Source organism: Mesocricetus auratus, unplaced genomic scaffold (genome assembly GCF_017639785.1).
Source record: "Mesocricetus auratus isolate SY011 unplaced genomic scaffold, BCM_Maur_2.0 Super-Scaffold_100676, whole genome shotgun sequence".
Taxonomy (NCBI): Eukaryota; Metazoa; Chordata; class Mammalia; order Rodentia; family Cricetidae; genus Mesocricetus; species Mesocricetus auratus.
The window spans coordinates 96,526,618-96,670,796 of NW_024429266.1; the positions used below are offsets into that span (position 1 = coordinate 96,526,618).

Sequence of the window (144,179 nt, forward strand, 5' to 3'; positions counted from 1 at the left end):
GAAGAATTGGTATAAGCTGTTCTTTGAATGTCTGGTAGAATTCTGCACTGAGGCCATCTGGACCTGGGCTCTTTTTGGTTGGGAGACTTTTGATGACTGCTTCTATTTCCAAATGGGTTATAAGGTCTATTTAAATTGCTTATCTCTTCTTTATTTAATTTTGGCAAGTGATAGCTATCCAGGAAGTCGTCCATTTCCTTTAAATTTTAGAATTTTGTGGAGGATAGCTTTTCAAAGTATGACCTGATGATTCTCTGGATTTCCTCAGAGTCTGTTGTTATGTCCCCCTTCTCATTTCTGATTTTGTTAATTTGCATGTTCACTCTCTGCTGTTTGGTAAGTTTGGACAAAGGTTTGTCTATCTTGTTGATTTTCTCAAAGAACCAACTCTTAGTTGTATTAATTTCTTTGTATTGTTTTCCTAGTTTCTACTTTATTGATTTCAGCTCTCAATTTGATCATTTCCTGGCATCTACTCCTCCTGTGGGAGTTTGCTTCTTTGTGTTCTAGAGCTTTTAGCTGTGCTGTTAATTCTGTAGTGTAACTATTCTCCAGTTTCTTCATGTGGGCACTTAGTGCTATGAACTTCCCTCATAACACTGCTTCCAAAGTGTCCCATTGTTTTGGGTATGTTGTGTCTTCATCCTCATTGAATTCTAGGAAGTCTTTAATTTCTTTTTTTATTTCTTCTTTGACCCAGGAATGATGCAATAGTGTATTATTCAATTTCCATGAGTTTGCAGGTTTCCTGTGGTTTGTGTTATTGTTGAATTCTAACTTTAAGGCGTGATAGTTTTGTAAGATACACAGAGTTTATTCCAACTTTTTTATGACTGTCGAGGTTTGCTGTGTTGCCAAGTATGTGGTTGATTTTTGAGAAGGTTCCGTGTGGTGCCGAGAAGAATCTATAGTGTTTTGTGTTTGGATGGAGTGTTCTATAGATGTCTGTTAAACCCAACTGTGTCATAACATTTATTAGGTCCTTTGTATCCTTGTTAAGTTTCTGTCTTGTGGTCCTGTCTAGTGGTGAGAGTGGGGTGTTGTAGTCTCCCACTACAAGTGTGTGAGGCATTGTATGTGCTTTTAGTTTTAGTAATGTTTCTTTTATGAATGTGGATGGCTTTGTATTTGGGGCATAGATGTTCAGAATTGAGACTTCATCTTGGTTGATTTCTCCTGTGATGATTTTGAAGTGACCTCCTTCATCTCTTTTGATTGATTTTAGTTTAAAGTCTAATTTGTTAGATATTAGGATTGCTCCCCCCACTTGTTTCTTGGGTCCATTTGATTGGAATATCTTTTCCCAACCCTTCACTCTGAAATAAAGTCTGTCTTTGAAGCTGAAGTGTGTTTCTTGCATGCAGCAGAAGGATGGATTCTGCCTTTGAATCCATTCTGTTAACCTGTGGCTTTTTATGGGCGAGTTAAGACCATTAATATTGAGGGAAATTAATGACCATTGATAGCTCATTCTTGTTTGTTTTGGAATGGCTAACTCTAACCCTAATGTCACATCTGCTGCGCGGCCTGTGTCCAAGAACGTGCGGCGGGTGTCGGGAATTGACAACACAGAGACTCATTCAACGATGTAAAGAAAACTTTAAACAGGCTCCAAAAAGGTTCAAGAAAACTTCCTAAGAAAGGCTCCCACCAGAGAAGCTTCTGCTCTCTCATCTCCCCTGGCTGGTTCTGCTCTGACACCAGAGGTGGATGTGTGTAGGTTTTGAAGGTGCGGTTAGTCTTTGGACAAGGTCGAGGTCAGGGTGGTTTCCGTGGGAAGGCCTTTTCCAGGAACTTATTGCCCCGGGCATTGTATCGTTTTTAGTAAACATGTTTTTACTAAACATTGTCTTACAGCTGCCTACTCCCAGGCAGAAGGGGAAGTGGGTCTCTGCTCAAGGTCTGGTGTTCCCACAATTCACCCCTTTTTATTTTCAAATGAGGCACTCCTGGCTTAGGTCAAGTAGGGTCACCCTCCCTTTCCTGTCTTTGGGGGACCTTGAACCGTTGTCTTAGGTGGGAGGGGTCTTCCCCACAGGTTGCCCGTCGTCGGAGACACCCCAACCTTAAATCATCTGTAACCAACCTTCATGGCTATCGGGATTGCCATGGGCTAAGCTAAGCAATACTTGGTTACGGATCTTTTGCCTCTGGAACAAGGCACGTTTGAGCTCGGCATAGAGCCAGAATGCCTACTGCCACTGCCACCATTTCCAGGACCCCCATTGACATAGCACCTCTCCATCACCATACCCATCACCAGGTCTGGGCCATAACATTCTACCAGCCTTCATCTGTTACAAGGGTAACATGCACGTGATTTACATTCTGTTACAACGGTAACCCGCATGTGATTTACATTTACAATTTGATAAAGTTTACAATCGTTTCAAGATCTGCTCAGGAAAGCATTTAGAAAGTGCACTTGCACAGATACATTGGGCACAATCATTGATGTTACACATGTAGCATTATGAAAAATATGAACAATAGGCTTGTTGCACTATCCACAGAGCACCAATTTGTTCCTGTGGTGATGCAGTTTGTTGATTTAACGTCAGCTGATTATGCGACTTGAGTCAACGTCTCCTTTTTGTCGCATTAGGACAAGTTGCATTTCTCCAGAAAAATACACTGGCCTAGGCGCGATTCCAGAAACAGGAACCACCAAGTCTGATATTTCAAGTGACCATGTCCTGTTCAATTACTGAAAAGAGGCTTTTGTCACTCATCATAGTCCATACCAATGTCCAAATATTTTAAATGGGTCCTTTTGTTCCCCTAAAGGGAAAACTGGCAAAATGAATTCTGTTGTTTCAAGGTGTGTCAAGGGCAGACAGTTAGTCTTTCCAGTTCTCTGTTGGCTTCGGGATGAAAACTCACGGGTCCGGAAGGTTGATGCAGCAGGTCTGTTGAGAAACTGGAAATCTCGTACTGACTGTTTTCTTTCTTTCTTGGGCTGTAGATTAGATGACATCAAGGGTCAGGAACACTGATTTAGGAGATCACTCAAACTGGCTTAGGTAGGCTCCCATGGTCTCAGGTCCATGGGAGTTTTTCTCTGCTCCATGCATCTCACTAAATGGTCTGACAGCTGCCGAAGCTTTATTCTTTTCCTGCAAGAAAACACAAACATGCCCTCGACCCCAAATTAGGGTCTTCTCCACTGTCTAGTGCATGGATGTCTCCATTTGACCTGAGCAATGGTTGCTCAAGTTCCATCATGCCAGAATCTGTCTGAAGCTCACTGGCATTCACATTATAAAATTTTTAAATGAGGAGTGTATTATTTGATGAGTCATGTGGGGACTGGGGACATTATTCCCCCTTTTTTATTTTCTAAAAAAAGTTTTTTTTTGAACTGTTGAAGCTGGACCATAACAGTAGAAGGATTTGTCTACCCTCCTTGGTTAACTATCTAGGTAAATTGGGCTTACTACTTAGATTATTTGTAGATGCCCATTAAAAAGGACATATCCATTAAATATTTCCCAAAAAACTTCCAAAAATCACTCAAAGATTGTAAACTATACTGTGTCCAAATAACTTTTGAAAATTATTTGAAGTCTGTGAGCAGTCTTTCCCAATCTAACCTGTAGAGCTCTCACTAGCTGACAAGGCCTCATTTGCATCTTAAATTTTTCTGTTAAAACATTAACAGGGGGAGTCCAGGGAAGCGGCGGTTCTTCCAGCAGCATCAGGTAAACAGGCCAGCTTCCCGGCCTGTGCTCCAGTGCCTGCAGATCGCCTGGGACCTGCACAGAGCTCCCAATCCCGGCGGGAGCCAAGCACCCCAGACTCCGGATCTTTGCTCACACCAACGAGACCAGGAAAGGAGAGGAGGCTGGGAGTCCAGCGAAGCGGCAGTTCTTCCAGCAGCATCAGGTAAACAGGCCGGCTTCCCGGCCTGTGATCCAGTGCCTGCAGATCGCCTGGGACCTGCACAGAGCTCCCAATCCCGGCGGGAGCCAAGCACCCCAGACTCCGGATCTTTGCTCACACCAATGAGACCAGGAAAGGAGAGGAGGCTGGGAGTCCAGGGAAGCGGCAGTTCTTCCAGCAGCATCAGGTAAACAGGCCGGCTTCCCGGCCTGTGCTCCAGTGCCTGCAGATCGCCTGGGACCTGCACAGAGCTCCCAATCCCGGCGGGAGCTAAGCACCCAGACCCCAGGTCTTCTCTCCCACCAATGAGACCAGGAAACCAGAGGACCCAGGGAGACCAGGGGAGTAGCTGTTCTGGATCAAGTACAACAGGACCCAGCATAGGGTCCAGGGGACCAGGTAAGAGGATAAGCGCCCCAGATTCCTGTTCTTCTTCTCCACCCACGGGACCAGCATTCAGACAAGGAATAGAAGAACCACCAGATTATTGGACTTGCTAGCACCCACCAAAAGGGAACTCTGGTCCCCAGACCAGTAAGGGGCTCTTTCTGCACCCACTAGAAGAAGAGATGGGAAAGAGACAATACAAAAACACAGTCAGCAACAGAAAAACAAATATGACACTGCCAGATTCTAGAGACCCCACACCAGCAAGACCCCAACATTCCAATGCAGACAAAGCAGAAGAGAACGACCTTAAAAGCACTTTCATGAAAATGATAGAGGCCCTAAAAGAGGATATTGGAAAATCCCTCAAAGAAATGGAAGAAAAAACAAACCAAAAAATGCAAGAATTGGAAGAAAAAACAAACCAAAAAAGGCAGAAAATGGAAGAAGAAATGAAGCAAAAAATGCAAGAAATGGAAGAAAAAACAAAGCAAAAAATGCAAGAAATGGTAGAAAAAACAAAGCAAAAAATGAAAAAAATGGAAGAAGAAACAAACCAAAAAAGGCAGGAAATGGAAGAAGAAACAAAGCACAAAATGCGAGAAATGGAACAAAAAACAAACCAAAAAATGCAAGAAATGGAAGAAAGAACAAACCAAAAAATTCATAAAAGGCAACAAACGGACGAACAGATAAACAGAAAATTGCAAGAAGCAATGCAAACACTGCAAGGGTTGAAAACTGAAATAGAGTCATTAAAAAAAACACAATCTGAAGAAAGGCAGAAAATAGAAAAGCTGGACAAACAGTCAGGCACTACCAATACAAGCATTACCAACAGAATAGAAGAGATGGAAGAGAGAATCTCAAGTGTTGAAGATACGCTAGGAGAAATGGATTTATCAACCAAAGAAAACCTTAAATCCAACAAATCCTTAACACAAAACATCCAGGGAATATGGGACACCATGAAAAGACCAAACCTAAGAATAATAGGTATAGAAGAAGGAGAAGAAATCCAGCTCAAAGGGGCAGAAGGCATATTCAACAAAATCATAGAAGAAAACTTTCCCAACCTTAAGAAAGACATGCCAATGAAGGTACAAGAAGCCTACAGAACACCAAATAGAGTGGACCACAAAAAAATCCCCTCACCACATAATAATCAAGACCCCAAACATACAGAATAAAGAAAGAATATTAAGAGCAGCTAAGGAAAAAGGTCAAGTAACATATAAAGGCAGACCTACCAGAATTACACCTGATTTCTCCATGGAAACGCTGAAAGCCAGAAGGTCCTGGATAGATATTCTACCTACACTAAGAGACCACAGATGCCAGCCCAGACTACTATACCCGGCAAAGCTCTCAATCACTATAGACGGAGAAAACAAGATATTCCATGACAAAACTAGATTCAAGCAATATGTGTCCACTAACCCAGCCCTACAGAAAATTTTGGAAGGAAAACTCCAACCCAAGGAAGCTAACTACAACCAGAAAAACATAAGCATTAGAGAATCTCTCTCTACCAACAGCCAAAAGAACAAAGGGGTGAAATTCCACACATAATTCCACCAACAACAACCATCGCAAATCAAAGAAGGATGAGCAATCATTGGTCATTAATATCCCTCAATATTAATGGCCTTAACTCACCCATAAAAAGACAGAGACTAGCAGATTGGATTCGAAGACAGAACCCTTCCTTCTGCTGCATACAGGAAACACACCTCACCCTTAAAGACAGACAGACATTACCTGAGAATTAAAGGTTGGGAAAAAATTTTTCAATCGAATGGACCCAAGAAACAAGCCGGGGTAGCAATCCTAATATCTAACAAACTAGACTTTAAAATAAAATCAATCAAAAGAGATGAAGGAGGTCATTACATACTCATCACAGGTGAAACCCACCAAGAGGAAGTGTCTATTCTGAACATCTATGCCCCAAATACAAAGGCATCCACATTCGTTAAAAAAACATTATTAGACCTTAAATCTCATCTAAAGCCCCACACAGTTATAGTGGGAGATTTCAACACACCACTCTCACCACTAGACAGGAATACCAAACAGAAACTCAACAAAGAAGCAAAAGGGCTAATAGAAGTAATGACCCAACTGGGATTAACAGATATCTATAGAACATTTCATCCACATAAAAAAGAATATACCTTCTTCTCACCACCACATGGAACCTTCTCAAAAATCGACCACATACTTGGCAACATATCAAACCTCAGCAGCTACAAAAAAATTGGAATAACTCCATGCATCTTATCAGACCACCATGCTTTAAAATTAGAATTCAACAACAACACAAATTGCAGAAAACCTACAAACTCATGGAAATTGAATAATGCTCAACTGCACCATCCCTGGGTCAAAGAGGAAATAAAAAAAGAAATTAAAGACTTCCTCGAATTCAATGAGAATGAAGACACAACATACCCAAACCTATGGGACACTTTGAAAGCAGTGCTACGGGGAAGTTCATAGCGCTAAATGCTCACATGAAGAAACAGGAGAACAGTTATACCAGAGAATTAACATCACAGCTGAAAGCTCTAGAACACAAAGAAGCACACTCCCCCAGGAGGAGTAGACGCCAGGAAATAATCAAATTGAGGGCTGAAATCAATAAAGTAGAAACCAGGAAAACAATACAAAGAATCAATGCAACGAAGAGTTGGTTCTTTGAGAAAATCAACAAGATAGACAAACCTTTGTCCAAACTTACCAAACAGCAGAGAGTGAACACGCAAATTAACAAAATTAGAAATGAAAAGGGGGACATAACAACAGACTCTGAGGAAATCCAGAGAATCATTAGGTCATACTTTGAAAACCTGTACTCCACAAAATTCGAAAATTTAAAGGAAATGGATGACTTCCTGGACAGCTATCAATTGCCAAAACTAAATCAAGAACAGATAAGCAATTTAAATAGACCTATAACCCCTATGGAAATAGAAGCTGTCATCAAAAGTCTCCCAACCAAAAAAAGCCCAGGTCCAGATGGCCTCAGTGCAGAATTCTACCAGAAATTCAAAGAACAGCTTATACCAATTCTTCTCAAAGTGTTCCACACAATAGAAGCAGAAGGGTCTTTGCCAAACTCTTTCTATGAGGCTTCAATAACCTTGATCCCCAAGCCACACAAAGATACAACTAAGAAAGAGAACTTCAGACCAATATCCCTCATGAACATTGATGCAAAAATACTCAATAAAATACTGGCAAATCGGATCCAAGAACACATCAAAACAATCATTCACCACGATCAAGTAGGTTTCATCCCAGGAATGCAGGGATGGTTCAACATACGAAAATCCATCAACGTAATCAACCATATAAACAAGCTGAAAAACAAAAATCACATGATCATCTCACTAGATGCTGAAAAAGCCTTTGACAAAATCCAACACCCCTTCATGATAAAGGTCTTGGAGAGATCTGGGATAACAGGGACATACTTAAACATAATAAAAGCTATATACAGTAAACCAACAGCCAACATCAAACTAAATGGACAGAAACTCAACACAATTCCTCTAAAATCAGGAACAAAACAAGGCTGTCCACTCTCTCCATACCTTTTCAACATGGTACTTGAAGTTCTAGCTATTGCCATACGACAACAAAGGGGGATCAAGGGGATACAAATTGGGAAGGAAGAGGTCAAACTTTCACTGTTTGCAGACAATATGATAGTTTACATCAATGACCCAAAGAACTCTACCAGGGAACTCTTACAGCTGATTAACACCTTCAGCAAAGTGGTAGGCTACAAGATCAACTCAAGAAAATCAGTAGCCCTACTATATACAGATGATAAAAGGTCTGAAAGAGAAATCAGAGAAACATCACCCTTTACAATTGCCACAAACAACATAAAATACCTTGGGGTAACACTAACCAAACAAGTGAAAGACCTGTATCGTAAGAACTTTGAATCTTTAAAGAAAGAAATTAAAGAAGCCCTCAGAAAATGGAAAGATCTCCCATGCTCTTGGATAGGTAGGATTAATGTAGTAAAAATGTCAATCCTGCCAAAAGCAATCTACAGATTCAATGCAATCCCCATTAAAATCCCAGCACAGTTCTTCACAGACCTTGAAAGAACAATAATCAATTTTGTATGGAAAAACAAAAGACCCAGGATAGCCAAAACAACCCTGTTCAACAAGGCAACGTCCGGAGGCTTCACCATCCCTGACCTCAAGCTCTATTATAGAGCTATAGTCCTGAAAACAGCTTGGTATTGGCACAAAAATACACAGGTAGACCAATGGAATCGAATTGAAAACCTGGGTATTAACCCACACACGTACGAACATCTGATCTTTGACAAAGAAGCTAAAAATATACAATGGAATAAAGAAAGCATCTTCAACAAATGGTGCTGGCATATTTGGAGACTGGCATGTAGAAGAATGCGGCTCGATCCATGTTTATCGCCATGCACAAAACTTAAGTCCAAATGGATCAAAGACCTCAACATAAATCCAGCCACACTGAACCTCTTAGAAGAGAAAGTGGGTGGTACCCTTGAACGAATTGGTACAGGAGACAGCTTCCTGAACATAACACCAGTAGCACAGGCAGTAAGATAAACAATTAATAAATGGGACCTACTGAAACTGAGAAGCTTCTGTAAGGCAAAGGACACAGTCAGCAAGACAAAAAGGCAGCCCACAGAATGGGAAAAAATATTCACTAATCCCACATCTGACAGAGGGTTGATCTCCAAAATTTACAAAGAACTCAAGAAGCAAGTCTCCAAAACAGCAAAGGACCCTATTAAAAAGTGGGCTGCAGAACTAAATAGAGAGTTTTCAATAGAGGAGTCTAAAGTGGCTGAGAGGCACTTGAGAAAGTGCTCAACATCCTTAGCCATCCAGGAAATGCAAATCAAAACAACTCTCAGATACCATCTCACCCCTGTCAGAATGGCTAAAATCAAAAACACCAATGACAATTTATGCTGGAGAGGATGTGGTGAAAGGGGGACACTCCTCCATTGCTGGTGGGAGTGCCAACTGGTTCAGCCACTTTGGAAATCAGTGTGGAGATTCCTCAGAAAAATGGGAATAAACCTACCACAAGACCCAGCAACTCCACTCTTAGGCATATATCCAAAAGATGCCCATTCATACAACAAATATGTCTGTTCCACTATGTTCATAGCAGCTTTATTTGTAATTGCCAGAACGTGGAAGCAACCTAGATGTCCCTCACCTGAAGAGTGGATAGAGAAAATGTGGTACACCTACACAATGGAGTACTATTCAGCAGAAAAAAATAATGGAATCATGAGATTCGCAGGCAAATGGATGACACTAGAAGAAACCATCCTGAGTGAGGTAACCCAGTCACAAAAAGAGAAACATGGCATGTACTCTCTCATATATGGATTTTAGACATAGATCTGGGGATTGCCAGCCTACAATCCTATGGCCAGAGAGTCTGGGAAACAGAAACTTTATTTAGTGGTTGATCGAAGAAGAGGCAGACTCCCTTGGTTAAGTACTGAGCTGAACTCAAGAAAGCCAGTATCAGAGAGGGAGGACTGATGATCAAAGGGATTAAGACTGGGCTGGTTGAACCCCCAGAAACAGCTGACCAGACAAAGGTTAACTCTTGAATCCCAGGCATTAGCCTGGGAAGCCAGCATGGGACTGATCAAGACCCCCTGAATCTGGGTGTCAGTGAAGAGGCCTAGGGAATCTATTGAGCCTTGGGCAGCAGATCAGTACCCATCCCAAGTATACACACGGACTTTGGACTCCAATAGAACAATGTGAGGTGCACTCTCACCCTGAACTCTTGGGAAAGGGTCTAGGCCCTGCCCTATATGAAATGACACACTATGGACACCCCCATGGAGGGCCTCACCCTCCCTGGAGAAATGAGGGGATAACGGGGGTGGGGGGAGGGCACGGGAGGAAGGGAGGGAATGGGAGAGGGACGTGTAACTGACTTGTGAAGCAACCTTGATTCTTATCTAAATTTAAACTGGAAAATAAAATTTAAAAAAAAAACATTAACAGACTGGCTGGATGTTCCTTTTGGCTATATATAAAGCAATCTAGGTAGCTTCTGAACTATTTTTGAAGGGATTTAAGTATCCTTTTAATCATATAAGCAGTTCACACTCACGCATTCACAATCACATTTCATACATACTGGTGTGGCCACACCATACATTCAGAACATACATGCATCTTTCAGTCATCCTTTTTTCCTAGGTCATGATTAGTCTGTTGCAATGAAGGTCCCTTAATTGAAATCTATGTAAAAGAACAACTCCAGCCAATCCTTGAGCTAAAAGGGTTAAAAAGTCCTGTATGTTCTTTATCATTCCTCCATTTGAGCTATAGTCATGGGGTACAGCCGTACCTACTCCTTGTAATTCTGTAGATGCAAGGTGGAGAGGCCAGGCTTTTGGCCAAAAGTTTTTAGAGATGACTCACAAAATAGAACTTAAATGTAAACAAAATTTTCCATTCCATATACCTTTGTCTTTTTCTTTTTCTTTACTTAATACCAGTACCTGATTTACTGTTACCAATACCAATTTTTTTGTTTTTGATTCACCCATTTTTTTTTCAAGACATGGTTTCTCTGAATTATTTGAGGCTGTCGGTCCAGCCTGGCCTTGAACTCATGATCCTCCTGCCTCTGCCTCCTTCAGCAAATCCTACCGGCGTGTGCCATCACAACCAGCTATTCACCAATTTTTAATCCATTCTTCAACTGAGGGTGATCTCTCAGGTTCCCCTTTCTTTCCTGACCTTGGTGTCAGGCGAAGGCCTGGAGATTTAATCCAATCCACCCCCCATCTGAGGGCAATCTCTCAGGGTCCCCTTACTTTCCTGACCTTTGTCAGGTGAAGGCCTGGAGATTTAATCCGGTACCCCTAGCTTGGTACCCCTTTTTAACATATCCGCATAGCCTTACTGGCCAGCCTTTTAGATCTCTCAGTTCCCCTTTACTTTCCTGACCTCAGTGGATCAGGCGAAAGACTGGAGATTTTTTATTTTATTTCTTATTTTACCCTTTTTTATTTCTTTTATTTCTTTTTTTTGAGACTGGGTTTCTCTCTATCCTTTTGGAGGCTGTCCTGGAACTTGCTCTATAGACCAGGATGGCCTCCATCCTACCTACCTCTGCCTCCGGCATGTTGGGATTAAAGGCGTATGCCAGCAACACCCAGCTCTCTGAATATCATAGCAAACATCCTCCCAATCTGGGACATTTAAGCCTTCCCCAGTAATGAACCATGGGCTCCCTCGTTCAATCCATTTTAAAAAGCCTGCCATGGTTCTAGTCCCCTGTTCTTCAAGCAACTTTTTTACGTGATACTGTAATTTAAACTTCCAGGGAATATTTCCCATTGTTTCTTTTCCTATTTTCCTCCATCTGTCCCTGGCTGGCAAAAGGAACGACCCCGTCCACTTACCTCGCTTTCACGATCTCGGTAGGACCTCCAATTGTCACGTCTGCTGCGCGGCCTGTGTCCGAGAACGTGCGGAGGGTGTCGGGAATTGACAACACAGAGACTCATTCAATGATGTAAAGAAAACTTTAAACAGGCTCCAAAAAGGTTCAAGAAAACTTCCTAAGAAAGGCTCCCACCAGAGAAGCTTCTGCTCTCTCATCTCCCCTGGCTGGTTCTGCTCTGACACCAGAGGTGGATGTGTGTGGGTTTTGAAGGTGCGGTTAGTCTTTGGACAAGGTCAAGGTCAGGGTGGTTTCCGTGGGAAGGCCTTTTCCAGGAACTTATTGCCCCGGGCATTGTATCGTTTTTAGTAAACATGTTTTTACTAAACATTGTCTTACAGCTGCCTACTCCCAGGCAGAAGGGGAAGTGGGTCTCTGCTCAAGGTCTGGTGTTCCCACACCCTAACCCTAGCCCTAACCCCTATTTGGATTTCCATCATTTTTTCTTTCGCCTGTTGGTAGTGGTTAACTTTCTTGGGTTGGAGTTTTCCTTCCAGAATTTTCTGTAGGGCTGTGTTAGTGGATATGTATTGTTTAAATATGGTTTTGTCATGAAATATCTTGTTTTCTCCATCTATATTGATTGATAGCTTTGCTGGGTATAGCAGTCTTGTCTGGCATCTGTGGGCTCTTAATGTTGGTAGAATATCTATCCAGGACCTTCTGGCTTTCACAGTTTCCATGGAGAAGTCAGGTGTAATTCTGATAGGTTTCCCTTTATTTGTAACTTGGCCTTTTTCCCTAGCTGTAATATTCTTTCTTTATTCTGCATGTTTGAGGTCTTGATTATTATGTGTCAAGGAGATTTTTTTGGGACTACTTTATTTGGTATTCTGTAGGCTTCTTTTACTTTCATTGGCATGTATTTCCTTTAGGTTGGGAAAGTTTTCGTCTATGATTTTGTTGAATATGTTTTCTGGCCCTTTGAGGTGGGTTTCTTCACCTTCTTCTAAACCTATTATTCTTAAGTTTGGTCTTTTCATGGTATCCCATATTTCCTGGATATTTTGTGTAAGGGAGTTTTTGGATTTAAAATTTTCTTTGGTCGATGAATCTAATTCTCCTAGTGTATCTTCAACCCTGAGATTCTCTCTTCCATTTCTTGTGTTCTGTTGATTATGCTTGCGTTTGTAGTACCTGACCATTTTCCCAGCTTTTCTATTTTCAGCATTCCTCCAGACTGTGTTTTTTAATTGTTTCTATTTCAGATTTCAGCCCTTGCACTGTTTGAATTGTTTCTTGCAATTTTTTGTTTTGTCTTTTACTCCATTTCTTGCACTTTTTGGATTGTTTTTTCTTTAATCTCTTTAAGGAATTTTCTCATATCCTCTTTAAGGGCCTTTATCATTTCCATGAAGTTGTTTTTTATGTTATTCTCTTCTAGTTCATTTGTGTTGGGGTGTTCCAGTCTTGTTCGTGTAGGGTCTCTGTACTCTAGAGGTGTCATATTGGTTTTTCTGTTGCTCTTTGTGTTTATATATTGTCTCCTTCCCATCCGTTCTTGCAGTTGGTTCCAGAGGGTGCCTCTTCCTCCAATGATGGGTGTTGGACGTGGGTTCCCTTCTGTTGGGTGTCGGCAAGTTCACTGTTGTGGTAGCTCTCCTCTTCCTGGTCTCATGGGTGGAAAAATGGACTAGGATGCTGGTGTGCTTTGGATCCCACTGGGATGGATGGGAGCCCCAGGGGTATACCCCAGGCACAGGAGTGTAGTCTAGACACAGGCCCTGATAATCTTTGTCACATGGGTGGCACAGGAGATTAGGATGCTAGGGTAAGTTTGCTCCTGCCTCTGGGATGGAAGCCGCTGTGGCAGTCCCCGAGCTCAGGCAGCCAGTCTAGTCCTAGTTCCGTGGGTGGAGCAGGAAACTATGGTACCTTGGTTCCTGCCGCCTCTGCTGGGATGGAAGCCTCAGTGGCAGAGCCCAGGCCCAGGTAGGTGGTCCGGAAATGGGCCCTGGTTTACGTGGTCCTGTGGGTGGGGCAGTAGACTCTAGCTGTGTTTTTATATTGCCTTCTTCCCAATCTTTCTTTCAGTGGGAGCTCGTGGGGTCACTTCCTCTCTTGGTGGGTTTGGGTCTAAGGATCCTTTCCAGTGTGTTCAAGCAGGTCCAATACTTCAATGGGTGCAGGTGTGCCTGAGACACTCTCGAGCACAGGGCGGAGACCAGAGGATACTAAGCACCAGGAAGAAACTTAAGCACTTAGGAACTTAAGCACTGGGAAAGGACCTGTAGACACTGAATACTGAGGTGTGGGCAGATTCAGGGCGATCCTTCTGGGGAGGGCAGGTCCTCTCTAGGTGCAGAAAACTCCTAGGGAGACAGAGTTGGGGGATGTAGGGAGTTGGGGCTCAGAGCAGGGCCCCCACTCACCTTAAGCCCCAGCAAGGACCAGAAGACACTGAAGACTGAGGTGTGGGCACATTCAGGGTGGTCCTTCTGTGGGGGGGGCAGGTCCTCTCTAGGTGCAGAAAAGCCCAGGGAGACAGAGCTGGCGGATACAGGGAGTTGGGGCTCAGAGCAGGGCCCCTACTCACCGTAAGCATGGGGAAAGGACCAGAAGACACTGAAGACTGAGGTGTGGGCAGATTCAGGGTGATCCTTTGGGGGGTGGGGGCAGGTCCTCTTTAGGCACAGAATATGCCCAGGGAGACGGAGCCTGAGTAATTTTGATATTCCTCCACTGTAGTAAACTCAATAGATCCTCAGAAATGAACCCATATAACATCTATGAGTAGATTAAATATTAATTGAAATTTACATCAGAATACAATGATAAAAAACACAAAGAAAATGTTCCTCAACCCTATCTAGACAATAAGAATAATGTTTTCTGATAGACTTAATATTATGATTCAGATAAGTGTACCTGTTTGCCTAAAGTGTATTCAATATCTTAAGATAGCTTTCTTCACTGTCAAATGAAAGGAAAGAGCTATTCAATTCTTCAGAAAAGATAAGGAAGCACATTATTAACTGGTTTTGTGTCCTGTGACAATAGGGAATTTAAAGGACTCATGGTGGATTGAGGTTTAAAATTCAAATGGATACAGGACATGGTATCCAGTTGGAAATAGAAAATAAATGCTGATGTTCAGTCAACATTCTTCTGTTCATGCTATTAGAAACCCAGGCCTATTTTGAGCCATACATATACAAGACTTTCTCTGAGTCTCTGAAGAGAATATTAAGGATACATTGATTATGTGTGTTTGCCAAGGAGAAGACTTGGCAATGCCAATCAAGAGCGCAGTTTCCAAAGAGCCAACGTGTCTTTCTGTATAGGAACATGGTTGTCAGTTTCAAGAACACTGTGTGTTTGGTCGGTATTTTTCACGAGGCATCCTGTGTTCTCCTTGTACAGCATTGTTCACTTAGCGTGTCTTCACTTAGTTCCATTGTGTGATATGTTCTATAAACAGGGCGCCATTTGAAGATAGCATATAATATTACTTGACATAAGAAATAGAGTAGTCAATTTGTTATTTATTTCTGGTATATGGTAATGTAGGCACATGTTGGTCCTGGAGTCTTTTTATAGGTTTTTAGAACTTTTTTATGTAGACAGTCATTCTCTTTGAATAAAAGCACAAACTTTAAAAAAAAAGAAATAGAGTAGTCATGCCCCCTGAGACCACATGTTCTATTATTTTTAACTTTGATCTTCTGAACCTTCATTCTTAGGCAGCTGTACTGAAGAATGACCTTCTGGTCCTGGAATGGTGCCAGCAACATAATTAGATGAGTCACCTTTCCTGGTCAGATCCCTAATTTTTTATTAATTTTTATTTGGATTAAAAATCTTATTTTACATAATCCCTGATTTCTGTATCTTTTGCCTCAGTTCTGGAGATCTGTACAGACAGGAAATGATGTAGGGGAAGAAACTGTCACTTGCTAACCATAGAGGTCTGGAGGTTTGTATAGAGAGGCAGGAAGTGATGTAGCTGGGCAGGAAGAGGATACAAGTAGGGCAAACAAGAAATTGCTCTCTTCTCTGCGATGGGAGGTAAAGTATGCTGGGCTTGCTCTTTCTCTCTGATCTCTCAGCATTTCCCTCTATATCTGACTCCAGTCTTTTATTATCTAGACCAATTAAGAGCTTGTTTTACAATTAAGCATCAAGACAAAAAACAAATAAAGTACAATAAAATCCCTATGTTCCAAAAACAATATGGGTCTTATCTCTTATTCTATAGGAAACATTCAAATTGGGTTTCTGACCTACTTGTCTGTAATACTTTGAATATATTATATGAATCCAATCCAGAAGCACACATACAGGCCGTAGCATCCTGGATGGCTGTCCATAGGTCAGAATGGTGTTTCAAAGCTGCTGCATAGGATACTGCCATCAGAAAGTGTCTGCACAGCCATGGCACCAAGGACAGACAGCCTCTGAATGGGGGAAATTGTCTGTTCCCCATTCTTTTCATCTAGAATTAACATACATAATGCAGTAACAAAGAAAATATTAAACAACAAAATGCTAAATCCATCTAAGTCTGTAAAGGTATTTAGGAGACGATATTAAAAATGAGAAACATCATTCAAACAGTTTATGAGAAAAGATCAAAATTATACTGACAGAGAAAGCCTAAGTTAACTTCACAAGAGATTCCATCCCAACACATTGAAGACCTCAAACAGTCAACAAATAAATCCAGCAAAGCAGGTTAGGATGCAGGGAGAAAGGATCCTCTCCTCTGGACTGATAATGAAATCTGTCTACTGTGGAAATTAGTGTAAGGTTAGATCAAAAATTACAATTCACACCAAGTGATCCCTCTATAACATTCCTGGAAATGTAATCAACATGTGTAACTCAACATCCCATAGACACATGCACATTAATTGCCGGATAATCTAGGAGAGACAAGATAGGGAAGTCACACAAATAACATCATTAGAGGAATGAAAAACATATGGGACATATATTCTTCCATAAATAACAATGGAAGTCAGTGATTTGATATCCTATCTGAATATGATTTCTCTGTCATCCCTAATAACACATGAAAAAAAACCTAATCGATACTGATGCACAGACTCTTTATTAGGAAATGAGTTTTCTGCATTCCAACCAATGAAAGTTCTTTTTATTGGCAAAGTCTTAAAAGAAGAGACTGCATCTGGAAATTAGATATGATACCAAGCAATCAGAACAAGTCTGATGAAACCATAGTTCTGTATGTATAAATGCTTCCTCACAAGACACTAAACTTAGGAACTGAATAGCAGACAGGGAGATTGTGTTTTAGAACTTGGTTTGACTGTAGACATCTGCAATGGTATGAATATTGGACTGACTACGTCGGTGCGGAGTCACAATAATTCATAAATTTTCTATTTTTGGCATAATGACAGGTTCTCCAGAAGGCAGGAAACAAAGTTAGTTTCGTGAGATTCTGTACATGTGAAGGGCACACATTAGCGTATGAACAATACAGAAAGTGCTCTGCTCCTGGCTGAATGCTATATGCCCTTCCCTATCTATCATGGACAACAGTGGACATATTGGTCCTTGACTCAACTCAAGCTCTGAATGACATAGGTCTTTCATGACCATCTTACCTCTCACTACAATGAAAGTTCTGATGAAATCCACTGAAGTAATTCCCAATGGTATTCATGCACATGGGTGTTGAATGAGGATGGGGTCTAAGCTGTTTAGCTGGAGATTGTCCCTGGGGCATTTACACTATGGATGTGAATGAAATCACGGCACCTGAGGCTGGAGACCATGCTCCTCACAACATGTTTTCCTACTTGTGTTGATGAAAAGTTTGCAGACCTCAGAGGCAGATCCTTAGGCCAGAATTTTCCAGATGTGTCAAGGAAGCAGAGCACAGAGTGGCAAAAGATAATTAGTATATATGCACATACTCCCCAGTCAGCAACAGCAATAAAATAGGTACATAGACTGAAATACATGTGTGTTGTTTCTTGCATGAGAAATGGGATTCTTCTCTGCCCAATCTTAGACCTTGGAAGACATGAAGAAGCTGAGTGTTTTCATTATTTTCCTCTTGCTCCTGAAGTTTTCTCTCATCTTGTGCAGTTTGACAGAAGCCAGCTGCTTTTGGAGAACTAAGCACAATGAAGATTATGAGGGAGAGTTATGGACTGACTGTGGTTTTGTTCTTACCATGGATCCATCACCTATAGAGGATGATTTCTACAGTAGTATAATTGATTTCAGGTAAGTCATTAGCTTCTTTGTTTCCTGCAAAAATATCATGATTTAGAAGTCTGTGGCTGGATGAAAAAAACTCCATGAGTTTCTGTTCCATATTTCCCTCTGTAACATTAGAAAATAAAGAATATTTTCTCTGATATTGATCATTATTTTTGTATTTTCTAATGCATTTCATTTTAGTGTGGTTTTATTACATTAGATTTCAATTCACTAATCTGGAAGGTTAGAGAGACAGGTTTCTTTTTTTTGTCTCCTCATGGATCTCTGTGTGTTTAAAATTGTCATTGCAGAGTGTCTCCTGACCTGACATGAAAACACAGTGTATAGAACTGGCATAAGTTCAGTATGAAGAACCTATATTACAGTGTCTCTTCAAGTGTGTGTAAAGGATTCCTAAACAGCACGTATTTCAAAAGGCCTTCATGAAGTGGTTACTTAATTTTGGTCTTTAAAAATAAAGTACATTTTCATACATGGAAAGAGAGATGTGTGACTAGTATGATTACATGTCAAATATTGCAATGTATTTGTGAATACACATATACATTGCATTAAAAATAATTTCTATGCCTGTCCCTAATGACATTCAGGGTCTGGAAATGAGTATGGATAAAACAGAATTGCCAGCTGTCAGATTCTATATCAACACATTTTTGCTTCACTTGTGAATATACCCAACCACAGATTCGCAGCATGATCAGATAGGTGATGAATATTTTTTAATGAATGAGTAAATACAACATTAAGAGAATTATATGAGAACTAAAGTATTCTTTGAAAAGGACATGTGATTTGTCTACAGTTTGTTCTCAGATCCTGATTGTCATGTGTTAACACTGGTGACTGCAGAGCAGAGAGAGAATGGACACGGGATTGAAATTTCTCAAATTTGCTGCTATATAAATATGTCTGGACTCCTTTTTTATCTATGTAGTGAAGTTCTCTGTGCTTTCTGTTAGCTGACTGCCATTCCACATCTCCTTTTATGTGCGTTTTGTAGGAATTTTACAGAATTAAACTGTTAATTTTAATTAAACTGAGAATTTTACAGTATTACAACTGTTAGTCCCAGTGCACTGTGCACACATTTATTCTGATGGAGGCTTTACATTTTTATATTTCTGGTCAATAGGGTTTGCGTTTCTATTGTCTCATCTTTGCTATTCTACCTCAAATTAAAAATTCTCAGTAATGACACTTTTTAAAAGTTATGTCCTATACTTTTTTGTAAAATTTATTTAACTAAATATCTACATATTTATCATATGTATATATACTATATAGCATTTGGGGCTGGATTATCTCACAAATGGGACAAGTTCCATCCATTAGCCTGCACATTTCATGATTTCATTATTTCTAGTAACTGAGTAATAAATCATTGGATAAGCATACCACATTTCTCTAGCCATTCTTCTGGTGATGTCCATTTATGTTGTTTTCCATTTCTGGCTGCTATAAAAATGCCAGTATGAACATAGTTGGGTCAGTGTCTTTGTGTAAGATGGTGACTAAGACTGATATGGCTGAATCTTGAGGTAGATAGATTCCCAATTTTCTGAAAAAGAGCTGTACAGTTTTTCAATGTGGCTATAGAAGTTTTCATTTTATCAGCAATGTAAGAGTACTCCTCTTGCTCCATGTCCTTTCCAGCATTACCTGTCATTTGTGTTATTGATCTTACATTCTGACGGATGTAATATGGAATCAAAATAGGTTTGATTTGTATTTCACTGGTACCAATGAATGTTGAACATTTCTTTAAGTGTTTTATAGCCATTTGAGATTCATCTGATATGAATTCTATGTTTAGATCTCTACCATATTTTTAGTTGGATTGTTTGGTTTGTGTCTAGTGACTTGAATTCTTTATGCATTTTGCCTACAATCCTAAGTGGAACTGCGGAAAGTCTTTCCCATTCTTTAGGTTTCTGTTGTGTCCTACTGATGGTGTACTTTGCCCCTTGGCTTAAAACAATTTTTCAGTTTCATGAGGTCACATTAATTTTTTGTTTGTTTGTTTTGCCTTTTTATTACTTTAATTTTTAAAAAGCTTGCTTCACATGTCAATCCCAGTTCCTTCTCCCTTCTCTCCTCCCGCACCCTCCACCATCCCCCGCAGCCTCCCACCCTATCCCTGCTGCCTTCCATATAGGGGATATCCAGAGTCTGTCATTTCACTCAGGGCAGGGTCCAGGCACTCCACTAAGAGTCCAGGCTGAGAGAGCATCCCTCTTTGTGTTATGGACACACTAAGTCCATTTGTATGCCAGTGATAAACACTGATCTACTGCCCAGGGCCCCATAGGTTGCCCAGGCCTCCTCACTGACTCTCACACCCAGGGGTTATGGATCAGTCTCATGCTGGGGTCCAAGAGCTCCCCCTTGTTCAGATCAGCTGTCTCTGCTGGTTTTGCCTGCCCATTCTTTGCCACTTTGCTCATCGCTCCTCTTTCTGGGTCACTGGGTTCTGTGGGTTCAGCTCAGTGTTTAATTGTTTGCCTCTGCTTCCAGCAGTCACTGGATGAAGGTCCTAGGATGGCATATAATGTAGACGTCAAGTTCATTGTCAGGAACGGGCATTTAAGGTAGTCTCTCCACTATTGCTTAGCTTGCCAGTTGGTGTCATCCTTTTAGATTGCTAGAGGTCTCACTGGTGCCAGATCTCTCTTCAAACCTATGACTCCTTCTATTATAGTATTTTTCATCCTGCTCTCCCCTTATTCTACCGCCACTCAACCTTCCTGTTCCCCCATGACCTACTGTCTCCTCCTCTTCTCCCACTCTCTTCTTCCCAGCTCCCACTCCCCCTACACACACCTCCTGCCGTGTTCCTAATCTGTTCAGGAAATCTTGCCTCATTCCTCTTCTCTGGGGTACCATGCATATCTCTCTTAGGTTCTTTCCTGTTTCCCAGACTCTCTGTCAGTGGCATTGCAGACCAGAACTATCCTGATCCATGTCTAAAATCCATATATGAATGAGTACATACCATGTTTATCTTTTTGTGACTGGGTTACCTCACTCAGGATGGTTTCTTATAGTGTCATCCATTTGCCCACAAATTTCAAGATTCCACTGCTTTTTTCTACTGAGTAGTACTCCATTGTGTAAATGTACCACATTTTCTCTATCCACTCTTCAGTTGAGGGGCATCTAGGTTGCTTCCAGGTTCTGGCTATTACAAACAATGCTACTATGAACATAGTGGAACAGATGTCCTTGTTGTATGAATTTGCATCTTTTGGATATATGCCTAAGAGTGGAATTGCTGGGTCCTGTGGTAGGCTGATTCCCATTTTCATGAGGAATCTCCATACTGATCTCCAAAGTGGCTGTAGGAGTTATCACTCCCGCCAGCAGTGGAGGAATGTTCCCCTCTCACCACATCCTTTCCAGCATAAATTGTCTTCGGTGTTTTTGATTGTAGCCATTCTGACAGGAGTAAGATGGTATCTCAGAGTTGTTTTGATTTGCATTTCCCTAATGTCTAAGGATGTTGAGCACTTTCTTAAGTGTCTCTCAGCCATTTTAGACTTCCCTATTGAGAATTCTCTATTTAGTTCTGTACCCCATCTTTTAATTGGATCCTTTGGTGTTTTGGAGACTTGCTTCTTGAGTTCTTTGTAAATTTTGGAGATCAGCTCTCTGTCAGATGTAGAGTTAGTGAATATCTTTTCCCATTATGTGGGCTGCCTTTTTGTCTTGTTGACTGTGTCCTCTGCCTTACAGAAGCTTCTCAGTTTCAGGAGGTCCCATTTGTTAATTGTCAATCTCAGTGTCTGTGCTACTGGTGTTATATTGAGGAAGCAGTCTCCTGTACCAATTCATTGAAGAGTATCTCCCACTTTCTCTTCTAAGAATTTCTGTGTGGTTGGATTTATGTTGAGATCTTTGATCCATTTGGACTTAAGTTTTGTGCAAGGCGATAGACATGGATTTATCTGCAGTCTTCTACATGCCAATATCCAGTTATAACAGCACCATTTGTTGAAGATGCATTCTTTTTTCCTTTGTATAATTTTAGCTTCTTTGTCAAAAATCAAGTGTTCATAGGTGTGTGGGTTAAAATCAGGGTTTTCAATTCAGTTCCATTGGTCTACCTGTCTAATTTTGTGCCAATACCAAGCTGTTTTCAGGACTATAGCTCTGTAATAGAACTTGAAGTTAGGTATGGTGATGCTTCCTGAAGTTCCTTTATTGTATATTGTTGTTTTGGCTATCCTGGGTCTTTTGTTTTTCCATATAATGTTCTTTCCCGGTCCTTGAAGAATTGTGATGGAATTTTGATAGGGATTGCTTTAGGCAAGATTGCCATTTTTATTATGTTGATCCTACCAATCCAAGAGCATGGGAGATCTTTCCATTTTCTGGTATCCTTTTTGATTTCTTTCTTTATAGACTCAAAGTTCTTGATATACAGGTCTTTCACTTCTTTGGTTAATGTTATCCCCAAATATTTGATGCTGTTTATGGCTAATGTAAAGGGTGATGTTTCTCTGATTTCTTTCTCAGCCACTTTATCATATATATATATATAATAGGGCTACTGATTTTTTTGAGTTAACCTTGTATCCTGACACTTTGCAAAATGCGTTTATCAGCTCTATGAGTTCCCTTGCATTTTTTCGAATCACTTATGTAAACTATCATATCATCTGCAAGTAATGAAAGCTTAACTTCTTCTTTTCCTATTTGTATCCCCTTGATCTGCTTTTGTTGTCTTATTGCTGTAGCTAGAATTTCAAGTACAATATTGAAGAGATATGGAGAGAGTGGACAGCCTTGTCTTGTTTCTGATTTTAGAGGAATTGCGTTGAGTTTCTCTCCATGTAGTTTGATGTTAGATGTTGGTTTACTGTATATTGCTTTTATTATGTTCAGGTATGCTCCTGTTTTACCTGATCTCTCTAGGACCTTTATCATGAAGGGGTGCTGGATTTCGTCAAAGGCTTTTTCAGCATCTAGTAAGATGATCTTTGTAGTTTGTTTATATGGTGGATTACATTGATAGATTTTCTAATTTTGAATCATCCCTGCATTCCTGGGATGAAGCCTGCTTGATCATGGTGGATGATTTTTCTGATATGTTCTTGAATCTGATTTGCTAGTATTTTATTGAGTATTTTTGCATCGATGTTCATGAGGGAAATTGGTCTATAGTTCTCTTTCTTAATTGTGTCTTTGTGTGGCTTGCGTATCAAGGTAATTGTAGCCTCATAAAAAGAGGTTGGCAGTGAGCCTCTCACTTCTCTTGTGTAGAACACTTTGACAAACATTGGAATTAGCTCTTCTTTGAATTTCTGGTAGAATTCTGCACTGAAGCCATCTGGGCCTAGGCTTTTTTTGGCTGGGAGACTTTTGATGACTGCTATTTCATTAAGGGTTATAGGTCTGTTTTGATTGTTTATCTGTTCTTGATTTAGTTTTGGCAAGTGATATCTATCCAGGAAATTGTCCATTTCCTTTAAATTTTCGAATTTTGTGGAGTATAGGTTTTCAAAGTATGCCCTGATGATTCTCTGGATTTCCTCAGTGTCCGTTGTTATATCCCCCTTTTCATTTCTGATTTTGTTAATTAGCATGCTCTCTCTCTGTCTTTTGGTTAGTTTGGACAAAGGTTTGTCTATCTTGTTGACTTTCTCAAAGAACCAACTCTTTGAGACCATTGAACCAACCATTGATTCTTTGCAATGGTTTCCTGGTTTCTACTTGATTGATTTCAGCCCTCAATTTGATTATTTTCTGGCGTCTACTCATTCTGGGTGAGTTTGCTTCTTTTTGTTCTAGAGCTTTCAGTTTTGCTATTAATTCTCTAGTATGACTGTTCTCCAGTTTCTTCATGTGGGCACTTAGTGGTATGAACTTTTCTCTCTGCACTGCTTTCAGAGTGTTCCACAAGTTTGGATACATTGTGTCTTTATTCTCATTGAATTCCAGGAAGTCTTTAGTTTCTTTTTGTATTTCTTCCTTTACTCATGGATGGTGCAACTGTGCATTGTTTAATTTCCATGAGTTTGTATGGTTTCTGTGACTTGTGTTATTGTTGAATTCTAATTTTAATGCATGGTGGTCTCATAACATAAAGGGGGTTATTCCAATTATTTTGTATCTGTGGAGGTTTGCCATGTTTCCTATTATGTGGTCGATTTTAGAGAAGGTTCCACGTGGTACTGAGATGAAGGTATATCCCTTTGTGTTTGGGTGGGGTGTTCTATAAATGTCTGTTAAACCCAGTTGGGTCATAACTTCTTTTAGTTCTTTTGGTTCCAGGGGGATATTAGCTCACCTGAACCTGGAGACGCTGGAGGGTGGGGTCTGGAAGAACTGATGCCTTTCCTGTGTGGGCGGGTCCTTTGGATGCCAGGAGGTGGCCCCAGAAGATTGAGGGAATGGGTGATGGGCAGAGGAGTATTCCTAGAGGGACCCAAGCTCACCTGAAGCTGGGGACACCAGAGGGTGGGGTCTGGAAGGACTGATGCCTTTCCAGTGCGGCAGATCTTCTGAACTTTGGGACGCTTGAGGGTGGGTACTGGAAGGACTGATGCCTTTCCTTTGTGGTGAATCATCTGGATGCCAGTAGCCAGCCCTAGAAAATTGAGGGAGTGGGTGATGGGCGGCAGGGGAGTGATCCCAGGGGGACCCAAGCTCACCTGAACCCTGGGACGCTGGAGAGTGGGGTCTGGAAGGCCACATTAATTAATTTTTGATCTTAGTTCCTGGGCTTTAAGAGGTCTGTTTTGGAAATAGACTTTTGTGCCAATGCATTAAAGCTATTCCCCAATTTCTTCTTTTGCTCAATTAGTGTATATGATACTATGTTGATGTTTTCATCCCTGTGGACTTGCATTTTGTGTGGTATGATTAATACAGATCTATTTGCATACTTCATCATGCAGACACCCAGTTAGACTAGCATCATTTGTTGAAGATGCTTTCTATTTTTCCATTATACAATTCTGTATTCTTTATCAATATCCAGGTGTCCATTGGTGAGTAGATTTACACTTGAGACTTGGATTTTATTTCCTTGAAGAACATATCTGTTTTTATGCCAACATCATTGGGTTTTTCTTACTGTAGCTCAAGTACATCTGGTAATTGAGGATGGTTTTACTCCAGAGGTTATTTTATTGTTTTGGATAGTTTTAGCTATCCTGTGATTTTTGCTTTTCCATATTAAATTGAGTGTTGTAATTTCATGATCTTTAAAGTATTATGTTTGAATTTTGATAGGGCTGCATTGAGTCTGGTAGATTCCTTTTGGTAAGAGGGACATTATAATTCTATTGATGCTTGAACATGGCAGATCTTTTCATCTTCTGATAGCTTCTTCAATTTCTTTCTTCAGAACTTAAAGTTTTTGTCACACAAGCCTTTCACCGTCTTACTTATGCCAAGGTATTTTATATTGTTTTTGACTATTATGAAGAGTTTTGTTTTCCCTGACTGCTTTCTTAGACCATTTGTAATTTGTAGGAAGTACTACTTCTTTTTTAAAAGTTAGTATCATATCCAGGCACTTTGCTGAGACTGTCTTTTAGGAATATGTATTCCGTGATAATTTTTTTTTGGATTTGCTCATGTTTGGTATCATATCATTTGAAATTAGCAATACTGTGATTTTTACCTTTTTGATTTGCATTCCTTGATTTATTTCAGATGTCTTGTTGCTCTGCTAAAATTTGGAGTTCTGATCTGAATAGATATTTAGAGAGTGAGTGGACAGCCTTGTCTTATTCATGGTTTTAGCAGAATTGCTCTGAGTTTTTCTCCATTTAATTTGATGTTGGGTATAGGCTACTGCAAATTGCCTACATTATGTTTAGTTAGGTCTGTCCCTCATATCCCCGATGTCTCAAATCCTTACTATGAAGGGATGTTGGATTTTGTCAAAGGCTTTTTTCAGCATCTAATTGGATGATCATGTGGGTTTTTTGTCCTTCAATTTGTTTATGTGGTGCATTACCATGTTGACCTATCCCTGACCTATTTCTGGAGTGTAGCATACTTGATTGTGGTGAATCATCTCTTTGGTATGTATTGCATTTGGTCTGTGAGCACTTTATTGAGCATTTTCACATCTAAGTTCATGAGGGAAATGGGTCTATAATTCTTTCTTTGTGAAATCCTTGTGTATTTTGGGTATCAGAGTGATTATGTCTTCATAAAATGAGTTTGGCAATTATTGTTCTGTTTCTATTTTGTGAAATATTTGAGTAAACAATTTTTTCATTTTTTAAAATTTAAATTAGAAAGAATCTTGTTTTACATGTCAATCCCAGTTCCCTCTCCCTCTCCTACTCCCCTGGCAACCCCTATACAACCCTCTTTCAAGGACTGTCATATCATTTGGAGCAGGGCCTAGACCCTCCCCCATGTATAGGATGACAGAGTATCTCTCTATGTTGAGTGGGCTCCCGAAGTATTCATGTACTATGGATACATACTGATCCACTACTAGAGGCCCCATAGATTAATCAGACCTCCAAAATGACATTCATGTTCAGGGAGTTTGAGACAGTCCTATGCTGGTTTCCTAGCAATCAGTCTGGGGTCCATGGGCTCCCCCTTGTTCAGGTCAGATGTTTTTGTGGGTTTCTCCAGTCTGGTCTTGACCCTTTACTCATCACTCCTTTCTCTCTGCAACTGGATTCCAGAGTTCAGCTCAGTGTCTAGCTGTGCATTTCCGCTTCTGCTTCCATCAGCTACTGGATGAAGACTCTAGTATGGCATATCAGGTAGTCATCAATCTCATTATCAGAGAAGGGCAATTAAGGTAGCCACTCTGCTATTGCTTAGATTGTTAACTGGGGTCATCCTTGTGGATCTATGGACATTTCCCTAGTACCAGATTTCTCTTTAAACCTATAATGGCTCCATCTATTATGGTATCTCTTTTCTTTTTCTTCCTCCATAAATGTTTTTATTTAAATTAGAAACATGCATGCCTCAATTGTCAATCCCAGATCCCTCTCCCACCCCTCTTCCCTTGTCCCTCCACCAGTCCTCCCCAACCCCCAACCAATCCCCACATCATTCCCCAGGGAGGGTGAGGCCTTACTTGGGGGGATCTCCAGAGTCTGTCATTTCATCTAGGGCAGGACCTAGGCCCTTCTCCCTGTATCCAGGCTGAGGGAGCATCCATCCATGTAGAATGGATGAAAGTTCATTCGTACACCATGGTAAACACTGATCTACTATCCAAGGCCACAGAGATTTCTGAGGCCTCCTCACTGACATTACATTCATGCAGTCTGGATCAGTCCCCTGCTGGCCTCTCAGCCATCAGTCTGGGATTCAATAGCTCCCCCTTATCCGGTCAGCTGTCTTTGTGGGTTTTACCATCATGTTCTTGACCCCTTTGCTCATCACTCCTCCATCTCTGTCACTGGGTTCCAAGAGTTCAGTTCAGTGTTTAGCTGTGGGTATCTGTCTCTGCTTCCATCAGTCACTAGATGAAGGTTCTAGGATGTCATATAAGGTAGTCATCAACCTTATCATCAGGTAGGAGCTATTCATGTAGTGTCTCTGCTATTACTTAGATTTCCAGTTGGTATTATCCTTGTAGATCTCTGGAAATCTCACTAGTGTCAGCTCTCTCCTCAGAGCTATAATGACTCCAACTATTATGGTATCTCTCGTCCTGGTCTCCTCTGTTCTTACCTCGACTCAGCCTTCCTGCTCCCCCATGTCTTCTTCTACCCTCCTCTTATCCCCTTCTCTTTTTCCTGGTTCCCTCCCCCCCCCCCCATGTTCCCAGTCTGCTCAGGAGATCTTGCCTCATTCCACTTCTCTGGGGTATAATGTGTTTCTCTTGGGAACCTCCCTGTTTCCTAGAATCACTGGCCCTGGGATTGTAGGCTGACACTCCCCCTGATCCATGTCTAAAATCCATATATGAGTGAGTACATACCATGCTTGTTTTTTTGTGACTGGGTTACCTCACTCAGGATGGTTTCTTCTAGTGCTGTCCATTTGCCTGCAAATTTCAAGATTCCATTGATTTTTTTCCACTGAATAGTACTCCATTGTGTAAATGTACCACATTTTCTCTATTCACTCTTCAGTTGTGGGGCACCTAAGTTGCTTCCAGGATCTAGTATTACAAATAATGCTGCTATGAACATAGTGTAATAGACATCCTTGTTGTATGAATGGGCATCTTTTGGATATATAACTAAGAGTGGAATTGCTGGGTCTTGTGGTAGATTGATTCCCTTTTTCCTGAGGAATCTCCATACTGATATCCAAAGTGGCTGTACAAGTTGGCACTCCCACCAGCAATGGACAACTGTTCCCCTTTCTCCACATCCTCTCCAGCATAAACAGTCATTGCTATCTCTTTTCTTGATCTCCTCGATTATTCCCCTGACTTGAACTTCTTGTTCTCTCATGACCTCCTCTCCTGTCCTCTTCCCTCTTCTTTTTCTCCTAATTGCATCTTCCCTCTCCCATGCTCCCAATTAGCTCAGGAGATCATTTGCCTTTCTCCTTATCTGGGGGACAATGTTTGTCTCTCTTAGGGTCCTTCTTGTTTCCTAGCTTCTCTGGTGGTGTATTTGTAGGCTGGTATGCCTATGCTATATGTATAAAATCCACATATGAGTGATTGCATAGCATGTTTGTCTTTTTGTGACTAGGTTACCTCACTCAGGATGTTTTCTTCTAGTTCCATCCATTTGCCTGCAGATTTCAATATTCCATTGTTTTTATTTTCTGCTGAGTAGTACTGCATTGTATAAATGTACCACATTTTCTCCATCCATTCTTCAGTTGAGAGGCATCTAGGTTGCTTCCAGGCTCTGGCTATTACACATAATCTTTTTATGAACATGCTTGAACAGATGTCCATGTTGCATGAATGTACATGTTTTTAGTATATGCCTCAGTGGAATTGCTCTATCTATCTATCTATCTATCTATCTATCTATCTATCTATCTATCTATCTACTTTTCATATTAGAACCAAGCTTGCCTCACATGTCAATCCCAGCTCCTCCCCTGTACCCAAGAATCCCTCCCAACTCCCCATGCAATGCCCACTCAACTCTCCAGGGAGGTGAGGCCTTTCATCGGGGATCTCCAAAGTCTGTCATATCTTCTGGGGCATTGTATAGGCCCTCCCCGATGTTACCAGACTGAGAGAGCATCCCTTCATGTGGTATGGGCTCCCAAAGTTCATTAAGATGCCAGGAATAAATTCTGATCTAGTACCCAAGGCCTCAAAGCTTGATGAGGCCTCCTCACTGACACCCGCATTCAGGGGGTCTGGATCAGTCCCATTCTGTCCTCTCATCTATCAGTCTAGGGTCCATGAACATCTCCTTATTCAGATCAGCTGTTTCTGTGGGCTTCACCTGCCTGGTCATGACCAATTTGCTCATCACTCCTCCCTCACTGCAACTGGTTTCTAGGAGTTCAGTTCAGCATTTAGTTATGGGTATCTGCCTCTGCTTCCATCAGTCACTGGATAGAGACTCTAGGATGGCATACAAGGTAGTCGTCAATCTCATTATTGGGTAAGGACATTTAAAGTAGCCTCTCCACTTTTGGTTAGATTGCCAGTTGGTGTCATCCTTGTAGATCTCTGGAAATCTCATTTGTGCCAGATCTCTCTTCAAACCTATAATGACTCCCTCTATTATGGTATCTCTAATCCTGCTCTTCTCTCTTCTTCCCCTGAGTCAAATTTCCTGGTCCCCCATGTCCTCCTCTTCCCTACTCTTCTCCCCCTCACTTTACTCCTGCTCCCTGTCCCCTCCCCCTATGCTCCCAGTCCACTCAGAAGATCCTGTCCCATCCCCCTTCTCTGGGATACCATGCATATCTCTCTTGGGGTGCTCCCTGATTCTCAGACTGTCTGGCAACAGGACTGTAGGCTTGCACTCCACTGCTTCATGCCTAAAATCCATATATGAGTGAGTACATACCATGTTTGTCTTTTTGTGACTTGTGTTACCTCACTCAGGATGATTTATTGTAGTGTCATCCTTTTGCTTTCAAATTTCAAGATTCCATTGTTTTTTTTTTTCTGGTGAGTAGTACTCAGTTGTGTAAATGTACCACATTTTCTCTATCCACTCTTCAGTTGAGGGGCATCTAGGTTGCTTCCAGGTTCTGGATATTACAAATAATACTGCTGTGAAAATTGTGGAACAAATACCTTTGTTGTATGAATGAGCATCTTTTGGGCATATGCCTAAGAGTGGAACTGCTGGATCTTGAGGAAGACTGATTCCCATTTTCCTGAGGAACTTCCATACTGATTTTCAAAGTGGCTATACAAGTTGTCACTTCCATCAGCAGTGGAGGAGAGTTCCCCTTTCTCCACATCCTCTCCAGCATAAAATGTCCTTGGTGTTTTTGATTTTAGCCATTTTGACATGAGTGAGATGGTATCTCAGAGTTGTTTTGATTTGCATTTCCCTAATGTCTAAGGATGTTGAGCACTTTCTTAAGTGTCTCTCAGCCATTTGAGACAACTCTATTGAAAACTCTCTATTTAGAGCTGTACCCCACTTTTTAATTGGACCCTTTGGTGTTTTGGAGACTTGCTTCTTGAGTTCTTTGTAAATTTTGGAGATCAGCCCTCTGTCAGATGTGGGGTTAGTGAATATTTTTCCCATTCTGTGGGCTGCCTTTTGTCTTGCTGACTGTGTCCTTTGCCTTACAGAGCTTCTCAGTTTCAGGAGGTCCCATTTATTAATCGTTGATCTCACCGTCTGTGCTACTGGTGTTATGTTCAGGCAGTGGTCTCTTGTACCAATTCATTTAAGGGTACCTCCCACTTTCTCTTCTAAGAGGCTCAGTGTGGTTGGATTTATGTTGAGATCTTTGATCCATTTGGACTTATGTTTTGTACAAGGTGATAAACATGGATCTATCTGCAGACTTCTGCATACCAGTACCCAGTTAGGCCAGCACCATTTGTTGAAGATGCTTTCTTTTTCCATTGTATAATTTTAGCTTCTTTGTCAGAAATCAAGTGTTCATAGGTGTGTGGGTTAAAATTAGGGTTTTCATTCAGTTCCATTGGTCTAGCTGCCTATTTTTGTGCCAATACCAAGCTGTTTTCAGGACTATAGCTCTATAATATAGCTTGAAATCAGGTATGGTGATGCCACCCTCAGGTCCTTTATCGTATAGGGTTGTTTTGGCTATCCTGGGCCTTCTGTTTTTCCATATAAAGTTGATTAATGTTCTTTCCAGGTCCTTGAAGAATTGTGATGGAATTTTGATAGGGATTGCATTGAATCTGTAGACTGCTTTTGGCAAGATTGCCATTTTTATTATGCTAATCCTACCAATCCAAGAGCATGGGAGATCTTTCCATTTTCTGGTATCCTCTTTGATTTCTTTCTTTTTTTTATTATTTTTGGTTTTTCGAGACAGGGTTTCTCTGTGGCTTTGGAGGCTGTCCTGGAACTCACTCGGTAGACCAGGCTGGTCTCGAACTCACAGTGATCCGCCTGCCTCTGCCTCCCGAGTGCTGCGATTAAAGGCGTGTGCCACCAATGCCCGGTGATTTCTTTCTTTAAAGACACAAAGTTCTTGATATACAGGTCTTTCACTTCCTTGGTTAACATTATCCCCAGATATTTGATGCTGTTTTTGGCTATTGTAAAGGGTGATGTTTCTCTGATTTCTTTCTCAGTCACTTCATCATCTGTATATAATAGGGCCACTGATTTTTTTGAGTTTACCTTGTATCCTGCCACATTGCTGAAGGTGTTTATCACCTCTAGGAGTTCCCTTGCAGAGTTTTTCGGGTCACTTATGTAAACAATCATATCATCTGCAAATAGTGAAAGTTTGACTTCTTCTTTTCCTATTTGTATCCCCTTTATCTCCTTTTGTTGTCTTATTGCTGTAGCTAGAACTTCAAGTACAATATTGAAGAGATATGGAGAGAGTGGACAGCCTTGTCTTGTTCCTGATTTTAGAGGAATTGCTTTGAGTTTCTCTCCATTTAGTTTGATGTTAGCTGTTGGTTTGCTGTATATTGCTTTTATTATATTCAGGTACATTCCTGTTATCCATGATCTCTCTAGGACCTTTATCATGAAGGGGTGCTGGATTTCGTCAAAGGATTTTTCAGCATCTAGTGAGATGATCATGAGTTTTTTCTTTCACAATTGTTTATATGGCGGATTACTTTGATAGATTTTCTAATGTTGAACCATCCCTGCATTCCTGGGATGAAGCCTACTTGATCATGTTGGATGATTTTTCTGATGTGTTCTTGAATCCGGCTTGTGAGTATTTTATTGAGTATTTTTGCATCGATGTTCATGAGGGAAATTGGTCTATAGTTCTCTTTCTTAGTTGTGTCTTTGTGTGGCTTGGGTATCAAGGTAATTGTAGCCTCATAAAAAGAGTTTGGCAGTGAGCCTCCTGCTTCTATTGTGTGGAATACATTGAGGAGTATTGGAATTAGCTATTCTTTGAATTTCTGGTAGAATTCTGCACTGAAGCCATCTGGGCCTGGGCTTTTTTTATTTGGGAGACTTTTGATGACTGCTTCTATTTCATTAGGGGTTATAGGTCTGTTTAGATTGTTTATCTGCTCTTGATTTAGTTTTGGCAAGTGATATCTATCTAGGATATTGTACATTTCCTTTATATTTTCAAATTTTGTGGAGTACAGATTTTCAAAGTATGCCCTGATGATTCTCTGGATTTCCTCAGAGTCCGTTGTTATGTCCTCTTTTTCATTCCTGATTTTGTTAATTAGCATGCTCTCTCTCTGTCTTTTGGTTAGTTTGGACAGAGATTTGTCTATTTTGTTGATTTTCTCAAAGAACCAACTCTTTGTTTCATTGATTCTTTGTATTGTCTTCCTAGTTTCTACTTGATTGATTTCCTCCCTCAATTTGATTATTTCCTGGTGTCTGCTGCTCCTGGGTGAGTTTGCTTCTTTTTGTTCTAGAACATTCAGCTGTGCTATTAATTCTCTAGTATGGCTGTTCTCCAGTTTCTTCATGTGGGCACTTAGTGCTGTGAACTTTCCTCTCAGTACCGCTTTCAAAGTGTCCCATAAATTTGCGTATGCTGTGTCTTCATTCTCATTGAATTCCAGGAAGTCTTTAATTTCTTTTTATATTTCTTCTTTTACCCAGGGATGGTGCAATTGTGCATTGTCCAATTTCCATGAGTTTGTAGGGTTTCTGTGATTTGTGTTATTGTTGAATTCTTATTTTAATGCATGGTTGTCTGATAAGATACAGGGGGTTATTCCAATTTTTTTACCTGTGTAGATTTGCTATGGTTCCTATTATGTGGTCAGTTTTAGAGAAGCTTCCCTGTGGTGCTGAGAAGAAGGTATATCCTTTTGTGTTTTGGTGGAATGTTCTATAGATGTCTGTTAAACCCATTTGGGTCATAACTTCTATTATTTCGTTTGTTTCTTTGTTAAGTTTCTGTCTGGAGGTCCTGTCTAGTGGTGATAGGGGAGTGTTGAAGTCTCCTACTATTAGTATGTGAGATTTTATGTGCACTTTCAACTTTAGTAATGTTTCTTTCACAAATGTAGGTTTCTTTTTTATTTGGGGTGTAGATGTTCAAAATTGAGACTTCATCTTGATGGACTTTTCCTTTACTGAATATGTAGTGCCCTTCTTCATCTCTTTTGATTGATTTTAATTTGAAATCTAGTTTGTTAGATATTATGTTTGCTACACCTGCTTGTTTCTTGGGACCATTTGATTGGAAGATCTTTTTCCAACCCTTTACTCTGAGATAACATCTGTCTTTGATGTTGAAATGTGTTTCTTATATGCAGCAGAAGGAAGGGTTCTGTCTTCGTATCCATTCTGCTAGTCTGTGTCTTTTTATAGGCAAGTTGAGGCCGTTGACATTGAGGGATATTAATGACCATTGATTGATGATTCTTGTTTGTGCTTGATTTATTGTTAGTGAAGTTATTTTGTGTAGTTTCTCTTCCCTTTTTCTTTTGGTGTTTTGTAAAGTGAGATTATATATTGCCTGTATCTTTGTGAATGTAGTTATCTTCCTTGGATCTAGGTTTTCCTTCTAGCACTTTCTGTAGAGGTGGATTCATGGATACTTATTGTTTAAATCTGGCTTTGTCATGGAATATTTTGTTTTCTCCATCTATGGTAATTGAGAGCTTTGCTGGATATAGTAGTCTGGGCTGGCATCCTTGTTCCCTTAGCGTTTGTAGGACATCTGTCCAGGATCTTCTGGCTTTCATCGTTTCCATTGAGAAGTCAGGTGTAATTCGGATAGGTCTGCCTTTGTATTTTACTTGGCCTTTTTCTTTAGATGCTCTTAATATTTTCTCTTTACTCTGTAGGTTTGATGTTTTGATTATTATAGGGCGAGGTGACTTCTTTTTCTGGTCCAGCCTATTTGGTGTTCTGTAAGATTCTTGTATTTTCATAGACATATCCTTCTTTAGGTTAGGGAAGTTTTCTTCTATGATTTTGTTGAATATGGTTTCTGTACCTTTGAGTTGTATTTCTTTGCCTTCTTCTATACCTATTTTTCTCAGGTTTGGTTTCTTCACGGTGTCCCATATTTCCTGGATATTTTGTGTTAGGGATTTGTCGGTTTTGAGATTTTCTTGGTTGACGACTCTATGTACTCTAATGAGTCTTCAACACCTGGGATTCTCTCTTCTATCTCTTGTATTCTATTGGTGATACTTGCATCTGTAGTTCCTGATCGTTTATCCAGCTTTCCTATTTCCAGCATCCCCTCATTCTGTGTTTTCTTTATTGTTTCTATTTCAGCTTTCAATCCTTCAACTGTTTGAGTTGTTTCCTTCATTTTTTTGGTTGATTTTTCTTGCTGCTCTTTAGATTCTTTGAAAGATTTGTTAATTTTTTGAATTTTCCCCCATTTCATGGATTTTTTGTTTGTCTTTTCTTCTATTTCTTTAAGGGATTTCCTCATTTCTTCTTTGAGGGTCTCTATCATCTTCATGAAATAATTTTTAGGTCTGTCTCCTCTCCTTCATCTATGTAGTGCTTTTCAGGTCTTGCTGGTGTTGGTTCTCTAGATTCTGGTGGAGTCATGTTGTTCTTTCTATTGCTGAGTGAGCTCTTATTCTGTCCTCTTCCCATCTCTTCTTCCAGTGGGTGTTGGTGGAGTCTTTCCGTCTCCACTGGTTTCCTTCCTTCCTGAAACTGAAGCTGGGGACACTGAAACTGAAGCTTAAGCTGAAGCTGTTGTTGCCTGATGCTGGGGCCTGAAAGGGTTGATGTCTTTCCTGTGTGGGCGGGTCTTCTGGATGCCAGGAATGGCCCCCCGGAAGCTTGAGGTGATGAGTGTAAAGAGAAGCTTTTCCTTGCTAGCTGCTTTGGTTTAACCCCCGCCAGCCGCCTGGGCTCTGCCACATTGTAGTCCCCAAATAAACACACAGGAGGCTATATTAATTATGAAGCTGTTGGCCTTGCTTGTTTCTTACTGGCTAGCTCTGACTTAAGTAATTACCCCATAATTGTTAATCTAAGTATGTCTCTTACCGGAGAATTGTTCTGGGCTCCTACCCCATGGTGTTACATCTCGAACTCTCTTGTGTTTCTCCTTCCCAGAATCCTCCTGGACTCCTAGCCCCACCTATCTAGATTCCTATTGGCCAGCAGTAATTTATTGACATATACTCAGGACTTCCCCAGCAGATGAGTGTTGGGCAGGGGATGGGGAGTGTCCCTGCAGGAGACCCACGGTCTCCCAAAGCTGGGCTCGCCGGAGTTTGGGGCCTGGAAGGGCTGAAGTCTTTCCTGCGTGGGCGGGTCTTCTGGGTGCCAGGAGTGGCCCCCCGGAAGCTCAAGGGGATGCCTGTTGGGCAGGGGATGGGGAGTGTCCCTCTCCCCCCAGACCCAATCTCACCTGAAGCTGGGCTCCCTGGAGTTTGGGGCCTGGAAGGGCTGATGTCTTTCCTGTGTCGACTTTTATTGATTCTTTTGGCATTTCATATCACGCATCCCGATTCCACTTATCTCTTCATCACTTCTCATCTACTATTGGCCATGCACCCTACTCACTGAAAGAAAACAGAATTTTAACAAAGTCAAACAAGCACTCAAGAAGAGGAAGAAGAAGAAAAAGAAGAGGAGGAGAAGGAAGAAGAAAAGGAAAAAGAAGAAGAAGAAAAGGAGGGGGAGGAGGAAGAGGAAGAGGAAGAAGAGGAAGACAAAGCAGGTCATCATAGAAGCTGCAGTTTATTCTATTAGTTCAATGATATTTACTTTTTTTGTTGCTATGAATCAATAGTCTGGTTCTCAATAGTCTGGTTCAGCACCTATGACTTTTGCTACCCTATGGACAACATTCTTCGTTTTGTAACTTCTTGGATATTCTGTTGTTGTCCTGTGTGGTGGAGATCCTTCTATATTGGATGTGTAACTTCATCACATTTACTTGCTCCAATAGTTCATAGCAGCAGTAGATGTTGGGGTGGGGTTATTAATAGGTCTGGTCCTGGGAATGGGTTTTGTTTGGATTGGTTATTTCACCAGTTTTCCCTGATCTTCACTATTTGGGTGAGCTCACCAACAATGGACCAGGTAGGGCATATGATGAAGCATGCAGCAAGTGGGGCCAGCTCTCCTGCTCTTGGGTCCTCATATCAAGCTCACCAGCACTCACTCCACCAGGAACAGCTCTACCCTTTTCCCAGGTGACTTACAAGGCCACATCTCCCAGCTGCTACAGAGGGATGTTGGAGGGATCAGCTTTCCTGTTCTCACGTCCAGAAGCCTGGATCAACTGTGCCCATGAACACAGGATCATCTTTAGTGTGCTGACCAGATGGGGTGTAGAACTTTTACCTGTCTGTGCCGCAGTTGGTGGAGGACAGGGCTAGTTTCACACTCCCATGTCCCTGGAGCAATCTGTTTCACCATGCACAGATGGCAAGGATCACATCTTTCTCTCACATATGCTACACATGGTACTGATGGTGGATACAGTAAGCTAACCTACTGTTATAACATCAGAATCAGTTAAGCTGCATCCCAGACAATAGGGTCAGCTCTAATTGTTGTCCAGATACATTCCAATGGTGATCATTGGGGCCATCTTTCTCATGTGTGGGTGCCAGATCTTCACTGAGGAGTAGGGCCAGCTCTCCTGCTATAGCATCAAGAGAGGGGCAGGGCCTGATATCCTAGGGGGTAGGGAAAGGGGGGATTGTCTCAGTGCAACTCATGTATTTCCACACATGTGTTTACCATGACCCTCTGTGCTAACACTGGTCATGGACATTATCACAGACCCCAGTTGCAGAAGGATTATGATTGCAGATATGCCCTTCACAGAAGCTCAGTCCTGAATAACAGCATGGTCTCAGGTGCAGCACAGGTCACACAGGTAAGTTTGGCCATGGCACTGTCTTGGTCTGTGAACACCAATAAGGTCCCACTTGCCTGACCAGACTCTGTGTACCTTCAGGCTCCATGATGGCAACAGGAGGCATGAACCTGAGCCCAGACCTTGGCTACTTCTAGTCCATGGGCCCAGACATGGCCCTAGGCAGCATCCTAGGACCAGAGGTCTCCTTGGAGCCATGTGGCAGCATAGGCTTCCCAGATCACTATGGCCCCAGTTGCATCATGGGCCTTGTACATTGAGATGATCTCAGGTGGCAGACTATATCCTGGTCATCTGCATAGCCTTGGTAACAGGAACCCTGGACACCAACTCAGATTCTGGTTAATATAGGGCCACATATCCCCACATGTCAATCAGAAGCAGCCTTGCCCTAGAAGAAACAGTGGCCCTGGGTGAGAGCACAGGCCCCTCTGATTAGCATGGCCCTGCAAACTCCATGGCCTTGGGCACTCACCTGGCCACAGGTTGTCACAGAGACTATTGGCATCCATGTGTTCTCCGTGAGCAACATGGACTGGGTTTATCAATATAGACCCCATTTGTGGTAGGACAATAAACCCAGACATGATCCCATGCTACAGCCTAGGCACATTTGTCACCGAACTCATGGGTGACCTCATGGATGGCTAAAGATATTGAACATTTCTTAAGTTATCATCTTCCTATGCCCAGCCCACGCAAAATATTTTTATTCTATTTCTCTCTTCCAATGAGATCCAAGTGTTCCCTTTAGTCCTTTCTTTAATATATAGCCTTTCTGGGTCTGCAGATTGTAGCAGTGTTATTATTTACTTAGTAGATAATATCCTCATATACATGAGTAAAGACAATATTTATCTTTCTGGATCTGTGTTATCTTACTCAGAGTGATTTTTTTTAGTTCCATCCAATGGCCTGTAAATTTCAGGATGTCATTTTTAACATCTGCATGATATTCCATTGTATAAATGTACCACATATTTTCTTCATCAATTTTTCCATTGAGTTACTTGTAGGGTGTTTACACTTTCTGGCAAATAACAGAGCAACAATAATCATTGTTGAGCAAGTGCCCTTGTAGTAGGATGAAGCATCCTTTAGGTATATGTCCAAGAGTGTCATAGCTGGATATTGAATTAGAATGATTCTCATTTTCTCTGATTTCCATAGTAGCTGTATTTGCGTGTACTCCCATCAATAATGGATGAGTGTTTTTCTTATTCTGTGTCCTCACGAGGATGCACTGTCACTGTTGTTACTTATTTCAGACATTCTGACAGGTATTAAATGGAATCTGTGAAGTTTTGATTAGCATTTTCCTAATGGCTAAAGATATTGAACGTTTGTTTAAGAGCTTCTCAGCCATTTGAGATTCCTCTTTTGAGAATTTGGGATTTAGAACTGTACCCTATTTTTAAAATTGAATTATCTGGCTTGATGATGTCTAGTTTTTTGTGTTCTTTTTATATTTTGGAAATCATCCCTTTGTATATTTGCAATTTTTACTGTATTATTTTACTGAATAGGGGTTGTTGAAGACCTTTTCCTATTTTTAGGCCTCTGTTTTATCCTACAGATGGTGTCCTTTGCCTTAGAGAAGCTTTTCAGTTTCATGACGTCTCATGTATTAACTGTCTGTCTTACAGCTTGTGCTATTGGTATACTGTTGAGGAAGTTGTCACCTATCTCCGTGTGCTGAAGGCTCTCTCCATCTTACTTTTGTATCAGGTTCAACGTAAGTGGTTTTATGTTGAGGTCTTTGATCCATGTGGGCTTGATCTTTGTGCAGGGTGATAGACATGAATCTATTTTCATTCTTCTGCACCATGACATACAGTTATGTCGGCACCATTTGGGGACGATGCTTTCTTTTTTCCTTTGCATAATTTTGACTTCTTTGTCAAAAGTCAATAGTCTATAAGTTTTTGATTTTTGTCTGGATATTCAATTTTATCCCATTGATTAAACGCTGTGATTTTATACTAATACCCTGAATATACTTTCTTTTTTATACCCTAGCTTTGTATTAGAGCTTGAAATAGCTTTTTTGTTATTTTTGTTTTTGTGTTTTTTTGGATTTTTCCATATGTTGTTTTCCAGAAGTTTTTTTTATTAACCTCTGTAAAGAACTGTATTGGAATTTGATGGTGATTATATTGTATGTGTAGATGGCTTCTGGTAAGATTGACTTTTTTACTATGCTATTTCTACCAATCCTTGAGCATGGGAGATCTTTTCATCTTCTGACATCTCCTTCAATTTTTTCTTCAAAAACTTGATGATTTTGTCATATAGGACTTTCTGTTGATTGGTTAGAAATCCACCCAGATATTTTTTAATTTAAGGGTGTTGTTTTCCTGATTGATTTCTCTGCCTATAAATCATTCATAGTGAGAGGGCTACTGATGTTTTTGAGTAAATATTATAGCCAGCCAGTCCACTAAAGGTATTTATCAGATGTAAGAATTCCCTGTTAGAGTTTTGGGGCTCACCATATATAATATAATAAACTTGCAAATATTAATTGTTTAACTTCCGTCTTTTATATTTGTATTTGCTTTACCTTCTTTTTTATCATTTTTAATTTTAATTTTAAATAGCTTGTTTTACATGTCAATCCCAGTTCCCCCTCTTTCCCCTCCTCCCGCACTCCCCTTCCCCCCCCAGCCTCCCACCCTATTGCCAAATCCTTCCACATAGGGGATATCTAGAGTCTGTCATATCACTCTGGGTAGGGTCCAGGCATTCCCCTAAGAGTCCAGGCTGAGAGAGCATCCCTCTTTGTATTATGGACACACGATGATTGTTTGTATTCCAGGGATAGACACTGATTCACTGCTCAAGGCCCCATAGGTTGTCCAGGCCTTCTCACTGACACTCACATTTGGGGGGGGTCCAGATCAGTCTCATGTTAGCCTCCCAGCTGTCAGTCTGGGGTCCAAGAGCTCTTCCCTGTTCAGATCAGCTGTCTCTGCTGGTTTTGCCAGCCCATTCTTTGCCAATTTGCTCATCACTCCTCTCTCTCTGCCACTGGGTTCCTTGGGTTCAGTTCAGTGCTTAATTGTGTGTTTGCCTCTGCTTCCATCAGTCACTGGATGAAGGCTCCCAGATGGTTATAGACATCAACTTCATTATCAGGAATGGTCATTCGAGGTGGTCTCTCCACTATTGCTTAGCTTGCCAATTGGTGTTATCCCTTTATATCACTAGAGGTAACACTGGTGCCTGATCTGTCTTCTAACCTATGATTCCCTCTTCTCCCTATTCTACCCCCACCCACTCAACTTCCTGTTCCCCCATGACCTACTCTCTCTTTCTCTTCTCCCCCTCTCTTCTTCCCAGCTCCCACTTCCCCCCACCCCTCCCCATGTTCCCCATCCATTCAGAGGATCTTGTCTCAATCCTCTTCTCTTGGGTACTACGCATATATGCATATCTTTTAGGTTCTTTCCTGTTTCCCAGACTCTCTATCAGTGGAAACGCAGACTGGCACTATTCTGATCCATGACTAGAAACCATATATGAGTGAGTACATACCATGTTTGTCTTTTTGCGACTGGCTTACCTCACTCAGGATGGCTTCCTCCAGTGCCATCCATTTACCTGCGAATTTCAAGATTCCATTTTTTTTTCTGCTGAGTAATACTCCATTGTATAAATGTACCACATTTTCTCCACCCATTCTTCAGTTGAGAGACATCTAGGTTGCTTCCAGGTTCTGGCTATTACAAATACTGCTGCTATGAACATAGTGGAGCAGATGCCCTTGTTGAATGAATTTGCCTCATTTGGATATATGCCCAAGAGTGCAATTGCTGGGTCTTGTGGTAGATTAATTCGCATTTTCCTGAGGAATCTCCACACTGATTTCCAAAGAGGCTGTATGAGTTGGCACTCCCACCAGCAGTGGAGTAGAGTTCCCCTCTCTCCACATCCTCTCCAGCATGAATTGTCTTCGGTGTTTTTGATTTTAGCCATTCTGACAGGAGTGAGATGGTATCTCAGAGTTGTTTTGATTTGCATTTCCCTGATGGCTAAGGATGTTGAACATTTTCTTAAGTGTCTCTTGACCATTTTAGCCTTCTCTGTTGAGAATTCTCTATTTAGCTCTGTACCCCACCTTTTAATTGGATCCTTTGGTGTTTTGGAGACTTGTTTCTTGAGTTCTTTGTAAATTTTGGAGATTAGCCCTCTGTCAGATGTGGGGTTAGTGAATATCTTTTCCCATTCTGTGGCCTGCCTTTTGTCTTGCTGACTGTGTCCTTTGCCTTACAGAAGCTTTTTAGTTTCAGGAGGTCCCATTAGTAATTGTCGATCTCAGTGTCTGCGCCACTGGTGTTATGTTTAGGAAGTAGTCTCCTGTACCAACTCGTTGAAGAGTATCTCCCAATTTCTCTTCTAAAAGTTTCAGTGTGGCTGGATTTATGTTGAGATCTTTGATCCATTTGGACTTATGTTTTGTAAAAGGTGATAAACATGGATCTATCCGCAGTTTTCTGCATACCAGTACCCAGTTATGCCAGCACCATTTGTTGAAGATGCTTTCTTTTTTCCATTGTACAGTTTTAGCTTCTTTGTAAAAAATCAAGTGTTCATAGGTGTGTGGGTTAAAATTAGGGTTTTCAATTCAGCAATTCAGTTCCATTGGTCTAGCTGCCTATTTTTGTGCCAATACCAAGTTGTTTTCAGGACTATAGCTCTATAATAGAGCTTGAAGTCAGGTATGGTGATGCCTCCTGAAGTTCCTTTATTGTATAGGGTTGTTTTGGCTATCCTGGGCCTTCTGTTTTTCCATATAAAGTTGATTAATGTTCTTTCCAGGTCCTTGAAGAATTGTGATGGAATTTTGATAGGGATTGCATTGAATCTGTAGACTGCTTTTGGCAAGATTGCCATTTTTATTATGTTGATCCTACCAATCCAAGAGCATGGGAGATCTTTCCATTTTCTGGTATCCTCTTTGATTTCTTTCTTTTTTTATTTTTATTTTTTGGTTTTTCGAGACAGGGTTTCTCTGTGGCTTTGGAGGCTGTCCTGGAACTCACTCGGTAGACCAGGCTGGTCTCGAACTCACAGTGATCTGCCTGCCTCTGCCTCCCGAGTGCTGCGATTAAAGGCGTGTGCCACCAGTGCCTGGCGATTTCTTTCTTTAAAGACACAAAGTTCTTGATATACAGGTCTTTCACTTCCTTGGTTAACATTATCCCCAGATATTTGATGCTGTTTTTGGCTATTGTAAAGGGTGATGTTTCTCTGATTTCTTTCTCAGTCACTTCATCATCTGTATATAATAGGGCCACTGATTTTTTTGAGTTTACCTTGTATCCTGCCACATTGCTGAAGGTGTTTATCACCTCTAGGAGTTCCCTTGCAGAGTTTTTCGGGTCACTTATGTAAACAATCATATCATCTGCAAATAGTGAAAGTTTGACTTCTTCTTTTCCTATTTGTATCCCCTTTATCTCCTTTTGTTGTCTTATTGCTGTAGCTAGAACTTCAAGTACAATATTGAAGAGATATGGAGAGAGTGGACAGCCTTGTCTTGTTCCTGATTTTAGAGGAATTGCTTTGAGTTTCTCTCCATTTAGTTTGATGTTAGCTGTTGGTTTGCTGTATATTGCTTTTATTATATTCAGGTACATTCCTGTTATCCCTGATCTCTCTAGGACCTTTAGCATGAAGGGGTGCTGGATTTTGTCAAAGGCTTTTTCAGCATCTAGTGAGATGATCATGTGGTTTTTCTTTCGCAGATTGTTTATATGGTGGATTACATTGATAGATTTTCTAATGTTGAACCATCCCTGCATTCCTGGGATGAAGCCTTGATCATGTTGGATGATTTTTCTGATGTGTTCTTGAATCCGGCTTGTGAGTATTTTATTGAGTATTTTTGCATCGATGTTCATGAGGGAAATTGGTCTATAGTTCTCTTTCTTAGTTGTGTCTTTGTGAGGCTTGGGTATCAAGGTAATTGTAGCCTCGTAAAAAGAGTTTGGCAGTGAGCCTCCTGCTTCTATTGTGTGGAATACTTTGAGGAGTATTGGAATTAGCTATTCTTTGAATTTCTGGTAGAATTCTGCACTGAAGCCATCTGGGCCTGGGCTTTTTTTATTTGGGAGACTTTTGATGACTGCTTCTATTTCATTAGGGGATATAGGTCTGTTTAGATTGTTTATCTGCTCTTGATTTAGTTTTGGCAAGTGATATCTATCCAGGATATTGTCCATTTCCTTTATATTTTCAAATGTTGTGGAGTACAGATTTTCAACGTATGCCCTGATGATTCTCTGGATTTCCTCAGAGTCCGTTGTTATGTCCCCTTTTTCATTCCTGATTTTGTTAATCAGCATGCTTTCTCTCTGTCTTTTGGTTAGTTTGGATAGAGGTTTGTCTATTTTGTTGATTTTCTCAAAGAACCAACTCTTTGTTTCATTGATCCTTCTCAGTGTTTTCCTGGTTTCTACTTGATTGCTTTCCTCCCTCAATTTGATTATTTCCTGGTGTCTGCTCCTCCTGGGTGAGTTTGATTCTTTTTGTTCTAGAACATTCAGCTGTGCTATTAATTCTCTAGTATGACTGTTCTCCAGTTTTTTTCATGTGGGCACTTAGTGCTATAAACTTTCTTCTCAGCAGTGCTTTCAAAGTGTCCCATAAGTTTGTGTATGTTGTGTCTTCATTCTCATTGAAATCGAGGAAGTCTTTAATTTCTTTTTTTTATTTGTTCCTTTACCCAGGGATGGTGCAATTGTGCATTGTTCAATCTCCATGAGCTTGTGTGGTTTCTGCGAATTGTGTTATTGTTGAATTCTAATTTTAATGCATAGTGGTCTGATAATATACAGGGGGTTATTCCAATTTTTTGTATCTGTGGAGATTTGCAATGTTTCCTATTATGTGGTCAATTTTAGAGAAGGTTCCATGTGGTGCCGAGAAGAAGGTATATCCCTTTGTATTTGGGTTGAATGTTCTATAGATGTCTGTTAAACCCAGTTGGGTCATAACTTCTATTAGTTCTTTTGTTTCTTTGTTAAGTTTCTGTCTGGAGGTCATGTCTAACGGTGAGAGCGGAGTGTTGAAGTCTCCTACTATTAGTGTGTGAGATTTTATGTGCATTTTGAGCTTTAGTAGTGTTTCTTTCACGAATGTAGGTGCCTTTGTATTTGGGGCATAGATGTTTAAAATTGAGACTTCGTCTTGATGTACTTTTCCTTTGATGAATATGAAGTGTCTTTCTTCATCTCTTTTGATTGATTTTAATTTGAAGTCTAATTTGTTAGATATTAGGATTGCTACACCCGCTTGTTTCTTGGGACCGTTTGATTGGAAGATCTTTTCCCAACCCTTTACTCTGAGGTAACGTCTGTCTTTGATGTTGAGATGTGTTTCTTGTATGCAGCAGAAGGAAGGGTTCTGGCTTCGTATCCATTCTGCTAGTCTGTGTCTTTTTATAGGCAAGTTGAGGCCGTTGACATTGAGGGATATTAATGACCATTGATTGGTGATTCTTGTTTGTGCTTGATTTATTATTGTTAGTGAAGTTATTTTGTGTAGTTTCTCCTCCCTTTTTCCTTTGGTGCTTTGTAGAGTGGGATTATATGTTGCCTGTGTCTTTGTGAATGTAGTTATCTTCCTTGGATCTAGGTTTTCCTTCTAGCACTTTCTTTAGAGCTGGATTCATGGATACATATTGTTTAAATCTGGTTTTGTCATGGAATATTTTGTTTTCTCCATCTATGGTAATTGAGAGCTTTGCTGGATATAGTAGTCTGGGCTGGCATCCTTGTTCCCTTAGCATTTGTAGGACATCTGTCCAGGATCTTCTGGCTTTCATCGTTTCCATTGAGAAGTCAGGTGTAATTCGGATAGGTCTGCCTTTGTATGTTACTTGGCCTTTTTCTTCAGCTGCTCTTAATATTTTCTCTTTACTCTGTAGGTTTGATGTTTTGATTATTATATGGCGAGGTGACTTCTTTTTCTGGTCGAGCCTATTTGGTGTTCTGTAAGATTCTTGTACTTTAATAGGCATATCTTTCTTTAGGTTAGGGAAGTTTTCTTCTATGATTTTGTTGAATATGTTTTCTGTACCTTCAAGTTGAATTTCTTCACCTTCTTCTATACCTATTATTCTCAGGTTTGGCTTCTTCACGGTGTCCCATATTTCCTGGATATTTTGTGTTAAGGATTTGTCGGTTTTGAGATTTTCTTTGGTTGACGACTCTATATCCTCTAATGAGTCTTCAACACCTGAGATTCTCTCTTCTATCTCTTGTATTCTATTGGTGATACTTGCATCTGTAGTTTCTGATCGATTACCCAGCTTTTCTATTTCCAGCATCCCTTCATTCTGTGTTTTCTTTATCGTTTCTATTTCAGCTTTCAATCCTTCAACTGTTTGAGTTGTTTCCTTCATTTTTTTGGTTGTTCTTTCTTGGTGCTCTTTAGATTCTTTGAGAGATTTGTTTATTTCTTGAAATTTTCCCCCATTTCATGGATTTTTTTGTTTGTTTTTTCTTCTATTTCTTTAAGGGATTTCCTCGTTTCTTCTTTGAGGGTCTCCATCTTCATGAAATAATTTTTAAGGTCTGTCTCCTCTCCTTCTTCTATGTAGTGCTTTTCGGGTCTTGCTGGTGTTGGATCCCTGGATTCTGGTGGGGTCATGTTGGTGTTTCTATTGCTGAGTGAGCTCTTATTCTGTCTTCTTCACATCTCTTCTTTCAGTGGGTGCTGGTGGGGTCTTTCTGTCTCCACTGGTCTCCTTCCTTCCTGAAGCTGAACCTGGACTCGGTGGGGTTTGGGGCTTGGAAGAGCTGATGTTTTTCCTGTGTGGGTGGGTCTTTGGATGCCAGTAGAGTCCCCCGGAAGATCAAGGGGATGGGCTTCCGGGCGCGGGGATCCCAGCTGGGGACCCAATATCACCTGAAGCTGGACTCGCTGTGGTTTGGGGCTTGGAAGAGCTGATGTCTTTCCTGTGTGGGCGGGTCTTTGGATGCCAAGAGCAGCCCCCAGAAGATCAAGGGGATGTGTGTCGGGCGGGGGGATCCCAGCCGGTGACCCAATCTCACCTGAAGCTTGACTCCTTGCTTTACCTTCTTTATTTCCTAGTTCTAGCACAACCATGGTTGGAGCAGGCGTCTTCTACTGGGGTTTGTGGGCACTGATTAGGTGTATGATTTTTGATATAATCAATATGGTCAAGAAACTTTGTATACATGGATGAAATTTTTACTTAATCAAACTTTTTCAATGTTAATCCTTCTAAAATTGTCCTTTAACCATTAAAGGATAAATCAGCATCCTGTTTATGAGTCAAGTAATATTTTTTCAGGTTTCTCTTTAATGACAATCCTAAAACAAATATATAGAATACTGAATGTCTATGGCTGTATTCTAGCTCATGGATAACATTCAGGGATCACACAAGCTCTTTGCAGTTTTTCACAAACATAAAAGTCTTATATCAGAATGATCTATTTAGATGACTTTTGAAAATGTTTTCAACTTTAATTATCTTTTCTTCTATGCCCTTACATTGGGAACAATTTAATAGGAAAATATTTGATTCAATTGCTTTGAAAATTTATTATTTGTAACATCACCCATGATGCTCATTTATCTTTTTTAGAATACCAACAAGAAAATATGAGTTTTTCCTGGTATTGTTTTTTGCTACTGATGAGATCAACAGGAACCCTTATATTTTACCCAACATGTCTATCTATTTTTTCTTCTCTTCTGAGTTGTGTTTTGATACATCAAAGGTAATCGAGTTTGTACATTCATCACGCAACAGCTACTTAAGATTTAATTATGAATGTGGACCATCTTTATGTTATACATTACTTATAGGACCATCATGGACTACATCTGTAAAATTGACAACATATACCATGATACCACAGGTGAGACTATGTGGTTAAAGGAGAGATAATATCTTGTCTATGCCAATCCCAAGTTCCTACAGAGAATTAATGTGTGGCATGTGTTTGTGTGTGCTGATCTACATAAAGAATTAAAAAATCACATATTCACATATCACCAACATTTCTTTGTATTACTAGAATAGATGAGTTTGGGAACCATCCCACAATTTTGTTGAACATTCAGACTTGCCAGAAATATTCTAGAATCCAATAGGACAAATACATACCAATTATAGGGTAATCTTATTATCCTTTGTTCGAGTTCTGGAAGATGAGTAACATAACTCATATCTATGAATGAACATCCTGACAATTGTGTTCCTCACATTGCTTCCTCTGTTCTTCATCCTTCAGATTTTCTTTGGACCATTTCATCCTATCCCGAGTGACAATGCCCCATTTCCCCTTGTCTACCAGATAGCACATAATGATGCATGTTTGCCCCATGCCATGGTCTCTTTGATGCTTTATTTTGCATGGAACTGGATAGGGTTGGTTATCTCAGATGATGATCAGGGAATCCAGTTTCTCTCAGACTTGAGAGTAGAGATGCAAAGAAATGGAATCTGTTTAGCTTTTGTGAATATGATCCCAGATGATGTGCAGCTATATATGGCAAGAGCTGTAATATATGACAATCAAATCATGACTTCATCAGCAAAGGTTGCTGTCATTTATGGTGAAATGAACTCTACCCTAGAAGTCAGCTTCAGAAGATGGGCATATTTAGGTGTACAGAGAATCTGGGTCACCACCTCACAATGGGATGTCAGCACAAGCAAGAGAGATTTCTGCTTTGACACCTTCCATGGGACTGTTACCTTTACACACCATCACAGTAAGGTTTCTAAATTTAGGAGTTTCATGCGAACATTGAACACTTCCATGTATCCAGTAGACATTTCCCAGATGAGAACACAATGGAATTATTTTAATTGTTCAGTCTCTAAGAGCAACTATAGCTCAATGAATCATTGTTCATTCAATACTATATTGGAGTGGTTATCACAAGACAAATTTGACATGGTCCTGAGTGAAGAAGGTTACAATTTATACAATGCTGTGTATGCTGTGGCCCACACCTACCATGAACTCATTCTTCAACAAGTAGAGTCTCAACAAATATCTGAACTCAAAGGAATGTTTTATGACTATCATCAGGTAAAGTATCTTATTTTCTACTATGCTTAAGTCTTGATATTTTTAAATGGCCCACAATTGTTCACATGTATTTGTCAGAGAATATTTTCTGAGTTCAAAGATTTCTATTGTTCAAAATCCCTAATATGAATCTTTAACGTGAACAGGCTAAACAAGGTTAGCATTCAGTAGGTAAAAGTATTTTGTCTGAAGATAAGCTATTTTGTCTGAAATGTGTCTCAATATTTTTCCAAATGAGTTCAATATTGGAAATAATAATTGAAAATTTTATTATAAAATCCTCAGTGAAAACTACAAAAGAATTTCTTTCTCAATAAACAAAAAAAACCAAAAATAAATCAAGAACACATAAGCAATTTAAACAAACCTATAATACCTAATGAAATAGAAGCAGCCATCAAAAGTCTCCCAACCAAAAAAAAAAAAAAGCATAAGGCCAGATAACTTCAGTGCAGAATTCTACCAGAAATTCAAAGAAGAGCTAACACAAACACTCCTAAAATATTCCACATAATAGAAGCAGAATGGTCATTGGCAAACTCTTTCTATGAGACTACTATTGCCTTGGTACCCATGCCACACAAAGAAACAACTAAGAAACATAACTACAGACCAATATCCCTCATAAACATTGATGAAAATTACTCAATAAAATACTGGTAAATCGAATCCAAGAACACATCAGAAAAATCATTCACCATGATCAAGTAGGCTTCATCCCTAGGATGCAGAGATGGTTCATCATACAAAATCTATCAATGGAATCCACCATATAAACAGACTGCAAAAGAAAAACCACATAATCATCTCACTAGATGCTGAAAAAGCCTTTGACAAAATCCAACACCCCTTCATGATAAAGATCCTGGAGAGATCAGTGATAACAGGAACATTCCTGAACATAATAAAAACAATATACAGAAAATCAAAAGCCAACTTCAAACTAAATGGTGAGAAACTCGATGCAATTCCTCAAAAATGAGGAACAGTGCAAGGCTGTCCACTCTCTCCATATCTCTTCAATATTGTGCTTGAAGTTCTAGCTAGAACAATAAGACAAGAAAAGGAGATCAAGGAGATACAAATTGGAAAGGAAGAAGTCAAACTTTCACTGTTAGCAGATGATATGGTAGTTTATTAAGTGCCCGAAAAACTCTACCAGGGAGCTCCTACAACTGATAAATACCTTCAGCAAAGTGGCAGAATACAAGATTAACTCAAAAACATCAGTAGTCCTACTATATACAGACAATAAATATACTGAGAAAGAAATCAGAGAAACATCACCCTTTACAATTTCCACAAACAGCATAAAATATCTTGGAGTAATCCTTAAATAAACAAGTGAAAGATGTGTATAGCAAGAACATTGAGTCCTTCTGGAGATCCCCCCCAAGGAGAGCCTCACCCTCCCTGGGGAATGATGTGGAGATTGGTCTGGGGGTGGGAGTTGGGGTGGGGCTGGTGGAGGGAGAAGGGGGGAGCTGGCATTGACATTAGAAGCATGCATGTTTCTAATTTAAATTAAAAAAAGAACATTGAGTCTTTAAAGAAAGGCCAGCATGGGACTGATCCAGACCCCCCCTGAGTGTGAGAGTCAGTGAGGAGGCCTGGGCAACCTATGGGGCCCTGGGCAGTAGATCAGTATTTATCCCTGGCATGCAAATGGACTTAGTGTGTACATAACACCAAGAGGGATGATCTCTCAGCCTGGACTCTTAGGGGAGTGCCTGGCCCCTGCCCTGAGTGAAATGACAGACTCTGGATATCCCCTATGTGGAAGGAAGTGGGGATAGGGTGGGAGGCTGGGGGGATGGTGGGGGGTGTGGGAAAAGGGGAGGGAGAGGGAACTGGGATTGACATGTGAAGCAAGCTATTTAAAATTAAAGTACTAATAAAAAAGAAATTAAAGTAGATACCTGAAAATGGAATTATCTCCCATGTTCTTCATTAGATAGGATCAACAAAGTAAAAATGGCAATCTTGCCAAAAGCAATCTACAGTTTCAATGCAATTCCCTTAAAAAACCTGCACAATTCTTTACAAACCTTGAAAGAACAACAATCAACTATCTATATCTATATCTATATCTATATCTATATCTATATCTATATCTATATAAGATCCAGATTACTAAAACTATCCTGTACAATAAAGGAACTTCCGGAGGCTTCACCATCCCTGACTTCAAGCTCTATTATTGAGATACAGTCCTGAAAACAGTTTGGCATTGGCACAAAAATAGACAGGTAGGACAATGGAATCAAATTGAAAACCCTGATATTAACCCACACACCTAGGAACATCTGATTTTCAACAAAGAAGCTAAAATTATACAATGGAAAAAGGTAGCATCTTCAACAAATGGTATTGGCATAACTGGATAGTGACTTATTGAAGTCTGCAGATAAGTCCATGACTGTTGCCATGAACAAAACTTAAGTCCAAATGGATCAAAGACCTCAACATAAATCAAGTCACCCTGAACCTCTTAGAAGAGAAAGTCAGAAATACCCTTGAATGAATTTGTACAGAAGACTCCTTCCTGACCATGACACCAGTAACACAGACACTGAGATCAACAATTAATAAATTGGACCTTATGTAAGGCAAAGGACACAGGAAGACAAAATGGCAGCTTACAGAAAGGGAAAAGATATTAACCAACCTAACCAACGCCACATCTGACAAAGGGTTGATCTCCTAAATTTACAAAGAACACAAGAAGCTAGTCTCCAAAATATCAAATAATCCAATTCAAAAGTGGGGTACAGAACTTAATAGAGAATTCTCAATTGAGGAGTCTAAAATGGCTGACAGACACGTAAGAAAGTGTTCAACATTCTTTTTTTTAATTTTTTTTATTTTAAGTAGCTTGTTTTACATGTCAATCCCAGTTCCCTCTCCCTCCCCTCCTCCCGCACTTCCCTTTCCCCCCACCTTCCCACCCTATTGCCAAATCCTTCCACATAGGGGATATCAGAGTCTGTCATTTTACTCTGGGTAGGGTCCAGGCACTCCCCTAAGAGTCCAGGCTGAGAGAGCATCCCTCTTTGTGCTATAGGCACACGAAGACTGTTTGTATATCAGGGATAGACACTGATCCACAGCTCAGGGCCCCATAGGTTGCCCAGGCCTTCTCGCTGACACTCACATTTGGGGGGTCCAGATCAGTCCCATGCTGGCCTCCCCACTGTCAGTCTGGGATCCAAGAGCTCTCCCCTGTTCAGATCAGCTGTCTCTGCTGGTTTTGCCAGCCCATTCTTTGCCAATTTGCTCATCACGCCTCTCTCTCTGTCACTGGGTTCCTTGGGTTCAGTTCAGTGATTAATTGTGTGTTTGCCTCTGCTTCCATCAGTCACAGGATGAAGGCTCCCGGATGGTTATAGCCATCAAGTTCATTATCAGGAATGGGCATTTGAGGTGGTCTCTCCACTATTGCTTAGCTTGCCAATTGGTGTTATCCCTTTAGATCACTCGAGGTCGCTCTGGTGCCTGATCTGTATTCGATCCTATGATTCCCTCTTCCCCCTATTCTACCCCCACCCCCTCAACTTCCTGTTCCCCCATGACCAACTCTCTTCCTCTTCACCCCCTCTCTTCTTCCCAGGTCCCACTCCCCCCTACCCCTCGCCGTGTTCCCCATCCATTCAGGGGATCTTGTCTCCATCCTCTTCTCTTGGGTACTATGCATATATGCATATCTTTTAGGTACTTCCCTGTTTCCCAGACTCTCTATCGGTGAAGTGCAAACTGGCACTATCCTGATCCATGTCTAAAATCCATATATGAGTGAGTACATACCATGTTTGTCTTTTTGCGACTGGGTTACCTCACTCAGGATGGTTTCTTCCAGTGTTATCCATTTTCCTGCGAATTTCAAGATTCCATTATTTTTTTCTGCTGAGTAATACTCCATTGTGTAAATTTTCCACATTTTCTCTATCCACTCTTCAGTTGAGGGGCATCTAGGTTGCTTCCAGGCTCTGGCTATTACAAATAATGCTGCTATGAACATAGTGGAGCAGATGCCCTTGTTGTATGAACTTGCCTCATTTGGATATATGCCTAAGAGTGGAATTGCTGGGTCTTGTGGTAGATTAATTCCCATTTTCCTGAGGAATCTCCATACTGATTTCCAAAGAGGCTGTATGAGTCGGCACTCCCACCAGCAGTGGAGGAGTGTTCCTCTCTCTCCACATCCTCCCCAGCATAAATTGTCTTCGGTGTTTTTGATTTTAGCCATTCTGACAGGAGTAAGATGGTATCTCAGAGTTGTTTTGATTTGCATTTCCCTGATGGCTAAGGATGTTGAGCACTTTCTTAAGTGTCTCTTGGCCATTTTAGCCTCCTCTACTGAGAATTCTCTATTTAGCTCTGTACCCCACCTTTTAATTGGGTCCTTTGGTGTTTTGGAGACTTGTTTCTTGAGTTCTTTGTAAATTTTGGAGATTAGCCCTCTGTCAGATGTGGGGTTAGTGAATATCTTTTCCCTTTCTGTGGCCTGCCTTTTTGTCTTTTTGACTGTGTCCTTTGCCTTACAGAAGCTTTTTTAGTTTCAGGAGGTCCCATTTGTTAATTGTCGATCTCAGTGCCTGTGCCACTGGTGTTATGTTTGGGAAGTGGTCTCCCGTACCAACTGGTTGAAGAGTATCTCCCACTTTCTCTTCTAAAAGTTTCAGTGTGGCTGGATTTATGTTGAGATATTTGATCCATTTGGACTTAAGTTTTGTACAAGGCGATAAACATGGATCTATCTGCAGTCTTCTGCATACCAGTACCCAGTTATGCCAGCACCATTTTTTGAAGATGCTTTCTTTTTTCCATTGTACAGTTTTAGCTTCTTTGTCAAAAATCAAGTGTTCATAGGTGTGTGGGTTAAAATTAGGGTTTTCGATTTGGTTCCATTGGTCTAGCTGCCTATTTTTGTGCCAATACCAAGCTGTTTTCAGGACTATAGCTCTATAATAGAGCTTGAAGTGAGGTATGGTGATGCCTCCTGAAGTTCCTTTATTGTATAGGGATGTTTTGGCTATCCTGGGCCTTTTGTTTTTCCATATAAAGTTGGTTAATGTTCTTTCCAGGTCCTTGAAGAATTGTGATGGAATTTTGATAGGGATTGCATTGAATCTGTAGACTGCTTTTGGCAAGATTGCCATTTTTATTATGTTGATCCTACCAATCCAAGAGCATGGGAGATCTTTCCATTTTCTGGTATCTTCTTTGATTTCTTTCTTTAAAGACACAAAGTTCTTGATATACAGGTCTTTAATTTCCTTGGTTAACATTATCCCCAGATATTTGATGCTGTTTTTGGCTATTGTAAAGGGTGATGTTTCTCTGATTTCTTTCTCAGTCACTTCATCATCTGTATATAATAGGGCCACTGATTTTTTTGAGTTTACCTTGTATCCTGCCACATTGCTGAAGGTGTTTTTCAGCTCTAGGAGTAACCTTGCGGAGTTTTTTGGGTCACTTATGTAAACTATCATATCATCTGCAAATAGTGAAAGTTTGACTTCTTCTTTTCCTATTTGTATCCCCTTTATCTCCTTTTGTTGTCTTATTGCTGTAGCTAGAACTTCAAGTACAATATTGAAGAGATATGGAGAGAGTGGACAGCCTTGTCTTGTTCCTGATTTTAGAGGAATTGCTTTGAGTTTCTCTCCATTTAGCTTGATGTTAGCTATTGGTTTACTGTATATTGCTTTTATTATATTCAGGTAGGTTCCTGTTATCCCTGATCTCTCTAGGACCTTTATCATGAAGGGGTGCTGGATTTTTGTCAAAGGCTTTTTCAGCATCTAGTGAGATGATCATGTGGTTTTTCTTTCACAGATTGTTAATATGGTGGATTACATTGATAGATTTTCTAATGTTGAACCATCCCTGCATTCCTGGGATGAAGCCTACTTGATCATGTTGGATGATTTTTCTGATGTGTTCTTGAATCCGGTTTGCGAGTATTTTATTGAGTATTTTCGCATCAGTGTTCATGATGGAAATTTTTCTATAGTTCTCTTTCTTAGTTGTGTCTTTGTGAGGCTTGGGTATCAAGGTAATTGTAGCGTCATAGAAAGAGATTGGCAGTGAGCCTCCTGCTTCTATTGTGTGGAATACTTTGAGGAGTATTGGAATTAGCTCTTCTTTGAATTTCTGGTAGAATTCTGCACTGAAGCCATCTGGGCCTGGGCTTTTTTTATTTGGGAGACTTTTGATGACTGCTTCTATTTCATTAGGGGTTATAGGTCTGTTTAGATTGTTTATCTGTTCTTGATTTAGTTTTGGCAAGTGATATCTATCCAGGAAATTGTCCATTTCCTTTACATTTTCAAATGTTGTGGAGTACAGATTTTCAAAGTATGCCCTGATGATTCTCTGGATTTCCTCTGAGTCTGTTGTTATGTCCCCTTTTTCATCCCTGATTTTGTTAATTAGCATGTTCTCCCTCTGTCTTTTGGTTAGTTTGGACAGAGATTTGTCTATTTTGTTGATTTTCTGAAAGAACCAACTCTTTGTTTCATTGATTCTTCTCAGTGTTTGTCTGGTTTCTACTTGATTGATTTCAGCCCTCAATTTGATTACTTCCTGGCGTCTGCTCCTCCTGCGGGAGTTTGCTTCTTTTTGTTCTAGAACATTCAGCTGTGCTATTAATTCTCTAGTATGACTGTTCTCCAGTTTTTTCATGTGGGCACTTAGTGCTATAAACTTTCCTCTCAGCACTGCTTTCAAAGTGTCCCATAAGTTTGTGTATGTTGTGTCTTCATTCTCATTGAAATCAAGGAAGTCTTTAATTTCTTTTTTTATTTGTTCCTTTACCCAGGGATGGTGTAATTGTGCATTGTTCAATCTCCATGAGTTTGTAGGGTTTCTGCGGTTTGTGTTACTGTTGAATTCTAATGTTAATGCATGGTGGTCTGATAAGATGCAGGGGGTTATTCCAATTTTTTGTATCTGTGGAGATTTGCTATGTTTCCTATTATGTGGTCAATTTTAGAGAAGGTTCCATGTGGTGCCGAGAAGAAGGTATATCCCTTTGTATTTGGGTTGAATGTTCTATAGATGTCTGTTAAACCCAGTTGGGTCATAACTTCTATTAGTTCTTTTGTTTCTTTGTTAAGTTTCTGTCTGGAGGTCCTGTCTAGCAGTGAGAGCAGAGTGTTGAAGTCTCCTACTATTAGTGTGTGAGATTTTATGTGCATTTTGACCTTTAGTAATGTTTCTTTCACGAATGTAGGTGCCTTTGTATTTGGGGCATAGATGTTTAAAATTGAGACTTCGTCTTGATGTATTTTTCCTTTGATGAATATGAAGTGGCCTTCTTCATCTCTTTTGATCGATTTTATTTGAAGTCTAATTTGTTAGATATTAGGATTGCTACACCCACATGTTTCTTGGGACCGTTTGATTGGAAGATCTTTTCCCAACCGTTTACTCTGAGATAACTTCTGCCTTTGATGTTGAGATGTGTTTCTTGTATGCAGCAGAAGGAAGGGTTCTGTCTTCGTATCCATTCTGCTAGTCTGTGTCTTTTTATAGGCAAGTTGAGGCCGTTGACATTGAGGGATATTAATGACCATTGATTGGTGTTCCTTGCTTGTGCTTGATTTATTGTTAGTGAAGTTATTTTGTGTAGTTTCTCCTCCCTTTTTCTTTTGGTGTTTTGTAAAGTGTCATTATATATTGCCTGTGGCTTTGTGAATGTAGTTATCTTCCTTGGCTCTAGGTTTTCCTTCTAGCATTTTCTGTAGAGCTGGATTCATGGATACATATTGTTTAAATCTGGCTTTGTCATGGAATATTTTGTTTTCTCCATCTATGGTAATTGAGAGCTTTGCTGGATATAGTAGTCTGGGCTGGCATCCTTGTTCCCTTAGCATTTGTAGGACATCTGCCGATGATCTTCTGGCTTTCATCGTTTCCATTGAGAAGTCAGGTGTAATTCGGATAGGTCTGCCTTTGTATGTTACTTGGCCTTTTTCTTCAGCTGCTCTTAATATTTTCTCTTTACTCTGTAGGTTTGATGTTTTGATTATTATATGGCGAGGTGACTTCTTTTTCTGGTCGAGCCTATTTGGTGTTCTGTAAGATTCTTGTACTTTAATAGGCATATCTTTCTTTAGGTTAGGGAAGTTTTCTTCTATGATTTTGTTGAATATGTTTTCTGTACCTTTAAGTTGAAGTTCTTCACCTTCTTCTATACCTATTATTCTCAGGTTTGGCTTCTTCACGGTGTCCCATATTTCCTGGATATTTTGTGTTAAGGATTTGTTGGTTTTGAGATTTTCTTTGGTTGACGACTCTATATCCTCTAATGAGTCTTCAACACCTGAGATTCTCTCTTCTATCTCTTGTATTCTATTGGTGATACTTGCATCTGTAGTTCCAGACCATTTACCGAGCTTTTCTATTTCCAGCATCCCTTCATTCTGTGTTTTCTTTATCGTTTCTATTTCAGCTTTCAATCCTTCAACTGTTTGAGTTGTTTCCTTCATTTTTTTGGTTGTTCTTTCTTGGTGCTCTTTAGATTCTTTGAGAGATTTGTTTATTTCTTGAATTTTTTCCCCCATTTCATGGATTTTTTTGTTTGTTTTTTCTTCTATTTCTTTAAGGGATTTCCTTGTTTCTTCTTTGAGGGTCTCCATCTTCATGAACTAATTTTTAAGGTCTGTCTCCTCTACTTCGTCTATGTAGTGCTTTTCGGGTCTTGCTGGTGTTGGATCCCTGGATTCTGGTGGGGTCATGTTGGTGTTTCTATTGCTGATAATCTCTTATTCTGTTTTCTTCCCATCTCTTCTTTCAGTGGGTGCTGGTGGGGTCTTTCCATCTCCACTGGTCTCCTTCCTTCCTGCAGCTGAAGCTGGGGATGCTGACACGGAGTTTGGGTCCTGGTAGGGCTCATGTCTTTCCTGAAGCTGGTCTCACTGAGGTTGGGGTCTTGGAATTGTTGACTTCTTTGCTGTGTGGGCAGGTCTCCTGAAGCTGTACTCACTGGGGTGGGGTCTTGGAAGGGCTGATGTCTTTCCTGAAGCTGGACTCACTGGGGTTGGGGTCTTGGAAGGGCTGATGTGTTTCCTGAAGCTGGACTGGCTGGGGTTGGGGTCTTGGAGGGGCTGATGTCTTTCCTGAAGCTGGACTCACTGGGGTTGGGGTCTTGGAGGGGCTGATGTCTTTCCTGTGTGGGCGGGTCTTCTGGATGCCGGGCGGCCCCAAAGATTGTTCAACATTCTTAGCCATCAGAGAAATGCAAATCAAAACTAATATGAGAAAGTGTCAGAATTGCTAAAATAAAAAACACCAATGACATTTTTATGCTGGAGAGTATGTGGGGGAAAGTGAACACTTCTCTACTGCTGGTAGGAGTGACAACTTGTACAGTCAGTTTGGAAATCAGTATGAAGTTTCCTCAGAAAAATGGGAATCAGTCTGCCACAAGATCCAGCAATTCAACTCTTAGGCATCTACCCAAAATATGCACATTCTTACAATAAGGACACCTGTTCAGCTATGTTCATAACAGCATTATTTGCAATAGCCAGAACTTGGAAGCAACCTAAATGTCCCTCAACTGAAGAATGGATAGAGAAAATGTGGTACATTTAAACAAAGGGGTTCTACTCAGCAGTAAAAAAAACAAAACAAAACATTGAAATCTTGAAATTTGCAGGCAAGTGGATGGAACCAGAAGAAACCATCCTGAGTGATTTAACCCAGTCCAAAAATGTCAAACATTGTATTTACTCACTCATGTACGGATTTTAGACATAAAATCCTTAGAACAAAGGATTACCAGCCTAAATCCACAAGGCCAGAGAAACTAGGAAGCAAGAAGGACTCTAAGAGGGACATACACAGTCCCCTGAAGAAGGGGAGGGGGACAAGATCTCCTGAGGAAATTGGGAGCATGGGGGGAGTGGAGAGGGGGATAAGAGTAGGGGAGAGTAGGACATGATGGAGAAGGAAGGTTGAGTTGGGGGAAGAAGAGAAGAGATCAAGATAATTGATACCATAATAGAGGGGGCCATTATAGGCTTCAAGACTGGTCCAGCACTAGGGAAATGTCTAGAATTCTACAAGGATGACACCACCTAACAATCTAAAAAATAGTGGAGAGACTACCTTATACACCCCTTTCTGATAATGACATTGATGAGTACCTTATATGCCATCCTAAAGCCTTCATCCTGTGTCTGATGGAAGCAGAGGCAGACACCCGCAGCTAAACACTGAACTGAACTGGAATCCATTTGCAGAGAGGGAGGAGTGATGAGCAGTGTGTGTGGGGGCTGTCAAGCACATTCTGGTTAAACCCACAGAAGCAGCTTACCCGAACAAGGGGGATCTCATGTATTCCTGGACAGATAGCTGGGAAAACAGCATAAAACTTATCCAGACCCCCTTAATGTAGGTGTCATTGTGGAGGCCTCAGAAATCTATGGGGTCCCTGGCAGGTAGTAGAGCAGTATTTATCCCTAGCATATGAATGAACTTTGGGAGCCCATTCCACATAGAGGGATACTCTCAGCCTAGGTGTACTGGGGAGGGCCTAGGCCCTGCTCCAAAGGGTATCACAGACTTTGAAGATCCCCCATGGAAGGCCACACACTCCTTGGGGAGCAGAAAGGGAATGCGATAGGGAGTTAGTGGGCAGCAGGGGAGGAGGGGAGGGAGAGGGAACTGGGATTGACATGCAAAACAATCATGTTTCTAATTTAAATAAAAATAGAAACAATAAATGTTGATCAATGTCAAATTTTCTTATTTCATGTATCAATTACTTCTGCAAAGAGTTAAAGGATTCATGTTTTTATTAATTTCATATATGTAGACTGCATTTACATGATACACACTTTTCTTCCTTTCAACGACTTTCAGTCATTTTAATACTTCTCAAGTTTATGACTTTTCTTTTTTTCTAAAATGATTTTCACTACACACACACACACACACACACACACACGCACACACAGACACACATAGAGAAAGAGAGAGAGAGAGAGAGAGGCCTCCAAAACTGCTTATGTAAAAGCATCCATATTGGGAGTTTTCATGCAAGTAATAAATACTTAGATCATTTTCATTGTGATACTCAATGTTTTTGTAGGCATTTCGTCTGATTCTGTCCACCATAAAAATATATATGGAGTATAATAAAGTTTTGTTACCCATGAGGTAGCTTGTATTTACTAGATATCAAATCCTGCATAGAGTTTCCTTTTCTTGAAGAAATTAAAAATTGGGGGCCATTCACATTGTCAGTTTGCCTTACTGGGTGTGCATATGTAATCATTTAATGATTCATCTCACTTAGATGGTTTCTATACTGAAGAGCAGGGTATTTATGAACCCTGTTGGGGAGCTGGTAGACATGAACCAGAGAAAAAAGCTGTGTGGAGATTATGACATTTACAGCACTTGGAATTTCCCTCAAGGTTTTGGATTAAAAGTGAAAATAGGAGGTTATTCCTCCTATTTCCCACAGAGCCAACAGCTGCATATTTCTGAAGACTTAGAGTTGGCCATGGGAACAATGCAGGTGTGTATGCCATAATTTTCATTCTTTTCTGTACATCTGTGTTATAAATAGAATTGTGGCATCAAGGTGCTGGCTTAGTGATTAACAACAATCACTGATCTTGGGAAGGACCCAAACTCAGTTCACAGAGCACTTGTGTTAGAGGGCTTACAAATTCCTACACATTCAGGTCATGGGTATTCAATGAGTCTGACTTCCGTGGACAACTAAAGTTACATTCCAATTCACCCACACCAGGGAAATACATATATAAAATAAAAATATTTAGACTATTAACTTTTTGTAATAACATATAAACCATGACATTTGGTGATTCTGTGTCAACATTTTATAGCCTCAACAAGAGTAACATACATTTGTTTCCAGAAATATTTTTCTGTATTCTAAACTTTCATTTTATCTTGAAAAAATATGCTTGTGAGAGTCTCCTACTACATGGTTTGTTCACATTCATCCCATAACTGCTTTCCTCCCACCCCCACATTATCCTTGATTTTGATGTTTAAACCATGTGAGAACTTTGCATACCTCCTAAATTTTCTTTTTCTTTTTTTTTTGAAGGGGCGAGGTAGGCATGTATATTTGTATAGTGGCACACAGCTTTAATCCCAACATTCCAGGAAAGCAGAGGCAGGCGCGTCTCTTCAAGTTCAAGTCCAGGCTGGTCCATATCAAAAGACCCTTTCTAAAACAAAAACAGGGCGTTGGTGGCGCATGCCTTTAAGACCAGCGCCCTGAAGGCAGAGGCAGGCGGATCTCTGTGAGTTCCAGGCCAGCCTCTAAAGCTTCACAGAGAAGCCCTGTCTTGAAAAACAAACAAACAAAAACAAACACAAACAAACAAATCACAATAACATTTGTTGACTTAAGAATTACTTTCATACACAGGCATTAATTAGTTCTTCTAAAGATTAAATAGACATCTTTCTTTTTTCTAGGTAACATGTGGCCTGGTGATATATGTAAGCAGGTTGGCACTGTATCATTGTGTTTTCTTGTATTCTATTAAGAAAATATGTAACTCAGAAAATGGTGGGAGCCTGGTCAGCCACCATTATTCTGGGAAGGCTCCAAGTCTTCAACTGTACGGTGCAGGGATCATTTTGTCTCGAAGGATTTAGAGCGGTTGTGCCAGCGAGCACAAAACAGAAATCTGATGATTTGCGCCTCACAGCTTCTCCGGGTGGCATCCAAGGCTGCAAGGCCTTTGCGGGCGTGTGTCCGCAGACTACTGTGAGCAGCATCTGGAGAGCTGGGGAGACGCTGCTCCTCCGTGGACTGAACAGGCGGAAATGCTAGCCGAGGACTTCTTAATCTTGACTCTTCCACACAGCAGTTCCCAGTGCGCGAGCAGACCTTGGGGGCGGTCGTGGAACACTCCAGGAGTTCGGATCCCATAGACAGGACCTTCCCTCACAAGAGAGTGGTGTAGCCTGGCAGCGTTAGGCATTCAACTAATGTAGCTCTTCCTGCTTGCCTTCCGTGTTTATAGACAGTCTGCCAGTTACTCCAGCTTCCCCTGTCAGTGTCTCTGCAGGGAAATTCGGAGAAAGGGTCTGGACCTCTTACTCCTATGGCGGCTACATGGTGACTCCCTCCTAAATTTTCTTGGTGAATCATTTCATTTCAGGCAGAAGCAATCTCTAATCTCTACAACCAAAACTTTATAAACAGAATTTTATACAATGTACTAAATATTGTATTAATTTTCATTTCAGGCTCACATAAAATTCTCAGAGGCCTGATTTTGATAGGTAATGCATGGGTAATCCATGTCTGTTACAAATCATATGCCATTTGCTTCAGGTTCCCACGTCTACATGCAGTATGATGTGCACTCCAGGGTTCAGGAAATTTCATCAGGAACAAACACCAGACTGCTGCTTTGATTGTGCCCAGTGCCCTGAGAATGAGATTTCCAATGAGACAGGTATGTGTTTGTGTACATAAGAAATTGCTGAAGCTGAATAGTTTCTCTTTTGAAAACTACAAAGTGCCCGAAAGTAAACTGAAGACAAAAAGTTTTGTTTTTAATTTAATGATTTTCCTGATATCAAGCATATTGTGAAAGTTTGAATGAACACACACTGTTTTCCTTAAACCAGACATCTTGCTAATACAATGATAGTTACAGATTTTATATTTTTCAAAGAGTGTTTAATGAAACCCAAAATCGTTTTGTATGTTATTCCACAAGAAAAAACAAAGTATTGCTATGTGTATTTCTGGTTTTCTTTAACCCCCCTTTCTTTTTTATAATTTAATTTATTACTTTATCAGCCCACAATCTTTTCTGCCTGACACCTAGTTTGGTCCCTCACAAAGGTGAGACTTTTAGGCTACAGATTTGTTAATGAAATATGCTTAAGACTTTTGTGAATAGATTATAGAATGAATCACTTAGTGTAAAAGGATTAGGACAAGACTGCAGATCCCAAAAATGCACACAAAAATATGGTTTTGTTCAGCAATCACATCCTAACTAGAGATAAGGGTAGTATTCTGAGTATATCTTGCATGCCAGCTAGCACGAAATGTGTAGGTGGGAAAAAAGGAGTCTACTGCGATAACTACTGCTTTAAGGACCAGCCTCCATTAGGGTAGGGCTGGATGGGAATCCAAGAAGTCAGTGAACTAAGACTTTTTTTATCTGAGGTGTTAAGGGAACACACACACATACTCTCTTGATTGTTTCCATTTGGATTTTTATTTACTCTTCTTCTGTATTCTTACTTTTTCCTCTTCATTTTTCCTGATGTTTCCCTTACAGCTTATTTGCCCCCAGGAAAATCTTTTAAGCAATTTAAGAATTAAAATGGGTCTACATTCTATTTTTCAAGTGATTGATTATCATGAATACAAGTAAAAACCAGCAGCTTTTCCACATCCTTTACATGATTAAACATTTTACATATTATAGGGGGAAAACAAATGGTCCCAACTACTCACATGCATTCCTGTCCAAGCAACTTGTTATAGATTCACGGAGTGTGAGGAAGCAAGGTATTTTTCTCAGCCAGTTCTTTTGCTGGTAGGCTGGTCTTTGTGGTTATAAAGAAAGGACAAATCATTTTAATATTTATCTGAAAAGGTAATCTTATAGGAAATCTTAGAAGAATCGCAATTTAAACTTTTAATATGAAAGGAATCAGTCAGCTCTAATAAACCCTGATGATGCATGCCCACTCATTAGTAGTTCTTACATCAAGAATTGAGGGTAGAAATGGGAAAAAGGAAATCTTCGCCATTGGTCACCAACACATCCTAGCAACAAAGGCACATCAGCTAATAATAATTGGTCTGCTTTGGTTTTGCTCCCTATCTATAACAAGTCCTTGATTTAACTATGTGACTTTGTAAACTTTAGAATATGTTTTGGGTTTTTCACCTCAAAGGTATTTGACTAAACATCTTAGTAAAACCTTAAGTTATTTTCATAGATTTCTTTCAGCTATGATGCACTCTGAAACCCACACAGCATCACTCTGTTGGCCTGCATGCAAGAAGACCAATAAGAAACACATGGCCTGGTGGCTTTATTTAGCCAAGGAGGGAGATTCCACAATTCCTTTCTGCAATAGTTTACTCAAAGCCAGAAGTTTGTGGCCACAGCTTCCACAATCTGCTTTTTGGTGCTGGAACTTGGCCCTCTTTTTAAATACATTTTCACCAGATTTTTATTTTTGTATGGTTTCCTTAAATGCTGAAGCTTACTTCCTTTTCATAAGATGGAAGCTTAGCTCCATAGTTCTTGCCCTGAGGTTTCACTCCTTTTACTCTCTTTAGCATTATGCTTTTCTTTACACGTTTTATCTTCTTGAGCCCTGGAATTATTTCCATTACAATTTCTTGTGCACCTTCTTTTCTCAACCTGTACTTTTTACATATTTCCATGCACCCATAGCTCCTTTTCATTATAGATTTGTATAAGAGTGACTATGAACAGCCATAGGAAAAAGTCAACACTAGGCTATCTTCTTTTTTGATTTTTGAGACAGGGTTTCTGTGTGTAACAGCTCTGCTGTTTCTGGAATTTGATTTGTAGACTGGGATGGACTTGAACTAATGGAAAACCCACCTGCATTGGCCTCCCAAGTACTGGGATTGTAGGTGTGTGCCACCACTGGCCAGCAACAGAAGGCTATCTTAAAATTTCCTCAATGTCTGTTATCCAAAAATCTTCAATTTAGCTTCAGCAGATTTTTTTTAATCAGGGCAAAATTCTACCAAATCTTTGTGAAAAGTATATAAGGACCAGTCTATAGGCCATTTACTAATTTTCTTCCACTCTGAAACAATTTGAGCTAGGACTTAACAGTTGAAATATCCCTTAGGACTGTCTTCCATCATCCTGCTAGTATAGCCCACTAAGCCTCACTTAAGCATTCAACTGCTTTCCTAATCCACAGGTCAACAACACATATTCTGGCAACTAGCATCATTTGCTAGTCCTGTCTCAGCAATATTCCACTCCCTTTTTTGTCTTAATGTGTTTTATAGTGCTGTTATGAGACACCATGACCATGCCAATACTTATAAAATAAGGCATATAATTGGGCCTTGATTACAGTTTCAGAAGTTAAGTCTATTATCATAATGTGGCAGCACAGAGACAGACATGCTTCTGGAGAAGTAACTGATGGTTCTATATCCAGATACTCAGGTAGCAGGAAAAGAGTTACATAGGGGTATACTCGACCTTTTCAAATGCCAAAATTCATCCTCAGTGATAAATTTCCTCCAGTGAGACCACATATAGAACATATTTTTTTGTTTTTTGTTTTGTTTTTTTTTATTGATATTTTTTTATTTTCCATTTTAAATTTAGATAAGAAACAAGGTTGCTTCACAAGTCAGTACGAGGTCCCTCTCCCTTTCCCTCCCCTCCTCCCTTGCCCTCCCCCCATCCCCCCCCTGTTATCCCCTCATTCCCCCAGGGAGGGTGAGGCCCTCCATGGGGGTGTCCATAGTCTGTCATTTCATATAGGGCAGGGCCTAGACCCTTCCCCAAGAGTTCAGGGTGAGAGTGCACCTCACATTGTTCTATGGGAGTCCAGAGACCGTGTGTATACTTGGGATGGGTACTGATCTGCTGCCCAAGGCTCAATAGATTACCTAGGCCTCCTCACTGACACCCAGATTCAGGGGGTCTTGATCAGTCCCATGCTGGATTCCCAGGCTGATGCCTGGGATTCAAGAGTTAACCTGTGTCTGGTCAGCTGTTTCTGGGGGTTCAACCAGCCCAGTCTTAATCCCTTTGATCATCAGTCCTCCCTCTCTGATACTGGCTTTCTTGAGTTCAGCTCAGTACTTAACCAGCCAGTAAATGAAGTTTCTGTTTCCCAGACTCTCTGGCAATAGGATTGTAGGCTGGTACTCCCCAGATCTATGTCTAAAATCCATATATGAGAGAGTACATGCCATGTTTCTCTTTTTGTGACTGGGTTACCTCACTCAGGATGGTTTCTTCTAGTGTCATCCATTTGCCTGCGAATCTCATGATTCCATTATTTTTTTCTGCTGAATAGTACTCCATTGTGTAGATGTACCACATTTTCTCTATCCATTCTTCGGGTGAGGGACATCTAGGTTGCTTCCAAGTTCTGGCTATTACAAATAAAGCTGCTATGAACATAGTGGAACAGACATCTTTGTTATATGAATGGGCATCTTTTGGATATATGCCTAAGAGTGCAGTTGCTGGGTCTTGTGGTAGGTTTATTCCCATTTTTCTGAGGAATCTCCATACTGCTTTCCAAAGTGGCTAAACCAGTTGGCACTCCCACCAGCAATGGAGGAGTGTCCCCCTTTCACCACATCCTCTCCAGCATAAATTGTCATTGGTGTTTTTGATTTTAGCCATTCTGACAGGAGTGAGATGGTATCTCAGAGTTGCTTTGATTTGCATTTCCCGGATGGCTAAGGATGTTGAGCACTTTCTCAAGTGCCTCTCAGCCATTTTAGACTCCTCTATTGAAAACTCTCTATTTAGTTCTGCAGCCCACTTCTTAATTGGGTCCTTTGCTGTTTTGGAGACTTGCTTCTTGAGTTCTTTGTAAATTTTGGAGATCAACCCTCTGTCAGATGTGGGATTAGTGAATATTTTTTCCCATTCTGTGGGCTGCCTTTTTGTCTTGCTGACTGTGTCCTTTGCCTTACAGAAGCTTCTCAGTTTCAGTAGGTCCCATTTATTAATTGTTTATCTCACTGTCTGTGCTACTGGTGTTATGTTCAGGAAGCTGTCTCCTGTACCAATTCGTTCAAGGGTACCACCCACTTTCTCTTCTAAGAGGTTCAGTGTGGCTGGATTTATGTTGAGGTCTTTGATCCATTTGGACTTAAGTTTTGTGCATGGCGATAAACATGGATCGATCCGCATTTTTCTACATGCCAGTCTCCAATTATGCCAGCACCATTTGTTGAAGATGCTTTCTTTATTCCATTGTATATTTTTAGCTTCTTTGTCAAAGATCAGATGTTCGTACGTGTGTGGGTTAATACCCGGATTTTCAATTCGATTCCATTGGTCTGCCTGTCTATTTTTGTGCCAATACCAAGCTGTTTTCAGGACTATAGCTCTATAATAGAGCTTGAGGTCAGGGATAGTGATGCCTCCGGACGTTGCCTTGTTGAACAGGGTTGTTTTGGCTATCCTGGGTCTTTTGTTTTTCCATACAAAATTGATTATTCTTCTTTCAAGGTCTGTGAAGAATTGTGCTGGGATTTTAATGGGGATAGCATTGAATCTGTAGATTGCTTTTGGCAGGATTGCCATTTTTACTACATTGATCCTACCTATCCAAGAGCATGGGAGATCTTTCCATTTTCTGAGGGCTTCTTTAATTTCTTTCTTTAAAGATTCAAAGTTCTTACGATACAGATCTTTCACTTGTTTGGTTAGCGTTACCCCAAGGTATTTTATGTTGTTTGTGGCAATTGTAAAGGGTGATGTTTCTCTGATTTCTCTTTCAGCCCTTTTATCATCTGTATATAGTAGGGCTACTGACTTTCTTGAGTTGATCTTGTAACCTGCCACTTTGCTGAAGGTGTTAATCAGCTGTAAGAGTTCCCTGGTAGAGTTCTTTGGGTCATTGATGTAAACTATCATATCGTCTGCAAACAGTGAAAGTTTGACTTCTTCCTTCCCAATTTGTATCCCCTTGAACCCCCTTTGTTGTCGTATGGCTATAGCTAGAACTTCAAGTACCATGTTGAAAAGGTATGGAGAGAGTGGACAGCCTTGTTTTGTTCCTGATTTTAGAGGAATTGCGTTGAGTTTCTGTCCATTTAGTTTGATGTTGGCTGTTGGTTTACTGTATATGGCTTTTATTATGTTTAAGTATGTCCCTGTTATCCCAGATCTCTCCAAGACCTTTATCATGAAGGGGTGTTGGATTTTGTCAAAGGCTTTTTCAGCATCTAGTGAGATGATCATGTGATTTTTGTTTTTCAGCTTGTTTATATGGTGGATTACGTTGATGGATTTTCGTATGTTGAACCATCCCTGCATCCCTGGGATGAAACCTACTTGATCGTGGTGAATGATTGTTTTGATGTGTTCTTGGATCCGATTTGCCAGTATTTTATTGAGTATTTTTGCATCAATGTTCATGAGGGATATTGGTCTGAAGTTCTCTTTCTTGGTTGTATCTTTGTGTGGCTTGGAGATCAAGGTTATTGAAGCCTCATAGAAAGAGTTTGGCAAAGACCCTTCTGCTTCTATTGTGTGGAACACTTTGAGAAGAATTGGTATAAGCTGTTCTTTGAATTTGTGGTAGAATTCTGCACTGAGGCCATCTGGACCTGGACTTTTTTTGGTTGGGAGACTTTTGATGACAGCTTCTATTTCCATAGGGGTTATAGGTCTATTTAAATTGCTTATCTGTTCTTGATTTAGTTTTGGCAAATGATAGCTGTCCAGGAAGTCATCCATTTCCTTTAAATTTTCGAATTTTGTGGAGTACAGGTTTTCAAAGTATGACCTAATGATTCTCTGGATTTCCTCAGAGTCTGTTGTTATGTCCCCCTTTTCATTTCTGATTTTGTTAATTTGCGTGTTCACTCTCTGCTGTTTTGTAAGTTTGGACAAAGGTTTGTCTATCTTGTTGATTTTCTCAAAGAACCAACTCTTCGTTGCATTGATTCTTTGTACTGTTTTCCTGGTTTCTACTTTGTTGATTTCAGCCCTCAATTTGATTATTTCCTGGCGTCTACTCCTCCTGGGGAGTTTGCTTCTTTGTGTTCTAGAGCTTTTAGCTGTGATGTTAATTCTCTGGTATAACTGTTTTCCTGTTTCTTCATGTGAGCACTTAGTGCTATGAACTTCCCCGTAGCACTGCTTTCAAAGTGTCCCATAGGTTTGGGTATGTTGTGTCTTCATTCTCATTGAATTCGAGGAAGTCTTTAATTTCTTTTTTATTTCCTCTTTGACCCAGGGATGGTGCAGTTGAGCATTATTCAATTTCCATGAGTTTGTAGGTTTTCTGCAATTTGTGTTGTTGTTGAATTCTAATTTTAAGGCATGGTGGTCTGATAAGATGCATGGAGTTATTCCAATTTTTTTGTAGCTGCTGAGGTTTGATATGTTGCCAAGTATGTGATCGATTTTTGAGAAGGTTCCATGTGGTGGTGAGAAGAAGGTATATTCTTTTTTATGTGGATGAAATGTTCTATAGATATCTGTTAATCCCAGTTGGGTCATTACTTCTATTAGACCCTTTGCTTCTTTGTTGAGTTTCTGTCTGGTATTCTTGTCTAGTGGTGAGAGTGGTGTGTTGAAATCTCCCACTATAACTGTGTGGGGCTTTAGATGAGATTTAAGTTCTAATAATGTTTCTTTAACGAATGTGGATGCCTTTGTATTTGGGGCATAGATGTTCAGAATAGACACTTCCTCTTGGTGGGTTTCACCTGTGATGAGTATGTAATGACCTCCTTCATCTCTTTTGATTGATTTTATTTTAAAGTCTAGTTTGTTAGATATTAGGATTGCTACCCCTGCTTGTTTCTTGGGTCTATTCGATTGAAAATTTTTTCCCAACCTTTAATTCTCAGGTAATGTCTGTCTTTAAGGGTGAGGTGTGTTTCCTGTATGCAGCAGAAGGAAGGGTTCTGTCTTCGAATCCATTCTGCTAGTCTGTGTCTTTTTATGGGTGAGTTAAGGCCGTTAATATTGAGGGATATTAATGACCATTGATTGCTCATCCTTCTTCGATTTGCGATGGTTGTTGTTGGTGGAATTATGGGTGGAATTTCCCCCCTTTGTTCTTTTGGCTGTTGGTAGAGAGGGATTCTCTAATGCTTATGTTTTTCTGGTTGTAGTTAGCTTCCTTGGGTTGGAGTTTTCCTTCCAAAATTTTCTGTAGGGCTGGGTTAGTGGACACATATTTGTTGAATCTAGCTTTGTCATGGAATATCTTGTTTTCTCCGTCTATAGTGATTGAGAGCTTTGCCGGTATAGTAGTCTGGGCTGGCATCCATGGTCTCTTAGTGTAGGTAGAATATCTATCCAGGACCTTCTGGCTTTCAGAGTTTCCATGGAGAAATCAGGTGTAATTCTGATAGGTCTGCCTTTATATGTTACTTGACCTTTTTCCTTAGCTGCTCTTAATATTCTTTCTTTATTCTGTATGTTTGGGGTCTTGATTATTATGTGGCGAGGGGATTTTTTTTTGTGGTCCACTCTATTTGGTGTTCTGTAGGCTTCTTGTACCTTCATTGGCATGTCTTTCTTAAGGTTGGGAAAGTTTTCTTCTATGATTTTGTTGAATATGCCTTCTGCCCCTTTGAGGTGGATTTCTTCTCCTTCTTCTATACCTATTATTCTTAGGTTTGGTCTTTTCATGGTGTCCCATAATTCCTGGATGTTTTGTGTTAAGGATTTGTTGGATTTAAGGTTTTCTTTGGTTGATAAATCCATTTCTCCTAATGTATCTTCAACACTTGAGATTCTCTCTTCCATCTCTTCTATTCTGTTGGTAATGCTTGTATTGGTAGTGCCTGACTGTTTGTCCAGCTTTTCTATTTTCTGCCTTTCTTCAGATTGTGTTTTTTTTAGTGTCTCTATTTCAGTTTTCAACCCTTGCAGCGTTTGCATTGCTTCTTGCAATTTTCTGTTTATCTGTTCGTCCGTTTGTTGCCTTTTATGAATTTTTTTGGTTTGTTCTTTCTTCCATTTCTTGCATTTTTTGGTTTGCTTTTTGTTCCATTTCTTGGATTTTGTGCTTTGTTTCTTCTTCCATTTCCTGCCTTTTTTGGTTTGTTTCTTCCTCCATTTTTTCATTTTTTGCTTTGCTTTTTCTACCATTTCTTGCATTTTTTGCTTTGTTTCTTCTTCCATTTCCTGCCTTATTTGGTATGTTTCTTCTTCTAATTCTTGCATTTTTTGCTTTGCGTTTTCTTCCATTTCTTGCATTTTTTGGTTTGTTTTTTCTTCCATTTTTTCATTTTTTGGTTTGTTTTTTCTTCCATTTCTTTGAGGGATTTTCCAATATCCTCTTTTAGGGCCTCTATCATTTTCATGAAAGTGCTTTTAAGGCCGTTCTCTTCTGCTTCCTTCGCGTTGGAATATTGGGGTCTTGCTGGTGTGGAGTCTCTAGAATCTGGCGGTGTCATATTTGTTTTTCTGTTGCTGACTGTGTTTTTGTATTGTCTCTTTCCCATCTCTTCTTCTAGTGGGTGCAGAAAGAGCCCCTTCCTGGTCTGGGGACCAGAGTTCCCTTTTAGTGGGTGCTAGTAAGTCCAGTAATCTGGTGGTTCTTCTATGCCTTGTCCAAATGCTGGTCCGTGGGTAGAGAAGAAGAACAGGAATCTGGGGCGCTTAGCCTCCTACCTGGTCCCCTGGACCCTATGCTGGGTCCTGTTGTACCTTAGAACATATTTTTTAATCTTTTCAATGGTGCCACTGCCTAGTGACCAAGCATTCAAATCTATGAGCATATTGGGTTTACTGTAACTCTGTCCACCACACATACACAGTCCACAAATCTGTACAAAATAAATTTAAAGTCTGAAGCATTAACTAATCTGAGCTATTTTCTATTGCCATTTATATGTCCCCAAAACAAAGTATTTTTCTTTTTTTTGAAAATTTATACCTATTTATTTTTATTTTTTAAATTTAAATTTAAATTAGAAACAAGGTTGCTTCACATGTCAATTCCAGGTCCCTCTCCCTTTCCCTACCCTCCTCCCACACCCTCCCACCAACTCGCCCAATATCCCCTCATTTCCTCAGGGAGGGGGAGGCCCTCCATGGGGGTGTCCATAGTCTGTCATTTCATCCAGGGCAGGGCCTAGGCCCTCCCCGAAGAGTCCAGGGTGAGAGTTCCTCTCTCATTGTTGGATGGGTGCCCAAAGTCCATTTGTATACCCAGGATAAATACTGAGCTACTACCCAAGGCTCAATAGATTACCTAGGCCTCCTCACTGACACCCACATTCAGGGGGTCTTGATCAGTCCCATGTTGGATTCCCAGCCATCAGTCTGGGATTCGAGAGCTAACCCTTGTCATGTCTGCTGTTTCTGGAGGTTAAACCAGCCCAATCTTAACCCCTTTGCTCATCAGTCCTCCCTCTCTGTCAATGGATTCCTTGAGTTCAGCTTAGTGTTTAGCTGTGGGAGTCTGCCTCTGCTTCCATCAGCCATTGAATGAAGGTTCTGTTTCCCAGACTCTCTGGCAGTGGGATTGTAGGCTGGCACTCCCCAGATCTATGTCTAAATTCCATATATGAGAGAGTACATGCCATGTTTCTCTTTTTGTGATTGGGTTATCTCAATCAGGATGGTTTCTTCTAGTGCCATCCATTTGCCTGCAAATTATAGGATTCCATTTTTTTAATTTTTAAATTTTAATTTTAAATAGCTTGTTTTACATGTCAATCCCAGTTTCCTCTCCCTCCCCTCCTCCCACACCCCCATCTGCCCCCCCCAGCCTCCAACCCTATTGCTAATTCCTTCCACATAGGAAGGGAATATCTAGAGTCATTTCACTCAGGGTAGGGTCTAGGCACTCCCCTAAGAGTCCAGGCTGAGAGAGCATCCCTCTTTGTGCTATGGACACACGATATCTGTTTGTATTCCAGGGATAAACACTGAGCCACTGCTCAGGGCCCCATAGGTTGCCCAGGCCTCCTCACTGACACTCACATTCACGGGTCCGGATCAGTCCCATGCTGGCTTCCCAGCTGTTGGTCTGGGGTCCAAGAGCTCTCCCGTGTTTAGATCAGCTGCCTCTGCTGGTTTTGCCAGTCCATTCTTTGCCAATTTGCTCATCACTCCTCTCTCTCTATCACTGGGTACCTTGGGTTCAGTTCAGTGCTTAACTGTGGGTGTTTGCCTCTGCTTCCATCAGTCACTGGATGAAGGCTCCCGGATGGTTATAGACATCAGGGTCATTATCAGGAATGGGCATTTGAGGTGGTCTCTCCACTATTGCTTAGCTTGCCAATTGATGTCATCCCTTTAGATCACTAGAGGTCACACTGGTGCCTGATCTGTCTTCTAACCTATGATTCCCTCTTCTCCCTATTCTACCCCCACCCACTCAACTTCCTGTTCCCCCATGACCTACTCTCTCTTCCTCTTCTCCCCCCTCTCTTCTTCCCAGCTCCCACCCCCCATCCCTTGCCATGTTCCCCATCTGTTCAGAGGATCTTGTCTCATTCCTCTTCTCTTGGGTACCATGCATATCTTTTAGGTTCTTTCCTGTTTCCCAGACTCTCTATCAGTGGAAGTGCAGACTGGCACTATCCTGATCCATGTCTAAAATCCATATATGAGTGAGTACATACCATGTTTGTCTTTTTGCGACTGGGTTACCTCACCCAGGATGGTTTCTTCCAGTGCTATCCATTTACCTGCGAATTTCAAGATTCCATTGTTTTTTTTTTCTGCTGAGTAATACTCCATTGTGTAAATGTACCACATTTTCTCTATCCACTCTTCAGTTGAGGGGCATCTAGGTTGCTTCCAGGTTCTAGCTATTACAAATAATGCTGCTATGAACATAGTGGAGCAGATGCCCTTGTTGAATGAATTTGCCTCATTTGGATATATGCCTAAGAGTGGAATTGCTGGGTCTTGTGGTAGATTGATTCCCATTTTCCTGAGGAATCTCCATACTGATTTCCAAAGTGGCTGTACAAGTTGCCACTCCCACCAGCAGTGGATGAGTGTTCCCCTCTGTCCACATCCTCTCCAGCATAAGTTGTCTTTGGTGGTTTTGATTTTAGCCATTCTGACAGGAGTAAGATGGTATCTCAGAGTTGTTTTGATTTGCATTTCCCAGATGTCTAAATATGTTGAGGACTTTCTCAAGTGCCTCTCAGCCATTTTAGACTCCTCTATTGAAAACTCTCTATTTAGTTCTGCAGCCCACTTTTTAATTGGATCCTTTGGTGTTTTGGAGACTTGCTTCTTGAGTTCTTTGTAAATTTTGGAGATCAGCCCTCTGTCAGATGTGGGGTTAGTGAATATCTTTTCCCATTCTGTGGGCTGCATTTTTGTCTTGCTGACTGTGTCCTTTGCCTTACAGAAGCTTTTTAGTTTCAGGAGGTCCCATTTATTAATCATTGACCTCACTGTCTGTGCTACTGGTGTTATGTTCAGGCAGTGGTCTCTTGTACCAATTCATTCAAGGGTACCTCCCACTTTCTCTTCTAAGAGGTTCAGTGTGGCTGGATTTATGTTGAGGTCTTTGATCCTTTTAGACTTAAGTTTTGTGCATGGTGATAAACATGGATCGATCTGCATTCTTCTACATGCCAGCATCCAGTTATGCCAACACCATTTGTTAAAGATGCTACCTTTTTCCATTGTATATTTTTAGCTTCTTTCTTGAAGATCAGATGTTCATACATGTACGGAATAATATCAGGGTGTTCAATTTGATTCCATTGGTCTACCTGTCTATTTTTGTGCCAATACCAAGCTGTTTTCAGCACTACAGCTCCATAATAGAGCTTGAGGTCAGTGATGGTGATGCCTCCAGATGTTGCTTTGTTGAGTAAGGTTGTTTTGCCTATCCTGGGTCTTTTGCTTTTCCATACAAAATTGATTATTGTTCTTTCAAGGACTGTGAAGAATTGTGCTGGGATTTTAATGGGGATTGCATTGGATCTGTAGATTGCTTTTGGAAGGATTGCTATTTTTACTACATTGATCCTACCTGTCCGAGAGCATGGGAGATCTTTCCATTTTCTGAGGGCTTCTTTAATTTCTTTCTTTAAAGACTCAAAGTTCTTGTGATACAGGTCTTTCACTTTTTTGGTTAGCGTTACCCCCAAGGTATTTTATGTTGTTTGTGGCAATTGTAAAGGGGGATGTTTCTCTGATTTCTTTCTCAGCCCTTTTATCATCTGTTTATAGTACGGCTACTGACTTTTTTGAGTTGATCTTGTAGCCTGCCACTTTGCTGAAAGTGTTAATCAGCTGTAAGTGTTCCCTGGTAGAGTTCTTTGGGTCATTTATGTAAACTATTATATCATCTGCTAATAGTGAAAGTTTGACCTCTTTCTTCCCAATTTCTATCCCCTTGATCCCCTTTTGTTGTCGTATGGCTCTGCCTAGAACTTCAAGTACAATGTTGAAAAAGTATGGAGAGAGTGGGCAGCCTTGTCTTGTTCCTGGTTTTAGCAGAATCACATTGAGTTTCTGTCCATTTAGTTTGATGTTGCCTGTTGGTTTGATGTATAAAGCTTTTATTATGTTTAGGTATGTTCCTGTTATTCTAGATCTCTCCAAGACCTTTATCATTAAGGGGTGTTGGAGTTTGTCAAAGGCTTTTTCAGCATCTAGTGAGATGATCATGTGATTTTTGTTTCTCAGCTTGTTTATATGGTGGATTACGTTGATGGATTTTCACATGTTGAACCATCTCTGCATCCCTGGGATGAAACCTACTTGATCGTGGTGAATGATTGTTTTGATGTGTTCTTGGATCTGATTTGCCTGTATTTTATTGAGTATTTTTGCATCAATGTTCATGAGGGATATAGGTGTGAAGTTCTCTTTCTTGGTTGTGTCTTTGTGTGGCTTGGGGATGAAGGTTTTTGAGGCCTTATAGAAAAAGTCTGTTTAGATTGCTTATCTGTTCTTGATTTAATTTTGGTAAGTGATGTCTCTCCAGAAAATTGCTCATTTCCTCTAAATTTTCGAGTTTTGTGAAGTACAGGTTTTCAAAGTATAACCTGAGTATTCTCTGGATTATCTCAGTGTCTGATGTTATGTCTCCCCTGATTTCATTCGTCTGCATGTTCTCTCTGTCTTTTGGTTACTTTGGATAAGCATTTGTCTATCTTGTTTTTTTCTCAAAGAAGCAATCTTTGTTACACTGATTCTTTGTATTGTTTCTTTGTTTCAACATTGTTGATTTCAGTCCTCAAGTTGATTATTTCCTGGCATCTGTTCATCCTGTGTGAGTTTGTTTCCTTTTGTTCTAGAGCTTTCTGGTGTACTGTTAATTCTCTAATGTGACTATTTTCCAGTTTCTTCATATGAGCACTTAGTGTTAAGAACTTTCCCCTTAGCACTGCTTTCAAAGTGTCCCATAAGTTTGGGTGTGTTGTGTCTTCATTTTCATTGAATCCTAGGAAGCCTTTCATTTCTCTTTCTTTCTTTCTTGACTTAGGAATGGTGCAGTTGTGTGTTGTTCAATTCCATGAGTTTGTAAGCTCTCTGCAATTTGTGATGCTGTTGAATTCTAAATTTAAAGCATGGTGGTCTGCTAAGATATAGGGGGTTATTCCATTTTTTTGTACCTGTTGAGGTTTGCTATGTTGCCAAGGATGTGGTTGATTTTAGAGAAGGTCCCATGTAGGGCTGTGAAGAAGGTATATTCTTTTGTGTTTGGATGGAATGTTCTATCCATGTCTGTTAAACCCAATTGGGTTAAAGCTTCTTTGGTTTGTTTGTTTCTTTGTTGAGTTTCTGTCTGGTGGTCCTGTCTAGTGGGGTTTGAAGTCTCCTACTATAACTGGTGAGGTCTTATGTGTGATTTGAGTTTTAGTAATGTTTCTTTTAGAAATGTGGGCACCCTTGTATTTGGGGCATAGATGTTCAGAATTGAGACTTGGTCCTGATGGATTTTTTTTCTGTGATGAATATGAAATGATCTTCTTCATCTCTTTTGGTTGATTTTAGTTTGAAGTCTAATTTGTTCAATACTAGGATAGCCACACCAGCTTGTTTCTTGGGACCATTTGACTGGAAAATCTTATCTCAACCTTTTACTCTGAGGTAATGTCTGTTTTTGAAGTTGAAATTTCTTGTATGCAGTAGAAGGATGGATTCTGTCTTCGTATCCATTCTGTTAGCCTGTGTCTTTTTATAGACAAATTAAAACCATTAATATTGAGGGAAATAAGGACCATTGAGTCTTGATTATTGTTTGGTTTTGATTTGTTTTTGGTAGCACTATTGTTTGTGGATTTACCCTCCTGTTCCTTTTGGATTTTGGTAATGTTGTATTATCCATTGCCTTTTTCTGTGAGCATAGTTACCTTACTTAGGCTGAAGTTTTCCTTCCAGTACTTTCTGTAGGGCTGAGTTAGTGGATATGAATTTTAAAATCTTTTCGTTTTAGAATATCTTGTTTTGTCTATCCATAGTATTTGAAAGCTTTGCTGGGTACAGTAGTCTGGGCTGGCATCCATGGTCTCTTAGTGTTGTTAGGATATCTATCCAGGACCTTCTGGCTTTCAGAGTTTCCAAGGGGAAGCCAGGTGTGATTCTGATAGGTTTGCCTTTATATGTTACTTGGCCTTCTTCCTTTGCTGCTCTTAATATTAGTTCTTTATTCTGTATGTTTGGGGTTTGTATTATTACGTGGAGAGGGGACTTTTTTGTGGTCTACTCTATTTGGTGTTCTGTGGGCGTCTTGTACTTTCATTGGCATATCTTTCTCTAGGTTGGGAAAGTTTTCTTCTGTTATTTTGTTGAATATGTTTTCTGCATGTTTAGCTGGGTTTCTTCACCTTCTTCTATACCTATTATTCTTAAGTTTGGCCTTTTTCACTGTCTCATATTTCCTGGATATTTTGTGTTAGGGATTTATTGGATTTATGATTTTCTTTGGTCAATGAATCTATTTCTCCTAGTGAATCTTCAGTCCCAGAGATTCTCACTTCTAGCTCTTGTAGTCTGTTGGTTATGATTGCATCTGTAGTTCCTTATCACTTACCCAGCTTTTCTATTTCTAGTGTTTCCTTAGACTGTGTTTTTTATTGTTTCTATTTCAACTTTCAAACCTTGCACTTTTTGAACTGTTTCTTGCAATTTTTGGTTTGTCTTTCCCTCCATTTCTGGCATTTTTTGTTTGTTTTTCTTCCATCTATTTAGAGGATTTTTCTCATTTCTTCTTTTCGGGTCTCTATCATCTTCATGAAGTTGTTTTTAAGTTTGTTCTCTTCTGCTTCATCTGTTTTGTGATGTTCAGTTCTTGCTGGTGTACAATTCCTAGATTCTGGTGGCATCATACTGGTTTTTCTGTTGTTGAATTTGTTCCTATATTGTCATCCTCCCATCCCTCCTTTCAGTGGGTACAGGTGGGATCTCTTCCTCTCCTGGTGGGTATGCATCCAAGGTTCTCTTCTGCTGGATGCAAGCATGTCCAATTCACTGACTGGTCTCACACTTGGTGCAGACAGGTCTGATTCACTCCCTTTCCCAGTGGGTGGGAGTTCTGCTCTCTGCCCTCTGCCCTCTGTCCTAAGTGGGGGTGGGAGTAGACCTGCCCCTTCAACAGGTTCCTGGTAAGTTGGTCCTCCTGGGGCTAGTTGAGCTGGCTGCAGTCCATAGGCCCAGAGATCCCAGAGAGGGCAAGGAGAAGGAAGTAGGAACCAAGATAAGGGCCGGAAGCTCAACTCTGCCCTCTGCCCTGAGTGGGAGCAGAAGTGGACCTTCTCTCTCAGCCGGCTCCTGGTTGCTCCTCCTGGGGGCAAGTTGAGCTGGCTGCATTCTCCAGGCCCAGAAATCCCAGAGAGGGCAAGGAGAAGGAAGTAGGAACCAAGATAAGGGCCGGAAGCTCAACTCTGCCCTCTGCCCTGAGTGGGAGCAGAAGTGGACCTTCTCTCTCAGCAGGCTCCTGGTTGCTCCTCCTGGGGGCAAGTTGAGCTGGCTGCATTCTCCAGGCCCAGAAATCCCAGAGAGGGCAAGGAGAAGGAAGTAGGAACCAAGATAAGGGCCGGAAGCTCAACTCTGCCCTCTGCCCTGAGTGGGAGCAGAAGTGGACCTTCTCTCTCAGCCGGCTCCTGGTTGCTCCTCCTGGGGGCAAGTTGAGCTGGCTGCATTCTCCAGGCCCAGAAATCCCAGAGAGGGCAAGGAGAAGGAAGTAGGAACCAAGATAAGGGCCGGAAGCTCAACTCTGCCCTCTGCCCTGAGTGGGAGCAGAAGTGGACCTTCTCTCTCAGCAGGCTCCTGGTTGCTCCTCCTGGGGCAATTTGAGCTGGCTGCATTCTCCAGGCCCAGAGATCCCAGAGAGGGCAAGTGGCAGAAAGCAGGAACTGAGATGGGGGCCTGGAGATCACCTCTGCCCTCTGCCCTGAGTGGGGGCAGCAGTATACTTGCTATCTCAACAGACTCCTGGTCTCTTGATTCTCCCAGGGTAAGTTGAGCTGGCTGCAGTCCACAGGCCCGGAGATCTATTTTTCTTATTTTTAAAAACTTTAATTAATCTGGAATTTGATAAATAAGAATAAGTAATTCATCAGTTCCCTTTATGATGAATGTGACATGCTCCATCACCAGGGATGGACTAATGCAGAGCAGCCTGACCTTACTTCTCCCTACAGCAACAAGGAAGACAGTTGTTGCTGAACACCAAAATGGTTACTGAGGCATCATCTGATCAATATGATTATCTGATACATATGAAGTATATGATGATGGAATTTTAAATGAGTTTATCATTAATGTTCTTCAACAGATATGGAGCATTGTGTGAGATGTCCCGATGACCAGTATTCCAATGCAGAGCACACACACTGCCATCAAAGACGTGTCTCCTTTCTGGCTTATGAAGACCCATTGGGGATGACTCTGGCCTGCATGTCCCTGTGCTTCTCAGCACTCACAGCTCTAGTTCTTGGATCTTTTGTGAAATACAATGGCACCCCCATTGTGAAGGCCAATAACCGCACTCTCAGCTACATCCTACTGGTCTCCATTGGCTTCTCTTTTCTCTGCTCATTACTGTTCATTGGTCATCCCAACATAGTCACCTGCATCCTGCAGCAGACCACATTTGGAGTCTTTTTCACAGTGGCTGTATCTACTGTGTTGGCCAAGACAATTACTGTAGTGCTGGCCTTTAAGCTCACTACTCCAGGAAGAAGGATGAGAGGCATGCTGGTATCAGGGGCACCTAACTTTGTCATTCCCATCTGTACCCTGGTCCAACTTGTTATCTGTGCAACATGGCTTGTGACATCACCCCCCTTTATTGCCACAGATTTGTCTGAATATGGGCAGATCATCATTGTGTGCAACAAAGGCTCCGTCATTGCATTCCATTTTGTCCTGGGATACTTGGGCTCCTTGGCTTTGGGGAGCTTCACTGTGGCTTTCTTGGCCAGGAATCTTCCTGAGAGATTCAATGAAGCCAAATTCCTGACCTTCAGCATGCTGGTGTTCTTGAGTGTGTGGATCACCTTCCTCCCTGTCTACCATAGCACAAAGGGAAAGGTCATGGTGGCTGTGGAGGTCTTCTCCATCTTGGCCTCCAGTGCAGGGCTATTAGGATGCATCTTTGTCCCAAAGTGTTATCTCCTTTTGATGAGACCAGATTAACATTATTTTCAACAGTACAGGGATATCTTTATTGAACCCTTCATAGTCTTAATATTTTATACTATACTTGTAATATCTGTGTTTCTATTGTGTGATATTTTGATTGTGTGATAACAAATAAAACTTGTTTGGAGTCAGAGGGTGGAGCTAGCCACTAGATGACCTAAATTAACCACAGAGGTTTGGAGCATTATATTCAGAGGAGAGACAGGAAGTAGCAAGTGGGGAAGATAGAGGATCTCTGCCCTTCTGGATGGAGGAATGGAAGAGGGAGCAATCAACTAGAGTCTGCTCCCTGTTCTATGATCGTTCAAGTTCATACACCAACATTTAACTGCTATTTTTATAGATAAATACAAATTAAAATAATGCTTTATCTTATGCTCAAGTGGGGTATGAATGCATGAGAAATACAGAGGAGCTGCACAGAGGAGCTGTACCCACCATAGTCACGGAGCTGCTGCTTGATTTTTTATTTCTTCTCCAAGTTCTCGGAGTAATTCCAGGATTTTACTGTTGTTGCAGTCTACTAAAGCCCCAACTCCATAGGTAAAGTGGGTCCAAGCATTGATTGGGTTAGGCCTTCACCACCAGCTAGCTCTGTCTTCAGGCAGCGCTACGCTTTCACTCCATGCCCATAACCCTAGACTTGGAGGACTAGGGTGCTGGGTGATAGTCTATCTTCTCTACAACAGTGAAGCTGCATTTATGGTATCCTAACCAGTCATTTAAATATGGCCTACTGAATAACACCACCAGTAGACATGAAAAAGAGATGGGGAAATCTCACATGTCCACACCCCTAGAACCACAGGCAATCAATGAGTGCTGAGAGATGGATTCCAGCCTTCTCTAGGGATGAGCCCATGCCAGCAGCAGTAAATGTACTCATTAGATGTTTGTGTCTTTCTCTGTGTTTGTGTGCACATCTCTATCTCTTTGTATGTATATCAAATTTCTTAACAGAGAATTTATGAATTTTACATGGAGAATGGGGACAATAAATGGGGTGGAGGGAGAGGATGTGACACAAATGATGTAAATATAGTTCTTGTGAACAAAATTCTCAACAAGCAGAAGTAAAAATATGGATCCTACAAAATAAATTGTACAAAATGTCCAAAGGATTGATGAAATATTTTTTCTAAAAAGTGCTCAACCATCGAGGAAATGCAAATTAAAACTGCATTAAAAAACCATGTCACTCAATAAGAAAAGCCTCATCAAGAACACACATTTCAAACCAGGTGGCGTGGATACTGGGAAGATCACTTGCACACTGTTGGTGGGAGTACATACTAGTGCAGTCAATTTAGAAATCAGTCTTGAAATTTCTTACAGAATTAGGAATAGAATTTACATACATCCCAGCTACATACACTTGGTTGTATTCCAATTCATTCTTTTTCTTACTACAAAGACTCTTGCTCATGAAACTTTACTACTGCTCTATTCACTGTAGCTAGAAAATGTAATCAACCTGGAACATAAGAATTATGCTCTTGCCGGGCGGTGGTGGCGCACGCCTTTAATCCCAACACTCAGGAGGCAGAAGGCAGGCGGATCTCTCTGAGTTCGAGGCCAGGCTGGACCAACAGCCTCCAAGCAATACAGAGAAACCCTGTCTCGTAAAAACCAAAAAAAAAAAAAAAAAGAATTACGCTCTTCTTGTGCATAATAAACTATTATTCAACAAAAAATGATTTAAAGCATGAAATGTGCAGATAAATTAGTAGATTCTGGAGTGCAGCTCTGAGTGAGGGTAGGCTGTGAAGTGCTTGGATGCAGTAATTGAGAAATCTGGTGCAGAACTCTTTTGAATGTCATTTTATGAAGGATAGACAGAGTAAGCACATGTTTGTATGACTTGACCTACACCTCCTATAGGCTTTATTTATACAAAAAATCTTTTCCTCATATACTTTAATCATTGATTACAAAATCTTTCCATGGTACATAGTTTTTCTAAAGTCTCCCATTATTACAACAGAAAATTTCATAAGAAATAAAATCTAACATTATGATAAAATCAACTCTGTTAATACTTTTCCCCATAAAATTGGTATTGTAAAGCCTTGTATTTATAGAAAAACCAGACAGGAAGTCTGTGTTTAATTTTGACTGAATTAGTCGATCAGAAATTATTTTCTACTACCTTCTCTTTCAAGCTTATCCTATGGTATTTTACCTATGATAATGAATATCTGTTCTTGATACAGAAATCTAATTCCTCAGTCCCTTGTTTAATTTTATTCTTTCATATCTAAAACAAGACCACCATACTTTCCCTTGACTTCTGAAATATTGTGTTCTGCTATTTATTCTTTCTACAATCAGAAAAGTCCTGATATGCCAATTCTGTTCAGGAAGCCAGGCAGTTTATTAAGTCAAACTATTTCTCTTTGTGTCTCTGCTGTAAATTCTTGTTTCAGTATCGTCTCTGTTATTACAATCCTACAGTGATTCAAAGAGCATCAAAATTACTAAAACTGCTTACTTTGCCTTTAGGAGGGTACAAAGCCTTATCATTAATTTTATGATCAAAATAATTTCCTTGTCAATGTTAGTTCCATGTTTCTGGGACAAAACTTAAAAACATGATGATTTTGTTATACTTTATCAGCTTCTAAAATTTACATAAGGATTTCTTCTTTAATATTTTTTTCAAATCCTATGCCTTTGTTAATACCACTTATGTAATTCATTATATAAAAGACTAAGTTTCTTTTTTTTTCCTCAAGTGTGCAGGGCATTTATTGCAACATCAATTCCATACAGATCCAGTTCTTTTTTTGACTTTTTCTTTTTTTACTATTTTAATTTTAAATAGCTTGTTTTACATGCCAATCCCAGTTTCCTCACCCTCCTCTCCTTCCACACTCCCCTCCCTGCCATTCCCCCCAGCCTCCCACCCTATCGCCATTTCCTTCTACATAGGGTCTAGAGTCTGTCATTTCACCCAGGGCAGGGTCCAGGCATTCCCCTAAGAGTCCAGACTGAGAGAGCATCCCTCTTTGTGTTATGGACATACAATGTCTGTTTGTATGCCAGGGATAAACACTGATCCACTGCCCAGGGCCCCATAGGTTGCCCAGGCCTCCTCAATGACTCTCACATTCAGGGGGTCCCATGCTGGCCTCGCAGCTGTCGGTCTGGAGTCCAAGAGCTCTCCCCTGTTCAGATCAGCTAAGATTAAATTTCTTACAAAGGTAGTTCTCCCTGGGAATAACCATAAGTTCTATTAATATTAATATAAGCTTTTGTAATAATTGTTATAGCCCAGTTATAGCCTTCAGTGAGGGGCACATAACGGCAAGGAATTAAAATATTTTTATTACTTATTTAATGTAGATTAGAAACAAGTTTGCTTTACATGTCGATCCCAGCTCTCTCTCCCTCCCCTCTTCTCCTGCCTCCTTTAACCCTCCCCCAACCCCTCCCCCAATCCCCACTCCCCTCTCCAAGGAGGGTGAGACCCTTCATGGGGGATCTTGAAAGTGTGCCATATAATCTGGGGTAGGGCCTAGGCCCTCCCCCCATGTGTCCAGGTGAAGATAGCATCCCTCTATGTGGAATGGGCTCCCCAAGTCCATGTAGATGACAGGGCTAAATGCTGAGCTATTGCCCAAGGCCCCCCAAAATGCCGAGGCCTACTCACTGACACTCATATTTAGGGGGTCTGGATCAGTCCCATTCTGGCCTCTCAGCTATCAGTCTGGGGTCTATGAGTTTCCCCTTGTTCAGGTTAGCTGTCTCTGTGAGTTTCACCCACCAAGTCTTAACCCACTTTTTTTTAAAATCACTAAATGTTTTACTAATATACACACAAAATACTAAGTAATGATTCTCCATCTGGAATATACTACATCTTTTCTTTTTTTCTGCTAAAGTTTCAACCAGCATTGTGTATAGACTGTGTCCAATAGGCAAAACTTTTATGTACATCAGAGTGTGTCAGTAGCTGCCTCAGTTTTTAGCTATGGAAGTTTGTCCAGTGGGGTGTCAAATTTGAAGGGGCTTAAAATAGATTAGGACAGTGATTGTAATGTCAGCAGCACTAGCAATTTCTCCACTTTCTTTTTGGGGTTCTCTTTTTGACTGCTGGCTGCAGAATCATGTAAATATCTGCTGATGCCACAGAAACTGGGCTCCTTCCAGAATCATGTCCAGTTCCACAGCCTTGCAAGCTCTCTGTATAGTTGCCATCTGGAAGTGAAGTAAGTCCTCTGTCTTGGTAAGATCCACTCTGGTTTCTAAAGCTTTCTTAGTTTAAAACACTGGCCAGTGTCCTTGGTGGAAAGGTTTGAAGCATGCATCACTTCTTCCTTTATGCAACTGAGTTCCAGGAGTTCAGTTCAATGCTTAGCTGTGGATGTCTGCCTCTGCTTCCTTCAGCCACTAGATGAAGGCTCTAGGATGTCATACAAGGAAGTCATCAATCACATTATCAGAGAAGGGCACTTATGATAGCCTCTCTATTATTGCTTAGTTTGCCAGTTGTTGTCATACTTGTAGGCCTCTGAACATCTCCCTAGTGCCAGATCTCTCTTCAAACCTATAATGGCTCCTTCTATTGTGGTGTCTCTCTTTGATCTCTCCTCTATTCTTCCCACAACTCAACTTTCCTGCTCCCCCATGAACTCCTCTCCCCTCCTCTTTATCCCCTCTCTTTCTCCTGGCTTCCTAATGTCTCCCTCCATGCTTCCAATCCTCTCAGAAAATTCTTTTCTGTTCTCTCTAGGTTACAATGCATATATCTCTTAGGGTCCTCCCTGTTTCCCAGACTCTCTGGCTGTGGGATTATAGGCTGGAACTCCTATGTTTCATGCCTAAAATCCATATATGAGTTATTACATACCATGCTTGTCTTTTTGTGACTGGGTTACCTCACTCAGGATGGTTTCTTCTAGTGCCGTCCATTTGCCAGTAAATTTCAAGATCCTGTTGTTTTCCCATTGTGTAAATGTACCACATTTTCTCTGTGCATTCTTCAGTTGAGGGGCATCTAGGTTGCTTCCAGGTTCTGGCTATTACACATAATGCTACTATGATCATAGTGGAACAGATGTCCTTGTTGTATGAATTTGTATCTTTTGGATACATGCCTAAGAATGGAATCCTGGGTCTTATGGTAGATTGATTCCCATTTTCCTGAGGAATCTCCATACTGATTTCCAAAGTGGCTGTACAAGTTGCCACTCCCACCAGCAGTGGAGGCGTGTTCCCCTCTTTCCACATCCTCTCCAGCATAAATTGACTTCGGTGGTTTTGATTGTAGCCATTATCTCAGAGTTGTTTTGATTTGCATTTCCCTGATGGCTAAATATGTTGAGCACTTTCTCAAGTGTCTCTCAGTCATATTGGACACCACTATTGAGAATTCTCTATTTAGTTCTGTACCCCACCTTTTAATTGAATCCTTTGGTGTTTGGGAGACTTGCTTTTTGAGTTCTTTGTAAATTTTGGAGATCAGCTATATCAGACATGGGTTAGTGAATATCTTTTCCCATTCTGTGGGCTGCATTTTTGTCTTGTTGACTGTGTCCTTTGCCTTACAGAAGCTTGTTGGTTTCAGGAGGTCCCATTTGTTAACTGTTGATGTCAGTGTCTGTGCTACTAGGGTTATGTACAGGAAGTGTTCTCCTGTATCAATTCCTGGGATGAAGCCTACTTGATCATGGTGGATGATTTTTCTGATGTGTTCTTGAATCCAGTTTGCGAGTATTTTATTGAGTATTTTTGCATTGATGTTCATGAGGGAAATTGGTCTATAGTTTTCTTTCTTAGTTGTGTCTTTGTGTGGCTTGGGTATCAAGGTAATTGTAGCCTCGTAGAAAGAGTTTGGCAGTGAGCCTCCTGCTTCTATTGTGTGGAATACTTTGAGGAGTATTGGAGTTAACTCTTCTTTGAATTTCTGGTAGAATTCTGCACTGAAGCCATCTGGGCCTGGGCTTTTTTTGTTTGGGAGACTTTTGATGACTGCTTCTATTTCATTAGGGGTTATAGGTCTGTTTAGATTGTTTATCTGCTCTTGTGAAAGACCCCAGCAGGGATACTTTCACGGAAAGGAGACCTGAACCCAAGGAACAACGAGACCACGAGCTTGGATGCAACAGCAAGAGGCTTTATTGATAATACACGGGTACCCGGGGGCATCTCAGTCTCGGGAACTGAGAGCCCCGAGCTGGGGACTCAGGGGTTCTTTTATAGCAAAAAGCGCAGTACAGAAGAGAGAAGCCTAGTAACAGGACCCTGATTGGGCAATTTAAATGAGGCTAGGGCTCAGAATGAGGGCAATTGAGGTTTTGAGGTTTTTTCTTGGAACTCAAGTCTCGGCCTTGGCCCTATCTGAGGAACAATAGGTCTCTGTGCTTGCCCAATCTTGCTGGGCTGGCCATCTGGTCGCAGCAGACACCCGGCAGCCTGTGTCCCTGGGCAGAGCTCCCTTCTGATAGCAATGACTATTCAGCTGTGGGGGAAACGGAATTTTCCATAAACCTTAGCTGCCTGTTTAGACTGGGCCAGGGTCTTTCATTCCCCCATTGCTCTTGTAACTGAAAGGAATCTTTCATTCAAGGGTTTCTGCTATCTCGAAATCCCTTTGCTTTAGCTGCTGGTACTGTTGGGTTAAGACCAGGGATTGTAACCTTTCTTTTATGAACTGGGTCAGTCTGTTTAAGATGTATGGCCCAAACATCAGAACCAAAAGTATAATGATCAGGGGTCCCAATCTTCCCCCACCAGATCACATAGATCAAAATATAGGGTGGGGAAGGTGTCTGTCAGAGCCCCAAGTTGGGAACTCAGGTTTGCAGTCTGTCCCGTCCCCAGATTGGTTATCACCCAAGTAATATTGAGTACTCGGTGAGGACTTCCCTCAATAAGGGGAAGGGTAAGCATGAAGCATAAGAAGGCAATCAAACAACTCGGGAGAGTCTTATCTTTAGAGGATTTTGAATGCGCTGAGCCCTGCATCCTGGGTCCGGATCCTCAGGGGAGGCAGCTTTCACATGCGAGGCATGTATCCAAGCAGCAATCCCGTCCACCTTGAGAGCAGTAGGGGTGGTCAACAGGACAGTGTATGGTCCCTTCCCAGCGGGGTTCAAGATTCTTAGCCTGGTGACGTCAGACCCAAACGCTGTCTCCCACGTGATAGGAGTGGGAGACAATAGGGCGTCTCCTCTGGTCTCGGTGGGCTTGGGCCAGGGGCTTCCAGACTTCCTGCTGGACCAGCTGGAGTGCCTGCAGGTGAGCTTGAAGAGAGGAGAAATTGGCATAGTCAGAAATATCTTGGTCAAAGAACTGAACAAAGGGAATGGTGGTTCCATGTAAAATCTCAAAAGGGGTGAGGCCATGGGGGCCCGGTGTATTCCGGGCACGATAGAGGGCAAGGGGGAGCAAGAGGACCCAGTCTTTAGTGCCAGCTGCAAGCGATAATTTAGTTAGAGTCTCCTTAATGGTTCTATTCATTCGCTCTACCTGTCCTGAGCTTTGGGGTCAGTAAGCACAATGCAATTTCCAATTAATCCCAACAAGGTGGCCACAGACTGACTTACCTGAGAAACAAAGGCAGGCCCGTTGTCTGTCCCCAATACCTGTGGCATTCCGTAACGGGGGAAGATTTCTTCAAGAAGTTTCTTGGTGACCACCTTTGTTGTCTCATGCTTGGTGGGGTAGGCTTCAGTCCATCCCGAGAAAGTGTCAACAAAAACCAGGAAGTCTGTGAAATCTATTTCCCAGTGCACCCCAGGCCGGTGCCCCCGAGCTCGGGTCCCCATGGGTAGCTTTAGCCTGGTCGCATTTACGCGGGCGCAGGCGTCACATCGCTCAGTCACTTGTTTTAGTATTTCTTCTGTTTCCAACAGGTGGTGGGTATTTTCTTCCCGGGCTAATAGTTCTTGCATTTTCCTGGAGCTCAAATGAGTGAGTTTGTGTAGGCTGCTAATCAGACTACAGCTGCTTGAAGGAGGTGACTGCTGTTTCCCATGGCCAGGGCAGCCTCCCGGGCGGCCCGGTCTGCCCTCCGATTTCCCCGGGCGACTGGGTTGTCGCCTTTCTGATGCCCTGGGCAATGTATGATGCTGTGGCAAAGGCATAACGGCTGCCTGTGTAGACAGTAAGTCTCTTACCTTCCGCCAGCTTCAGAGCTTGTGTTAACAGAGGTGGGACCCAGTCACGGAAGAAACCAGAGGCTGCTGGCAATCGCAGCCGAGCCGGCTTTCCGCTCGGCTCCCGGCCTCGGGTCGCGCGGCTCCCGCCGCTCCTTCCTCCGCGTCGGCGCGCTTCCGCCCCGCCCCCGCTCCATCCTCCATAGCGCGCTCCCTCCCCTCTTGATGTACAAAGCTGCTTTCGTCCGTGAACCAGACGTGGTCGGGGTTGGGAAGGGGTTTAGGGTCACCGGAGCCCCGAAGTGAATTTGGTCCTTGTTCAGCAACAGAGTCTGGTAATGGGTCATCCTGGCATTGGTGAGCCAGCAGCCCGGTGGCTGCCTGATGACCTCCTCCATAGCGGGGGGGGGCATAGATAGTCAAAGGCTGCCCCAAAGTCAATTTGTCAAAGGGTTTAGTCAGATCAGGTAACCCCAGAGCTGGGGAGCTGAGCAGAGCCTTCTTGATGTCCATGAAGGCTTTCTCCTGGCTCTCCCCCCAGTCAAAGGTAGCCCCCGTCTTGGTGAGGGGGTACAGGGGTGCTGCCATTTCCACGAACCCGGGGATCCATAGCCTACAGAAACCTGCCGTTCCCAAGAATTCCCGCAGTTTTTTTTGGGGGGGGTCTTGGGAGGAGGGATGTCAAGGATGGCCTGTTTGCGGGCTTCTGTTAGCCAACGTTTTCCATCCTGGATTCTGTACCCCAAGTAGGTGACCTGGGTCCGGCAGATTTGGGCCTTCTTGGCAGAGGCCCTATACCCCAAGTCTCCTAAAGTCTTTAAGAGAGCTTCTGTCCCCCTAAGGCATTCCTCCTCTGTTTTGGTGGCTATCAGGATGTCATTGTAAGAGGATGACCTCAGGATGGTGGACTCTAAACCCGGCCAAGTCCTGATGTAAGGCCTCATCAAAGAGGGTGGGGCTATTTTTGAACCCTTGGGGCGACCTAGTCCATGTAAGTTGTCCCGAGATTCCCAGGTCTGCATCCTGCCATTCAAAGGCAAACAGTGGCTGACTGTCTTTGTGTAATCGCAGGCAGAAGAAGGCATCCTTTAAATCCAGGACTGAGTACCAAACATAGTCAGGTGGCAGTCCACTCAGGAGGTTATAGGGATTGGGGACCGTGGGGTGTATGTCCTCAACCCCATTGACTTCCCGGAGGTCCTGGACCGGCCTATAGTCATTGGTTCCGGGCTTCTTGACTGGCAACAGGGGAGTGTTCCAGGGGGACCGGCAGGGGGTTTGGGTCTTTGAAAGGTCCTTCTTTCTAAGTGAGGCCCCCTTTGTCCCTCTCTCTACCTATCCTGTCTCTGCTCTGCGACTACTGTGGCCAACAGTTTAGTCATTTCTCTGTTACGCTTCTTGTCCCTTGCTATCTCCCTCTCTCTAATTTCCTGTCTCTGACATTCTGTCTCCATCTTTTCTCTCTCTCTCTGCCTGAGCTTTTTTTTTATTAAAAATGCATTCTGCCTCCCTCAATACATCTGGTAGTGTATACCCCTGTCATATGGGGTATACATTCTGTAAGCTTCCTTAAGTCTTTCTAAAAATGTGGCTGGCGATTCCTCTGCCTTCTGAACTCTCTGTCTTACCTGGGCCAAATTTGTAGATCGCTTACCTGTCCCTCGGAGACTCGCTACAAGCAACTGGCGATAAAGACGGGGCGGTCAAGGGGGAAAGCAGCATCAATTTCATTTGGAAGCTGCGTAGGTTGTCCATTTGCCCCAGGAACATTTTTCCGGGCTTCAAGAAGGACCCGCTGTAGTGAGAACCGATTCTAATAGATCAGTCAGTCTCACGGGGTCTGCTGAAAAGGAGGGGTTATTATTTTTCCAGTTATAAAGATCTGAGGCAGAGAACGGCCAGTACTGCAACTGGCCATCGGGGCCCATACGGGGAGGCAGGGCGGTTGAATCCGGAGCGGGCTGAGGCTGCGGCGCCGCCCGGAAGAGCCGGAGCGGCCGCCGGGGAGCGGGGCGAGGGGGCGTGGCGGCCGCTCTCTGTCCGTACCCGGTCCACCGCGGGCCGCAGGGAGGCAGACGAAGCCCTCCTCGCACCGCCGCCGGTCGCGCCGTCACACTCAGGGCGCCCAACCTGCAGTGGCCGGGACGCTGAACGTGAACCGGGAATGAGCCGCAGCCCGAGCGGTGCCTGCAGCTGCGGCGGTGGTGGGGGTTAGGGAAGAGGAGGGGGGAGGGACCTCCTGGGTGCACACAGGGGCGCACCCAGGGAGGAGGGTCATAGACCAGCACTTCCCAGGTAACTATATAGGGTACTTGGTCCGGGTGGCCCTGGGGTCCAGGATCCATGACTTTCTCCTTCACCTGGAAGATAATTTGAGGGTTAAAGGTGCCATCTCGTGGCCAGCCAACATCAAAAGTTGGCCATTCAGAAGAGCAAAAGGTGATCCATTGCTTCTTGCACGCATCGACAGACCGGTTGTGAGCGTATTCCTGAACCTGTTGCCAATGTGAAAGGGTCAGGCTAAGCGGAGTGGTAACTGTCTGGCCCATTTTCTCGAGAGCGATGACAAACGACACTAAGACGGACGAACAGATAAGAACCAAAACAAACAGATTTTCGCTGCGCGGCTTTGACGTAAAGTTAAAAGCAAAAATTCAGATGGGCTCGGGGACGGGGGCCTCGTGCTCCCGTCCTCGTCCCCTACCAGGATGGAAAATCCCTCGGCCAGCGGGATTTCCCCAAACAGACGGGGCAGATTCCTAGGCATCTACCCCTAACCCAAATGAGTCCTTAAGGACTCCAAACGCTACCAGGACGTCTCCTGGAGCTGCGGTCGGGAGTACGAACCTGTCAGTTCCTCCTCGGTGCCGCCAAATACAAATGCATACAGCTGTATACTACAAACGCAGGCGCGAGAAAATAACAGGCATAGACAGACAGCAGACAACAGAAATTGAGTCCGGACAATTCTTACCTCCCAGAAGTGGGTCGGTGGTCCCTGGGCGGGGGTCTCAAATTCCCGGCCAACGCACCAAATGAAAGACCCCAGCAGGGATACTTTCACGGAAAGGAGACCCGAACCCAAGGAACAACGAGACCACGAGCTTGGATGCAACAGCAAGAGGCTTTATTGATAATACACGGGTACCCGGGGCGTCTCAGTCTTGGGAACTGAGAGCCCCGAGCTGGAGACTCAGGGGTTCTTTTATAGCAAAAAGCGCAGTACAGAAGCGAGAAGCCTAGTAACAGGACCCTGATTGGGCAATTTAAATGAGGCTAGGGCTCAGAATGAGGGCAATTGAGGTTTTGAGGTTTTTCTTGGAACTCAAGTCTCAGCCTTGGCCCTATCTGAGGAACAATAGGTCTCTGTGCTTGCCCAATCTTGCTGGGCTGGCCATCTGGTCGCAGCAGACACCCGGCAGCCTGTGTCCCTGGGCAGAGCTCCCTTCTGATAGCAATGACTATTCAGCTGTGGGGGAAACGGAATTTTCCATAAACCTTAGCTGCCTGTTTAGACTGGGCCAGGGTCTTTCACTTGATTTAGTTTTGGCAAGTGATATCTGTCCAGGAAATTGTCCATTTCCTTTAAATTTTCAAATTTTGTGGAGTACAGATTTTCAAAGTATGCCCTGATGATTCTCTGGATTTCTTCAGACTCCGTTGTTATGTCCCCTTTTTCATTTCTGATTTTGTTAATTAGCATGCTCTCTCTCTGTCTTTTGGTTAGTTTGGATAGAGGTTTGTCTATTTTGTTGATTTTCTCAAAGAACCAACTCTTTGTTTCATTGATTCTTCTCAGTGTTTGTCTGGTTTCTACTTGATTGATTTCAGCCCTCAATTTGATTATTTCCTGGCGTCTGCTCCTCCTGGGTGAGTTTGCTTCTTTTTGTTCTAGAACTTTCAGCTGTGCTATTAAATCTCTTGTATGACTGTTCTCCAGTTTCTTCATGTGGGCACATAGTGCTATGAACTTTCCTCTTTGCACTGCTTTCAAAGTATCCCATAGGTTTGCGTATGTAGTGTCTTCATTCTCATTGAATTTCAGGAAGACTTTAATTTCTTTTTTTATTTCTTCCTTTACCTAGGGATAGTGCAATTGAGCATTGTCCAATTTTCATGAGTTTGTGTCGTTTCTGCGAATTGTGTTATTGTTGAATTCCAATTTTAATGCATGGTGGTCTGAGTGGATACAGGGGGTTATTTCAATTTTTTTGTATCTGTGGAGATTTGCTATGTTTTGTGCATGGCGATAGACATGGATTGATCTGCATTCTTCTACATGCCAGCATCCAATTATGCCAGCACCATTTGTTGAAGATGCTTTCTTTATTCCTTTGTATATTTTTAGCTTCTTTGTCAAAGATTAGATGTTCATACATGTGTGGGTTAATATCCGGGTTTTCAATTCGATTCCATTGATCTACCTGTCTATTTTTGTGTCAATACCAAGCTGTTTTCAGTACTATAGCTCTATAATAGAGCTTGAGGTCAGGGATGGTGATGCCTCCGGACGTTGCCTTGTTTAACAGGGTTGTTTTGGCTATCCTGGGTCATTTGTTTTCCATACAAAATTGATTATTGTTCTGTCAAGGTCTGCGAAGGATTGTGCTGGGATTTTAATGGGGCTTGCATTGAATATGTAGATTGTTTTTGGCAGGATTGACATTTTTACTACATTGATCCTTCCTATCCAAGAGCATGGGAGATCTTTCCATTTTCTGAGGGCTTCTTTAATTTATTTCCTTAAAGACTCAAAGTTCTTGCGATACAGGTCTTTCACTAGTTTGGTTAGTGTTACCCCAAGGTATTTTATGTTGCTTTTGGCAATTGTAAAGGGTGATGTTTCTCTGATTTCTTTCTCAGCCCTTTTATCATCTGTATATAGTAGGGCTACTGATTTTCTTGAGGTGATCTTGTAGCCTGCCACTTTGCTGAAGGTGTTAATCAGCTGTAAGAGTTCCGTGGTAGAGTTCTTTTGGTCATTGTTGTAAACTATCATATCATCTGCAAACAGTGAAAGTTTGACCTCTTCCTTCCCAATTTGCATCCCCTTGATCCCCCTTTGTTGTCATATGGCAATGGTTAGAACTTCAAGTACCACGTTGAAAAGGTATGGAGAGAGTGGACAGCCTTGTCTTGCTAATGATTTAAAGGAATTGCATTGAGTTTCTGCCCATTTGATTGGAAAATTTTTTCCCAACCTTTAACTCTCAGGTAATGTCTGTCTTTGAGGGTGAGGTGTGTTTCTTGTATGCAGCAGAAGGATGGATGAGTTAAGGCCATTAATGTTGAGGGATATTAATGACCATTGATTGCTCATCCTTTGTGGAGGGCTGCGACGTGCTGTGCATTAAAGATGGTGCGGGCTTTTGCCTACCACCCTCCTGACGGTGAGTGCTCTAGGAGTAAACAACTCCATATTTGGTCAAGGCTCGGGTCCAAGGCTTGCTTCTGTGTATGTGGACCTATCTGCTGTCGCCAAGTGGCGTGCTGAGGTTGGCTATGCTTAGGCCATATAAGCTGTGGACTGGCTTTCCCCGGGGAGAAGAAGACTGTTTCAAGGTTCCTGAATAAACTGCTTGGAGAAGAGTTCCCGAGTCGCGTCTTCCTTGCTGGTGGAGGCGGTCGCGACAACTGGTGGCCCATAAGGGGAACAGCTGAGGACTCAGAACTTCTTGCAGTCAGGGCAGTGCACTGGTAAGTCCCCAGGTAAGAGGGGGGTCCGCATCAAGAGCGGGTAAAAGGACCACGACAAAAGTGGGGTAAAGGGACCATGACAAAAGTGGGGTAAGGACCGCGACAAGAGCGGGGTAAAAAAGGGACTGGGCCGAAAGCGGTTGGTTTGCTCCTCTCTGTAGGTAAAGAGAGAGGGGGGACAAATGGTTCGTGGAGCAGCAAACTGAAAGTAAAAGCTAAAAAGAAACATTGTTAGTTTGGCTAGAAGCTTAAAAGAAACATTTTTAGTTTGGCTAGCAGCGAACTGAAAGTAAAAACATTGTTAGTTTGGCTATGGGTGCTTCTCAGTGGCACCCAATATTTTTTTGGCTCTGAATGAGCTGCTTCGTTCTAAGAATTTAAGATTTTTGGAAGTTAGGGAGAGATCTTGATTTTGCATGGGATGGAGGAACAATATGGAAAATACACAAAAAGTCTGGATACTGTATACTATTGTGTTTTTCAGTTTCTTGATTGCTCAGGAAGGAACAACTGCTAAAGTACACTTGATGATGAATGCTGCTGAACTAATTCAAATACTCAGAGGTGGTGTTCGGCCTGTCTGGAGATGTGTAAAGAGTTGTCTTGAGGATCAAAAGTTTAGTGAGGCAGTTAAAAAGGGGAGAAATGCTTTAGAACAATCACAAGAGGAGAGATCAGAGCAGGCAAACAGTGAAAAGGGAGGAAAATAGAAAAGGAAGATTTACTCAGCTCTAGAAGATCTAGAAGACTCAGAGTCTACGGACTCCAAGGAGGAGGAGGAGGAAGAGGAGGATGAGGAGAATGAGGAGGAACTCCAAGCTCTCACAAAACAATTAGAGATGACCAAGATCAGAAAAAAGGAAAAGAAAAGGGAAAGCCTTTTTAGTTGAATTTGCCAATGAGCAAGCTGCCACTAATCAGGCTGCAGGAAATCAACATTGGGATAGGGATATGCTACTTGGACAAGGTAGATTTGCAAACATGCAGACAGGATATCCAGTACAGGTGTTTGAACAAGTAAATCAGATAGCCATTAAGGCTTAAAAATAATTGCCAAATAAAGGAGAAGTGAGTGGCAATCTTACCAAGATCTTGCAAGGCCCTATGGAACTGAACTCAAGAAAGCCAGTAACAGAGAGGGAGGACTGATGATCAAAGGGATTAAGACTGGGCTGGTTTAACCCCCAGAAACAGCTGACCAGACAAAGGTTAACTCTTGAATCCCAGGCATCAGCCTGGGAATCCAGCATGGGACTGATCAAGACCCCCTGAATCTGGGTGTCAGTGAGGAGGCCTAGGGAATCTATTGAGCCTTGGGCAGCAGATCAGTACCCATCCCAAGTATACACATGGACTTTGGACTCCCATAGAACAATGTGAGGTGCACTCTCATCCTGAACTCTTGGGGAAGGGTCTAGGCCCTGCCCTATATGAAATGACAGACTATGGACACCCCAATGGAGGGCCTCACCCTCCCTGGGGGAATGAGGGGATAATGGGGGAGGGAGGTTGGGGGGAGGGCACGGGAGGAGGGGAGGGAATGGGAGAGGGACCTGGAACTGACTTGTGAAGCAACCTCGTTTCTTATCTAAATTTAAACTGGAAAATAAAATATATATAAAAAAGAAAATATTATACATATTCTCTTTTACTTAATACAAATGGACTTTGGGTGCCCATCCCACAATGAGGGATGCTCTCTCAGCCTGGACTCTTGGGAGAGAGCCTAAGCCCTTCCCTGGATGAAATGACAGACTCTGGATGCCCCATGGAGGGCCTCACCCTCCCTGGGGATCTGAGTGGGGCCTGGGTGGGGGGCTGGAGGATCTGGGGGGGCAGGGAAGGAGGGGTGGGAGAGGGAGCTGGGATTGACATATGAAGCAAGCTTGTTTCTAATTTAAATTAAAAATTAAGCCAGTAAAAAATACTCACATACAATGTTATTTTTAATAACTGTATAGTATGCTGCATATACATAATTTCTTATTGTAGAAAATCATGGGTTATTTTTCAAATTTTTGGCTTCTAAATTCATGTTAAAGTAACACCCTGTATTGTGGAATGTTTCTTTTGAACTCATTCTTGAACTTTTTGGAAACAAAGAGACATAAATGTCTTGATGATAAAAATCTTGAGAAATTTTGCCCTCTGAAAAAGACCAAATAAACAAGCAAATGAAATGCAAAAAAAAGACCATTAATATTGAGGGAGATTAAGGACACTGAGAGGGCAAGCAGAAGGAAGTGGGAACCAGGAAGGTGGCCTGGAGCTCACATCTGCTCTCTGCCCTGTACCCTAAGTGGGGGCTGGAGTAGGCAGGCTCTCTCAGCAGGCTTCTGGTTATTCTGTCCTCTGGGGGTGAATTGAGTTTGTTGCACTTCCCAGTACAGGAGATCCTGGAGAGGGTGAGTGGAAGGAAGTGGGGACGAGGTAAACGGAATTCAAATATTAAGCATGTTAAATACATAGACAAAAAGAAATTTTGCCAAGGACAGTGAAGGGTCACTCAATCATGCAAGTAATATAAGCTTTGTCAACAGCACCTTCAAGACATTTATCATTACCAGGTGATGCTGGAATAAAATATTCATGAGGTAAGGAATTTTCTCTCATTTGAGATCTTGTCTGTATACTGCATATCCCAATGATAGTTCCCCCTCCCTCCTTTCCTTGCAGTTCTTCCCCACACCACCCCTAACCTTAGATCCATTTTTACCTCCATTTCCCTTAAGAAAAGAGCAGGCTTCCAGGAGAGAACTACCAAGCATGACAAAACAAGATTAAATAAGATGAAACAAAATCTCTTATCTCTAGGGTGGATAAAGCAACTCATTAAGAATGGAAGAGTTTCAAGGTCAGCAAGAATAGTCAGACATACTGGAGCCCAGTTGAAAACAAATGAATAAAAAAGGAACCTTGTAGAAAGGAGGCAAAGTTAAGGAAATATGGATAGCATAGCATGGCTAAAATGAAAGCATGGAAGTAGAATATGTGGGGTGTACAAGGTTAAAAAGTGAAAGTATAGGAATATGAGGAAAGCAAGAGTTTGCAGGAGGCTGACCCAAAGCAATGGATAGAGAAGCATGTGGAAGCCTTCTATATGCTAGTCCAATGACAATGTAATTTGAGGGATGTTAGAATACATTTAGAATCAACTTACACTTGTAAAAGTGTGTTGAACTTGCCCCTGTGAGATATTACTACCTTATTATTAACAGCGTTTGATGGCAGCATTAACATCATGAATTTGTGGAGTGTCTGTCTGTACCACAATTAACCAGAAATATTTCAACTCTTTAAACCGAAAATGTGTGATCACTGAAAGTAAGCTTCTACCATCCATGTTGCAGAAAGTTGACCAGTCCAATGACATGCTGTGGACAGGAACTGAAATTTTAGGTCTTTGAGTCTTACAAGTTTAAATTGGATGCATTTTTGTTTCCTATTCATGAAACTGTAAGTCAATGCTTCTGAACCTGTGAGCTTTGACCTTCATAAAACATATATCCAATGGACTTAGGAATGGAAACACCATGCAATAGCCTAATTACAGCAAAAATTTCAGCTACCATCCATGGAGAATACAAAATAGTCCAAGCCAAAACAAGATTTAAATAATACCTAGCCTCAAATCCACTCCTACAGACAGTACTAGAAGGAAAACTTCAATCCAAGACACAACTGAAAATACAAAAACAAAGGAAGTACATAATCTCATACCAGCAAATCCCAAAGAGGTGAAACACAGATACACTTCCACCACCACCATGACTGAAAACAAAACAAAACAAAATAACAAGTATTTAAAATCACTGATCAGAGCCAGGGGGTAAGAGTCCCACTGGCAGGCTTCTTCAGCACTATGACCCCACATTGTACAGTGTAACCTCCAAGACCCACTCAGCCACTGAAACCCATTGAATCTACTACCCTCTCCCTCGGCAAACATATCCTGAAAGATCAGCAGATTCTAGAGGAGCAAGCACCACTTGCATCAATTGGAAGAAGATCCCCCAGAGGCAGAAGAGCATCCTAACACAGATGAAGCAGGAGAAAAGGACCTTAAGATAGCTTTATGAAGATGATAGAGGCCCATAAAGAGGCAATGAGAAATTTCCTTAAAGAAATATCAGTCTAAATGGCTGAGAGACACTTAAGAAAGTCCTCAAAATCCCTAGCCATCCAGGAAATGCAAATAAAAACAATGCTGATATACCATCTTACTCCTGTCAGAATGACTAAAATCAAAAATACCAATGACAGTTTTTGCTGGAGAGGATGTGAAGAAAGGGGAACACTCCTTCATTGCTGGTGGGAGTGTAGACTTGTACAGCCACTTTGGAAATCAGTATGAAGATTCCTCATGAAAATAAGAATCGTTCTACCACAAGACCCAGCAATTCCACTCCTAGGCATAGACCCAAAAGATGCACATTCATACAACAAGGACATATGTTCCATTAAGTTCATAGCAGCATTATTTGTAATAGCCAGAACCTGTAAGCAACGTAGATGCCCCTCAACTGAAGAGTGGATAGAGAAAATGTGGTACATTCAAACAATGGAGTACTATTCAGCAGAATAAAAACAATGGAATCTTGAAATTTGCAGGCAAATGGATGGCAGGAGAAGAAACCATCCTGAATGAGGCAACCCAGTCACAAAAAGAGAAACATGGCATGTACTCATTAATATATGGATTTTAGACATGAATCAGGGGAGTGCCAGCATACAATCCTACTGCCAAAGAATCTGGGTAACAGAAACTGCTTCCAGGGACTGATGGAAGCAGAGGAAGACACCCACAGCTAAACACTGAACTGAACTCCTGTAACCCAATTGCAGAGAGGGAGGAGTAACAAGAAAAGGGGTCAAGGCCGGAATGGAGAAACCTACAAAAACATCTGACCTGAACAATGGGTTGCTCATAGACTCCAGACTGAAAGCTGGGAAACCAGCATAGGACTGTTCTAGACCCCCAAACAAGGATGTCAGTTTGGAGGTTTGGTTATTCTATGGAGCCTTTGGTAGTGGATCAGTAAATATCCTTATGGTATGAATGGACTTTGGGAACCCAATCCATGTAAAGGGATAGATACTCTCTCAGCTTAGACATATGGGAGAGGGTGTAGGCCCTGCTCCAAATGATATTGCAGACTTTGAAGATTCCCCATGGAAGGTCTCACTGTCTCTGGGGAGTAAAAAAGGGGGATGGAGTAGGGGGTCAGTGGGGGTAGGGAAGGAGTGGAGGGAGAGGGAACTGTGATTGACATGTAAAAGAAGCTTGTTTCTAATTTAAATTTAAAACAAGGAAAAAAGTAAAGCAAGAAAGTACAGAAAAAAGATTTCAGACAATGGAAAGATCTCCTATACTTTGGATAGGTAGAACCAACAGCAAAAATGGCAATCTTATCAAAAGGAACCAATGGACTCAATGCAATTCCCATCAAAATCCAAACACAATTATTCACAGACCTCAAAGGAACCATGGCTACCATACCCAGTAGAGCTTTCAGTCACCATAGATGGAGAAAACAAGATATTTCATGACAAAACAAGATTTAAATAATACATATACACTAATCCAGGCCTACAGAAAGTTCTGGAAGGAAACCTCAAACTCAAGGAAGTTAACTACAAGCAGAAAAACACAGGCAATTGATAATTCCACTTTAACAACAGCCAAAAAGGGGGTGGAAATCCACACACAATTCCACCACTACCACCAATTCCAAAACAAACACAAATGAGCAATCAACGGCCATTAATATCCCTCAATATAAATGGTCTTAACTCACCCATAAAAAGACACATGCTTAACAGAATGGATTCAAAGACAGAATCCATCATTCTGCTGCATACAAGAAACACATCTCACTTTCAAAGACAGATGTTACCTCAGAGTTAAGGGTTGGGAAAAGATTTTCGAATCAAATGGACCCAAGAAACAAGCTGGAGTAGCAATCCTAATATCTAACAAATTACACTTTGTACCAAAATCAATTATAAGAGATGAAGGAAGTCATTTCATACTCATCACAGGAGAAATCCACCAAGATGAGTCTCAATTCTGAACATCTATGCCCCAAATACAAAGACATCCACGTTCTTAAAAGAAACATTACTAAAACTCAGATCACACATAAAAGCTCACACAGTTATAGTGGGAGAATTTAACACCCCACTCTCACCACTAGACAGAACAACCAGACAGAAACTTAACAAAGAAACAGAGGAACTAATAAAATTTATGACCCAATGGGTTTTAACAGATATCTATAGAACATTCCATCCAAACACAAAAGAATATACATTCTTCTCATTGCCACATGGAACTTTCTCTAAAATCAACCACATACTTGGCAACATAGCTAACCTCAACAGGTACAAAAATTGGAACAACTCCTTGCATCTTATTAGACATCATGCTTTAAAGTTAGAATTCACCAACAACAGAAATTGCAGAGAGCCTACACACTTATGGTAATTGAGTAATATGCAATTGCACCATTTCTGGGTCAAAGAATAAATCAAAAAAGAAATTAAAGACTTCCTAGAATTCAATGAGTGTGAACGTACCCAAACTTATGGGACACTTTGAAAGCAGTGCTAAAAGGGAAGTTCATAGCACTAAGTGGCCACATGAAGGAACTGAAGGATAGTCACACTAGAGAATTAACAGCACAATTGAAAGCTCTAGAACAAAAAGAAAGAAACTCAGCATGGAAGAGTAGACTGTAGGAAATAATCAAAATAGGACTGAAATCAACAAAGTAGAAATTAGGAAACCAATACAAAGAATCAATGTAATGAAGAGTTGGTTCTTTGAGAAAATCAATAAGGTAGACAAACCTTTATCCAAACTTACCAAACAGCAGAGTGTGAACATGCAAAATAACAAATTTAGAAATGAAAAGGGGGACGTAATACAGGACACTGAGGAAATGCAGAGAATCATCAGGTCATACTTTGAAAACCTGTACTCCACAAAATTCAAAAATTTAAAGGAAATGGACACGTTTCTGGATAGATATCACTTACCAAAATTAAATCAAGAACAGATAAGCAATTTAAGGAGACCTATTTACCTAAAAACCAACATGTGTTCCAATAGAATTGAATCCAAGGCTGTGACATTAATCCACTCATCTACAAAGACTAGATTTTTGACTAAGTAGTCAAAATTGTACAATTGAAAATAGAAAGCATCTTCAACAAAAGAGGTTGGTATAACTGGATGTTAATATATAGAAAAATTGCAAATAGATCCATTTCTATCACCCTGAGCAAAAGTCAACTCTAACAAGTGGATTAAAGACCTCAACATAAATCTTGTCACACTGAACCTGATTGAAGAGGGGTTGGGAAGTAGCCTTGCATGATTAGCACAGGATATCCCCTCCTAAACATATAACACCAGAAGAACAGACACTGAGAGAATCAATCAATAAAGGGGACCTCCTGAAACTTAAAAGCTTCTCTAAGGTAAAGGACACTGTCAATAAGACAAAATGACAGCATACAGAGTAGTAGAATGTCTTTACCAACCCCACATCTGATTGTGAGCTAATCCCTAAAATATATAAATAACTCAAGAAACTATACATGAAAATACCAAATAATCCATTTAAAATATGGTAAAGATCTAAATAAAAATCTCAAATGGCTAAAAGACATATAAGGACTTGATCAGCATCCTTAGTCACCAGGGAAATGCAAATCAAAATGGCTCTGAGATACCATTTTAAAACTGTCAGATTGGTCAAGGTCAAAAACACTGACACCAAATAGAGTGGATCACAAAAAAGTCCCCTTGCCAAATAATAATCAGGACCCCACATATACTGAATAAAGAAAGAATATTAAGACCACCTAAGGAAAAAGGCCAAGTAACATATAAAGGCAAACCTATCAGAATTACACCTGACTTCTCCATGGAAACTCTGAAAGCCAGAAGGTCCTGGATAGATATTCTACCAACACTAAGAGACCATGGATGGCAGCCCAGACTACTAGACAAGGCAAAGCTCTCAATCATTATAGATGGAGAAAACAAGATATTCCATGACAAAACTAGATTCAAGCAATATGTATCCACTAACCCAGCCCTACAGAAAGTTCTGGAAGGAAAACTCCAATGCAAGGAAGCTAACTACAACCAGAAAAACATAGGCATTAGATAATCCAACTTTACCAACAGCCAAAAGAAAAAAGGGGTGGAATTCCACACATAATTCCACCACCACCAACCATTCCAAATCAAAGAAGAATGATCAATCAATGGTCATTAATATCCCTCAGTATTAATGGCCTTAACTCACCCATAAAAATACACAGGATAACAGAATGGATTAGAAGATAGAACCCATCCTTCTGCTGCAAACAAGAAAAACACATCACCCTCAAAAACAGACATTACCTGAGAGTTAAAGGTTGGGAAAAGATTTTCCAATCAAATGGATCCAAGAAACAAGCAGGGGTAGCAATCCTAATATCTAATAAATTAGACTTTAAAATAAAATCAATCAAATGAGATGAAGGCGGTTATTACATACTCATCACAAGCAAAAACCACCAAGATTAAGTTTCTATCCTGAACATCTATGCCACAATTACAAAGGCATCCACATTCGTAAAAGAAACATTACTAAAACTTAAATCACATATAAAGCCCCTCACACTTATAGTGGGAGATTTCAACACCCCACTCTCACCACTAGACAGGAATACCAGACAGAAACTCAACAAAGAAGCAAAGGGTCTAATAGAAGTAATGACCCACCTGGGATCAACAGGCATCTATAGAACAATTCATCCACATAAAAAGAATATACTTTCTTCTCACCACCACATGGAACCTTCTCAAAAAATCGACCACATACTTGGCAACATATCAAACCTCAGCAGCTACAAAAAATTGGAATAACTCCATGCATCTTATCAGACCACCATGCTTTAAAATTAGAATTCAACAACAACACAAATTGCAGAAACCCTAAAAACTCATGGAAATTGAATAATGCACAACTGCACCATTCCTGGGTCAAAGAAGAAATAAAAAAGAAATTAAAGACTTCCTAGAATTCAATGAGAATGAAGACACAACATACACAAACCTATGGGACACTTTGAAAGCAGTGCTACGAGGGAAGTTCATAGCACTAAGTGCCTACATGAAGAAACTGGAGAATAGTTATACTAGAGAATTAACAGCACAGTTGAAAGGTCTAGAACACAAAGAAGCAAACTCCCCCAGGAGGAGTAGACACCAGGAAACAATCAAATTGAGGGCTGAAATCAATAAAGTAGAAGCCAGGAAAACAATACAAAGAATCAATGCAATGAAGAGTTGGTTCTTTGAGAAAATCAACAAGATAGACAAACCTTTGTCCAAACTTACCAAACAGCAGAGTGTGAACATGCAAATTAACAAAATCAGAAATGAAACAGGGGACATAACAACGGACTCTGACGAAATTCAGAGAATCATCAGGTCATACTTTGAAAACCTGTACTACACAAAATTTGAAAATTTAAAGGAAATGGACGACTTCCTGGATAGCTATCACTTGCCAAAATTAATTCAAGAACAGATAAGCAATTTAAATATACCTATAACCCCTATGGAAATAGAAGCAGTCATCAAAAGTCTCCTAACCAAAAAAAGCTCAGGTCCAGATGGCCTCAGTGTAGAATTCTACCAGAAATTCAAAGAACAGCTTATACCAATTCTTCTCAAAGTGTTCCACGCAATAGAAGCAGAAGGGTCTTTGCCAAACTCTTTCCATGAGGCTTCAGTAACCTTGATCCCCAAGCCACACAAAGATACAACTAAGAAAGAGAACTTCAGACCAATATCCCTCATGAACATTGATGCAAAAATAATAAAATACTGATCCAAGAACACATCAAAACAATCATTCATCACAATCATGTAGGTTTCATCCCAGGGATGCAGGGATGGTTCAACATACAAAAATCCATCAACATAATCCACCATATAAACAAGCTGAAAAACAAAAATCACATGATCATCTCAATAGATGCTGAAAAAGCCTTTGACAAAATCCAACACCCCTTCATGCTAAAGGTCTTGGAGAGATCTGGGATAACAGGAACATACTTAAACATAATAAAAGCTATATATGGCAAACCAACAGCCAACATCAAACTAAATGGACAGAAACTCAACGCTATTCTGCTGAAATCAGGAACAAGACAAGGCTGTCCACTCTCTCCATACCTTTTCAATATTGTACTTGAAGTTCTAGCCAGAGCCATAAGACAACAAAAGGAGATCAAGGGGATACAAATTGGAAAGGAAGAGGTCAAACATTCACTATTTGCAGATGATATGATAGTTTACACAAATGACCCAAAGAGCTCTACCAGGGAACAGCTGATCAACACCTTCAGCAAAGTGGCAGGCTACAAGATCAACTCAAGAAAATCAGTAGCCCTACTATATAGATGATCAAAGGGCTGAGAAAGAAATCAGAGAAACATCCCCCTTTACAATTGCCACAAACAACATAAAATACCTTGGGGTAACGCTAACTAAACAAGTGAAAGACCTGTATCACAAGAACGTTGAGTCTTTAAATAAAGAAATTAAAGAAGCCCTCAGAAAATGGAAAAATCTCCCATGCTCTTGGATAGGTAGGATCAATGTAGTAAAAATGGCAATCCTTTCAAAAGCAATCTACATATTCAATGCAATCCCCATTAAAATCCCAGCACAATTCTTCACAGACCTTGAAAGAACAATAATCAATTTTGTATGGAAAAACAAAAGACCCAGGGTAGCCAAAACAACCCTGTTCAACAAGGCAACGTCCGGGGGCATCACCATTCCTAACTTCAAGCTCTATTATAGAGCTTTAGTCCTGAAAACAGCTTGGTGTTGGCACAAAAATAGACAGGTAGATCAATGGAATCGAATTGAAATCCCTGATATTAACCCACATACCTGTGAACATCTGATCTTTGACAAAGAACTAAAAATATACAATGGAAAAAAGAAAGCATCTTGCACAAATGGTGATGGCATAACTGGAGCCTGGCATGTAGAAGAATGCAGATCAATCCATGTCTATCACCATGTAAAAAACTTAAGTGCAAATGGACCTCAATATAAATCCAGCTACACTGAGCCTCTTAGAAGAGAAATTGGGTGGTACACTTGAATGAATTGTTATAAGAGACAGCTTCCTGAACATAACACCAGTAGCACAGACAGTGAGATCAACAATTAATAAATGGGACCTCCTGAAACTGAGAAGCTTCTGTAAGGCAAAGGACACAGTCAGCAAGACAAAAAGGCAGCCCACAGAATGGGAAAAATATATTCACTAACCCCACATCTGACAGAGGGCTGATCTCCAAAATTTACAAAGAACACAAGAAGCAAGTCTCCAAAACACCAAAGGATCCAATTAAAAAGTGGGCTACAGAACTAAATAGAGAATTTTCAGTAGGGGAGTCTAAAATGGCTGAGAGGCACTTGAGAAAGTTCTCAATATCCTTAGCCATCAGGGAAATGCAAATCAAAACAACTCTGAGATACCATCTCACTCCTGTCAGAATGGCTAAAATCAAAAACACCAATGACAATTTATGCTGGAAATCAATATGGATATTCCTCAGAAAAATGGGAATAGGCCTACCACAAGACCCAGCAACTCCACTCTTAGGCATATATCCAAAAGACGCCCATTCATACAGCAAGGATGTCTGTTCCACTATGTTCATAGCAGCATTGTTTGTAATAGCCAGAACTTGGAAGCAACCTAGATGCCACTTGACCGAAGAGTGGATAGAGATAATGTGTTACATTTACACAATGGAGTACTATTCATTAGAAAAATCAATGGAATTCTGAAGTTTGCAGGCCAATGGATGGCACTAGAAGAAACCATCATGAGCAAGGCAACTCAGTCACAAAAACAGAAACATGGCATGTACTCTCTCATATATGCATTTTATACATATATCTGGGGAGTGCTAGCCTACAATCCCATGGCTAGAGTCTGGGAAACAGAACCTACATTCATACTGATTTCCAAAGTGGCTGTACGAGTTGGCACTCCCACCAGCAGTGGAGGAGTGTTCCCCTTTCACCACATCCTCTCTAGTATAAATTGTCGTTGGTGTTTTTGATTTTAGCCATTCTGACAGGAGTGAGATGGCATCTCAGAGCAGTCTCTTCTTTTAAGACTTTGTCTTTAAAAGTAACCTTTCTCCGGTTGGAATGCAGAAAACACTGAATGAGTGTGAATTTGTTTCTGTCATTTATTATAATGGGTGACAGAAAACACATATTTAGACAGTACATAAAATGAGTGACCTCCACTGTTAATTTTTTTATGTTATTTCTTCATTTGTCTAATGATGTCATTGGTGTGGTTTCCTTATCTTGACTCCCCTGATTTACATGGCATTAAATGTGGGTGTCTCTATAGGATGTTGAGTTACACATTTTAAGTTACACCAGAAGTGGTCTAGAGGGATCACCTACTGTGCATTGCATTTTTGATCAACCCTTATACTGATTTCTATAGTGGCCATAGTAGGTAGATCCCATTCCCACCAGAATTAGAGGGGATTACTTCCCCCTGCATTATAACAACTTTGCTGTATTTATTTTCTTGATGTTTGCTGTCCTTGATGAGTTGGGATGAAATTTCATGTGAGTGTAACTTGTGCTTTCTTTGCCAGTATAATTTTGAACATTTTGTAAACTGTTTGAATTATGTGTTTTATATTTTTTATATCTTCTGTTCAATACGTTGGTAGATTTGGGTGGATTTAATACTTGTGTGTTTGAGTTTTCTTTCTTTATTTGTTCTGGATGTTAATCCCAGTGAAATGAATGGGCAGCATATATTCTCTGCATTCTTGAGGCTGTGTCTTCATTGTATCCTGGCTATGCAGAACATTTCTGACAGTGGTGTCCCATGCAGCAGCTCATAAGTGCCCTTCTGAGCTGTTGACAGCCACCCAGGATGCTATTGCCTGCATGCCTCCTGTGTTAGAATGAGATTTATGTAATATATTTAGGTCATTTCACACCTGCATACCAAGCATCCAATTTGAATTATTTTTTTTCATAGAATGACAAATAATGTTCCATGCTGTTTTAGAACACAGAAATTTAACTTGTACTTCATTTTTTGGCTTCATGCTTATTTATTCAAGTCATACGGTGAATGAGAGTGATGAGTATGCAGAACTAATATTACAGTTCTCTTAGTTTTTCATTTTTTTACATCCCTACTGAATTTTGACTCTCTCCTCTCATTCTAGTCCCCCTGTGCACATCCCCCATTGAGCGGCACCTAGGTTGTTTCCAGTTCCTGGCCATTATGAATAATACTGCTGTGAACATAGTCTTTATGGTGTGGTAGAGCATCATTTGTGTATATGCCCAAGGGCGGTATAGCTGAGTCTTGAGGTAAATTGTTTCCTAACTTTCTGATAAAATGTCATATTGTTTTACAAAGTGGCTGGGCATGATTTAATTCCCACCAGTGGTGTAGGGGTGTTCCTTTTGCTCAAAAACCTCACCATTATTGACTGTTAATGTGCTTTTGATTTTCATTTCCCTTATGGCCAAGTACATTGAACACTACCTATGTGATTGTTGGCCATTTAATATTCCCCAAGGAATATTAAGGGGTCTGTTTAGATCTGTACCCCAATTTTTCTTTTTACATATATTTTAAATTTTATTTATTTTGTATATCAGCCACACTTCCCACACCCTCCCATCCTTCTTTTCTCCCTCCTCTCCCTCACACACCACCATTCACTTATCAGAAAAGGTAAGGCCTCTCATGGGGAGTCACTACAGCCTGGTGTCCCGTGCCACAGTCTCGCCAGCAAGAACGACACAGGACACTCGGATCCTTCTGCAGTAAAGCTTTAATGCATCTTGAGAGATAGATGATCAACTTCTGAGAGGGAGACCCCAAGCTAAGAAACCCAGCCCCTTATATAAGCCTAGGAGCTCCGAGTGAGACGTGTAGAGCCGGGATTGGTGGTTTGCTCATCACCCCAGATGACGCCACGGGAGAGGCACAGCTTAAACGGTGAACTCCAACTGACAGCGGATGTCAGCGCCATCTTCTAATGGCGATAGCGATAGCGAGGGCGGCTCCTCACATCTCCCCCTATTCATTTATTTTTGAAGCCATAGGACACCCACAACTTTGGAGTGGAGATAGAGGTCAAATCCCCATGTGCAAATTTGGAACATGTACAAAGCTCCTCTCCAGGGTCTTATCCCCAGAGGGAGCCCTGACCAGTCCCGATGTCGTTTTTCTGGGGGAAGGAGATCATGACATAGAACCTTCATGCAAGATGACTTATCTCCCAGGAGAAAGTCGTTATACCGCAGACCTCTCCTGTGCAGTGCTTAGCCTTGCAACTCCTTGGGCTGCTGAAGCCTACCCACTCTATCCCGTGCAATGAGACTAGCCTCGTGGGGTGCAAGAGCTGGGAGGCCAGCGACCTATTGCTTTAACATGGTTAACCAAATGTCAGGGGAGGCTCCATGTTCTAAGGCAGCAAGTGCTTGTGCCACCACCACTTTGTCTCTTTTTGTTTGGGCTCTGAGCTTACACACCATCCAAAGCATCAACACTATTCCACAGCAGAGAACTAGGCTAAATGATCCCACCCCCACCCATTCCTTAAAATAAGAAAATGCAGATGAAATCCAGGAGGAGAGGCCTTCCATCAGAGAAAGATCCAGATGCGTTGAATTCACTTGCAGGATCGCCACTCTCAACTCACGGAGTGTCTGCTCAAACTCAAAAGTCCAATTCTGTAATAAATGTTGAGACAGAGCTTTTGACAGGTTAGCTGCTCTTGTAAAATTCTCATATTGTACTGAAGTGACACAAAGGCCAGGCAACTTTTGTTCACATCCCAATTGGGCCATCTGCCACAATATATCCAATTGTTCCTGAACCAAATTAATCTGTTGGTTTACCAACATCAGGCCTCCTTGTATCTGAGAACTGGCAGTGGCCTGTTTATCTAGGGCCATGGTCACAGTGGCCGATAGTTCATTAATGGTTTGAGTTGTCTGCACAGTGGTGGAAAGTGCAAGGGCCGAGGCGGTAACCAAAGCAGTAACCGCGGCGGCGGCTATCAGGCCCATAATAATAGCAGAGATCCCAAAAATCTTGCTTTTCCCTAAACAAACTCAAACTACTTGGCACCTCAACAGGAACTGGAACAAATCGAGGCATGCGCATTACCAAAGCAAAAGGGTGCTTAATAGCATCCCAGCATAATGCATAAACACAATTCTAAGCAGAGCAATTTATTTCTTTCTGATTCTTACCTAAGGTATCATTACTCACAACCCAAATAAAGGGCAGCCAAACACAAATTGGAGCAGCTGAATAATTAGTTCTCTTAAAAGGGGTATACTTAACATTGGAGGAGGACCAATCAGATGATCCAGAGCTCTGTCCCTCACTCAGACTGTTGCCTAATGCCCCTTTCCAATCAAAAGTAATCTGTCCCTTCTCACTATATCCTCCAGCAATCATTGCCATAGGAGAAAGATCAGTACAGCTTCCATTAATTCAAAAGGATTAGCATTAGATCTTTCTGGATCCATATGAATAAAATTATCCTTTAATGAAGAAATCACAGTAAAGCACAAGCTTCCTAACAAGGACAAGTTTCTCTCATCCTGAAAACTCTGTATCTGAGGATCTAAAGGCAAAAAGGCAAGCCCCAACTCTTTATTAGTTGTGAAAAATCTAGGGAACTCCTGGGCATTATGCATCACTGGCATCGGTAGGGGGAAGGTAGACATGATGGCCCACCGTAACTCTCCCATCATACTAGGAACCATCATCCCGAGTAGGAGAGTCTTCATCACCCACTTGGCCTCCATCCTTCTTATTCTGGAGTTGTGAAGGAGCTCTTCGAGTGAGTCTTTCAGGGATCCACAGGGGGTTTTCTTCCTCCTGTGGAAAAACACACACAGCTCCCCTGGATCTTATAAGAATAGGATCCGGGCCTTTCCAGAGATCAGTCAAGACATCTTTCCATTTTACCATTTCTTTTGGCCTTTCAGGCTCTAAACTGTGGCAATCGGCCGCAGTGTGGCCTTGGGCATCAGAGTTCAAGAAATTAAGGGTAAAAAGTGCCATGGACACAGCAACTCTTGGTACCGAGGGTAGAACATCCTCAATACTCCCCTTTTGTTTAATCAGATATGATTTGAGTGTACGATGGGCATGTTGCACAATGCCCTGTCCTTGAGGGTTATAAGGTAGGCCAGTTAGATGGGTAACATCCATTTGCCGACAAAACTGTCGGAATTTTTGAGAGGTATATGCTGGTCCATTGTCTGTTTTTAAAATTCTGGGTTTTCCCCAAGCACTCCAGGCCTCAAGGCAATGTTGAATCACATATGAGGCCTTTTCCCCTGTTAGGGGCGTGGCAAACATTACGCCAGAACAGGTGTCAACAGAAACATGAACATATTGAAGCCTTCCAAAAGAGGGAATATGAGTAACATCCATCTGCCACATCTGCAATGGTCTAATGCCATGTGGGTTTATTCCCACGTGGGGAGCAGGTAAGAATTCGCAGCAATTCTGGCATTGAGTAACAATTTCCCTAGCCTCTTTCCTGGATAGAGCAAAACGACGGCGCAAGGTCTCAGCTGTCACATGAAAGCGCTGATGGAATTCTTTTGCTGCTTGTGCGTGGGTAGACAAGGCAGCGGCCACCAGCTTTGTAGCCTTGTCCGCTAAGTCATTCCCTGAGGACATGGGACCTGGGAGTCCAGAATGTGCTCGGACATGGGTAATGAAAACAGGAAATCTCCTATTTAACAAGGCAGCTTGTATCTTCTGAAAGATGTTAGCAACTCTGCTGGAGGATCTTCTTATTCCAGCTATCTCAAGGAGATTAACTGCATTAACCACATAAGAGGAATCTGATACAATATTGAGGGGTCCTGGAAAAGCCTCAAGAACCTCCAGTACTATCAGACATTCTACAACTTGAGGTGAAGTTTCATTATATTGTTTAGATATAACCCTATCCTTGACCACATAAGCTCCCATACCAGTTTTTGATCCATCAGTGTACACCACAGTCCCATCTGGGAGTGGGTCTTTAGCTGTCACTTGTGGAAACACTATAGCCTGGTTTAGGGCAAACTGTAAAATTAGATGCTTTGGAAAATGATTATCAATTTGTCCTGAAAAGGAAGTAACTAAAACTGCCCAATCACTAGATGTGGCTGCCAAGGTCTGAATTTGTGCAGCAGTATAAGATACAATCAAGGAATCAGGATCCCTGCCAAAATGCGTAACAGCTGCTTTTATTCCGCGAAGCACGAGCTGTGCAACAGCATCAGGGTACCAGTCAATAATCTTAGCAGGGGAAGCATTTGGATGAATCCAAAGTAATGGTCCATGTTGCCACAGGACTGCAGTTGGCAATTGAGCTGACTTAAAAACACACAGATTAAAAGGTAGTGACTCCTCAATACGTTGAAATTGTGCTTCCTGTAAGGCCTCTTCCACCATCTGTAAGGCTCGGTGGGCGGCAGGGGTAAATTTTCTGGGTGAGGAGATATGAGGCTCACCCTCCAGGAGATCGAAGAGGGGTTTTAGATCAGCAGATGGAATTTTTAAAAAGGGCCTCAACCAATTTATATCTCCCAGAAGTTTCTGAAAATCATTTAATGTTTGTAAGTGGTCTTTGCGAATTTCTATTTTCTGAGGAACTATATTTTTGGGAGTAATCATTGAGCCCAAAAAGAGGCCTGTATCTGCAATTTGAACCTTTTCTGAGGCAATCTCTAATCCCCACTGTTTTAATTCAGCCACCAGCATGGGAAAAGCCTTTTGTAAAACATCTAACTCTTTGTGACAAATAAGAATATCGTCCATATAATGGATCATGATTAAAGATGTAAATTGCTTCCTAATTGGCTCCAAAGCCTCCTGCACATACAGCTGACATATTGTTGGGCTATTGGCCATGCCTTGTGGCAGTACCTTCCACTGAAATCTCTTGTCTGGTTCCATATGATTAAGAGAAGGGATAGTGAAGGCAAACCTTGGTCTATCCCGTGGGTAAAGTGGAATAGAGAAGAAACAATCCTTAATATCTATAATAATAAGCTTCCAATCTTGAGGAAGTGCAGAAAGCAAAGGAAGGCCTCTTTGAACAGGGCCAAAAAGATGCATCTGATTGTTAATGGCCTGCAGGTCGTGGAGTAATCTCCACTTCCCAGATTTCTTCTTAATAACAAAAATTGGTGTATTCCATGGGGAGGTAGAAGGCTCTAGATGCCCCAGCCATTCCTGTTCTTGCACTAATCTTGTGACAGCCTCTAATTTTTCAGAGGATAGAGGCCATTGAGAGACCCATAATGGCTCCTCTGTTTTCCATGGTATGGGTCGTGAAGCCTCAACGGCCCCTAAATAAAACCCAGTCCTTTTCTACCCCGATTTCCGTGTTGCGTAATGGGTTTTATTCTGCCTTGTTCTTGCCTACCCAAGCCTCTACCCTTTGTATACCCCATCTTTGCCATAATGGCTGATGCCTGGGGGGAGTATTCATTAGTTAGGGTCATGCCCATGGCTTGTAACACATCCCGTCCCCATAAATTTACAGGGAGTGGCAACACATAGGGGGTAAAACATCCCTGTTTGCCCTCAGCATTCCGCCAGGTTAAGGCTGAGGCACTGATGGCAGGAGAGGACAGGTATCCAAGACCTTGTAGAGAATGAGATGAAACAACAGTGGGCCAAGACTTCGGCCACCAATGGAGTGAAATAATGCTTTTGTCTGCTCCCGTATCCATTATCCCTTCAAATTCTTTTCCATTAATTAACAATTTTATTGTAGGTCTCTCATTTAGGGGTATAGCCAGATAGGCTGAATCACTTCCAGAAGATCCCATAGCCCTTTTTTGTAAAGTGTAAGTTTCTCCATCCCCGAGGGAGGGCAGCAACACCAGTTGTGCAATTCTATCTCCCTGCTTTATAGAAAATACACCCTGAGGGCTAGAACAGAGAACTTGAATCTTCTCTTTATGATACGGGTCAACAATCCCAGGATATATAATGGGTCCCTGTAAAGTTAAGGAGCCACGGCCCAGAATAAGCCCAATGGTGGCAGGGGGCAAAGGTCCAGGGGAATAGACTGGGACCGGTTGAACATTCATTTGGGGCATGAGTAAGAAGTCGGAGGCGGCACGCAAGTCCATTCCGGGGGTTCCTCGGAAGCCTCTACTTCCTCTTGATTGCTTTTCTGAAATCAGTTCCCATATTTCTGAGGGCCCTGGGACCATGGGCCCTGTGACCCGTTTTTTGATTGGGGTACCTTGGGTTCTTCAATAGGGGGCAGAAGCCTCCCTTTCATATCCCGGACTGACCTGCATTCACTAGCCCTATGATAACCTTTACCACAACGACGGCAAAGCTCCAGTTCTCTTGTTCTTTCAGGGGCTTGACAATCTTTCTTAAGGTGCCCCATTTTCCCACAATTAAAACAAGCTTTTCGATTAGATAAATCTCTACGCCTGTGCATTTGTAAAATGGCGGCAGCTAGTCCTGCATTGGTTAGGGGTCCCCCCAGCTCCCTGCACACTCTGAGCCAATCTTGTAAACCTTTGCTTTTGCGAGGGGCGATAGCTGCTTGACATTCCTGGGTTGCTTGTTCATAGACAAGTTGCTCAATCAGGGGCATAGCTTGTTTTGAATCACCAAAGATGCGACCGGCAGCCTCGGTCATTCTGGCCACAAAGTCTGAAAATGGCTCCTGGGGGTCCTTGGACAATCTTTGTAAGGTGTCCACTGGATTCTCCCCTTTTTGTGAGGGCCTTCCATGCTTTAATAGCGGCGGCCGACACCTGACCATAGACGCCCCAGATGTAGTTGGTTTGATTAAGGGCATGTTGACCCTGATCTGTCAGCATTTCAAATGTCCACTGCCTCTGATTCTCATCTTCAGCCGTGGCATTAACTCTAGCTTGCGCCTGGGCTGCATCATACCAGAGAGCCTTCCATTCCATGTATTGTCCCATGTTGGGAAGCACTGCTTTAACTGTCGTCTGCCAGTCAGTGGGAGTCATGGCAAAATTAGCAAGCCTTTCCACCTGTATTGTGGTAAAGTTAGCATTGACCCCATAATTACGAACGGATTCGGCCAATTCTTTGATTTGATTGTAATCTACGGGGGGTATGTACTCTTCTGCCTTCCGCATTCTCGAATACTGGAAAAGCCACTTGTATTTTTCTCTGTTCCTCTAAAGGTAAAAAGGAGTCAGTACCAGTATTCAGCCGAAGCTCATACGGCGGAGGCGCCGAGGGGCGTGAGCCCGCCAGATTTATAGGCGGTGGCCTCACATTCATTTTTGTTTTCAGCGGCCGGTGTCTATCAGGGTGATATCTTTCTTCCTCATACCGTGCCACCTCCTCCTCTAGACCACCTTCTTCGCTAGAATCCAGAGTGTCAGAATCGGAATTATCTAGCTCCAAGGCTTCTAGCTCTACCGTAGGGTATAGGCTAGATTCTGGCTTTTTCTTTTTCTTAGATTTGTTAGGGGGTGAATGATCACTCCCTTCTTTCTCTCCCCCTTTCTTAACTTCTTGGGGAGGGCCTTTTTTCTTAGACATGCCTTTCCTTTTGCAAGCTCCCATTCTCTCACTCCATTCAGTTTCTGACATGCTATCCTGAACTTCCTCTAAGGTTCCCTGACTTTCTACTATAGCAGGGTGACAGGCCTCATCCTCCAAGCAGTTTTTAACTAGCTTCCAAATGGCTTTGGTACCTAAGCGGAGATCTCCTTCTGCATGCTTCCTGTCTAGTTCTTTACCTAGCTTGTTCCATGAGGCCACAGTGAGGGACCCGGAACAAGCATACCATGGTGCCACTCTATCTACCTCCTTCACAAAATTTTGAAGTGTTCGTGGTGCAATTTTAAGATCTCTTTGTTTTAGCACAGTCTGTAGGGCAGTAACCACTGACTGTGATGACCCCATCGCGCTGGCGGTTTATCTAAAAAAACGGCGCTCGACTCCTTTACCAGACTGACAGCACTGTTCTGTCAGCACCAGCCACGATGAAGAAGAAGGACAAACAGGACTAGCACCAAAGCCTCCACTGACCCGTCCCACGGTGATGACAAACTAAGGCCAAAGTCAAGAAAAGGGGTGTTCAGGATCAAGAATACCTCTCTGAACTTACGTCCCTGCAGTTCTGAATCCGCCCTGTCTTCCAAGGGGTCTCCCGTGGCGCCGGCGATGTTGAAGAGTTCCCGGGTTTCGGCACCAGATGTCCCGCACCACAGTCTCGCCAGCAAGAACGACACAGGACACTCGGATCCTTCTGCAGTAAAGCTTTAATGCATCTTGAGAGATAGATGATCAGCTTCTGAGAGGGAGACCCCAAGCTAAGAAACCCAGCCCCTTATATAAGCCTAGGAGCTCCGAGTGAGACGTGTAGAGCCGGGATTGGTGGTTTGCTCATCACCCCAGATGACGCCACGGGAGAGGCACAGCTTAAACGGTGAACTCCAACTGACAGTGGATGTCAGCGCCATCTTCTAATGGTGATAGCGATAGCGAGGGCGGCTCCTCACAGCCTGGCACATTAAGTTGATGCAGGGTCAAGCCACCCAGCCATTCCCCCACAGTGTCAAGGTTGAACAAGTCATCCCATCACATGGAATGGGCTTGAAAAAGCCAGTTCATGTACTAGGTATAGATCCTGGTCCCACAGTCAGGGGCCCCCAAAACACATCAGGGTACAAAACTTTTGCCCACACGCAGAGGCAATAGTTCTGTCCTATACTGGCTCCATAGCTGTTGGTCTAGCTTCCATGAGGCTCCTGAAAGTTTGAGTCTGCTGTGGGTTTCTCCATCATGATCCTGACTCCATTTACTTACTCGCATTGCTTGACCCATAAAAACATAGTATGTTCTCACTCATAAGTGGATACTCAATGTAAAGCAAAGGATAACCAGACCACAATCCACAGATCCAGAGAGTAGGAAACAACGACCCTAAGAGGGACACATGGATTTCTTGGAAGAGGAAATAGATGGGATCTCCTGGGTAAAATGGAGGTTGGAGTGGTAAAGGGGAGAGGAAATGGAATGAGACCATGAGGAAATGGGATGGTTGAGTGGTGGCAGGACTGGGCTGGGAGACCAAGGAAAGTGATATCATGATGGAGGGAAATATGGGGCTAGGGAGTAACCAGATGCTGAGGAAATTCCCAGGAATCCACAAGGATGACCCCAGTTAAAGTTCCTACTACTACCGGAGAGGGTGTCTAAATTGTCCTTCCCCTGTAATCAGATTGGTGACTACAATAACTCTCATCATAGAATCTCCACATCCTTGTACCCCATATTTGTTATTTGGATTATTTGGTTTGTTGATGTCTGGTTTCTTGAGTTCTTTATATTTTCTAGAAATCAACTCTCTGTCAGATGTAGAATTCATGAAGATCTTTTCCCATTCTATAGCCTACCATTTTCCCCTATTGATGTTATTCTTTAATTTAAAGACTTTTTTTGTTTGTTTCATGAAGTCCAATTTGTTAATTATCAGTCTTAGTGCCTGTGATACTGGTGTTCTTTTCAGGAAGTTGTCATCCACTCCAATGTTTTCAAGCCTATTCCCCACTTGACCTTCTATCAGGTTCCATGTATCTGGTTTTATGTTGAGGTCTTTGATCTATTTGGTCTTGAGTTTTTTTGCATGGTGATAGATATTGACCTATTTGCATTCTTGTCCATGAAGACATCCAGGTGGACCAGCACCATTTTTGAGGATTCTTTCTTTTCTCCATTGTATAATTCATTTAGCTCCTTTATCAAAAATCAAACATCCAGAGCTGTGTAGATTTACTTCTGTGTCTCCAGTTTGATTCCATTGATCAACCTCTTTGTTTTTATGCCATCCATTTGCTTTTGTTGTTGCTCTGTAGGAGAACCTGGAATTAGGTGTGGTAATACCTCCAGTAGTTCTTTTATTGTACAGGATTTTTTTTGGTTTCCCAGGCTTTTTATTTTTCCCATATGAAACTGAGTATTATTCTTTCAGTGTCTATAAAGAATTATGTTGAAATTTTGATGGGGATTGCATTGAATCTATAGATTACTTTTGGTGGGATGGCAATTTCCACAATGCTAATCCTGCTGCTCCACAAGCAAAAAGATTTTTCCAACTTCTGATATCTTCCAGATATCAGTTCTTGTCTTATAGGTCTTTCGCTTGTGTAGTTGTAGTTATGCCAAGACATTTTATATTACTTGTGGCTATTGTGAAGGATGTTGTTTCATTGATTTCATTATCAGCCTATTTATCATTTGTATATAGAAGGCTAATAATTTTTAGTTAATGCTTTATCCAGTCAATTTATATTGCTTTTTACTATTTGTATAACAATATAGTCCATGGTTCCAGTTCAAAATCTCTAGATTTAGAAATTTGGGGTAGAGGCAGAAAGGATACTCAAGCCTGGTGCTAGATAGAAGAGCCAGAATATATATGAGCTGTAAGTAAAAGGCAGCAGGTCAACAAACATAGCACGTGGCTAAGATTTGTTGGAACTTTGTAGAGCACCAACACTGGCTCCATGACTTTCATCTTTACCATAGGAGATGTCTGTACCATACATGTACCACACAGCCTCACCTTTGTATACCTGGTATAGTTTACCAGTTTTAAAGATGCTGTCCATGATGAGACTGCAAGTTCTATATCACATATAGCCCCTCCACAGACATAATTAAGAAATCTTGAAGTGTTGTTTTATAGTGAGGTTAGTTTATCCAGAACTACAAATGTGTCATCACATTGGTCAAAATGGAAGAAAAATGTCAAAGAGACGTTGGGTGATTTATAAAATTTTCTGTATTTTATTGGTGAATATCCTGTCTGACATCATTGAACTGTCATCCAGCAACTGATGAAAGCAGACCCAAAGATAAACTGCAAAGCTCCAGGACAATCTCTAGAAGCCCTGTAAAAGAGAAGGAAGAGGTATGAGCAAGGTGGGGGGCGGGTCAAGATCTTGATGGGAGAAATTATCAGAGACAGTGGTCCCTACCTCTTTGGAACTCACTGACTCTGGACAGAGAGCTTCAGAGCCTGCATGGTACCAATTGGTCCCTCTGCATGTGGGTGACTGTTGTGTAACTTGGTCTTTTTGAGGGGTGCCTGTCAATGGGAACAGGATATATCCCTGGTATATGAGCTGGCCTGTTGGAGCCCGTTTCCTATGGAGGAAGGTACTTGATCCTGCCTCAACTTAGTGTGCCAGGCTTTGTTGATAACCCATGGAAGGACTTAGACTTTCTGTGGAATAAATAGGTAATGGGTTGGAGGGAAGTTGAGGGGAATTTGGAGGAGGGGAAGGAGAGAGAACAATTATTTGTAGGTAAAATGAATAAAAATTATATGTATATATGAGTTCCTGTTGATCTAATTAGTAGCAAAAAATTAGGCTCCAAAACTTGTGTTTCCTTGTTGTTATTCTTTAAAATGTCTTATGAGCAATTTGGAGGATTTTCTAAATATGAAATATTCATTAAATTCCCTGAACTTTGTAATATGTACACTCAAAATTTCTGTGTGAGTCCTATTTATAAAGGGATCACTCTGAAATCAGATTCTTTATCTTTGTGAAGATCCACAAAGAACTTGTTTTGTCTCTAAATCCCATCCAAGAACTAGATAACAGTAGCAGTCATTCATTCTGCCCTGTTTTTGTCTTGGAATTCTCATTCTAAGGAAACATTTAAAAAACCATGACTTGAACAATATATCTAATCCATGGCACATTTTCCTTTAATAATGCTATTAATTGAAATTACATTCATGTATAAAAAGTATCTTGATTCTACGTAACGCATAAGAATTGAATGTTGTATTATGACACTTGATTGTACTTCAGGTCTTCACCTCCCTAAAAAGAACCTCATTGAACATGTTCAATGATTTCTATAGTTCAGGGTCATATTTCCAATGGATGAGAACTGAATTATGGTTTTTATTTATTATTATTATTATTATTTTTTGGTTTTTACGAGACAGGGGTTCTCTGTATTGTTTCGGAGGCTATCGGTCCAGCCTGGCCTCGAACGCACAAAGATCCGCCTGCCTCTGCCTCCCGAGTGCTGGGATTAAAGGCGTGCGCCACCACCGCCCGGCTTGAATTATGGTTTTTAAATATTTTTTATTTAACTTTTTAGCCATGTCACTTTCAGTTCCCTCTCCCTCCCCTTCTCCCCCACCCACCAATCTTCCCAACCCCTCATCCCCACTCCATCCCCCCCTCCACTCCCCAGGGAGGGCAAGAGCCACCATGAGGCATTTTCGGAGTCTGTTACATCATCCTGGGAAGGGTCCAGGTTCTTCCCCATGTGTCCAGACTGAGAGAGCATTCTTCCACGTGGTGTGGGTTCCCAGAGTCCTTCTGTATGCCAGGAATAAATACTGATCCCCTCTCCAAGGACCCACAAATTGCCAAGGCTTTCTCTCTGTCACCCAGGTTCGGTGGGAGGGTGTCTGGATCAGTCCCATGTTGGCCCCTCAGTCTTCAGTATGGGGTCCATGTGTTCCCTCTTGTTTAGGTCAGCTGCCTCTGTTGGTTTCGCTAGCCCGATCTTGATTCCTTTGGTAATCACTCTTCTTTGCAACTGGGTTTCAGGAGTTCAGTTTGGTTCACAGCTGTGGGTGTCTGCCTCTGCCTCCATCAGCCACTGGATGAGAGTTCTTAAGCACCAGGAAAGGACCAGAAGACACTGAAGACTGAGGTGTAGTTGAATTATGAGTTTTAGCTTATAAACTACTCTTTGAAAACTAAACACTTTAAAAGACCACAAATTATTAAAAATTAAATGACCCAGAAATAATTTCTGGAGATGGAATGTGATCTCCTCTGACAGTGAGAGTATTCAAAATATATTATATAACAGTATGAAATTGTCTAAGAATCAGTTTCCTCCAAAATTATTATGACCCATTCCTCTGTGAGAAAATATGTTTAATCAGTGAAAAAATCTTTGTACACATTATAATATACAAATGCTTTCAAATTAAACATTAAGAAAAGGCTAATTTCATGTAAAGTGAGAAAAAGTAATGACATTCCATGTTGTTTTCAGAATGCGCTTAAAATATTTTCTAATGTTAATGTTCACCAAAGTGGCAATTATTTAGCATACATGCCATTTAACTTAATATGTCCATTCTCCTCATAAAGAAAATAATACAATGTACAAAATAACAAGATTACTATTCTTTGGGCTCACTTAAACATCAATTTTCTGTTACCTTTAGTGTGAATGTTACCGTATCAACTTAGTAATAAAGGTATCAGATTGATCTTAGGTTACAACCTTCCTAATTCTTTACCATCTTTTAAATGATGCCTGAGCACTGAGACATTTTCTCCCTATGAAATATGTTCTTCTGCCTCAGCACAGTATCCCAATTTCCATAAGCAATTATTTCTCCTCTGAAGTAGAAACACCAAAAATTCTCTTTAGTTTAGATTTGCATTTGTCAATTGTGAACTTAGAGATAAAAATTCCATTAAATCATTAAAGTGTGTTGAAGCAAATAATACTTATTAAACATTATGAAACTGTCATCCATATGAATTTCTGTTACTCTCCACAAGAGGTGGAGGACGAAAGTGAGCCAATACAAATGCAGATCCTGTTGACATAAGACTGAGAAATAATACTGCAAAGCACTTATAGGACTCAAAGTGTGCAGTGTACTGTTGCTATCAGTAGACTAAAGTCCCCATGAGAAACAATTGGCAGGAGAAATAGTTATTTTTGCATCAAGTTGATGAGGGAAATTAATCAGCAATTCTTTTTCTTCATTGCCTCTTTGTGTGGTTTGGGTATCAGCATAACTGAAGCCTCATAAAAAGAGTTTAGCAGTGTCTCATCTATTTCTATTCTGAGAGTCAATTTGAGGAATATTAGTATTAGTTCTTCTTTGAAATTATGGAAGATTCTGTGTTGAAACCAACTCTCTCTGGGTTTTTATTGGTTGGGAGACTTTTAATGCCTCCTTCTGTTTCATTAGGGGTTATAGGTTTATTTCAATTGTTTATGTGATTTTTATTTAATTCTGGTATGTGATACATATCAAGAACATTGCCCATTTCTCATGAATTTTCCAATTTCGTGAAGTATAGGTTTTTGAAGTATGACCTAAACATTCTCTGTATTCCCTCAGTGTCTGTAGTTATGTCCTCATTTTCATATATGATCTTGTTAATTTGGACATTCTTTGTCTTTTTGTTAGTTTGACAAAATTTTGTCTATCTTGGTAATTTTCTCAAATAGCCAGCACTTTGTGGCATTGATTCCTCCTATATTTGTCTTTATATTTAATTGATTTCATCCCTCAATTTTTCCTATTTTAACTTTAAATTAGAAACATGCTTCTTTTGCATGTCAATCCCAGCTGCTTCTTCTTCCCCTCCTCCCCTGCCTCCCATGAATCCCCTCTCCTATCTCCTTTCTGTTTCCCAGGGAGGGTGAGACCTTCTGTGGGGGATCTTAAACTTCAGTCATATTATTTGGAGTAGGGGCTAGACTCTTGCCCTGTGTGTCTAGGTTGAGAGAGTGCCCCTCTATGTGGATTGGGCTCCCAAAGTCCATTCATGTACTAAGGATAAATACTGATCCACTACCAAAGGCCCCATAGATTAACCAGACCTCCAAACTGACATCCTCATTCAGGGGGTCTGGAACTATCCTATGCTGATTTCCCAGCTATCAGTCTGGTGTCCGTGAGCTCCCCTTTGTTCAGGTCAGCTGTTTCTGTGGGTTTCTCCAGCCTGGTCTTGACCCCTTTGCTCATAACTCCTCCCTCTCTCTGCAACTGGATTCCAGAGCTCAGCTCAGTGTTTAGCTGTGGGTGTCTGTTTCTGCTTCCATCAGCTACTGGATGAAGGCTCTAGGATGGCATATAAGGTAGTCATCAATCTCATTATCGGAGAAGGACATTTAAGGTAGCTTCTCAACTATTGCTTAGATTGTTAGTTGGGGTCAACCTTGTAGATCTCTGGACATTTCCCTAGTGCCAGATTTCTCTTTAAACCTATAATGGCTCCCTCTATTATGGTATCTCTTTTCTTACTCTCCTCTATTCTTCCTGACTCAAACTTCCTTCTCTTACCTGTCCTCCTCTCCCCTCCTCTTATTCCCTTCTCCTTTTTCTAATTCTGTCTCCCCTCCATACATGCTTCCAATTAACTCGGGAGATCTAGTTTGTCTCTCTTGGTTTTTGCCTCCTGGAGACCTTCTGTTTTCTTAAGGGAAATGGTTGGCAAACGGATGTAAGGTCAGGGGAGGAATACTGGCAGAAGTTGAGGGAAGAGGAACTGTGGTTGGGGAGTTTTGTATGACAGCAGTCTATTGTCAAAAATGAAAACGAACACAAGATCATGAATGACTTGCAGAGAAGGATGGTTTCTTCCAGTGCTATCCATTTCCCTGCGAATTTCAAGATTCCATTGTTTTTTCTGCTGAGTAATACTCCATTGTGTAAATGTACCACATTTTCTCTATCCACTCTTCAGTTGAGGGGCATCTAGGTTGCTTCCAGGTTCTGGCTATTACAAACAATGCTGCTATGAACATAGTGGAGCAGAGGCCCTTGTTGTATGAACCTGCCTCATTTGGATAAATGCCTAAGAGTGGAATTGCTGGGTCTAGTGGTAGATTAATTCCCATTTTCCTGAGGAATCTCCATACTGATTTCCAAAGAGGCTGTATGAGTCGGCACTCCCACCAGCAGTGGAGGAGTGTTCCTCTCTCTCCACATCCTCTCCAGCATAAATTGTCTTCGGTGTTTTTGATTTTAGCCATTCTGACAGGAATAAGATGGTATCTCAGCGGAGACACATTATGAAATTACCTCTGGGCAAATATTTTTCAGGCAGGATGAAAAAACTTAGTTCTCAGAGAACTAAGAAATATAAGACAACGTGCATAAATTAAAAGAGAGAAAATCAGGGCTGGAGAGATGGCTCAGAGGTTAAGAGAGCACTGATTGCTCTTCCAGAGGTCCTGAGTTCAATTCTCAGCAACCACATGGTGGTTCACAGCCATCTGTAATGAGATCTGGTTGCCCTCTTCTTGTGTGCAGGCATCCATGGGGGGCAGAATGTTGTGTACATAAAAAATAAATACATTTAAAAAAAGAGAGAAAATCTGGGAGCAGAAAAATAAGGGAGAATACATTAAAAAAAAAGATGGTATCTCAGAGTTGTTTTGATTTGCATTTCCCTGATGGATAAGGATGTTGAGCACTTTCTTAAGTGTCTCTTGGCCATTTTAGCCTCCTCTATTGAGAATTCTCTATTTAGCTCTTTGGGTCCTTTGGTGTTTTGGAGACTTGTTTCTTGAGTTCTTTGTAAATTTTGGAGATTAGCCCTCTGTCAGATGTAGGGTTAGTGAATATCTTTTCCCATTCTGTGGCCTGCCTTTTTGTATTTTTGACTGTGTCCTTTGCCTTACAGAAGCTTTTTAGTTTCAGAAGGTCCCATTTGTTAATTGTCGATCTCAGTGCCTGTGCCACTGGTGTTATGTTTAGGAAGTTGGCTCCTGTACCAACTCGTTGAAGAGTATCTCCCACTTTCTCTTCTAAAAGTTTCAGTGTGGCTGGATTTATGTTGAGATCTTTGATCCATTTGGACTTAAGTTTTGTACAAGGCGATAAACATGGATCTATCTGCAGTCTTCTGCATACCACTACCCAGTTATGCCAGCACCATTTGTTGAAGATGCTTTCTTTTTTCCATTGTACAGTTTTAGCTTATTTGTCAAAAATCAGGTGTTCATAGGTGTGTGGGTTAAAATTAGGGCTTTCGATTCGGTTCCATTGGTCTAGCTGCCTATTTTTGTGCCAATACCAAGCTGTTTTCAGGACTATAGCTCTATAATAGAGCTTGAAGTCAGGTATGGTGATGCCTCCTGAAGTTCCTTTATTGTATAGGGATGTTTTGGCTATCCTTGAAGAATTGTGATGGAATTTTGATAGGGATTGCATTGAATCTGTAGACTGCTTTTGGCAAGATTGCCATTTTTATTATGTTGATCCTACCAATCCAAGAGCATGGGAGATCTTTCCATTTTCTGGTATCTTCTTTGATTTCTTTCTTTAAAGACACAAAGTTCTTGATATACAGGTCTTTAATTTCCTTTGTTAACATTATCCCCAGATATTTGATGTTGTTTTTGGCGATTGTAAAGGGTGATGTTTCTCTGAGTTCTTTCTCAGTCACTTCATCATCTGTATATAATAGGGCCACTGATTTTTTTGAGTTTACCTTGTATCCTGCCACATTGCTGAAGGTGTTTATCTGCTCTAGGAGTAACCTTGCGGAGTTTTTTGGGTCACTTATGTAAACTATCATATCATCTGCAAATAGTGAAAGTTTGACTTCTTCTTTTCCTATTTGTATCCCCTTTATCTCCTTTTGTTGTCTTATTACTGTAGCTAGAACTTCAAGTACAATATTGAAGAGATATGGAGAGAGTGGACAGCCTTGTCTTGTTCCTGATTTTAGAGGAATTGCTTTGAGTTTCTCTCCATTTAGTTTGATGTTAGCTGTTGGTTTACTGTAAATTGCTTTTATTATATTCAGGTAGGTTCCTGTTATCCCTGATCTCTCTAGGACGTTTATCATGAAGGGGTGCTGGATTTTGTTAACGGCTTTTTCAGCATCTAGTGAGATGATCATGTGGTTTTTCTTTCACAGATTGTTAATATGTTGGATTACATTGATAGATTTTCTAATGTTGAACCATCCCTGCATTCCTGGCATGAAGCCTACTTGATCATGGTGGATGATTTTTCTGATGTGTTCTTGAATCCGGTTTGCGAGTATTTTATTATTTTTGCATCAATGTTCATGAGGGAAATTTGTCTATAGTTCTCTTTCTTAGTTGTGTCTTTGTTTGGCTTGGGTATCAAGGTAATTGTAGCCTCGTAGAAAGAGTTTGGCAGTGAGGAGTATTGGAATTACCTATTCTTTGTATTTCTGGTAGAATTCTGCACTGAAGCCATCTGGGCCTGGGCTTTTTTTATTTGGGAGACTTTTGATGACTGCTTCTATTTCATTAGGGGTTATAGGTCTGTTTAGATTGTTTATCTGCTCTTGATTTAGTTTTGACAAGTGATATCTATCCAGGAAATTGTCCATTTCCTTTAAATTTTCAAATTTTGTGGAGTACAGATTTTCAAAGTATGCCCTGATGATTCTCTGGATTTCCTCAGAGTCTGTTGTTATGTCCCCTTTTTCATCCCTGATTTTGTTAATTAGCATGCTCTCCCTCTGTCTTTTGGTTAGTTTGGACAGAGGTTTGTCTATTTTGTTGATTTTCTCAAAGAACCAAGTCTTTGTTTCATTGATTCTTCTCAGTGTTTTTCTGGTTTCTACTTGATTGATTTCAGCCCTCAGTTTGATTATTTCCTGGCGTCTGCTCCTCCTGGGTGAGTTTACTTCTTTTTGTTCTAGAACATTCAGCTGTGCTATTAATTCTCTAGTAGGACTAGTATGTTCTCCAGTTTTTTCATGTGGGAACTTAGTGCTATAAACTTTCCTCTCAGCACTGCTTTCAAAGTGTCCCATAAGTTTGTGTATGTTGTGTCTTCATTCTCATTGAAATCAAGGAAGTCTTTATTTTCTTTTTTTATTTGTTCCTTTACCCAGGGATGGTGCAATTGTGCATTGTTCAATCTCCATGAGTTTGTAGGTTTTCTGCAATTTGTGTTATTGTTGAATTCTAATGTTAATGCATGTTGGTCTGATAAAGTGCAGGGGGTTATTCCAATTTTTTGTATCTGTGGAGATTTGCTATGTTTCCTATTATGTGGTCAACTTTAGAGAAAGTTCCATGTGGTGCCTAGAAGAAGGTATATCCCTTTGTATTTGGGTGGAATGTTCTATAGATGTCTGTTAAACCCAGTTGGGTCATAACTTCTATTAGTTCTTTTGTTTCTTTGTTAAGTTTCTGTCTGGAGGTCCTGTCTAGCGGTGAGAGCAGAGTGTTGAAGTCTCCTACTATTAGTGTGTGAGATTTTATGTGCATTTTGACCTTTAGTAATGTTTCTTCTGTATCAGAAATGTGTGGTGTCTTCAGCAGCAGGGAACATCTTCAATTTCTGAGAGGCAACAAGTTGAGTGTCCATACCTTATATAGTTTTGACAGACTTTTGGATTCCCCTGACAAATGACTTGTAGAAGAGTTTCTCATTCTTGATATCAAGATTCTTGTAAGATTATATGTGTATTTTGGGGGATTGTTATCAATCCAAGAAGTACAATTAATTTAATATTTATATGTAAATATATACTCAATTAGATATTTTATATGCATTTTTCTAATTTTACTTTGTAATAAATCTTTATTCCCAATAATACATTTTGATCATACTTTCTAATCTGTAAATGCCTCTCCAATCCTCCTTACATATCTATTCATCTAACTTCATATTTTTCTTCTCTCTTAAAAAACAAAACATAAGAAGTCCCCCATATCCCAGGTCTTCTCTTCCACAGTCTCCTGTACCAATTCGTTCAAGGGTACCACCCACTTTCTCTTCTAAGGGGTTCAGTGTGGCTGGATTTATATTGAGGTCTTTGATCCATTTAGACTTAAGTTTTGTGCATGGTGATAGACATATATCTATCTGCAGTCTTCTACATGCCAATGTCCAGTTATCTCAGAACCATTTGTTGAAGATGCTATCTTTTTTCCATTGTATAATTTTAGCTTCTTTATCGAAAATCAGCTGTTCACAGGTTTGTGGATTAATATCAGGGTGTTCATTTAGATTCCATTGGTCTACCTGTCTATTTTTGTGCCAATACCAAGCTGTTTTCAGGACTATAGCTCTATAATAGAGCTTGAAGCCAGGGATGGTGATGCCTCCTGATGTTGCTTTGTTGAGCAGGGTTGTCTTGGCTATTCTGGGTTTCTGTTTTTCCATATAAAGTTGAGAATTGTTGTTTCAAGGTCTGTGAAGAATTGTGCTGGGATTTTGATGGGGATTGCATTGAGTCTGTAGATGGCTTTTGAAAGGATTGTCATTTTTACTACATTGATCCTACCTATCCAAGAGCATGGGAGATCTTTCCATTTCCTGGTTTCTTCTTTAATTTCTTTTTTTAAAGACTCAAAGTTCTTGTGATACAGGTCTTTCACTAGTTTGGTTAGCATTACCCCCAGTTATTTTTTGTTGTTTGTGGCAATTGTAAAGGGCAATGTTTCTCTGATTTCTTTCTCAGCCCTTTTATCGTCTGTATATAGTAGGGCTACTGATTTTCTTGAGTTGATCTTGTTTCCTGCCACTTTGCTGAAGGTGTTTATCAGATGTAGGAGTTCCCTGGTCGAGTTTTTGGGTCACTTATGTAAACTATCATATCATCTGCAAATAGTGAATGTTTTACTTATTCCTTTCCAATTTGTATTTCCTTGATCTCCTTTTGTTTTCTTATTGCCCTGGCTAGAACTTCCAGTGCAATATTGAAGAGGTATGGGGAGAGAGGAGAGCTTGCCTTGTTCCTGATCTTAGAGGAATTGCCTTGAGTTTCTCTCTATTCAGTTTGATGTTGGCTGTTGGTTTGCTCTATATAGCTTTTATGGTGTTTAGGTATGTCCCTGTTTTCCTGGATCTCTCCAAGAACTTTATCAGGAGAGGGTGTTCGATTTTATCAAAGGTTTTTTCAGCATCTATTGAGATCATCATGTGATTTTTGTTTCTCAGTTTGTTTATATAGTGGATTACATTGAAGGATTTTCATATGTTGAACCATCCCTGCATCCCTGGAATGAAGCCTACTTAATCATGGTTGGTGAGTTTTCTGATTTGTTCTTGAATCCGATTTGCCAGCATTTTTGCATCAATCTTCATGAGGTATATTGGTCTGATGTTCTCTTTCTTAGTTGTGTCTTTGTGTGGCTTGGGTATCAATGTTATTGAAGCCTCATAAAAAGAGTTTGGCAAAGACCTTTCTGCTTCTATTCCATGGAACACTTTGAGGAGAATTGGTATAAGCTGTTCTTTGAATTTCTGGTAAAATTCTGCACTGAAGCCATCTGGGTCAGGGCTTTTTTTTTGTTTGGGAGACTTTAGGTGACTGCTTCTATTTCCTTAGGTGTTATAGTACTGTTGAGATTGCTTATCTGTTCTTGATTTAATTTTGGTAAGTGATATTTATTCAGAAAATTGCCCCTTTCCTTTAAATTTTCAAATTTTGTGGAGTACAGTTTTTCAAAATATGACCTGATGATTCTCTGGATTTCCTCACTGTCCATTGTTGTGTCTCCATTTTCATTTCTTATTTTGTTAATTTTCATGTTCATACTCTACCATTTGGTAAGTTTGGATAAATGTTTGTCTATCTTGTTGATTTTCTCTTTGTTACATTGATTCTTTGTATCATTTTCCTGGTTTCTGTTTTTTTATTTCAGCCCTCAATTTAATGATTTCCTGGGGTCTGCTCCTCTGGGGTGAGTTTGCTTCCTTTTGTTCTAGAGCTTTCAGTTGTTCTGTTAATTCTCTAGTGTGACTAATCTCCAGTTTCTTTCCATCTTTCTTTCTTTTTTTTGTTTTGTTTTTTTGAAACAGGGTTTCTCTGTATTGTTTTAGAAGCTTTCCTGGAACTCACTCTGTATACTAGGCTGGCCTCAAACTCACAGAGATCCACCTGCTTCTGCCTCCCGAGTGCTGGGATTAAAGGCATGCGCCAACATCGCCGGGCTATTCTCCCATTTCTTTATAAGTTCACTTAGTGCTATGAAGTTGGCCTCGTAGCACTGCTTTCAAACTGTCCCCTAATGTTGTGTATGTTGTGTCTTCGTTCTTATTGAATTCTAGAAGTCTTTAATTTCTACTTTTATTTCTTCTTTGACCCAGGTATGGTCCAATAGTTCATTATTCAATTTTCATGAGTTTGCAAGGTTTCTGCGATTTTTGTTTTTGTTGAATTCTAACTTTAAATCATGGTGGTCTGATAAGATAATGGAGTTATTCCAAGTTCTTTTATTAATTTTTATTTTAATTTTAAATAGCTTGTTTTACATGTCAATCCCAGTTCCCTCTCCTACCCCTCCACCCGCACTCCCCCATCAGCCCAGCCTTCCACACTATTGCCAATTCCTTCCATATAGGGGATATCTAGAGTCTGTCGTTTCACTCAGGGTAGGGTCCAGGCACTCCCCTAAGAGTCCAGGCTGAGAGAGCATCCCTCTTTGTGCTATGGACACATGATATCTGTTTGTATTCCAGGGATACACACTGATCCACTGCTCAGGGCCCCATAGGTTGCCCAGGTCTTCTAACTGACACTCACATTCGGGGGGGGGTCCAGATCAATCCCATGCTGGCCTCCCCACTGTCAGTCTGGGGTCCAAGAGCTCTCCCCTGTTCAGATCAGCTGCCTCTGCTGGTTTTGCAGGCCCATTCTTTGCCAATTTGTTCATCCCTCCTCTTTCTCTGTCACTGGGTTCCTTTGGTTCAGTTCAGTGTTTAACTGTGGGCGTTTGCCTCTGATTCCATAAGTCACTGGATGAAGGCTCCCGGATGGTTATAGAAATCAAGTTCATTATCAGGAATGGGCATTCCAGGTGGTCTCTCCACTATTGCTTATCTTGCCAATTGGTGTCATCTCTTTAGATCACTAGAGGTCACTCTGATGCCTGATCTGTCTTCTGACATATGATTTCCTCTTCCCCCTATTCTAACCCCCCGACTCAACCTTCCTGTTCCCCCCATGACCTACTCTCTCTTCCTCTTCTCCCCCTCTCTTCTTCCCAGCACCCACTCCCCCCCCACCCCTCGCCATGTTCCCCATCCATTCGGAGGATCTTGTCTCAATCTTCTTCTCTTGGGTACTATGCATATCTTTTAGGTTCTTTCCTGTTTCCCAGACTCTCTATCAGTGGAAGTACAGACTGGCACTATCCTGATCCATGTCTAAAATCCATATATGAGTGAGTACAGACCATGTTTATCTTTTTGCGACTGGGTTACCTCACTCAGGATGGTTTCTTCCAGTGCTATCCATTTACCTGCAAATTTCAAGATTCCATTGTTTGTTTCTGCTGAGTAATACTCCATTGTGTAAATGTACCACATTTTCTCTATCCACTCTTCAGTTGAGGGGCATCTAGGTTGCTTCCAGGTTCTGGCTATTACTAATAATGCTGCTATGAACATAGTGGAGCAGATGCCCTTGTTGTATGAATTTGCCTCATTTGGATATATGCGTAAGAGTGGGATTGCTGGGTCTTGTGGTATATTAATTCCCATTTTTCCTGAGGAATCTCCATACTGATTTCCAAAGTGGCTGTACGAGAGCTTGAAGTCACGTATGGTGATGCATCCTGAAGTTCCTTTATTGTATAGGGTTGCTTTGGCTATCCTGGGCCTTTTGTTTTTCCATATAAAGTTGATTATTGTTCTTTGCAGGTCTGTGAAGAATTGTGCCAGGATTTTGATGGGGATTTCATTGAATTTGTAGACTGCTTTTGTCAAGATTGCCTTTTTTATTATGTTGATCCCAGCAATCCAAGAGCATGGGAGATGTTTCTATTTTCTGGTATCCTCTTTGATTTCTTTCTTTAAAGACTCAAATTTCTTGATATACGGGTCTTTCACTTCCTTTGTTAACATTATTCCCAGGTATTTGATGCTGTATATGGCTATTGTATAGGGTGATGTTTTCTGATTTCTTTGTCAGTCACTTCATCATCTGTATATAATAGGGCCACTGATTTTTTTGAGTTTACCTTGTATACTGCCACATTGCTCAAGGTGTTTATCAGCTCTAGGAGTTCCCTTGCAGAGTTTTTCGAGTCACTTATGTAAACTATTCATCTCATCTGCAAATAGTGAAAGTTTGACTTCTTTTTTTCCTATTTGTATCCCCTTTATCTCCTTTTGTTGTCTTATTTCTGTAGCTAGAACTTCAAGTACATTATTGAAGAGATATGGAGAGAGTGGACAGCCCTGTCTTGTTCCTGATTTTAGAGGAATTGCTTTGAGTTTCTCTCCATTTAGTTTGATGTTAGCTGTTGGTTTACTGTATATTGCTTTTATTATATTCAGGTATGTTCTTGTTATCCCTGATCTCTCTAGGACGTTTATCATGAAGGGGTGCTGGATTTTGTTAACGGCTTTTTCAGCATCTAGTGAGATGATCATGTGGTTTTTCTTTCGCAATGTAATATGTTGGATTACATTGATAGATTTTCTAATGTTGAACCATCCCTGCATTCCTGGGATGAAGCCTACTTGTTCGTGATGGTAGATTTTTCTGATGTGTTCTTGAATCCGGTTTGCAAGTATTTTATTATTTTTGCATCGATGCTCATGATGGAAATTTTTCTATAGTTCTCTTTCTTAGTTGTGTCTTTGTGAGGCTTGGGTATCAAGGTAATTGTAGCCTTGTAAACAGAGTTTGGCAGTGAGCCTCCTGCTTCTATTTTGTGGAATACTTTGAGGAGTACTGGAATTAGCTCTTCTGTGAATTTCTGGTATAATTCTGCACCGAATCCATCTGATCCTGGCCTTTTTTTGTTTGGAAGACTTTTGATGACTGCTTCTATTTCATTAGGGGTTATAGGTCTGTTTAGATTGTTTATCTGCTCTTGATTTAGTTTTGGCAAGTGATATCTATCCAGGAAATTGTCCATTTGCTTTACATTTTCGATTTTGTGGAGTACAGATTTTCAAAGTATGCCCTGATGATTCTCTGGATTTCCTCAGAGTCTGTTGTTATGTCCCCTTTTTCATCCCTGATTTTGTTAATTAGCATGCTCTCCCTCTGTCTTTTGGTTAGTTTGGACAGAGGTTTGTCTATTTTGTTGATTTTCTCAAAGAACCAACTCTTTGTTTCATTGATTCTTCTTAGTGTTTTCCTGCTTTCTACTTGATTGATTCCAGCCCTGAATTTGATTATTTCCTGGCGTCTGCTCCTCCTGGGTGAGTTTACTTCTTTTTGTTCTAGAACATTCAGCTGTGCTATTAATTCTCTAGTATGACTGTTCTCCAGTTTCTTCATGTGGGCACTTAGTGCTATAATCTTTCCTCTCAGCACTGCTTTCAAAGTGTCCCATAAGTTTGTGTATGTTGTGTCTTCATTCTCATTGAATTCCAGGAAGTCTTTAATTTCTTTTTTTATTTGTTCCTTTACCCAGGGATGGTGCAATTGTGCATTGTTCAATTTCCATGAGTTTGTAGGTTTTCTGCAATTTGTGTTATTGTTGAATTCTAATTTTAATGCATGGTGGTCTGATAAGATACAGGGGGTTATTCCAATTTTTTTGTATCTCTGGAGACTTGCTATGTTTCCTATTATGTGGTCAATTTTAGAGAAGGTTCCATGTGGCGCTGAGAAGAAGGTACATCCCTTTGTATTTGGGTGGAATGTTCTATAGATGTCTGTTAAACCCAGTTGGGTCATAACTTCTTTTTTTTTTTTTTGGTTTTATGAGACATGGTTTCTCTGTTTTGGAGGCTGTCGTTCCAGCCTGGCCTCATACTTACAGAGATCCGCCTGCCTCTGCCTCCCGAGTGCTGGGATTAAAGGTGTGTGCCACCAATGCCCTGCAGGTCATAACTTCTATTAGCTCCTTTGTTTCTTTGTTAAGTTTCTGTCTGGAGGTCCTGTCTAGTGGTGAGAGCAGAGTGTTGAAGTCTCCCACTATTAGTGTGTGCGATTTTATGTGCAATTTGTGCTTGAGTAATGTTTCTTTCACTAATGTAGGTGCATTTGTATTTGGGGCATAGATGTTTAAAATTGAGACTTCGTGTTGATGTATTTTTCCTTTGATGAATATGAAGTGTCCTTCTTCATCTCCTTTGATTGGTTTTAATTTGAAGTCTAGTTTGTTAGATATTAGGATTGCTACACTTGCTTGTTTCTTGGGACCGTTTGATTGGAAGATCTTTTCCCAATCCTTTACTCTGAGGTAACGTCTGTCTTTGATGTTGAGATGTGTTTCTTGTATGCAGCAGAAGGACGGGTTCTATCTTCATATCCATTCTGCTAGTCTAAGTCTTTTTATAGGCAAGTTGAGGCCATTGACATTGAGGGATATTAATGACCATTGATTGATGGTTCTTGTTTGTGCTTGATTTATTGTTAGTGAAGTTATTTTTCGTAGTTTCTCCTTCCTTTTTCTTTTGGTGTTATGTAAAGTGGGATTATATATTGCCTGTGTCTTTGTGAGTGTAGTTATCTTCCTTGGCTCTAGGTTTTCCTTCTAGCACTTTCTGTAGAGCTGGATTCATGGATACGTATTGTTTAAATCTGGCTTTGTCATGGAATATTTTGTTTTCTCCATCTATGGTAATTGAAAGCTTTGCTGGATATAGTAGTCTGGGCTGGCATCCTTGTTCCCTTAGCGTTTGTAGGACATCTGACCAGGATCTTCTGGCTTTCATTGTTTCCATTGAGAAGTCAGCTGTAATTCGGAAAGGTCTGCCTTTGTATGTTACTTGGCCTTTTTCTTTAGCTGCTCTTAATATTTTCTCTTTACTCTGTAGGTTCGATGTTTTGATTATTATATGGTGAGGTGACTTCTTTTTCTTCGAGCCTATTTGGTGTTCTGTAAGATTCTTATATTTTCATAGGCATATCTTTCTTTAGGTTAGGGAAGTTTTCTTCTATGATTTTGTTGAATATGTTTTCTGTACCTTTGAGTTGTATTTCTTTGCCTTCTTCTATACCTATTATTCTCAGGTTTGGCTTCTTCACGGTGTCCCATATTTCCTGGATATTTTGTGTTAAGGATTTCTTGGTTTTGAGATTTTCTTTGGTTGACAACTGTATATCCTCTAATGAGTCTTCAACCTCTAAGATTCTCTCTTCTATCTCTTGCATTCTATTGGTGATATTTGCATCTGTAGTTCCTGATCGTTTACCCAGCTTTTCCATTTCCAGCATCCCCTCGTTCTGTGTTTTCTTTATCGTTTCTATTTCAGCTTTCAATCCTTCAACTGTTTGAGTTGTTTCCTTCAGTTTTTTGGTTGTTTTTTCTTGGTGCTCTTTAGATTCTTTTAGAGATTTGTTTGTTTCTTGAATTTTTTCCCCTGTTTCATGGATTTTTTTGTTTGTGTTTTCTTCTATTTCTTAAAGGGATTTCCTCGTTTCTTCTTTGAGGGTCTCTAACATCTTCATGTAATAATTTTTAAGGTCTTTCTCCTCTGCTTCGTCTACGTAGTGCTTTTTGGGTATGCTGGTGTTGGGTCCTGAGGTTCTGGTGGAGTCATGTTGTTCTTTCTATTGCTGAGTGAGCTCTTATTCTGTCTTCTTCCCATCTCTTCTTCCAGTGGGTGCTGGTGTGGTCTTTCCATCTCCACTGCTCTCCTTCCTTCCTGAAGCTGAAGCTGGGGATGCTGACACTGAAGCTTAAGGTGAAGCTGGGGTTGCTGGAGGTTGGGGCCTGGAAGGGCTGATGTCTTTCCTGAACTTGGGCTCGCCGGGGCTTGGGGCTTGCAAGGACTGAAGCTGGGCTCCCCGGGGCATGGAGCCTGGAAGGGCTGATGTCTTTCCTGTGTGGGTGGGTCTTCTGGATGCCAGAAGCGGCCCTGGAAGATCCAGGGGATGTGTGTTGGGCCGGGGTTCAGGGGTGTCCCTGGCGGAGGCCCAATCTCACCTGAAGCTGAGCTCGCTGGCGTTTGGGGCCTGGAAGGGCTGATGTTTTTCCTGTGTGGGCAGGTCTTCTGTATGCCAGGAGCAGCCCCGGAAGATCGAGGGGATGGGTGTTGGGCAGGGGATCGGGGGTGTCCCCACCAGAGACCCAATCTTACCTGAAGCTGGGCTCGCCGGGCTATTCCAAGTTTTTTGTACCTGTTGATGCTTGGTATTTTGGAAAGTGTGGTATATTCTTTTGTGTTTGGATGGAGTGTTCTATAGATGTCTGTTAAACCCAATTGGGTCATAACATCTATTATGTCCTTTGTGTCCTTGTTAAGTTTCTGTCTTATGGTCCTGCCTAGTGGTGAGAGTGGGGGGTTGAAATCTCCCACTACAAGTGTGTGAGGTTTTATATGTGCTTTGAGTTTTAGTAATTTTTTTAATGAACATGGATGGCCTTGTATTTTGGGCATAGATGTTCAGAACTGAGATTTCATCTTGGTGGATTTCTCCTGTAATGAGTATAAAGTGTCCTCCTTCATCTCTTTTGATTGATTTTAGTTTAATGTCCAATTTGTTAGATATTAGAATTGCTACCCCTGCTTCTTTCTTGGGTCCATTTGATTGGAAAATCCCTTCCCATACCTTAACTCTGAAATAATGTCTGTCTTTGAAGCTGAGGTATGTTTCCTGTATGCATCAGAAGGATGGATTCTGTTTTCAAATCCATTCTGTTAACCTGTGTCTTTTTATGGGTGAGTTTAGACCATTAATATTGAGGGAAATTAATGACCATTGATTGTTCATTCTTGTTTGTTTTGGAATGGTTGGTGGTGGAATTGTATGTGGAGTTCCACCACTTTTTCTTTCGCCTGTTGGTAAAGTGGGATTATCTATTGCCTATGTTTTTCTGTTGTAGTTAGCTTCCTTGGATTGCAGTTTTCCTTTCAGAATTTTCTGTAGGGTTGGATTAGTGATTATGTATTGTTTAAATCTGGTTTTGTCATGAAATATCTTGTTTTCTCCATCTATATTGATTGAAAGCTCTGCTGGGTATAGCAGTCTTGGCTGGCATCTGTGGTCTCTTAATGTTGGTAGTGTCCAGGACCTTCTGGCTTTCATAGTTTCCATGGAGAAGTCAGGTGTAATTCTGATAGGTTTGACTTTATATGTAACTTGGCCTTTTCCCCTAGCTGCTCTTAATATTCTTTCTTTATTCTGTGTGTTTGGGGTCTTGATTATTATGTGTTGAGGGTTTTTTTGGGGTCCATTCTATTTGGTGTTCTGTAAGCTTCTTGCACCTTCATTGGCATGTCTTTCTTTAGGTTGGAGAAGTTTTCTTCTATTATTTTGTTGAATTTGTTTTCTGGCCCTTTGAGGTGGGTTTCTTCACCTTCTTCTATACCTATTATTTTTATGTTTGCTCTTTTCATGGTGTCCCATATTTCCTGGATATTTTGTGTTAGGGATTTGTTGGGCTGAAAGTTTTCTTTGGTTGATGAATCTAATTCTCCTAGTGTATCTTCAACACCTGGGATTCTCTCTTCCATCTCTTGTGTTCTGTTGGTTATGCTTGCATGAGTAGTTCCTGGCCATTTTCCAGTTTTTCTATTTCTAGCATTCCTTCAGAATGTGTTTTTTATTGTTTATATTTCACATTTCAGCCATTGCACTGTTTCAATTGTTTCTTGCAATTTTTGCTTTGTCTTTTGCTCCATTTCTTGCATTTTTTGGATTGTTTTTTCTTCTATCTCTTTAGGGGATTTTCTCATATCCTCTTTGAGGGCCTCTATCATTTCCATGAAGTTGTTTTTTGTTTTTTGTGTCATTCTCTTCTGGTTCATTTGTGTTGGGGTGTTCCAGTCTTTTTTGTGTAGGGTCTCTGGACTCTGGCAGTGTTATATTTGTTTTTCTATTGCTCCTTGTGTTTTTACATTGTCTCCTTCCCATCTGTTCTTGCAGTGGGTTCCAGAGGGTGCCTCTTCCTTTCCTGATGGGTGTGGGACCGGGGTTCCCTTCTGGTGGGTGTAGGCAAGTTCACTGTTGTGGTAGCTCTCCACTTCCTGGTCTCGTGGGTAGAGAAATGGACTAAGATGCTGGGGTGATTTGGATCCCACTGGGGTAGATTGGAGCCCCAGTGGTATACCCCAGGCACAGGAGTGTGGCCTGGAGACAGGCTCTGATAGTCTTATTCATATGCCTGGAGCAGAAGACTAGGGTGCTGGGGTGAGTTTGTTCCTGCCCCTGGGTTGGACACTGCAGTGGCAGTCCCCAAGCACCTGCAGCCAGTTCAGTCCTAGTTTTGTGGGTGTACCAGGAAACTATGGCCACTGGCAGCTTCTCGGGGATGGAAGCTTCAGTGGCAGAGCTTAGGTCCAGGCAAGTGGTCCGGAAATAGGACCTGGCTTAACTGTTCCCGTGGGTGGAGCAGGAGACTAGAGTGCCTTGGTTCCCAACACTGGGATGGAAACCGCAGTGGTAGACTTCAAGCACAGCCACCTGGCTTAGTCCCATTGGTAGAGCCGGAGATTAGGCCACTGGGGTGCCTTGCCTCCTGCCTCTGGGATCGAAGCCCCCATGGCTGCCCCCAAGCACCTGTAGGCTGCCCGGAAATGGGTCCTGGTTTACTTGGACCTGAGGGTGGAGCAGGAGACTATGGTGCATTGGTTCCTGCCACTGGGATGGAAGATGCAGTGGTAGACCCCAAGCACAGGCTGCTGGTCTAGTCCCAGTTCCGTGGATGGAGCAGGAAACTAAGGCTCCTGCCGCTTCCGACCGGATGGAAACCTCAGTGGCAGAGCCCAGGTTCCAGGCAGGCAGTCGGGAAGTGGGAACTGGTTTACCTGGTCCAGTGGGTGGAGCAGGAGACTATGGTGTGTTGGTTCCTGTCGCTGTGATGGAAGATGCAGCGGTAGACCCTAAGCACAGGCAGCCAGTCTAGTCCTAGTTCCGTGGGTGGAGCAGGAAACTATAGTACCTTGGCTCCTGCCGCCTCCGCTGGGATAGAAGCCTCAGTGGCCTTTTAAAATATTTTAAATGCCATATTCTGTAGGTCTTTGAGGTATCTGAAGAATACCTATCCAACTGAAATGTATGTCTGCATATTTATAAAATCTAACTAACATGATTATGAGTTTGAATATTATAGATGCCTATCAAATAATCTGTATTTATTAATAAATTACATTTTTCAATGAGCTGCCTAAACATAATACCTTAAATAAGAGTAGGAATTATATATAAATATATGTATATATGAATGTATGTACATATATATATATATAGAGAGAGATAGAGATAGAAAGTATAACAAAACTGACCTTAAATTTGTATCAATACACCAAAGTCCATCCCAATGTAAAGTACTTATTTTTATATTATATCCCTTATTTCTTTAGAAAGAGATTTACCATTATCCATTTACCAACCACCCTTAAATTAAGACCAACATTTATAAACAATATAAGGGTATGTGGGTATAGTTTTGTAGACCATTTCCTCCTGATCAGAGATATTGCTGATCTTATGGGGTTCCTGAGAAAATTTAGAATTCCTTCACATCCCGACTGGGGTAGCTTGTGTGTTTCATCATCTAATTGTATACTCCTGAAGCTTCTGTCGATGTTATATCACCCAGGCCACCATTTTAGGGGGTCTTGTTTCATCAAATCATATTAGCCCAGACGTAATCCACAGCTTTTCATCTTAGTGGAAACCAAAGCAGAACATCTTTTATTAAGCAATATATCTTTAATCCCAAATTTTGAAGTCAAGATACATTTAAAATATATATGTTGGTTTAGCTTAGCAGCCGCCACAATCAAATATCTCTCCACAGTTAGCTCATGAAAAGTACAAAATTCAAACAAAACATAATAGTATACATAATCCAGACTCTGTGTATTTTACATCTTTACATGGCCCATTATAATTTTTACACCATTTGTCCTTTAAGGATCTCAGTTTATTATCTTTAGATTGTATTTGTCTTGGTCTATCTTATATAATCTTTTTTTCCAGCCCTTGCACATTTATCAAATAAAATGTGACCCATTTAGAGCACTTTTTGTCTGTTTTTATTGTGTATCTATAATCCTTTTTGACAAGGAGAGTTTTATAAGCATGCTAAGCCGACATGACTAGATCTGAAGCTGTGGCTTTTGCAGCTGGCCTCTCCCTGTTTGGCTCTCCAACATGAAGGTGGGCTGTTTACCACAGCTCTGGGATCCCCACCTCGAGGGACATAGCAAGTCCATGATACCATCAAACAGCTTGCTGCATTCAAACCTACTCAAGAATTACAGGCAAATTATTAAATCTGGTAATGGAAGAAGTGGCCATCCCTAGGGAAGGAACCATAGATACTTTCAGTGCAATCTAAAATTTCAAAATTATGAAGAGTTCAATAACGCAACTTATCCATGTACTTTTGAAGAGAATTCGAATATGGTCTTATCAAAATAACATAACACTTTGGGGCAAAGATACACCCTAACAGTCCTGCACTGGAGGCCAAGATGGAGAAGACCTCCACAGCCACCATGACCTTTCCCTTTGTGCTGTGGTAGACAGGGAGGAAGGTGACCCAGACACTGCAGAACACCAGCATGCTGAAGGTCAGGAATTTGGCTTCATTGAATTTATCAGGAAGATTCCTGGCCAAGAAAGCCACAGTGAAGCTCCCCAAAGCCAAGGAGCCCAAGTATCCCAGAACAAAATGGAATGCAATGACGGAGCCTTTGTGACACATGATGATGATTTGCCCTTGCTCAGAGTGTGTATCTGTGTCAATAAAGGGGGGTGATGTTGCCAGCCAGATTCCACAGAGAATAACTTGGACCAGGACACAGATGGGAATGACAAAGTTAGTTGCCCCTGATAACAGCATCCCTCTCATCCTTCTTCCTGGAGTAGTGAGCTTGAAGGCCAGGACCACAGTAATTGTTTTGGCCAAGACAGTAGACACAGCCACTGTGAAAAAGACTCCAAATGTGGTCTGCTGCAGGATGCAGGTGACTATGTTGGGATGCCCAATGAAGAGCAATGAACAGAGGAAACAGAAGGTGATTGAAATCAGTAAGATGTAGCTGAGAATACGGTTATTGGCCTTCACAATGGGAGTGTCATTGTACTTCACAAAAGCCACAAGAACAAGAGCTGTGAGGGCAGAGAAGCACACGGACATGCAGGCCAGAGTCATCCCCAGTGGGTCCCCATAAGCTAGAAAGGACACGTGTCTTTGTAGGCACAGTGTGTGCTCTGCATTTGAATACTGGTCATTTGGACAGCTCACACACTGATCCATATCTGTAGAAGGACATAAACAACAAATCCATAAAGTTTAATCATTATATAATTAATCACTTAGTATCTGTATTAATCAGAAGATGCCTGGGTAACCATTTTGCTGTTCATTGACAATATTGTTATCTGTTGCTTCAGGTAGCAGTGATGGCAGGTGGCTCTGAAGCAGTTTATCCTGTGTGATGGAGCACACCACCTCATGAAAGAGGGAGCTGAGAAGTTTCTTATTCTTTTTTACCAACTTCCATATTCATCGAAGTTTTTAAAAATAAGAAAAATTCTTAGATTCTTGGGATTTATAACTGGTAACAAAACAGATCAGAACATATTTCTCAAAATTTATCTTTATTATCTACAGATGTGTGGGCTGTGATTGTGTGGTTTTTTAATATGAGAGTTACTCACATATAGTCATAGATTGTAGTGCTTTGTCATTAAGGAGAGGCACAATATGAAAAGAGTAAAATATATGTTCTTATTAGAATAGATGGGGCCTTGTTGGAGAAGTGTGTCACTAAGGATAGGCTTCGATTTTTCAAAGGCTCAAGCCAACCCCAGTGTCTCTATCTTCTTGCTGCCTTAGGATCTGGATGTAGAACACTCACATACTTCTCCAGAACCATACATGCCTGTGTGCTGTCATGCTCCCTATATCTTGATCAAGGAATAAACCTCTCAAGTGGTAAGCAAGCCCCAAATAAATGCTTTGTTTTATAAGTGTTGGCATGGTTGTGGTGTTTCTTCATTGAAATATAACTCACACTAAGACAAAAATACTGGGGAGTGGGATATTGCTGTGACAGGCTTGGCCATGCTATGAGTTACCAGAATAAGGACTTTGGAACTGTGGATTAGAAAAGCAGTTGAATGTTTTAAGTGAGGCTTAATTGGCCGTAGTAACAGGAGCATGGAATACATTCCCGAGTGATATTTGAGCTATAGGGACACAGCTTGATCACTTTCAGAAGGGAACAAGCTTAGAATGCTTACGGACTATTCCTTTAATATTTTGATGGAGAATGTAGTTGATTTTCATCTTGGTCCCCCAAAAATCTGCTAGAGGTTTAATTCAAGTGTTTTTGATTAAGGGTATTTAGGAAATTTTAAGATAGTCTGGTGTTGAGTTCCTCATATGGTGATTAGTGGAAACTCTTATAAAAATCTATAATGAAATGCTAGGTGAGCATAGTAAAATACAAAAAGAACAGTTTGAGAAGAAAAGGAGTACCAGGAAGGGCATGGAGCTAATGCCAGACCTTAACGAGATAAAAATGTAAAGAAGAGCATGATGCTAAGTGAAATGAAGGGGGTGACAACTTCAGGGCATTAACCCACGGAGCTCATTTTCCAACTTGTAAAATGAAGTAAATAAGCTTTCAGTGATGGAAATCTTCAAATATAGAAATCTGGTGAATATCCAGGTGGTGTCTGTGCCTTTAATCTTAGTACTCGGGTGGCAGAGGCATGTGAATCTTTGTGACTTTGAGGACAGAATGGTTGACAGAGCAAGTTCCAGGATAGTCTCCAGAGCTACACAGAGAAACCCTCTATATGAAACAAAAAAAGTGAAAATGAAAGGATGGTGAAAAATGTATTTAAACAAGGGGTCCAAGTTCTAACCCCAAGGAGACATTGTAAGATTTAGCCATGTGGTTCTGGCTTTGAGTAAAGACAGAATAAAGGGCTTGTGGAATCACCCTCTGTGGCTAAGTAAAGCCACTTGGCCAGGTATTTGTCCGAGTTATCCCTGCATTAAGGACAAATGATGCTATTGAGTGAAGCTATTGGAGATGCCAATATGTTGGAGATGCCAGTATTCATGGGATACCTGCCAAGATACCTGCAGCCTGGGTGTTGCAGCAGCTCAAGAGAGAAAAGTTTGTTACAGTCAACAAAACAGAAAGGAATTGGAGATCTGAAGAAAGCTTTATCATTAGACATGATGCTGTGAAAATTGAAGTTTTCCCTGCAGGACTTTGTCTTTCTTTGGGTCAATATTTCCTCATTTTCCTCCCTTTCCTCCCTTGTAAAATGGCAGTATATATTCTGTGCCATTGTAAATTGGAAGTATGTGATCTGCTTTTTCAGTTTAGTTTAACAAGGTCTTACACTTAAGAGACTGTCATGAGTCTCAGAAAACACTTTAAACTTTGAACATTTATGCAGGGCTGATACTGTGATTGAGTATGAGGACTTTTGAAGTTTGATTGAATTAATTTTACATTATGATATGTCTATAAGTCCCAGATACTGCTATGTTTGAGTGAGAATGACCACCATAGGCTCATACAATAGTATGCATGTTCTCCAGGGAAAGGCATGATTTGAAAGTAATATGTGTTGTGTTCTTATTGGACCACATGTGACCTTGCTGGAGGAAGAGTGTCATTGAGGTTAGGCTAAATGGGTTATCAAAAGTTCAAGCAGTTCCAATGTCTCTCTCTTACTTCTTCTGGAACACCCTGCCACTTCTCCAGAATCATACCTTCCTATGTGCTGCAGGGCCCATTGTTATTACAATAATGGGCTAAACCACCGATAGTGTAAGTGACTCCCAATTAAATGCTTTCATCAAAAACAGTTGTCATGTTCATGCTGTCACTTCACAGCAATAGAACCCTGACGAAGAATACATTCCTAGATCACAAATTCAGCTATACAATGCTATTTTGCTTTTGCTCTTAGACTGTATCTTCATACAGAGTCAAGAATGTACAATTCTCTCAGGATATATGCTGTCTGAATAAAGAAATGCTTCCATTAAGGAAGTTGTACTTCTCATGCACCAAAAAATGTCCTTCAGTTTAAGTTCAGCACATCAACAATTAACATAAGTATTTGGAAAAAATGACATTTGCTTTGTCCACAAAAATTTATCCCTATGATATCTAGAATATCAACGTCTATTAATTTGCATGCACTTTATTCTCATCCCTACTTACCTGTTTATTAGAAGCTGAAAAATCCAAACTACTCATCAATTTTTAATAGCTCAGAACAAAAATATAGATTTTAAGCATTATATTTTAAGGTATTTGACTTAATCTACATTCCTAGAACATTAGATTTGACTTGGGATGGAGAGGACATGCCAAAGTGTTTCAAGTGAGGCTAACACTGGCGCTGAAGGAAGAAATGAAGGGGGTATAGCTAATTTTAATAAAATTATATTTAAATAAAGATTATTCTTATGTTTATATGGTATGCATAAATGTCTATCCACAATTTTATGTGTGAGTGATTTTTTTGTGTCAGTGTGAGCACACATGCATCTCTGCATGCATTTTCAGCTCAGATGTCAATCATCAGGTGTTTTTCTTCATTTCCCTCTCTTTATGGTAGTCTTTTTGTACTTCCAACTACATATTCCAACCTAGATGACATGAAAACCCTGTGTAATCCGAATCCATTCCTTATTTTTTGGTAGGTGTGATTGCTGAAAACACTACCCCAACTTTGGATATATCCTTGGGACCTACACTCTTATCCTAATTATTTTCCAATAAGTGCTATATTCTACAAGTTATTCCTCATAATCTTAACCATATTTTATTAATCAACAACAAGAGTCTGAACAACTGTCTTGGTCAGAAACAAGCCATGTGCCGGGAGGACAAGATTATGGACTGACTGATCATGTTTTAAATTTAACTTGTACAAAGATTGGACATATGGATACCAACATTATGTGCAATATTATGTGTAGAATAAGTTACAAAATCCTTTTGTGTTTCATTGAACATTCATTGCAAACTATCAAATCTGTAACCATCTGTAAGAATCATACATGTGTGGTTTATGGAAGACAGTCCATGTACAATCCAGGGTTCATAATATCATGACAATCTTTAAATTCTAATTACATATTTTATGCCTTTAGTTTGCTTCCAGGTTCTTTCTAGTTTGGAAAAAGGGAAGATACTCAATTTCAGCAATTTTTTCTGCACATAAAAGCATACCTGTCTCATTGGAAACTTCATTCTCTGGGCACCAGACACAATCAAAGCAGCAGTCTGGTGTATGTTCCTGATGAAATTTCCTGAATCCAGGAGTGCATGTCACACTGCATGTAGAAGTGGGAACCTGAAGCAAATGAAAAATGAGTTGGTAGCAAAGACAGTTTACAGGCATTCTTCTGCTATCATGTATTATTATCAAAATCAGTTATCTGAGCATTTTCTGTAAGCCTTCAATGAAAATGAATGCCATACAATATTTAGTACATTGTATAATATTCCGTGTATAAAGTTTTGGTTGTAGAGAATAGAAATTGTTCATTCCTCAATTGAAATGATCCAACAGGAATAGTGAAGAGTTTTGCGTTGCTCTGGAAGGGTTTAAGCATCAAAATCAAGAATATTGAGTGAGTGGGAGTGAAAGTAGTGTGGAACAATAAAGAGTTACAGAATGAGTATGAACAAAGCAGATTGTAGGAGAATGTCACAAACTTAAAATTCACAAAGAATCATAAAATTTCATGGTGTATACCTGGTTACAAAATTTCTAATAGTCTAAAACTTTTATTTTTATTTTTATTTTGTATATGAGTTTTCTGTAGTATGTGTGAATTGGAATGTAACTTTAGTTGTCCATGGAATCAAAAGGCATTGGATCTTACTTATAGGAAGTGGTGAGGCATTTAAAACAAGTGCTATGTGAC

At 41.0% G+C, this 144,179-nt stretch overlaps 2 protein-coding genes across 7 annotated transcripts in view; one reads left to right on the plus strand and one right to left on the minus strand.

The window, feature by feature from the left end:
- The first annotated feature begins 17,773 nt into the window (after positions 1-17,773).
- On the plus strand, positions 17,774-80,776 carry LOC121132762 (vomeronasal type-2 receptor 116-like). Of its 3 annotated transcripts, none has more exons than XM_040739070.1 (7): positions 17,774-17,979; positions 46,940-47,216; positions 47,592-48,398; positions 59,710-59,934; positions 61,741-61,864; positions 66,113-66,115; positions 78,858-80,776. In XM_040739070.1, exons 1-7 carry the CDS (start codon positions 17,774-17,776, stop codon positions 79,718-79,720), a joined length of 2,505 nt encoding a protein of 834 aa, XP_040595004.1. In that variant the 3' UTR covers positions 79,721-80,776. The 3 variants fall into 3 exon arrangements, with proteins under 3 accessions (XP_040595004.1, XP_040595003.1, XP_040595001.1); XM_040739069.1 differs by lacking the exon at positions 66,113-66,115 and adding an exon at positions 60,555-60,582 and having other exon boundaries at positions 59,710-59,912; XM_040739067.1 differs by lacking the exon at positions 66,113-66,115.
- A 57,841-nt stretch (positions 80,777-138,617) lies between these two features.
- Positions 138,618-144,179, minus strand: part of LOC101844589 (vomeronasal type-2 receptor 116-like) — a 14,763-nt gene continuing 9,201 nt past the window's right edge. For 2 of the 4 annotated variants that reach the window (XM_040738192.1, XM_005081333.1), the window contains 2 exons: positions 143,479-143,602; positions 138,618-139,522 (listed from right to left, as the gene is read on the minus strand). In XM_040738192.1, coding sequence (XP_040594126.1) covers positions 138,618-139,522; positions 143,479-143,602 — 1,029 coding nt within the window. Of the gene's footprint in view, positions 139,523-139,757; positions 139,761-143,478; positions 143,603-144,179 lie in introns of all 4 variants that reach the window. The other 2 variants (XM_021233724.1, XM_040738191.1) reach the window with 2 other exon arrangements.

Excerpts from the sequence above, each read along its gene's own strand:
- LOC121132762 (XM_040739069.1), top strand. The coding sequence starts at position 17,774 with ATGAAGAAGCTGAGTGTTTTCATTATTTTCCTCTTGCTCCTGAAGTTT. Across the intron at positions 48,399-59,709 it reads TGTTTTATGACTATCATCAG|ATGGTTTCTATACTGAAGAG; the intron begins GTAAAGTATCTT and ends CATCTCACTTAG. Across the intron at positions 59,913-60,554 it reads CATATTTCTGAAGACTTAGA|GAAAGCAGAGGCAGGCGCGT; the intron begins GTTGGCCATGGG and ends CCAACATTCCAG.